Source organism: Rhinopithecus roxellana, chromosome 20, assembly GCF_007565055.1.
Source record: "Rhinopithecus roxellana isolate Shanxi Qingling chromosome 20, ASM756505v1, whole genome shotgun sequence".
In the NCBI taxonomy this organism is placed as follows: domain Eukaryota; kingdom Metazoa; phylum Chordata; class Mammalia; order Primates; family Cercopithecidae; genus Rhinopithecus; species Rhinopithecus roxellana.
This window is the reverse complement of record NC_044568.1, coordinates 2,194,150-2,322,129: the sequence shown is the minus strand read 5'-3', so window position 1 is coordinate 2,322,129 and position 127,980 is coordinate 2,194,150. Positions and strand designations below refer to the sequence as shown.

General features: G+C 45.5%; 1 protein-coding gene across 6 annotated transcripts; it reads right to left on the bottom strand.

Annotated features, from left to right (window-relative positions):
* Positions 1–31,924: 31,924 nt before the first annotated feature.
* Positions 31,925–107,391, bottom strand: LCMT1 (leucine carboxyl methyltransferase 1). Of its 6 annotated transcripts, none has more exons than XM_030925232.1 (13): positions 106,275–106,386; positions 104,027–104,153; positions 101,866–102,051; positions 83,894–83,985; positions 80,155–80,276; positions 71,659–71,735; positions 60,005–60,066; positions 50,291–50,393; positions 46,759–46,879; positions 41,286–41,387; positions 39,662–39,753; positions 35,151–35,248; positions 31,944–32,173 (listed from the first exon to the last, which is right to left on the bottom strand). In XM_030925232.1, the coding sequence occupies exons 3-13, from the start codon at positions 101,976–101,978 to the stop codon at positions 32,151–32,153; spliced, it is 1,005 nt and encodes a 334-aa protein (XP_030781092.1). In that variant the 5' UTR covers positions 101,979–102,051; positions 104,027–104,153; positions 106,275–106,386; the 3' UTR covers positions 31,944–32,150. The 6 variants fall into 6 exon arrangements, 4 of the variants coding, with proteins under 4 accessions (XP_030781092.1, XP_030781093.1, XP_030781091.1 ...); XM_030925233.1 differs by having other exon boundaries at positions 106,306–106,354; XR_004055451.1 differs by lacking the exon at positions 104,027–104,153 and adding an exon at positions 107,110–107,391 and having other exon boundaries at positions 31,945–32,173; positions 50,307–50,393; positions 106,275–106,401.
* Positions 107,392–127,980: the final 20,589 nt, after the last annotated feature.

Below are 127,980 nucleotides of genomic sequence, written 5' to 3'. Positions count from 1 at the left end.
CACAGAGCGATACTCCATCCCCCACCCCCACCCCAAAAAAATGGATTCTTTGCTCACATAGTAGTCCATGGCAGGCTCATCTCCAAATGGTGACTCATGGATCCAGGCTACTTCCATCTTGGAGCTGCCCCATCTAGGTCCTCAGATCTTCTCCAGCAAAATGGGAAAAAGAGAATGTGGAGGGCTATGCAGGAGATTATTATGTGCTGGGCCTAGAAATACTATATATCCCTTTCATCTATACTTGATGGGCTCAAACTCAGTCACATGGCTTCACCTGACTACTACAGAGCCTGGGAATTGTAGTCTTGCCCTGTGCCCAGGAGGAAAAAGAAAGGCAGTTTATGAATATCGAGCAATGTCTGCCACATACTAGAAATTGTTGCTTTCCCAGAGACCATGGTTCTAGTCGAGTTTTTCCCTGAATTAAGTCATTCAGTGTCTCCCATGGTTTCAAGACAAAACCAGACTCCCTTAGCTAGCCACAGAGGCGTCAGTTCCTAGCCCCTGAATCATCTCTTGCCACATGAACCCTAAACAATTTATCAGATAAGCTACGTGCCCTCACCCAGCCTTGTCCATGCCGGTCCCTCTGTTTGGAGTCCTTGTTTGCCCTCTTGGCCAACTTCTACTGCTCATTCAGATCTCAGATCAGATATTATGTCCTCTGATACCTGGGCCAACTACCGAATAGTCCTCTAAAAACACCCTTCCTTTGCTCAAGGCAAGGTTGGATTCCATAGCTCCAAAACTAGGCTGGCATGGTGGCTCATGCCTGTAATCCCAGCACTTTGGGAGGCCAAGGCGGGCAGATCACAAGATCAGGAGATCGAGACCATCCTGGCTAACACGGTAAAACCCCATCTCTACTAAAAATGCAAAAAATTAGCTGGGCGTGGTGGCAGGCGCCTATAGTCCCAGCTACTCGGGAGGCTGAGGCAGGAGAATTGCTTTAACATGGGAGGCGGAGGTTGCAGTGAGCCAGGATTGCACCGCTGCACTCCAGCCTTGGCAACAGAGCAATAGTTCGTCTCAATTAAAAAAAAAAAAAAAGAAGAAGAAAAAGAAAAAAAAAAAAAAAACTAGTGGCTTCCAGGGAAAACCTGAATGCCATTCAGACAAAACAACATATTTCCACTACATGAGAGTTTTAGAGTATGTCCTGATGTCCTCATACACAATATACTGGTCTCTCGAAACCACTGAAAACCATAGTGGGCTAAGGAGATACTGTCTTCCTGAGAAATTCTTTGGTTGGCAAACTTCCTAGTTTTCCAAATCCAGGTCTCATTGAGATGACCAAGGTTTCTAATTTTTATCCCTGTTTGGTTAGCAAGACCTCTCTGCATCTATACCTGTCTGCCATCCCCCGCCCCAGGTCCAGATGGAGTGTAGAAGCAGGTCACATTTTACCCTGGCATCTCACCTTTCTCTTCTTTCTTGCCTTAATGGCTGCACTATTGTGCCAGATGTGATGCCAGTGCTGTGGCAGTCACCTTGGACCATATATATAGGCCAGATGTAGTGGCTCACGCTTGTAATCCCAGCACTTTGGGAGGCCGAGGCAGGCGAATCACCTGAGGTCAAGGGTTCGAGACCAGCCTGGCCACATGGTGAAACCCCGTCTCTATTAAAAATACAAAATTTAGCGGGGTGTCGTGGCACACACCTGTAGTCCCAACTACTCAGGAGGCTGAGGCAAGAGAATCACTTAGACCTGGGAAGCAGCAGTTGCAGTGAGCCAAGATCACTCCAGCCTGGGCAACAGAGCAAGACTCCATCTAAAAAATACACACACACACACACACACACACACACATGATTATAAAACCTAAGACCAGTACTTGAGATATTTTGCAGACCCTGCCCTTCATGAGTCAGCTGGCACTACCCAGATGGATAAACTGGCTCATCTGATCTTGTGCCCACCCCGCAGGAACTGACTCAACGCAAGAAGACAGCTTCAACTCCCTAAAATTTCATCTCTGACCAATCGGCACTCCTGCCTCACTGGCTTACTCCCACCCACCAAGTTGTCCTTAAAAACTCTGATCCCTGAATGCTCAGGGAGACTGATTTGAGTAGTAATAAATTGGTCTTCTGCACAGTCAGCTCTGCGTGAATTACTCTTTCTCTATGGCAATTTCCCTGTCTTGATAAATTGGCTCTGTCTAGGCAGCAGGCAAGGTGAATCTGCTGGGAGGTTATGTAATTAAGAATGAAACACAAATATAAATAAAATATGTTTTTAACGTACGTGTCTTATTCAGTGTATGTGTGTTATTGTCTGTATGTACAATATATGTGAATTTTTTGTGTACATGTGGGGTTTTTTTCAAATGGCTACTAAGTTGTTAGAACTTAAGAATTTTTTAAGTGTTTCAAACCTAATTCCTTAATAAATAGAGCTATTAGGTATTTTTTGGTGGGGAGGGGCCTCCGCACAGAGTGAACCAAGAAAGTTTGGGGTCCTCTGAATTAAAGAATGTATGTTCGGCCGGGCGCGGTGGCTCAAGCCTGTAATCCCAGCACTTTGGGAGGCCGAGACGGGCGGATCACGAGGTCAGGAGATCGAGACCATCCTGGCTAATACGGTGAAACCCCGTCTCTACTAAAAAAAATACAAAAAACTAGCCGGGCGAGGTGGCGGGCGCCTGTAGTCCCAGCTACTCAGGAGGCTGAGGCAGGAGAATGGCGTAAACCTGGGAGGCGGAGCTTGCAGTGAGCTGAGATCCGGGCACTGCACTCCAGCCTGGGCGACAGAGCGAGACTCCGTCTCAAAAAAAAAAAAAAAAAGAATGTATGTTCTTCTATTTCAAGTACTTGCAGAAGAGAACAGTTCTTGCAGATACATCATCCCAAAATTCCAGAGATACTGGGTTTCAGTTTAATGATTTCTTCTCAAAACTAGACACCATTATAATGCAGAGACTTGACAATTTAGGCTGTGCTCTGTGGACAACCACAGAAACTTAAAGCAGAACCTCTCATTCTCTTCCGAAACTGCTTTCTTTCTATCTCAGTAGATTTGCAAATGTATTCAATATATTAGCACTTGGAGCTCAGGGCCACTAGCCATTCGAAGTAAGTCTAGTTTTTACCTTTCCATCTTCTCAAACTGTAAGATTAGTTTGCACCTGAGCAACTTCCTTCCTCATAGAAGTCACCAGCTCTTTCTTTTCTCCCCTGCAGTGTCAAGGTCAAGTTGTTGAATGTCTTTTGAGTCACAGGTAACCAGTTATACTGGCTATTTCAGAATGCTTTACAGCCAAAACGTCCTTGAACGAAGGAAGAAGTCCACTAAGTCTGATCAGCAAGGGGCCAGCTTCTCTTCATCTGCATGTTTTGAACAATAAAAATGACTACCATTTTCTGAGAACCTACTGAGAGCTTGGCACTCCGGCTTCTTTTTCTATCTCTTTTATCCTTTTTATCTACATCCAAATTAAATAACTCTACAGAAGAAAAAATCCAAATGATCAATAAACAGACAAAAAAAAAAAAAAAAAAAAACTTAATCTCTGCAATAGCGAGAAAACAATTCAAATTAAAGCAACAGAAATAACATTTTCACCATTAGACTGGTAGAAACATTTTTTTTAACTGATTAACATACAGTGCTAACAAAGAAGGGGAAAACAGGCCGGGCGCAGTGGCTCACGCCTGTAATCCCAGCACTTTGGGAGGCCAAGGCAGGCAGATCACCTGAGGTCAAGAGCTCAAGACCAGCCTGGCCAACATGGTGAAACCCTGTCTCTATTAAAACTATAAAAATCAGCTGGGCATGGTGGCTCACGCCTGTAGTCCCAGCTACTTGGGAGGCTGAGGCAGGAAAATTGATTGAACTTGCGAGGTGGAGGTTGCAGTGAGCTGTGATCACACCACTGTACTCCAGCCTGGGTGACAGAGTGAGACTCCATCTCAAAAAAAAAAAAAAGAAAAAGAAAAGAAAAGAAAAAAAGATGGGGGAAAACAGGCAAACTTACACATTGCTGGTAGAAGTGGGAATTGCTACAATATTTTGTAACATAATCTTGAAGTATTTATTGTTAATACTTAGATATACACACCTTTCACCCAGCAAACCTCAAACTGGGAATTCTAGACTACAGAAATAAAAGCTGCAGTAGGTGAGAATATAATTACAGAGACATTGACTTCATTTATTTATTTATTTTATATTTTTGAGACAGGGTTTCACTTCCATCACTCTGACTGGAGTGGAGTGGTGCAATCTCGGGTCACTGCAACCTCTGCCACCTGGGCTCAAGAGTTCCTCCCATCTCAGCCTCCCGAGTAGTTGGGGCCACAGGTACACGCCACCAGGCCCGGTTAATTTTGTTTCTGTATTTTTTGTACAGACAGGGTCTCACTACATTGCCCAGGCTGGTCTTGAACTCCTGAGCTCAAGCAATCCACCTGCCTGGGCCTCCCAAAGTGCTAGTATTACAGGCGTGAGCCACTTTGCCTGGCCAACTTCATCACTGTTCATCATCGGAAAAAAAAAAAAAAAAAAAGATGAATGTCTACTTTCAGTGTCCTGAACAACCCATAGTTTCTCTCACTGTTCAAGTCTTCAGACAGTCTACTTCTTTTACCCAAACTGCTCCCTAATGCTGAAGACAACCTACCCATCCTTCAAGTCTCAACTAAGAAAAAATAATTTTGGGGGGCTGGGCAAGAAAGTGAGACCCCATCTCTACAGATTAAAAATTAAAAAGTTGGTCAGGCTTGGTAGCATGTGCCTGTAGTCCCAGATGCATGGGAGGCTGAGGCAGGAGGATCGTTTCAGTCGAGGAGGCCAAAGTTGAAGTGAGCCATGTTTGGGCCACTGCACTCTGGCTTGGGTGACAGAGTGAGAGCCTGTCTCAAACAAAAAACAGCAACTATATATATATATGATTTTCTTGTTTTTTTCTAATAACTTTATTGAGGCATAATTGATATACTGCACATAAGATAAAAGGATAAAAGATGATAACTTTTTTTTGAGACAGAGTCCCGCTGTGTCACCCAGGCTGGAGTGCAGTGGTGCGATCTCGGCTCACTGCAGCCTCTGCCTCCCAGGTTCAAGCGATTCTCCTGCCTCAGCCTCTCGAGTAGCTGGGACCGCAGGCGCCCACCACCATACCTGGCTAATTTTTGTATTTTTAATAGAGATGGGGTTTCCCCATGTTGGCCAGGATGGTCTCTAACTCCTGAGCTCAGGAGACCTGCACACTTTGGTCTCCCAAAGTGCTGGGATTACAGAGCAATGATAATGTTTTGAAAGGGAGAAAGAGAGAAAGCATCATGGGAAATGCAAATCACGTGTGTTGGTTAGAAATTGGATGGATCTCACAAACATAAAGTGAAAGAAAGCAGACACAAAGGAGTACATACTGTGGATTCTAAAACCCAGAAAGAAGCAAAGCTGGCCACACTACTAGCTTTAGGAGTTAGTTACTGCCCAGGGCACATGGAGACTTTTGGGGTGATACCTCTATTTCTTGGTGCGGACGCTGGTTAACCGGGTGAGTTCACTTAGTGAAAATTCATCTAGCTGTTACAGCATGTGTGCTTTTCTGTGCGTATGGTATACTTGAATAAAAAGTTAAAACCAGTCTGTTCTCAGATAGTCACCTGCCGGACATAAGAGGAAATCTGTAGGTGACTCTTTGGTACCTAAGAAGAGAATGCTGAAGATAATACTGAATTCAAACTCCATGCTGTCAGTTATAACATTTTATCACTATGAAATATAAATATAAGCCAGTAGTAGTGGCTCATGCCTGTAATCCCAGCATTTTGGGAGGCTGAGGTGGGCGGATCACTTGAGCCTAGGAGTTCAAGACCAGCCTGGGCAATATGAACATGGCAAAACACCATCTCTACAAAAAAAAATTTTTTTTAATTAGCCTGGCCTCGGGGCAGACAGCTACTGGGGCTGGCGGTTGGGGGTGACCTGAGGTGGGAGGATCTTTTGAGGCTGCAGAAAGCCCTGATCATACCACTGCACTGCAGCCTGGGTGACAGAGTAAGAACCTGTGTCTAAACAAATAAACACATTTGGAAATTGTCTCTAAAAATCAGAAGCCTCGGCTGGGTGTGGTGGCTCATGCCTGTAATCCCAGCACTTTGGGAGGCTGAGGAGGGCGGATCACTTAAGGTCAGGAATTTGAGACCAGCCTGGCCAATACGGTAAAACCCTGTCTCTACTAAAAGTACAAAAATTAGCCTGGTGTGGTAATGGTCGCCTGTAATCCCAGCTACTTGGGAGGCTGAGACACAAGAAAAGCTTGAACCCAGGAGGCGGAGGTTGCAGTGAGGGGAGATCCAGAGGGCGCCACTGCACTGCGGCCTGGGCCACAGAGCAAGACACCTCCTCAAAAAATAAAAAAATAAAAAAAAAAAGAAGAAAAGAAAAAAATTAGAAGGTGGGGCGCCGTGGCTCACACCTGTAATCCCAGCACTTTGAGACGTCGAGGCAGGCGGATCACAAGGTCAAGAAATTGAGACCATCCTGGCCAACATGGTGAAACCCCGTCTCTACTAAAAATACAAAAATTAGCCCGGCGTGGTGGTGCACACCTGTAATCCCAGCTACTCGGGAGGCTGAGGCAGGAGAACCTCTTGAACCTGGGAGGTGGAGGTTGTGGTGACCCGAGATTGTGACACTGCATTCCAGCCTGGTGACAGAACTAGACTCTGTCAAAAAAAAAAAAAAGAATCTGGAGCCTCTACTATTCTCTTTATAATGAGCAATTGAAATTGTTATCAAGGAGAATAAAGGTTAACATGCAGTAAGTCCTAGCCTAGGCCTTGCACAGAGCATTTAACAAACATCATTCTACTTACTCCTCGTGACAATCCTATAAGGTAGGTATTATTGCCGTTTTGCAGGAAACTAAAGTTCAAAGATCTGGTGATTCACAAAAGGTCATATATTATATAATTAGGATCTAAATCAGTTTGCAAACTCTGAAAATTATGCTTTTAACAGGTAAAATATCTCTACAGGAGAGAAACCACCGGAACACAGGAACAAGCAATACCTTTTGACAAAGTCGTCTGGTTCTATTTCACTTGTGAAAATTGACTTCTGGATGAAAAAACCCTGGGCAGAGTTTGGAAACAGATGTGTGTCTTAATTAAGAATTTTCTCCAAAATTATTTCATTCTCCTTCTTATTCTCCAAAATTTCTTTTTTTTTTTTTTTTTCTTTTTTCTTTCTTTTTTTGGAGATGAATTCTCACTGTTGCCCAGGCTGGAGTGCTGTGGTGTGATCTCAGCTCACTGCAGCCTCCACCTCCCGGGCTCAGGTAATTTTCCCACCTCTGCCTCCTGAGTAGCTGAAACTACAGGCACATGCCACTACACCCAGCTATTTTTAAATTTTTTGTAGAGATGGCGTCTCGTCATGTCGCCCAGTTGAAAGAATTTCTAATGTCTTCAGAAAACACAAAGAATTTAGTCTAATTAGAAAAATATGCTTTTCTCAAAAACTCAGAGGCATATTTGACCCCAATAATAGGAGAAAAAGATTGAATAGTGAGCTTAGAGATAAGGAAATGTTAGTAATTTTTTTAAATTAAATGTTACGTATTAAGAGTTTTTAAAAAAGATAATAGAATAAGGACCTAGAAATTCTATTCAGAACTTAGAGAAAAACATTCAGACATTTATTTATTTATTTATTTGTTTGTTTGTTTGTTTTTCCTTTTTGAGACAATCTTGCTGTATTGCTCAGGCTGGAGTGCAATGGTACACTCTCAGCTCACTGCAACCTCCACCTTCCAGGTTCAAGCAAACCTCCTGCCTCAGCCTCCCGAGTAGCTGGGATTATAGGCGCCCACCATCACACCTGGCTAATTTTTGTATTTTCAGTAGAGTTGGGGTTTCACTGTGTTGGCCAGGCTGATCTCAAACTCCTGACCTCAAGTAATCAATCCACCTGCCTCGGCCTCCCAAAGTGCTGGGATTACAGGTATGAGCCACCACACCTGGCCTATTTTTTAATTTATCTTTTGAGATGGAGTCTCACTCTGTTGCCTGGGCTGGAATGCAGTGGTTCAATCATGGCTCACTGCAAACTCTGTGTCCTGGGTTCAAGCAATTCTCCTGCCTCAGCCTCCCGAGTAGCTGGGACTACAGACATGTGTCACCAGGCCTGGCTAACTTTTTGTATTTTTAGTAGAGATGGGGTTTCACCATGTTGGCCAGGCTGGTCTCGAACGCCTGACCTCAAGCGATCTTCCCATCTCGCCCTCCCAAAGTGCTGGGATTACAGGAGTGAGCCACTGCACCAGCCCTAATGTTCACAATTCTTATGAACATTACAATTCAGACCCTCTAAGCTAGACTAAAGGAAAGACAGAAAGAAAAAGAAAAAGAAAAACCTGTCCGGTCATCTAAACCATTCAATAAGTATAAAAGAAAGGGAGGAAAATTATACAGTGCTTCCAGTTGTTTACAAGGATTATTTCCATGAGTTTTAAAATATTCTTTATAAGATGTTTTATTGTTTTGATTACTAAGCCAAATACATATGATAGCACCTAGCATAGAACTTTAATAACTCTTTATAGTGTATGTTCAATACATATTTGTTGAATTAGAATGTACATCTTGCTTAATCAGAGCCACATGTATTCTGTTCTTTGAAAAATTGCAGACAAGACTGGTCAATTTGGTATTTTTTGTTGGAATCCTATTGAATAACTATCACTCTTATACTTCTAGTCATTGGTCTAATGGAGTGGGATTTTACAAACGTAAGTTATAGTCATCCGTAAGTTAAATGATGTAATTCTATTTTATTTAACATAACAGAAAAAAATGTAAATGCAATAGTATACATTTAAAACCTAGGGGTATTGGCTGGGTGTGGTGGCTCACACTTGTAATCCCATCACTGGGAGGCTGAGGCGTGTGGATTACTTGAGGCCAGGAGTTCGAGACGAGTCTGGCCAACATGGTGAAACCCAATCTCTACTAAAAATACAGAAACTAGCTGGGCGTGGTGGTGGGCGCCTGTAATCCCAGCTACTTGGGAGACTGAGGCATGAGAATCACTTGAACCAGTAGGCGGAGGTTGCAGTGAGCCAAGATGGAGCCACTGCACTCCAGCCTGGGTGACAGAACAAGACTCTGTCTCAAAACAAACAAAACAAAACACCTAGGGGGAAATATTTGTCGAGACTAACTCATCCACCGGAAGCTGTCCGGATACAAAACATTTAAAAGCAAGGAGAGGGGCCAGTGCGGTGGCTCATGCCTGTAATCCCAACACTTTGGGAGGCCAAAGAGGGCGGATCACCTGAGGTCGGGAGTCCGAGACCAGCCTGACCAACATGGAGAAACACCATCTCTACTAAAAATACAAAATTAGCCTGGCGTGGTGGTTCATGCCTATAATCTCAGCTACTCAGGAGGCTGAGGCAGGAGACTGGCTTGAACCTGGGAGGTGGAGGTTACTGTGAGCCGAGATCATGTCATTGCACTCCAGCCTGGGCAACAAGAGTGAAACTCTGTCTCAGAAAAAAAGCAGGGAGAGGAATATGTAATTAGATTTTTTTGCTTTTGTTTTTATGTTTTCTGACTTTGTTTCACAAAAAGAATTTTTGTCAATCAAGTAGAAAGTTTAACTTCTGGCCTGATAAAAAGTGTAAAACTGCAACATTCTGTAAGTTAAGCCACCTCTCGAGAAACACAGAAAGGTCAATATGTATTTGGTTTTTAAAATAAAACTGTATGATTTTATACATATATACATATTACATTTATACATATATAATATACATATATACACACATACATATATACATTATACATTTATACATACATATATGTATAAAATCATACAGCTTTATTATATATATAAAATCATACAGTTTTATTTTATATATATACTTTTTTTTTGTTTTGGTGGGGGGCCAAAATATATTTTTTCTTGCTGTGTTGCCTAGGCTGGAGTGCACTGGCATGATCTCAGCTCACTGCAACCTCTGCCTCCTCAGTTCAAGCGATTCTCCTGCTTCAGCCTTCTCAGTAGCTAGGACTACACCACACTCGGCTAATTTTTTGTATTTTTAGTAGAAACGGGGTTTCACCATGTTGACCAGGCTGATCTCAAACTCCTGACCTCAGGTGATGCACCTGCCTTGGGCTGCTGGGATTACAGGTACCAGCCACTCCACCTGGCTGTATGATTATATTAAACATATTTTTTCAAACAGCATCCCTTCTTTACCCCTTAACCCTCCTTGCAACCTCCAGAAAGTTCTGTGTGTTGCACCTGATTGGTGATTTACATCTGTGTGTTGAGGTCAGGATGGTTCAGTGGGGCCCAGCTGGGCGGGAGGGGGCATTGGTCCTTACTGTTTGCACTATGGGTGCATCTCAATGCCCCTCCCTTTCCCTTCCTCTTCCTGCCCCTACCCTGTCATGCAGAATCCCAAGCATGGAATTGAACCCAAGGCAAATGTATTGCATGACCCTTTGCTATAAAGGATATTAAGCAATAAGTTAATTTTAGAAGTGTATTTTTAGGCTGTAAACTTCTTGTGATTCATTGAAAATAAACACAGACCAGGAAGGTGCCTAGGAGGACAAAGGTGAGGGTGTGTGTGTGTGCGTGTGCATGTTTGAGCTTTTGGACAGGTAAGAGGGCTTCTGGGGCGGGCTTGGCCTTGGCAACTATTGACATTTAGGACTGAATAACTTTGTTGTTGGGATTTGTCCTGTGCTTTCTGACATGTTTAGCAGCATCTCTGGCTTCTATCCATGAAATCTCCCTGCTCCCCCAGTTATAACAACCAAAAATTATAATCCCAGCTACTCGGGAGGCTGAGGCAGGAGAATTGCTTGACCCTGGGAGGTGGTGGTGGCAGTGAGCCGAGATGGCACCGCTGCACTCCAGCCTGGGCAACAGAGCAAGACTCCACCTAAAAAAAGTCTCTAGATGTTGCCTGATGTGCTCTATGGGCAAGAAGGGTTGAGAACTGAAGGGGATTTGGGTTATTTGGGAAAGGCTGACAGCCACATGTTGATGATCAGGTCTGCGTGAGATAATGCTGAGGTTCCCACAAAGACTCAAGCATTCAGGGCCACGATGTGACATGTGCAGGATAATTTTTCTATGTTTGTTTTTGTTTTTGTTTTTTTGAGACGGAGTCTTGCTCTGTCGCCCAGGCTGGAGTTCAGTGGCGTGATCTCGGCTCACTGCAACCTCCGCATCCCAGACTCAAGCAATTCTCCTGCGTCAGCCTCCCCAGTAGCTGGGGCTACAGCCGTGCACCACCATGACTGACTAATTTTTGCACTTTTCTTAGAGACGGGGTTTCACCACGTTGGCCAGGCTGGTCTCAAACTCCTGACCTCAGGTGATCTGCCCACCTCAGCCTCCTAAAGTGCTGGGATTACAGGTGTGAGCCACCGTGCCCGGCCAGAGGATGACCATCTTAACATTTGCTCAGAAATTATTGCTGGTGGCCTGGCAAGGTGGCTCACAAGTGCCATTGCACTCCAGCCTGGGCAACAGAATGAGACTTCCTCTCAAAAAAAGAAAAGAAAAGAAATAATCGCTGGCTTGGTGATGGGGCCAGAACATCTCAAGTTACTTATTGATATATCCAGGAAATTTTTATTTGTTTATTCTGTTTGTAGGGCACTGCACTAGACAGTCTGAGTTAAGTGTATTGCCAAGAAGGTGTGGGGCGAAATCGCTTTCTTCCTCTCAGTCCCAATAGCGATTGTTTCTTTCTTTTAATTTAATTTAATTTATTTTTTTATTTTATTTTTTTTTCGAGACGGAGTCTCGCTCTATCGCCCAGGCTGGAGTGCAATGGGGCGATCTCGGCTCACTGCAAGCTCCGCCTCCCAGGTTCACGCCATTCTCCTGCCTCAGCCTCCCGAGTGGCTGGGACTACAGGTGCCAGCCACCATGCCTGGCTAATTTTTATATTTTAGTAGAGACGGGGTTTCACCGTGTTAGCCAGTATGGTCTCCATCTCCTGACCTCATGATCCACCCGCCTCAGCCCCCCAAAGCACTGAGATTACAGGCGTGAGCCACCGCGCCCGGCCTTAATTTAATTTTTATTGTGGGAAAATATACATAACATAAAAATTACTATTTTGACCACTTTTAAGTTCAAATCAGTGACATTAAATACATTCACATTGTTGTGCAACCATTGCCACCATCCACCTCCAGAACTTTTACATCTTCCCAGACTGAAACTCTGTACCATTAACTCCCTAAACCTTTTCCCTCAAGGCCCTGGGAACCACTGTTCTACTTTCTGCCTCCATGAATTTGACTACTCTAGGGGAATCACACGATATATATATTTTTGAGTCTGGCTTATTTTACTTAACATAATGTCCTCAAGGGTCACCTGTGTTGCAGCATGTGTCAGAATTTCCTTGCTTTTGATGACAGAATAATATTCCATTGTGGGTATGACCACATTTTTTGTTTGTTTGTTTGTTTGTTTTTGAGATGGAGTCTTGCTGTGCTGCCCAGGCTAGAGTGCAGTAATGCCATCTTGGTTCACTGCAACCTCCACCTCCCTGGTTCAAGCAATTCTCCTGCCTCAGCCTCCCAAGAAGTTGGGATTACAGGTGCCCACCGCCATGCCTGGCCAGGCTCGTCTCGAACTCCTGACCTCGTGATCCGCCCGCCTCGGCCTCCCAAAGTGCTGGGATTATAGGCATGAACCACCACACCCAGCTCTGTTTCCTAATGTTAAAAACAAGTCACTTTTCTTCTCAAAATTACAAAAGTCTCTTTCTTTCCCCTCTATCAGTGGTTGGCTTCCCTAATGGTCCATCTAGCTCTGGCTCTCCCTCTCCCTCTCTGATGCTATGTCTCTGGCTCTGTTCTGTGGTCCATGGATATCTCGCATGAATATCTGCTCAAGATCTCATTCCTCCTTCTTTAGGTGACGGCATCTTGATTTTCCTTGGGGAATTCACCATTCCTCCACTCTAGGTTCACATGATTTGAGTAGAGCAGACCCCCTTCTCCCCCATCATTCAGCTCCCCAACCTCATCCGCCCTACCCCTTCGAAGGCTGCACATCAGACCCGGGTCCAGCAATCAGACACCCCCTCTCCCAGGCCATACTTCATACTTCAGGGATAGGCATGTGATCACAGCCAGGCCAATCTGGGAATCTGGAGACTTTGGGGAGTTAGACATACCTCCTTTTTTTTTTCCCAGACAGAATCTGGCTCTGTCATCCAGACTGGAGTACAGTGGCGCAATCTTGGCTCACTGCAACCTCTGCCTCCCGGGTTGAAGTGATTCTCCTGCCGCAGCCTCCTGAGTAGTGGGACCACAGGCACCTACCACTGCACCTGGCTAATTTTTGTATTTTTATTTATTTATTTATTTTGAGATGGAGTTTCACTCTTGTTGCCCAGGTTGGAGTGCAATGGCATGATCTCAACGCACTGCGACCTCCGCCTCCCAGGTTCAAGTGATTCTCCTGCCTCAGCCTCCCGAGTAGCTAGGATTATAGGCATGCACCACCATGTCCGGCTAATTTTGTAATTTTAGTACAGATGGGATTTCACCATGTTGGCTAAGCTGGTCTTGAACTCCTGACCTCAGCCTCTACCGGTCTCAGCCTCCCAAAGTGCTAGGATTACAGGCGTGAGCCACTGCTCCTGGCTGACATACCCTGTCAATGGGATTGCTGAGGGTGAGGATTTAGACCTGAGGCTGCCAGCCACTGTGTTCGCCACCAGAAGGGATGGGCCGGAAGAGAAGGGAGCCAGTCAGAGAAAAACAGAGCTGATAGTTGGAGGAAGACTGATGAATCCATATTGTGCCCTGTGTTCAGCTGTGCCCAAACTAGCCCTGGTCTTTATTTATTTATTTGAGATGGAGTATGGCTCTGTCACCCAGGCTGGAGTGCAATGGTGTGATCTCTCCTCACTGCAAGCTCCTCCTCCCCATTTCATGCCATTTTCTCCTGCCTCAGCCTCCCGAGTAGCTGGGACTACAGGCGCCCGCCACCACGCCCGGCTAATTTTTTGTATTTTTTAGTAGAGACAGGGTTTCACCATGTTAGCCAGGATGGTCTTGATCTCCTGACCTCGTGATTCGCCCACCTCAGCCTCCCAAAGTGCTGGGAATACAGGTGTGAGCCACCGCACCTGGCCTAGACCTGGTCTTTTTCAGGTTTTTTTTTTTCTTAAGCCAGTTGGAGCTGGATTTTTGTCCCTTACTCAAAAAAAGAGAATTCTGGAACTCGCTTTTCTGCCAAGATACGATTTGCTTTTTAGATTTCAGAATTCCTAGGACATGCTGGACCAGAGACACCACAGCAAGAAGACACATCCTTGGTGTTTCTGAAGCCCAGGCCTTTGCTCGTGAGTATGGACAAGGCAATACTTTAGTCATCTTATGACACACCCAGAATATAGATGAGTAACAGATAATGTCAAGCAGACTTTCCGGTCAAATCGGGGAGATGTGTCAGATGCATCAGTAACTGTCATATAAAGCAGAACATGAAAGCAAAAGTCACATTCCAGTAAGCTGCCCTGGGGTTTATGTGGCCACCGCTGATGACCCAACTCTAGTCCAATAGATAGGGTGTACCTGTCTGTTAACAATGTCTCTTTGTCACAATGCCAGAAATTCTGACAATAGAAGGAGTCATTTGCATTCCCAGTCATCTTCTTTGGGAATATGCAGTTGTCCCAGTGAGTATCCTAGTTTTCCACAACACCCCCTAGGACCTTGATACCGTAGGCCAATGAGAAGAAAACAGCGGCATGATTAAGTGGGACCCCAGCCATCAGCCCAAAGCAGAGGGTGCTGTATTGATAGCCTCTGGCTGAAAGTACAAAGTCATACCCACAGGTGGGCAGGACACTCTTAGCTAGAACAAGAAGGGAAGTCAAGTGGCACCAGCTTCTCCTGGGAGCAGGATCCCAGACAGTGGGATCCCACACAGGAGTCATGGATGGGGTGGACAGAAACAAGGCAGAGGGTCAAGACTTCAGCCAAGTGTACTGTGTAGTCAGGAGCTGGCTTGTTAAATAAAAAACAGAAGCTGAGGTCGGGCACGGTGGCTCATGCCTGGGGGAGGCTGAGAAAGAAGGATCTCTTGAGCCCAAGAGTTCAAAACCACCCCAGGAAACATAACAAGACCCCTCCCGTCCATGTAAAAAAAAAAAAAAAATTGGCTGGGCATGGTGGCTCACATTTGTAATCCCAGCACTTTGGGAGGCCAAGGCGGGTAGATCACTTGAGGTGATCAAGTGAGGAGGTCAGGAGTTCAAGACCAGCCTGGCCAACATGGTGAAACCTTGTCTCTACTAAAAATTCAAAAATTAGCAGGGCATGGTGGCGTGTGCCTGTAATCCCAGCTACTTGGGAGGCTGAGGCAGGAGAATTGCTTGCACTTGGGAGGTGGAGGTTGCAGTGAGCCAAGATCATATCATTGCACTCCAGCCTGGACAACAAGAGCAAAACTGCATCGCAAAAAAAAAAAAAAAAAAAAAATTTAATTTGCTTGGTGTGGTGGTGCATGTCTGTGGTCCCAGCAACTTAGGAGACTGAAGCAAGAGGATCGCTTGAGCCCAGGAGTTTGAGGCTGCAGTGAGCCATGATCACACCAGTGCACTTCAGCCTGGGCAGTAGGGTGAGGCCCTGTCTCAAAAATAATAAAAACAATAACAAAAAAAAGGCCACCCTAGAAATAGGAACGCTTTTACACTGTTGGTGGGACTGTAAACTAGTTCAACCATTGTGGAAGACAGTGTGGTGATTCCTCAAGGATCTAGAACTAGAAATACTATTTGACCCAGCCATCCCATTACTGGGCATATAACCAAAGGATTATAAATCGTGCTGCTATAAAGACACATGCACACATATGTTTGTTGCAGCACTATTCACAATAGCAAATAGTTGGAACCAACCCAAATGTCCATCAATGATAGACTGGATTAAGAAAATGTGGCACATATACACTATGGAATACTATGCAGCCATAAAAAAGGATGAGATCATGTCCTTTGTAGGGACATGGATGAAGCTGGAAACCATCATTCTGAACAAACTATTGCAAGGACAGAAAACCAGTCACCACATGTTCTCACTCACAGGTGGGAACTGAACAATGAGAACACCTGGACACAGGGTGGGGAACAACACACACTGGGGCCTGTCTTGGGCTGGGGGGAGGGAGGAGGGATAGCGTTAGGAGATATACCTAATGTAAATGATGAGTTAATGAGTTAACGGGTGCAGCACACCAACATGGCACATATGTAACAAACCTGCACGTTGTGCACATGTACCCTAGAACTTAAAGTATAATAAAAAAAAAAAAAAAAAAAGGTCACCCAGAAGCTGAAAGTGAATTGAAGGTATCAATGTGAGTTGGGGTGGGGGTTTAAATTAAGAACACAGGTCTGGATGTCAATGATAGCCCCAGGAACAATGGATTCTGGCTTTGTTTATTTTATTTAGTCCACCCAACAACTGTGTGAGGTAGGGATCATAATTATCATCCCCATTTTACAGACAAGGTAGCTGAGACCCAGAGAGGTAAAGGACCACACATGTGAACAGTGGAGATGGCATTCAACCAAGCCTGTAAGTCTGTTTCCACAGCCAGTCTTTTTCTTTCTGAGATGGAGTTTTACTCTTGTTGCCCAGGCTGGAGTGCAATGGTGCCATCTTGGCTCACGGCAACCTCTGCCCCCTGGGGTTCAAGCGATTCCCCTGTCTCAGCCTTCCGAGTAGCTGTCACTACAGGCACCCACCACCACGCCTGGCTAATTTTTTGTATTTTTAGTAGGGATGGGGTTTCACTATGTTGGCCAGGCTGGTCTCGAACTCCTGACCTCAAGCAATCCACCCGCCTCGGCCTCCCAAAGTGCTGATTTATACAAATCGCTATTGGGTAAAATAGTTTTCCCTTAAAGATAAGGCATACCTTGTTTTTTTCAAAGAATTCTTCATTTAAGGCCAAGAGTGAATAATTTGCAATAATCAAAATACACAGTTCTTTGATAACCCGTAGGTTTTTTAAAGGAGTCCTTTTGGACTCACTCACATGAAAATTTATATTGATGTTTACAGTCGTGAATTAAAGATGTCTAAATAAGCCCGGGCATGGTGGCTCATGCCTGTAATCACAGCACTTTGGGAGGTCGAGGCAGGTGGATACCTAAGGTCAGGAGTTCGAGACCAGCCTGGCCACTATGGCGAAACTCCGAATGTACTAAAAATACAAAAATTAGCCGAGTGTGATGGCACATGCCTGTAATCCCAGCTACTGGGGAGGCTGAGGCAGGAGAATCGCTTGAACCTGGGAGGTAGAGGTTGTAGTGAGCCCAGATGGTGCCATTGCACTGCAGCCTGGGCAACAGAGTGAGACTCGTCTCCAAAAAAAAAAAACTAAATATTTGTTGGAGCTCGGAAAATGGCTGAGGTCTGAAGCCTAAAATGAAGGCTTCAGAAACAAAAGTTTTTCTCTGGCCGGGCGCGGTGGCTCACCTGTAATCCCAGCACTTTGGGAGGCCGAGGCGGGTGGATCACAAGGTCAGGAGATCGAGATCACCCTGGCCAACATGGTGAAACCCTGTCTCCACTAAAAATACAAAAATTAGTTGGGCGTGGTGCCAGGCACCTGTAGTCCCAGCTACTTGGCAGGCTGAGGCAGGAGAATCGCTTGAACCTGGGAGGCAGAGGTTGCAGTGAGCCAAGATCGCACCATTGCACTCCAGCATGGGCGGCAGAGTGAGACTCCGTCTCAAAAAAAAAAAAAAAAGTTTTTCTCTGCCCTCTTGCCCTCCTGTCTCTGGCCCCTCTTCTTCCCCCGAGGCAAGTCATAGAAACTAGAATCCTTCTTCCTTAAGGCTGGTGACAGAAACCAGATCCCCTTTTCCCCCAAGCCAGCCATAAACTCTAAAAATGTTACTGTATATTTTCCTCTGCCTTTCGGTGTGAAAAGGGACCCAGAATTTATCTGACCTATCTTGTTAGATTGTAGACCATAAGACCCCCATTCCAGAGAGGGTTGTGGCCCACACCAGCAAGGAAAGAGCTATTCAGGGAGGCCAAGGAGAATCCAGACAGACAGGCCTTGCAGGGTTTCCCCACTCAGTGTATTAGCAGTAGATCGGACCCTTTTTGCTCAATCCTATTGCTATACGGCTGTCCATACTTTGTTGAACCTAAGCTTAAAAATGGACATTTGTCCCTGTATCTTTGGGTCTTCATTCCGCAGGCTCCCGTGTCACATAAAACGATGATCAAATAACTGTATACGCCTTTTCTGCTACTAATCTGCCTCTTGTCGGTGATTTTCAGCAAACCTTCGGAGAGCAAAGGGGAAGTTTTTGTTTGGCCCCTACATTGTGTTAGGAAAACTGGGTGACCTCATATAAAAAACAAACAAACAAAAAAACCAAAGTTGGATCTTTGCCTCCTTCTTTAGCTCAAAATAAATTCTAACAAACCAAAAGTTAAAATGTAAAATAGGCACCATAAAAGCACTAAAATAAAACATGGGTGGATGTTTTTGTAGTCATGAGAGGGGAGAGGCTTGATAAGAATACTAGACGCTTATAAACGGAAAGGATTGATCATCTGAACCAGAGAAAATACAGAACACGGGGCCAGGCACGGTGGCTCACGCCTGTAATCCTAGCACTTTGGGAGGCCAAGGCTGGTCACCATGTTGGCCAGGCTGGCCTCAAACTCCTGACCTCAAATGATCTGCCTGCCTCAGCCTCCCAAAGTGCTAGGATTACAGGTGTGAGCCACTGCACCCAGTGATAGTTTTGTTTTCTTTTAACCTACACGTGACAAAATAAATAAAGCAGTAATAGATTGTATACCCAAGGTATACAATAAGTGTCCATGAATCCATACTGATAAAAATAAATTATTGAATAAATTTTAAAATGAGGGGCCAGGAGCAGTGACTCACACCTGTAATCCTGGCCTCAGCCTCCCAAAGCACTGAGAATACAGGTGTGAACCACTGCGCCCAGTCAAAAACATCTTTCTATTTTTTTTTTTTTTTTTTTTAAAGACAGAGTCTCTGTCACCCAGGCTGGAGTGCAGTGGCACAGTCTCAGCTCACTGCAACCTCCGCCTCCAGGTTCAAGTAATTCTCCTGCCTCTGCCTGCCAAGTAGCTGGGATTACAGGAGCGCGCTACTACACTCAGCCACGTTTTGTATTTTTAATAGAGATGGGGTTTCGCCATGTTGGTAAGGCTGGTCTCAAACTCCTGACCTCAAATGATCCACCTGCTTTGACCTCCCAAAGTGTTGGGATTACAGGTGTGAGCCACTGTGCCGGCCAAAACAAATTTTTTTAAATTTTAAAGATAAGATTTGATAAAAATTCTAAAGCAGCTATAGATGAAAAAAGCACACACACCCAGTGATAAAAGACAGAAGGTCAACTAGGAGAATATTTGCCATACATATGACAGACACAGGTCTAATTAATTTCTTAACTGACAAAGAGAATTCATACATTATTAAGAAAAGGACAACCCAGCTTTTAACCAGGCAGGACATTGATAAAGGAATAAAAAAAGGCTAATAAATATATGAAAAGTTGCTCAGTCTCACTCATTATGGCTTAACCTCACTCACAGAAAAATCAAATCAAAACAAGATATATTTCTATCTCCATCTATCTATCTATCTGTTTATCTGTCTATCTTGTTTTTAACTGACTGGACATTTTAGATTTTTTCCAGGCCAACAGAGATCTGAAAAGCATACTTCCAATCCCCATTGGTGGAACGTGCAGCCTTATTGAGTGAAAATTTGGAAAGCACCTTTCAAAATGTAAAAGGTACCTCTCTCTGACACAGCAATCCCATTGCTAAAAATGTCCTGTAACAGGTATTCAAAGGTTACCTGTTGTAGCATTGTACATAAAAGCATAAAAACCTGAAATGACTGAAATAATTATTAACGGTTAAATGTATTCTGCTACATTGAAATAAAGAAATAACATGTAGCTGACAAAAAAATAAGTAGATCCACAGGTACTCACATGGAAAGATCTCCAAAATGTTTGGGTTGTGTTTTGTTTTGTCTTGAGACAGGATCTCACTCTGTCACCCAGACTGGAGTGGAGTGGCACGTTCACAGCTGCCTGCTGCCTTGACCACTCCAGGTTCAGGTGATCCTCCCACTTCAGCCTCCCAAGTAGCTGAGACTACGGCATGCACCACCATGCCCGGCTAATTTTTGTATTTTTATGTAGAGATGGGGTCTCACTATGGTGCCCAGGCTGGTCTCTAACTTCTGGGCTCAAGCAATTTGCCCACCTCGGCTTCCCAAAGTGCTGGGATTACAGGTGTGCAAAATATTTTATTAGGTGAAAAAAGTAAGGTTAAGTGTAGTGTCTAGGCATGAGCACTTTTGGGCAAAAATTTTAAAGGATATATTTGTATGTGTGTGTGTGTTGTAGTTGCAAAGAATGTAATTTACAGTGTATTATAAACACCATACTTTTTGTTTTGTCTTGTTTTGTTGAGACGGACTCTCCCTCTGTTGCCCAGGCTGGAGTGCAGTGGCGCAATCTCAGCTCACTGCAATCTCTGACTCCCAGATTCAAGCGATTCTCCTACCTCAGCCTCCCAAGTAGCCGGGATTACAGGTGCGCACCACCACACCTGGCTAATTTTTGTACTTTTAGTTGAGACAGGGTTTCACCATGTTGGCCAGACTGGTCTGGAACTACTGACCTCAAGTGATCCACTAGGCTTGGCCTCCCAAAGTGTTAGGATTACAGGCGTGAGCCACCATGCCCAGCCAACACCATAGTTTTAAGTTAAAACTATTAATATTATTCTTTTGAAGGTACACAATAAAATGCAAATACCATAGCAATGTTCATATCTACCCAATATCTGTTTCATTGTTTTAGACTTCCATATTGTATTAAAATTAAATGTTCTAAAAAATCCAAATGTAGTAGAAAAACGCAATCACAAAGGTAGCTTTAAACAAAGATTTCTGAATAATTCTGTTTTCTAACTTACGAGTACAAGAAAATGTTGGTATGCTATTTATACTTTTTTTTTTTTTTTTTTTTTGAGATAGAGTCTTACTCTGTCACCCAGGCTGGAGTGCAGTGGTGCGATCTCGTCTCACTGCAACCTCTGCCTGCCAGGTTCAAGCCATTCTCCTGCCTCAGACTCCTGAGTAGCTGGGGCTACAGACGCCCACCACTGCACCCAGCTAATTTTTGTATTTTTAGTAGAGATGGGTTTCACCATATTGTCAGGCTGGTCTCAAACTTCTGACCTCATGATCTGCCTCCCAGAGTGATGGGATTACAGGCATGAGCCACTGCCTGGCTGCCTGAGGAGAGGGTCATTCTTCATCAACAGCATCAAGGGGTGCCCAGTAAAGGAGAAATAAGCCAATCTGACAAATGTGAAGAAATGAGACCCCACACCTTCATGTAATGGTAGTGCTGGGGAAAAAGAAAAAGATTTTATGTGCTATTTAGGGCAGGGAGAAAGGAGACATAAACAACATAGCAGTCAAAAGTCCAGGCTCTAAAGCCCACCTGCCTGGTTTCAAATTCAGTTCCATCATTGATTGGCTGTATGACCTTGGACAAATTACTCTATTTCCACATACCCTTATTTCCTCATGTTTAAAATGAGAATGAGGCTGGGCAGAGTGACTCACGCTTGTAATCCCAACACTTTGGGAGGCCAAGGCAAGAGGACTGCGTGAACCCAGGAGTTCAAGACCAACCTGGGTAACACGGTGAGACCCCATCTATACAAAATATAAAAAATTAGCCGGGCAAGGTGGCATATGCCTATAGTCCTAGCTAATTAGACTTGGGAGGCTGAGGTGGGAGGATCCCTTGAGCCCAAAGTGGCTGCAGTGAGTTGTGATTATGCCACTGCACTCCAACATGGGTGACAGGAGTGGGACTCGGTCTCAAAAAAAAAAAAATGAGGATAAAAACAAACTGACATAGAGTTGTTATAGGGACAGAATAAATTAGCACAAGCAGTTAGAAGCACAAATATGCAATTGGTTAGTAATGACGGCAGACACGGGCATACAAGCATGCTCTCTTGTGAATGCTAATCCATCTGCCTAGGGAACTTTGTATGACAGTCTCAGGAAAGCTTCCTTGGCCAGCCTAAATGGATACGCTGCTGCTTTTTTTTTTTTCTTTTTCTTTGAGATGGAGTCTTGCTCTGTCGCCCAGGCTGGAGTGCAGTGGCCGGATCTCAGCTCACTGCAAGCTCCGCCTCCCAGGTTCACGCCATTCTCCTGCCTCAGCCTCCTGAGTAGCTGGGACTACAGACGCGTGCCACCATGCCCAGCTAATTTTTATATTTTAGTAGAGATGGAGTTTCACCATGTTGGCCAGGATGGTCTCGATCTCTTGACCTTGTGATCCGCCCACCTCGGCCTCCCAAAGTGCTGGGATTACAGGCTTGAGCCACCGCGCCCAGCCTAATTTTTAGTTTTTTAATAGAGACAGGATTTCACCATGTTGGCCAGGCTGGTCTCGAACTCCTGACCTCAAGTGATCCACCCACTTTGGCCTCCTAAAGTGCTGGGATTACAGGCGTGAGCCACTGCGCCCGGCCAATAAGCTGCTTTTGTCAGGTGAATCTGTGGCTTTTCCACATAAAGGTTGCTATACCTTACAGTAAGGCATAGTTAACCGCCCTTCTCCAAAAGAATGAAAGCTCCTTAAGGGCATATATCATGTCTGTCTTGCTTATACAGTAGGTGCTTATCTTTTATTGAATAAAATAATAAAATGATGAAAGGAGCCAGGTGCAGTGGCTCACACCTGTAATCCCAGCACTTTGGTAGACTGAAGTCAGGAGTTCGAGACCACCCTGGCCAACATGGTGAAATCCCATCTCTACTAAAAATACAAAAATTAGCTGGGCATGGTGGCACACACCTGTAATCCCAGCTACTCAGGAGGCTGAGATAGGAAAATTGCTTGAACCTGGGAGGCAGAGGCTGCAGTGAGCTGAGATCAAGCCATTGCACTCCAGCCTGGGTGACAGAGCAAGACGCCGTCTTGAGAAAAAAAAAAAGAATAATGAAAGGAAGAAAGGGACAAGGAAGTTTGCATTTGGGGTGGGCTTTGAAGGTGGGCAGGGTTGCATGGATGAACTCTGGGGAAAGCACAGGCCAGGGAGAGAGGCCGGCATTAGATATAGCCTGCCAGCACCTGTTTCATTGACTAGAAAATAAGACTACATGTAGGATAAGGCCCAATCACAGAGCACCTTCCTTGCCTTGCTAAGAGCTGGACGTTCAGGCATTAAGCAAAGATGCAGCCTTGACAGTCTTTGGTCACGGGAATGATGTGCTCAGGGTCTACATTCCTGAGAACGAAGGCCAAAAAGATTCTGTGTGAGACAAAAGAAGACTGAGTCTGGGTGGCAGCAGTAGAGTAGAGACAGATATGATAAACACACTGATTAAGGAAAAGGAACTGAACGTGGCCTCCTAGCCAGTGAGGAGAACGAGGAGAAGCAGTGAGTTGATGACTCTGAGGATGCTGAGTGGAGTGGAGGTCGTGCTGGGAAGGAATTCAGAGCTCAGAAAGAAGAGTTATTTAGGGTCAGGTGCAGTGGCTCACACCTATAATCCCAGCACTTTGGGAGACCAAGGAGGGTGGCTCACCTGAGTTCAGGAGTTTGAGACCAACCTGGTCAACATGGCGAGTCCTCATCTCTACTAAAATGCAAAACTTAGCTGGGTGTGGTGGTTCATACCTGTAATCCCAGCTACTCAGAGGTTGAGGCACGAGAATTGCTTGAACCTGTGAGGCGGAGTCTGCAGTGAGCTGAGACTATGCCACTGCACTCCAGCCTGGGCAGCAGAGCAAGATTCTGTCTGAAAAAAAAAAAGAATAGTATTTAGGAGAGGGGAAAAGATGTATTTGGTTTTAGAAATGTTGAGTTTGAGAAGCTGGTGAGTCACCTAAGAGGAGGTTAAGATAGGCTCCTGGGAACACCGTCTAGGAGACATCAGACTTTTCCCTCTTTTTGGTTAATTAGGGTTAAGATCAAGGTTTCAGGCCAGGCGTGGTGGCTCACACCTGTAATCCCAGCACTTTGGGAGGCCGAAGTGGGTGGATCACCTGAGGTCAGGAGTTAGAGGCCAGCCTGGTCAACATAACGAAACCCTGTCTCAACCAAAAATACAAATATTAGCTCAGCGTGGTGGCGCTCACCTATAATCCCAGTTACTAGGGAGGCTGAGGTGGGAGGATCGCTTGAACCCGAGAGGCAGAGGTTGCAGTGAGCTGAGATTGTGCCACTGCACTCCAGCCTGGGTGACAGAGCAAGATTCTGTCTCAAAGAATAAAAGAAAAAAAGATCAAGGTCTCCGATAAACTGTGGAGTCTGAAGCCTATGGTGAGAACAGCGGGAGAGAAGATGAATAAGGAAACAGGACAGGAACAACAGTGTAAACAAACTGGACCTACCAGACATGTGCAGGACACTCCACCCACATGTGGCGAATGCACGTTTAATTAATACCAATGCTCTCAAACTAATTCAAAAGAAAAAAGGAAAAGGGGGAAATACTTCCTAACTCATTCTATAAGCATGGCCCCAATACCAAAGCTAGATGAAGGTCCTGGAAGAAGACTGCAGACTAATATCTCATATAAAAATTGAGGCCGGGTGCGGTGGCTCACGCCTGTAATCCCAGCACTTTGGGAGGCTGAGGCAGGTGTATGATTTGAGGTCAGGAGTTCAAGACCAGCCTAGCCAACATGGTGAAACCCCGACTCTACTAAAAATACAAAAATTGGCTGGGCATGGTGGCTCACGCCTGTAATCCCAGCACTTTGGGAGGCCAAGGTGGGCGGATCACGAGGTCAGGAGTTTGAGACCATCCAGGCCAACATAGTGAAACCCCGTCTCTACTAAAAATACAAAAAATTAGACAGACGTGGTCGAGGGCACCTGTAATTCCAGCTACTTGGGAGGCTGAGGCAGGAGAATAGCTTGAACCCAGGAGGCAGAGGTTGCAGTGAGCCAAGATCGTGCCACCAGCCTGGGCGACAAAAGTGAAACTCCGTCTCAAAAAGAAAAACAAAAAAACAAAAAACAAAAAGAACAAAAAACAAAAATTAGCCGTGCGTGGTGGCACATGCCTGTAATCCCAGCTACTTGGGAGGCTGAGACATGAGAATTGCTTGAACCTGGGAAGTGGAGGTTGCAGTGAATAAGATTGCGTCACTGCACTCCAGCCTGGGCAACAGAGTGAGACTCTGTCTCAAAAAAAAAAAAAAAAAAAAAAAGATTGATACTAGGCTGGGTGTGGTGGCTCAAACCTGTAATCCCAGTACTTTGGGAGGCTGAGGTGGGCAGATTCCTTGAGTCAGGAGTTTGAGACCAGCCTGGGAGACATGGTGAGACCTCAGCTCTACTAAATAAATAATTAATTAATTAATTAAAAATAAAATAAAATAAAAAGCCAGGCATGATGGCAACATGCCTGTCATCCCAGCTACTCAAGAGGCTGAGGTGGAAAGATCACTTGAGCCAGGGAGTTGGAGGCTGCAGTGAGCCGTGATCAAGCCACTGAACTGAGTGACAGAGTGAAACCTTGTCTCAACAACAAAGACAGATACAAAAATCCTCAACAAAAATTCTAGCAAACTGAATTCAGAAGCATATTAAAAGAATTATATGCCATGACCAAATGGAATTATTCCTGGAGTGGTCCAATGTACAAAAATCAACCAATGTAATATACCACAAAGGGGAAAAACCCACATAATCATCTCAACTGATATAAACAAAAACTGAGAAAATTTATATCCTTTCATGATTTAAAAAAGCACTCAAATGGCCGGGCGCGGTGGCTCAAGCCTGTAATCCCAGCACTTTGGGAGGCCAAGACGGGTGGATCACGAGGTCAGGAGATCGAGACCATCCTGGCTAACACGGTGAAACCCCGTCTCTACTGAAAAAAACCCAAAAAACTAGCGGGCGAGGTGGCGGGCGCCTGTAGTCCCAGCTACTCAGGAGGCTGAGGCAGGAGAATGGCGTAAACCTGGGAGGCGGAGCTTGCAGTGAGCTGAGATCCGGCCACTGCACTCCAGCCTGGGCGACAGAGTGAGACTCCGTCTCAAAAAAAAAAAAAAAAAAAGCACTCAACAAAATTAGAAATAGGTAATTAATTCAATATAATAAATTCAATTTATTTATGAGGCAGGATCTTGCTATGTTGCCCAGGCTGGAGGGCAGTGGCATGATCATTACTTACTATAACCTCAAACTCCTGGGTTCAAGCTGTCATCCTGCCTCAGCCTCCAAGCAGCTAGGCATGCACCACCATGCCCAGCTAAGTTTTTAGTTTTTTGTAAACAAAGAGTCTTCCCATGTTGTCCAGAGTGGTCTCAAACTCCTGACCTCAAGCAACCCTTCCATCTCAGTCTCCCAAAGTGCTGGGATTACAGGCAGAAGCCACCATACACAACCTGACCGTATATAAAAACCCACAGCTAATATACTCAATAACGAAAGACTAAAAAGCTTTTTCTCCAATAGCAGGAATAAGACAAGAATGCCCACTTTTTACTACTTCTAGTCAGTATAGTATTGAAGGTAGACAGAGAAATTGTGCAAGAAAAACAAAGAGAAGGCATCCAAAATGGCACAGAAGTAACATTATGTCTATCATGATCTTATATATAAGAAATCCAGGCAGGGCGTGGTGACTCATGCCTGCAATTCCAGCACTTTGGGAGGCCAAGGCAGGCGGATTACCTGAGGTCAGGAGTTCGAGACCAATCTGGCCAACATGGTGAAACCCCGTCTCTACTGGAAGCACAAAAATTAGCTGGGTGTGGTGGGATGCACCTGTAGTCCCAGCTACTTGGGAGGCTGAGGCAGAATCGCTTGAGCCTGGGAGGCGGAGGTTGCAGTGAGCAGAGATGGCACCATTGTACTCCAGCCTGGGCAACAAGAGCAAGACTCCATCTCAAAAAAAAAAAAAAGAAAAGAAAAGAAAAGAAAAAAAGAACAAATATTGTTCTTTCGAAAGACTTCACCTACAGGAATACCTGAGAGATACTGCAGGTTTAGTTCCAGACCATCTCAATAAAGTGAATATCACATGAATTTTTTGGTTTCCCAGTGCATATAAAAGTTATGTTTATTCTACACTGTATTCTATTACGTGTGCAATAGTATTATGTCTTTAAAATGTGTATGCCTTAATTTAAAAATACATTATTGCTTTAAAAATGCTAATGATCATCTGAGCCTTCAGCAATGGTGTAGGCTCTTTGGCTGGTGTAGAGTCTTGCTTTGATGTTGATGGTTGCTGCCTGAGCAGGGTGGTGGTTACTGAAAGATCAGTGGATGGCTGTGCAGGCAACATTGAAGTTTGTCTCATTGGTTGACTCTTCCTTTCCCGAAAGATTTCTCTGTAGCAAGAGAGGCTGTTTTACAGCATTTTATTCACAGTAGAACTTCTTTCAAAATTGGAGTCATTCCTTTTAAACTTTGCTGCTGCTTTATCCACTCAATTTGTGTAACATTCTAAATCCCTTGTTGGCATTTCAACAATGTTCACAGCATTTCACCAGGAGTAGATTCTATCTCAAGAAACCACTTTCTTTGCTCGTTCATAAGTAGCAACTCCTCATCCATTCAAGTTTGATGAGATTGCAGTAGTTCAGTCACATCTTTATGCTCCATTTCTAATTCTAGTTATCTTGCTATTTTTTTTGAGATGGAGTCTCACTCTGTCGCCTAGGCTGGAGTGCAGTGGCACGATCTTGGCTCACTGCAACCTCTGCCTCCCGAGTTCAAGCAATTCTCCTGCCTCAGCCTCCCAAGTAACTGGGACTACAGGCACCTGCCACCACACCTGGCTAATTTTTGTACTTTTAGTAGAGATGGGGTTTCACTATATTGGCTGGGTTGGTCTGGAACTCCTGACCTTGTGATCCGCCCGCCTCGGCCTCCCAAAATGCTGGGATTACAAGTGTGAGCCACCATGCCTGGCCTTACAAAATGTATTTCTAAATAGGAGGACTTGAAAGTCAAAATTACTCCTTGATCCATGGGGCTGCAGAATGAATGCTGTGTCAGCGTGCATGAAAACAGCCTTCATCACCTTGCACATCTCTGTCAGAGTTCTTTGGCGACCAGGTGAACTGTCAATAAGCAATAATATTTTGAAAGTAATTTTTGTCTCAGTAGTAGGTGTCAACAATGGCCTTAAAATACTCAGAAACCACATCGTAATCAGATGTGCTGTCACCTGGGCTTTGTTGTTCCATTTCTATAACACAGAGTAGATTTGGCCCTTTTTTTTTTTTTTTTTTTTTTTTTGAGTCAGAGTCTCACTTTGTCACACAGGCGAGTGCAGTGGCACAATCTTGCTTCAGTGCAACCTCCACCTCTCAGGTTCAAGCAGTTCTCACGCCTCAGCCTCCCAAGTAGCTGGGACTACAGGCACGTGCCACCACACCCAGCTAACTTTTGTATCTTTTAGTAAAGATGGGGTTTTGCCATGTTGGTTCGGCTAGTTTCGAACTTCTGGCCTCAAGCAATCCGCCTGCCTTGGCATGACCCACTGCACCCAGTGGATTTGGCATAACTGTTAAGGGCCCTAGGATTTTCAGAATGGTAAATAACCACTGACCTTAATGTCACCAGCTGCATTCGATACTAGACACTAACAAGCCAGGCATTGACTTCTCTCTAGCTATGGAAGTCCTAGATGGCGTCCTCTCGCAAGAGAAAGCTGTGTCGCCTACATTGAAAATCTGTTGTTTAGTGTAGCCACTTTCCTTCATCAATGATCTCAGCTAGATCTTCTGGACAACTTGCTTCAGCTTCTCCATCAGCACTTGCTGCTTCACCTTGCACTTTTATGTTATGGAGACAGCTTCTGTCCTTAAACCTCTGGAAGCAACCTCTGCTAGCTTCCAACTTTTCTTCTGCAGCTTCCTCTCCTCTCTCAGCCTTCACACAATTCAAAGAGAGTTAGGGCCTTGCTCTGGGTTAGGCTTTGGCTTAAGGGAAGGTTGTGGCTGGTTTGATCTTCTATACAGACCGCTCGAACTTTCTCCCTATCAGTAATAATATGGTTTCGCTTTCGTATCATTCGTGTGTTCACTGGAGTAGCACTTTTTCATTTCCTCCAAGAACTCTTCCTTTGCATTCACAACTTGGCTGTTTGGCACAACAGCTCTAGCTTTCGGCCTGTCTCAGCTCTTTTTTTGTTCATTATTATTATTACTATTTTTTTTTTGAGATGGAGTCTCACTCTGTCAGCCAGGCAGAGTGCAGTGTTGCGATCTTGGCTCACTGCAACCTCCGCCTCCCAGGTTCAAGTGATTTCCTGCCTCAAACTCCCAAGTAGCTAGGATTACAGGCGCCTGCCACCACACCTGGCTACTTTTTGTATTTTTAGTAGAGATGAGGTTTCACCATGTTGGCCAGGCTGGTCTCGAACTTCTGACCTCAGGTGGTCCGCCCACCTTGGCCTCCCAAAGTGCTGGGATTACAGGCGTGAGCCACCACACCCGACCCTATCTCAGCTTTTGACGTGCCTTCCTCACTAAGCTTAATAGTTTCCAGCTTTGATTTAAAGTGAAAGGTATGTGACCCTTTCACTTGAGCACGTAGAGGCCATTGTAGGGTTATTAATTGGCCTAATTTCAGTATCAAATTTGGAATAGGACGGATGGGAGGATCACTTCAGCCCAGGAGTTCAAGACCAGCCCTGGCAACACAGGGAGACCCTGTCTCTACAAAAAAATTAAAAATAGCTAGGCATGGTGGTGTGTGCCTATGGTTCAGTTACTCGGGAGGCTGAGGAAGGAGGATCGCTTGAGCCCAAGGAGGTTGAGGCTGCAGAGAGCTATGACTGCACCTCTGCACTCCAGCTTGGGAGACAGTGCAAGGCCCTTTCCAAAAACAACAAAAGTAAACATTGTTTCAGCTAATGCTGTACATATACCAGAGTTCCCCCTTTCCCATGGTTTTGTTTTCCAAGGTTTCAGTAACCTGAGGTCAGTTGAGGCCCAAAAATGAGTATAGCTAAGATATTTTTTTTTTCCAAGATGGAGTCCTGCTCTGTCAAGGCTGGAGTACAGTGGCGCAATCTCAGTCCACTGCAACCTCCACCTCCTGGGTTCAAGCAATTCTCCTGCCTCAGCCTCCCTAGCAGTTGGGATTACAGATGCCCACCACCAAGCCCAGATTTTTTGTTATTTTTAGTAGAGACAGGGTTTCACCATGTTGGCCAGTCTGGTCTCGAACTCCTGACTTTGTGATCTGCCCACTTCATCCTCCCAAATAACTGGGATTACAGGTGGGGGGGGGGTTTCACCATGTTGGCTAGGCTGGTCTCGAACTCCTGACCTCATGATCCATTTGCCTCGGCCTCCCCAAGTGCTGGGATTACAGGTGTGCACCACTGCACCAGGCTAGTTATCTTCAAAGACCACATTCACATAACCTTTTATTGTTATAATTGCTTTTTTAAATTGTTGCTAATCTTACTGCACCTAATTTATACATTTTATCACAGATATTTATTTATAGGAACACATCCCATCAACCAGCATGCCACTCGAGGTGCAGGGCCTACACTCTAGAGGACTCTGATTTAAGGATTCTGAATGGTAGAAGAGGGGCTGTTACCTCTCCAGCAGAGGGCGCTGAGGGCTTCTGCAGTGCCGCCCTGCAAATGCAGGTTCATGCTCACAACGCCAGTCACATAACTAAGAAGTCCCTGTAGACGAAGCCTAGCCATCACTCAGGGAGTTCAGCAGACAGGTGTGGGACAGGCCTTGTTTCTGAAATATGAGGTCATCACTCAGGGGCCCTACGAACCTGTCTCATAACTGCACTGACTTCCAGTTGTGGCTGTTAAGTGTAAGCCCCAAACTTGGTGGCTCAAAACACCACACACCAGTCTGGGCACATTGGCTCATGCCTGTAATCCCAGCACTTCGGGAGGCCAAGGTGGGCAGATCACTTGAGGTCAGGAGTTCATGACCAACCTGGTCAACATGGTGAAACTCCATCTCCACTAAAAATACAAAAATTAGCCAGGCATGACGGCATGCACCTGTAATCCCAGCTATTTGGGAGGCTGAGGCAGAAGAATCACTTGAACCTGGGAGGCAGTGGGTGCAGTGGGCCAAGATCATGTCACTGCACTCCAAGCCTGGGCAACGGAGCAAGACTCCATCTCAAAAACAAACCACCACCACGGATGTATTCTCTTACGGCTCTGGAAGTGAGAAATCTGAAATCAGTTTCTCTGGGCTAACATCAAGGTGTTGGCAGGCAGTTCCGGCTGGAGGCCGAGGGAGGCTCTGCTGCTATTGCCGTAGGCAGCATCCCCTGGTTGCTTCTGCTTCTTGTCTTCTGGGCCTCTCCTCCTCTGACTCTGACGTCTCGTCTGTCCCTCTAATGAGGACTCCGTGATCTTACCAGACCCCCCTTGATAACCCAGGACCACCTCTTCATCTCAAACCCCTAATCCCATTTGCAAAGCCCCTTTTCCACAGAAGGTAACACACTCACAGGCTCTGGGGATCAGGACATGGACACTTTAGGGGCCATCCTTCAGCTGGCCACCATGACCAAGATGAAGGAGGCAACTGAACAGGCCAGCGTGGCCAGGGCAGAGGCAGGAGCCGGAGAAGAGCACTAGCCTCGCATCGGGTGGCCGGGGTCAGGGTGTGAGGCACAGTGTCACGCGCTGCAACAAACAGCACATGAGGGAGTAGATCCTAAAATGGACTCAAGGTCATGGGCCGAGTGTGACTCACAGGGAGTAAGTCAAGGTCAAAGCAGACTTGGGGTCCTTGGCTTTAGCTAACACAGAGGTGAACCCTGGCCCGCCCAACCCATGGGGCACAGAATGAGCAGCGGCAGCCAGCAGAGTTCCAACCACAGGAGACTGGTGGCAAGTGAGATTTATTTAAACACCGACATGTCAACAGGAACAGGAAGAGGAACATGTGCGACCACTGTAGTGATCGAGGCTTCTCAGCGTGTGGGATGAGACCTGCGGACGAGGCCCACCCAGCGCTCAGGGAGCTCGCAGGTACCCTCCAGGAGGGCGACAGGCTTCCGCTTCTGGCTCGGCACAAGCCTTCAACAGATTAATAAGTTATCTCCTTCAGCCCTGAGGGGAGACACACAGACACCATTAGGAGACCCTGGTGGCCAGGAGCAGAGGCCCCAAGTGGACCCCCAGTGACCGGCTCAGGGGCACCAGTCACACTGCTGACCACTGCAGCACCGCCCGCCTGCTAACATAAAAAAGGTTTCGTAAGGACAAAAGGTTGGGCAAGACTGTGTTTATGGGTGGTTTTAAAAGGATTAAGAAAGCATTATAACAGTTCATGGACTGTCTGCAGTTAACGCCAAAAATCTGCCCTTTATGTGCTGAACTTTGAGCAAAGGCAGAGATGGATCTTCCACACAGACAAGCACTGATGTCCCAAAGCAGCCAGGGGTCAGTGGGGACAAAAGAAATTCCTGACATTAAAATGCTCAATATATTGTTCCTTTGTTAGAACTAGAGTTCACATAAAAGTATTACAAATAACCTACATTTCCAAAAACATGGAAAAATTAATTCAGCCATAGTGACATAATATAATATTATAAAGCCATTACAATTATGCTCATTGAGCATTTTTAATTGCCAGGGGGAAGTGCTAAAAGTTATAATATTAAATTGAAAACACTTGAAATCAAAGTTGCATAAATATAAAAATTCAACTCATTATAAAAACAAACAAAACAATATTTAGAAATAGAGGGGAAGGGAAAAGTTGCAAGAGATCATCTCTGACTGACAGGCATACAGGTGGATTTTCTTTGTTATATTTTTTAGAAGCTTTCAACTTCCCTACTACGAAGTATTTTTTTTAATATAATTAAGAGGAGAATAATATAAAAATACGCCAATAGTGACTTTTTTTTTTTTTTTTTTTCTGGAAACAGAGTCTCGCTCTGCTGCCCACGCTGGAGGGCGGTGGCACAGTCTCAGTTCACTGCAACTTCTGCCTCCCAGGTTCAAGAGATTCTCCTGCCTCAGCCTCCCAAGTAGCTGGGACTACAGGCATGCGCCACCATACCCAGCTAATTTTTGTATTTTTAGTAGAAACGGGATTTCACCATGTTGGCCAGGCTGCTTTCGAACTCCTGACCTCAGGTGATCCGCCTGCCTTAGCCTCCCAAAGTGCTGGGATTACAGGTGTGAGCCACTGCACTCAGTCCACCAATAAATGACTTTAAATCCAAAACAAACGTGAAGGCCGGGCACAGTGGCTCATGCCTGTAATCCCAGCACTTTGAGAGGCCGAGCCAGGCAGATCACTTAAGGTCAGGAGTTTGAGACCAGCCTGGCCAACATGGTGAAATTCCATCTCTACTGAAAATACAAAAATGAGCTGGACATGGTGGTGGATGCCTGTAATCCCAGCTACTCAGAAGGCTGAGGCAGGAGAATCACTTGAACCCAGGAGGCGGAGGCTGCAGCGAGACGAGATCATGCTACTGCACTCCAGCCTGGACAACGAGCAAGACTCCATCTCAAAACAAACAAACAAAAAAACCAAAACCAAACCAAACCAATGTGAAAGGTCTGTGTGGGCTGAGCTGCATAGTTAGGCAAATCTGTGTGGAATGACAAGTCCAAAGGGGCTGATTATCAGTCTCAAGTCAACCTGGAATTTTTGCATAGGGGATGGGGGAGGTCCTTGCCTCTGTCAAGTTCTGTTTCAGATCAGCTGCCTGCTTGTGATTGCATGTCATGTGGATTACATCCGGGGGAAGCTTGAAAGGAAGCTATTCCACTGAAGGCCGGAACTGGGATCTAAAGTGGCCTCCATGGGTCTGGAGAGACACTCAAAGCCTAACCACTGGGGGAAGCAAGCCCAGCAGGGGGCAGCTGAAAAGGAGCTGCGCCAGGACCAAGACCAAGGTAACAAGAAACATAGATGGCTCCACACCTGCTCCCCGTGGCCCTACTCGGCCACAGACAGGGATGTGCACCTTAACGAGAAGAGGGAAAATTCAGCCGCTAGCGGCATGGGTTGGTAAGGGAGATGGAAGGATCTGTGCGTTTAACATCCAGTGAACCTGGTTGTAGGTGGATGGAAAAGACACATGCCGGTTCCTTTTCTGGAGATTTTTACTTTAAACTCTCAAGTCTTTTACCTTCCAGCTGTGAGAACGCCACAGTACATCTCTCAAGGGTTGTTTTGGGCTACATGGCTTAAACAGTTCTCCTGGTTTTTGTGCTACAAAAACATGCAAGATATAACAGCAAATTCTCTGGATATGCTCACGGATACTTGTACATGATCCTCTAGTTCTTTCTGGGCCCAAAGTTCCAAATATATCTTTCAATTTGGGAAGAAGAAAAGTTCTGGCCAGCCATAGTGGCTCAGGTCTGTAATCCCAGCACTTTGGGAAGCTGAGGCAAGAGGATTGCTGGAGGCCAGGAATTATTTATTTATTTTTTACTTTTTGAGGTGGAGTTTCGCTCTTCTTGCCCAGGCTGGAGTGCAATGGCGCAGTCTTGGCTCACTGCAACCTCTACCTCCCGGGTACAAGCGATTCTCCTGCCTCAGCCTCCCGAGTAGCTGGGATTACAGGCACCTGGCACCACGCCTGGCTATTTTTTTTCTTTTTCTTTTTCTTTTTCTTTTTTTGTATTTTTAATAGAGACAGGGTTTCACCATGTTAGCCAGGCTGGTCTCGAACTCCTGACGTCAAGTGAGCTGCCCGCCTCAGCCTCCCAGAGTGCTGGGATTACAGGCGTGAGACCCCGTGCCCAGCCTACTTGAGGCCAGGAATTCAAGACCGGCCTTAGAGAGACCTCTACAGAAAATCAGCCCAGCTCCTGTAGTCCCAGCTACTCAGGAGGCAGGAGGATCGCTTGAGCTCAGGAATTGGAGGCTGCAGTGAGCTATGACCGCACCACGGTACTCCAGCCTGGGTGACACAGTGAGACCCTGTCTCAAAACAAGACAGAAAGAAGACAGAGGGAAAGAGGGAGGACAAAAAAAGAAGAGAGAAAGGGAAAGAAAAGGAAAAAGAAAAGTTCACTATTTCCAGGTCAAGGCAAGAAAAGTACAATCACGCACCGAGCTCATTTCCTCCTTTGGTTGCCCAGCAAAGGCAGTAATGCCGCATGAGCTGCTCCAGCAGCTCCATTTCATCCAGGAATTCAAGTGATTCTATCCTGTGGGAAGAATTGAAATAGAACAATCCCAGGGTCTGCATTGAAAAGGAAGATCATGGCCCATAGTTACGGATATGAAAAAATGTTCATGGTAGGTTAAGTGGAAAGAAGGTGGCTATAAAATAGTAATTATGATGTGGCTCCACTTTAATTTCTTTTCACTGAAAAGAAACAAAGTCAAAACACAAATGACAAACTAGAAACATATATTTGCAATTCAAGTGGCAAAGGGTTGAGTTCCTTATTATATAAAGAGCTGTTAAACTTCAGTAAGAAAAACTAGTGGTAACTGGAGGAGACGGGCAGACTAAATTGAAGCAGATTGATACTGTCAAAACAGGACACTATGCAGCCATTTTAAAAAATGGGGTAGGTCCATACGTATTAATAGGCAATAACCTCCAAGACATATCATGGAATTTAAAAAGCAAGTTGTGTCATTTAAAAAGCAAGTAATGTGCACAGTACACCACTCTCCATGTAAAGAAAAAGTGAGACAAATTTGTCTGTATATGTACAGACTTTTGGAAAATACAGAAGAAACCAGAAATGGTACTTGTCTCTTGAGACAGAAGGTAGGAGACCAGCAGTGAGGAGGGTTGTTTTTACTCTATACTACTTTATTCTGGCTTTATAAAAAATTATATGCATGTATGACTTTTCCAAAAAAGCCTTGTAAATGTAAACTTTTAAATATACATACACAGGTTGGGTGAAGCGCCTCATGCCTGTAATCCCAGCACTTTGGGAGGCCATGGTGGGTGGATCTCCTGAGGTCAGAGTTCGAGACCAGCCTGGCCAACATGGTGAAAACCCATTTCTACCAAAAATACACAAATTAGCCTGGCATGGTGGTGCCCACCTGTAGTCACAGCTATTCGGGGGCTGAGGCAGGAGAATTGCTTGAACTGGGAGGCAGAGGTTGCAGTGAGCAGAGATCGTGCCACTGTACTCCAGCCTGGTAACAGAGCAAGACTCAGTCTCAAATAAATAAATAAATAAATAAATAAATAAATAAAATAAATATACACACAGAGAGAGAAATATGCACAAACACATGGAAACAGCTTTTTAAAAAAGTTTGTTTGCTAGGAGCAGTGGCTTACGCCTCTAATGCCAGAGCTTTGGGAGGCCAAGATGGGAGAATCACTTGAGGCCCGGAGTGTGAGACCAGCCTAGGCAATATAGCAAGACTCCATCTCTATCAAAAAAAAAAAAAAAGTTTATGTCAAAATATGTACACACTATGGAGGAAAAGTCAGGCATTTTCAAAAAGTACACAGAATAAAATAAAAAAAAAGAAACAGGATCCAAATTCCTACTATTCACAATAGCCACTGCTAACATCGAGTCCTGCCAGTTGCCCAGGCCTTGTCTGTTATATGTGTGCACGTATGCACAGGTGTGAACACATGTGCATGTCTGTGCATGTTTCTGTATTTGTGATTTCATTCCCGTCTTGGTATGCAGGCCTCAGGACCACATCTGAAGTAAGAATGACTACACATTAAGTAATGTGGTTGCTTCCCAAGTCATTCTACCAGAGACATCCAAAGCAGATCTGATACCAAGTTCTAGAAAAATCCATCACCATACTGAAGGCTCCAAGATGGTTATTATCAAGTACAGCTATCAGGAGACACTACTAATTATTAAGCTGTTCACTAGAATGAGTGCTCCCAAGGGCAGGAATGTCTTTTGCCCTATTTTGATCATTGCTGTAACCCTGGTGCTTAGAAAAGTGCTGGGTACACAGCAGACACTCAGCATTTGTTCAATGAATAGCCTCGCCTTAGACTTATACTCCACAGTTTCTGGCAAAAGCAGATACAAACTACGTGGCATTCAGAGAGCTGGGCAGGCTGTTCGGCCTGGCATAGACAGACAAAGGCCTTCCAATCTCCTTACCCACCACCCCTGCGAGGGTTACACGTTGCTGTCTACAGAAGTCCTGGAAACATGAGACAAATGACTTCCTGGAGGCAAGAGTTTCCTTGTGGTTGATGCTAGTCACAGGCTCCTTTCTGGGCATCTAGAAGCAGTCCCAGAGCAACCCCGTGTCAGGGATGTTCAGAACAATCGTCTTGACATACAGCAAATGAAAACCAACCTGTGGAGAAGGATGCTTCCGGAAGAATCCAGGAAGCACTGACCTGATCACGTGGAGACAGCACTTTCTCAAACCCTCCAGGCTTTCATGGCCAATTATTCATGTACATATTTGGGAAAACCAGTGATATGTCTAAATGTTAATAAGTTATATGGAAAAGCAAAGCCAAAAATTCTTCTCATGATCTTGTAAGAGACCAAAGGCTATTGATCTTAGATCTCCAAAGGCAAGAAGAAAGCACGAAACAGGAAGCACAGAGTGACTACAAAAAAAAAGAGCTGAAGTGCGCACTAGGGCTGTACATAGATGCACGACGGTGATGTTCTCTCCAGTGTTGTTTATAACAAGGAAATGAAAACAAGATGAATAAACAAGACACCGCAACTAAATGCCCAGCTACAGACATTTTTAATTATTTAAAAATTATCAATATACTATATCCACATATCAATACAAATACTATGTACCCTATTTTTTTTTTTTTTTTTCGAGACACAGTTTCGCTCTTGATGCCCAGGCTGGAGTGCAATGGCATGACCTCGGCTCACTGCAACCTCTGCCTCCCAGGTTCAAGCAATTCTCTTGCCTCAGCCTCCCAAGTAGCTGGGATTACAGGCACCCGCCACCATGCCCGGCTAATTTTTTGTATTTTTAGTAGAGACACGGTTTCACCATGTTGGCCAGGCTGGTCTCGAACTCCTAACTTCAGGTGATCCACCTGCCTTGGGCTCCCAAAGTGCTGGGATTACAGGTGTGAGCCACCACGCATGGCCCTATGTACCCTTAAATGGGACATGGCAACCCTCAATATTTTGATATGTAAAGGCACATACAATCTATTGTTTTCAAAAAGGATGGTGGTTTACAGACCAGTATGTGTAGTATGAATCCACAGATTAAAAAAATAGAAATCTATGTATTAATAAATATTTATCTTTCTATCTATCTAGGAAAAGAATATTCCCCAATATGTTAAGAACTGCTACCTCCCAAGTGTGACTACAGAGGGGACAACTACTTTATACTTCATGCACTTTATAATGCTTGAGGAACTTTTTAGAACCACAAGCATAGATTTCCTTTATAATGGGGAGAAGAGTCCATTTAAAAACCCACCAGCCCCTTATACGTCCTTGAGCAACGTCGTTTTCTTCCCTCTCCAAAGTTATGTAAAATTTCCACTGCCAAGCTTGCTCTGGGAGTTTTCCAGGTGTAACTGCTTGTTTCTACTAAAATAATCAGTTTGGGCATAAGCCCTATCTCAGCTAATAGCTAATGAGTTACTTTCAAGCTGCTATCAGTGTTTAACTTGTTTCAAAATAGGTCTAGTTAGGGTCTTTTTTTTTTTTTTTTTTTTTGAGACGGAGTCTCACTCTGTCGCCCGGGCTGGAGTGCAGTGGCCAGATCTCAGCTCACTGCAAGCTCCGCCTCCCGGGTTTACGCCATTCTCCTGCCTCAGCCTCCCAAGTAGCTGGGACTACAGGCGCCAGCCCCCTCGCCCGGTTAGCTTTTTGTATTTTTTAGTAGAGACGGGGTTTCACCGTGTTAGCCAGGATGGTCTCAAACTCCTGACCTCGTGATCCGCCCGTCTCGGCCTCCCAAAGTGCTGGGATTACAGGCTTGAAACACCGCGCCCGGCCGGTCTTTTTTTTTTTTTTTTTTTTTTTTTGAGAAGCAGTCTTGCTCTGTCACCCAGGCTGGATACTGTGGCGCAACCTCAGGTCACTGCAACCTCCGCCTCCTGGATTCAAGTAACTCTCCTGCCTCGGCCTCCTTAGTAGCTGGGATTCCAGGCCTGTGCCACCACGCCCGGCTAACTTTTGCATTTGTATTTATTTTATTTTTTGGAGACAGAGTTTTGCTCTTTCACCCAGGCTGGAGTGAAGTGGCGCGATCTCGGCTCACTGCAACCTCCGCCCCCGCCCCGGGGTTCAAGCGATCCTCCTGCCTCAGCCTCCTGAGTAGCTGGAATTACAAATGTGTGCCACCCCGCCTGGGCTAATTTTTGTATTTTTAGTAGAGACCGGGTTTCACTGTGTTGACCGGGTTTAGTATGAGACCGGGTTTCACTACGTTGGCCAGGCTGGTCTCGAACTCCTGACCTCAAGTGATCGGCACACCTATGCCTCCCAAAGTGCTGGGATTACAAGTGTGAGTCACTGTGCCTGGCCTTGTGTTTTTTTTTTTTTTTTTTAAATGAAATCTCCACATATTGTTCTGTTTTTCTGCATTAAAGAATAGAGGCAATCATGCCTTCAGTTCACAATGAATGCCCATCAAGCTGACGCTCACCAACCCCATACCTGCTCACTTCAGCTCGAGGTAACCTGTTGTACAACTCCATCATGTCGACGGCCGATGCTGTTTCCCACCCATTCGACAGGAGCCGTTCTTTCTAAAATGTGCAACGAAGAGAAATGGAGAACTAGAGAACTACCAGGCACCGGCTTACAAATCTGAGACACTATTTTGTTTTAAAGAGACAAGGTCTCACTCTGTTGCCCAGGCTGAAGTGCAGCGGTGTGATCATAGCTCACTGCAGCCATGACCTACTAGGCTCAAGCGATTCCTCCCCCTTCAGCTGCCCAAGGTGCTGGGATCAGAGGTGTGAGCCAGTGCACCTGGCACTGAGACGCTCTTAAGCACACCAGACCTCCTCTGAGCTGACTCCTTTCTCAAAAGCACATTCTAGACCCTAATATCTTCTTTTTACTTTCCGACTTTCCATATTGAACAAGCATTGTTATAATGGGGGGAAATTCACTAAAGTACTTCCAAAGAGAAATAAAGGAAGAACTTTTCTATGAGCGACAGTTTTTTAAAGCATTCTAATGGTTATGTGACAAAAGACATGTAAAAATGAACCTATTTATTTATTAATTTACTTATTTATTTTGAGACAGAGGCTCACTCTGTTGCCCAGGCTGGAGTGCAGTAGCTTGATTTCGGCTCACTGCAACCTCCATCTCCCAGGTTCAAGCAAATCTCCTGCCTCAGCCTCCTGAGTAGCTGGGATTACAGGCATGCGCCACCACACCCGGCTAATTTTTGTATTTTTAGTAGAGATGGGGTTTCACCATATTGACCAGGCTGGTCTCAAACTCCTGAACTCAGGTGATCTGCCTGCCTCAGTATCCCAAAGTGCTGGGATTACAGGCGTGAGCCACCGCACCCACCCAAAAAAATGAACCTATTTATATGGGGGCAGGGGTGGGAGTTGTTTTGAGAAAAAATAAATGACTTTTTTAAAGGAAGGGGGCATTACGATAGAGTCAAAGAGGTTTAAGGGACGTATCAATCATCTACAAAGTGTGGACAATGTTTAAATCCTGATTCAAACACATCAACTATAAAAAAAGGTTTTTTTAAACAACTGGGGAAATTGAACATGAACTGGGCATTAAATGCTATGACGGAGTTGTCAGCTTGTGAGGTATGATCTGTGAAATGGTATCATCATCATCCTGGGAGAAGCAAGTCCTTATTGGTAGGTGATTCACATGCGTATTTAGGGGTGAAATCATGTGCTGTCTGGGATTTGCCTGAAAATATTCCAACATCAACAAAAAAATTGTGGGAGAATATAGGAAATAATACTGATAAAACAAGTAATACTGAAGTTAGGTGATGGGACATGTGTTTTTATTTTACCATTCCCTCTACCTTTATGTTTGTTTGAAAATTTGCATAATACAAAGTCAAAATAATAGGGTGTAGGAGATGTAAATGTGTATTTTCTACACCAAGATGGCAAAGCAGGACTTGGTCTTCCCAGTATCATGAACTAGCAGCCCACATGGAGGCTCAGCAGCCTATGGTGGCAGGCACTGAACAGGGCTTCTCCACGATCATATCTGCAAAGAAAGACCTTTATATATCTTGGTTAACTAAGGGTCCAAATGGATGTCCCAGTTCCTGCTCTCTGACCTGTGACTCTAATGACTTGCAGGTCTCCACTCCCGCCAGGTCACACTGGCGTCTCCGCAGGTTTTCAATCATGATCTGCCCAAACCGATCACCCATGTTCACCTAGGAGGGAAAGAGAAGGTAAGATATTACTCTAAGAGTTTGTTAAATATGCAAAATAAAACATCATCATCCTATTTTTAAGCAACAGAGGCTGACGCTTGATGATGCACACCCAGGGTAGGAAAAGGACTGAGGGGCAGGCACCAGCACAGTGCTGGCGGGAGCATAAACTTGGGTAGCCCTGGAAGGGCAACTGGGCAGGATACACCCATTTTAAATGCTCAACCTGGCCAAGCGAAGTGGTTCACGCCTGTAATCCCAGCACTTTGGGAGGCAAGGAGGGCGGATCACGAGGTCAGGAGATCGAGACCATCCTGGCTAACACAGTGAAACTCTGTTTCTACTAAAAATACAAAAAATTAGCTGGGCATGGTGGCGGGCGCCTGTAATCCCAGCTACTCGGGAGGCTGAGGCAGGAGAATGGCGTGAACCCGGGAGGCGGAGCTTGCAGTGAGCCGAGATTGTGCCACTGCACTCCAGCCTGGGCGACAGAGCGAGACTCCGTCTCAAAAAAATAAAAAAAATAAAAAATAAATGCTCAACCTGTGATGCACCAATTCCACCGAAAGCAATTTACCCTACAGATACACTCACAAGTGTATGCTAAGATGCAAGAATTATCACAGCATTAGGTAAAATAGGAAGAATCTGGAAATAACTCCTGGCATGTCTGTATAATGAAATCATATATAGCCATGAAAACAAGAGAAGGAAGACAGATACAGAAATGAAATGACCTCTAGGGTAAACTCTTGAAAAGTGAAGTACAGAGGAGTATGGATAGTATACGCCCATCTGTCTTCAAGGAAAAAAAGAATCTCTATGTACATAGAAAAATTCTGGAATGTGGCAGCCTTGCTTTCCAGATTAGAGGACCAAGGTCTGGGGCAGGAGAGAGATTTACTTTTCCTTGTCTACCCTGTTGTATTTTTAACTTTTCTACCCTGCATGTGGTATTACTTTTCTAATTACAAAAACTGATCTAAAAAACCCAAAATTATATGCGAAAAACGCCAGGAAACAATATTAGTGTATACCATTGTAGTATATACACTATTGCTTTTTCAAAAATTCACCACTTTCAGCCAGGCATGGTGGCCATGCCTGTAATCTCAGCACTTTGGGAGGCTGAGGCGGGCAGATCACTTGAGGTCAGGAGTTCAACACCAGCCTGGCCAACATGGTGAAACACCATCCCTACTAAAAATACAAAAATCAGCTGGATGCAGTGGCACGTGCCTGTAATCCCAGCTACTCAGGAGGTTGAGACAGGAGAATCACTTGTACCCAGGAGGCGGAGGTTGCAGTGAGCCGAGATTGTGCAACTGCACTCCAGCCTGGACGACAGAGAGACTCTTGTCTCAAAAAAAAAAAAAAAGGATGGGTGTGGTGGCTCATGCCTGTAATCCCATTACTTTGGGAGGCTGAAGCAGGTGGATCACTTGAGGTCAGGAGTTCGAGACCAGCCTGACCAACATGGTGAAACCCGTCTCTACTGAAAATGCAAAAATTAGCTGGGTGTGGTGGCAGGCAACTGTAATCCCAGCTACTAGGGAGGCTGAGGCAGGAGAATCGCTTGAACCCACGAGTCGGAGGTTGCAGTGAGCCAAGATCACACCACTGCATTCCAGGCTGGGCAACAAGAGCGAAACTCCATCTCAGCAGGGGAAAATCCACTTAACAATATGAGAAATGATTTTTGGAGTACACACGACAGCACTGCCAGACAAGAACCAACACTATTTTGGTGGAGAGAAAGGAATGTGGCACTAATGATCACATGGCACTTCTTCATTCCAGATAGAAAGTGTTTGTCAGCACATACTCTGTTGTTTTATTGCCTGGGTTTGAATCTTTGCTTGACATTTAAGAGCTTTGAGGCTGTGTGTAAACTACATAACTCTGTGCCTTAGTCTCCCCTTACCTATAAAATTAGAATAGTACTAGTATCTACTTGTGGCCAGTTGTGATAATTACATAAATTAAAAGGCTAGGTGCAGTGGCTCACACCTGTAATCCCAGCACTTCGGGAGGCCGAGGTGGGCAGATCACTTGAGGTCAGGAGTTCAAAAGCAGCCTGGCCAACATGGTGAAACCCCGTCTCTACGAAAAATACAAAATTAGCTGGGAATGGTGGCACACACCTGTAATCCCAGTTACTCAGGAGGCTGAGGCAGGACAATCACTTGAACCTGGGAGGTGGAGGCTGCAATGAGCCAAGATAGTGCCACTGCCCTCCAGCCTGGGTGACAGGGTGAGATTCCATCTCAAAAAATAAATAAGTAAGTTAATCTATGTAAAACTCATAGAATAGTCCCTGCTATATAGTAAGCAAAATCTAAGAATTTGCTACCACTGCTTTAGAATTATTATTGAAATTATTATCATCCATGTAGTTTTGTCATCTTAAACTACTAATTAGAAAACAAGCTAAGCATGGTGGCTGATGCCTGTAGTCCCAGGGCTTCGGGAAACTGGGGTAGGAGAACTGCTTGAAGCCAGAAGTTTGAAACCAGCCTGGACAACACAGCAAGACTCCGTCTCTCCCAAAAAAAAAAAGAAAAAATTAACCGAGAATGGTGGTGTGCACCTACAGTCCTAACTAATGGGGAGACCAAGGTTGGGGGATCACTTGAGCCTGGGAGCTCAAGGCTGCAGTGAACTATGATGGCACCACTGCACTCCAGCCTGGGCGACAGAACAAGACCCTATTTCTAAAAAAAAAAAAAAAAAAAAGGAAAAGCAAACAATGTAAGGCATGTGAGCAATTAATACATGGTTGTGAGGGTGCTGATCATTTTGTGTTTGTTAGGAAATTACTGAATTAACTTAAATGTTCATTATGCACCAGGTGAGGGTGGTGGGTGGGAGCAGAACCGGCTGAGGGACAGCTATGGACAACATTTTGAAAACTGGCACATTCCCAGGCTTGCTCCAAAGTGACAAGATCTCTGGTCAGAATTCACTGAATCCATCATCTCTCATATGATGTTGAATAAACACCTGTTCAACAAAAGAATACACAAACTAAGGAAAGTAAACGTAGCGGCACAAATCTGAAACATGTGGAGTATGGACAGCGGAATTTGTTTCCCCAGATGTGGTTATCCTGAAAGCAAAGATAGGTCCCCAGGATTTGTTCACATGAAAAGAAAAGACCAGTGAGGCCACCTTCCATTACATCCATCCATCAGGATGGAAGACAGAGTCTGAGGAGCGCTCCCAATTAAAGAGAGGGAAGGATGCAAAATTAACCAATCAAGAACCATCTACACAGGAACCTGGGCAGGAAGGGACCTGGGAAGGAGGCTGAGAGATCAAGGGCTAGCCCTAGATCTGTCCATAATTACATGACACTGGGTAAGTCCCCTTATTGATCTTATGTGTGATAAAATAAAAAAGAAAAGGAGATTTAAAAAATAAAACTGACCAACTCGGGCAACATGGCAAAACCCTGTCTCTACAAAAATAATTTAAAAATTAGCTGGGCATGGTGTGTGCACCTGTGATCCCAGCTACTTGGGAGGATGACCTGGCAGGATCATCTGAGCCCCAGGTCGAGGCTGCAGTGAGCCATGATCCCCACCACTGCACTCCAGCCTGGGTGATACAGTGAGACCCTACCTCAAACAAACAAATAAATAAAAAGCAATACACAATAAAAATAGTGAGCATGTATCAGTGCTTATCATGCGATAAGCCACTGACCAGCATCTCAGGAATCCCCTTAATAATCTGGAGAGCAGGTATTATTCTTTTTTTTTTTTTTTTTTTTTTTGAGATAGAGTCTCACTCTGTCACCCAGGCTGGAGTACAATGGTACAGTCTCAGCTAACTGCAACCTCTGCCTCCCCGGTTCAAGCGATTCTCCTGCCTCAGCCTCCCAAGTAGCTGGGATTACAGGCATCTGCCACCATGCCTGGCTAATTTTTGTATTTTTAGTAGAGACAGGGTTTCACCATGTTGGCCAAGCTGGTCTCGAACTCCTGACCTCAGGTGATCTGCCCACATCGGCCTCCCCAAAGTGCTGGGATCACAGGCATGAGCCACCGTGCCCAGCCAAGAGTGGGTATTATTTCTTTAAAAACAAAAAACTGGGGCTCAGAGACAGCAAAAAATAGCTGATGCTTACTTACAGCTGGGCAACACTGTCAGTACTTTTGGATACATTAACTCATTTACATCTCACAACAATGCTATGAAGTAGGGACTATTATTTTCAGATGAAGAAACAGGCACAGAGGGACAGCCGGGCATGGTGGCTCATGCCTGTAATCCCAGCACTTTGGGTGGCTGAGGCAGTCAGATCACCTGAGGTTATGAGTTTGAGACCAGCCTGGCCAACATGGTGAAACCCCATCTCTACTAAAAACACAAAATTAGCCGGATGTGATGGTGCACACCTGTAATCCCAGCTACTTGGAAGGCTGAGGCAGGAGAATGGCTTGAACTTGGGAGGCGGAGGTTGCAGAGAGCCGAGATCGCGCCACTGCACTCCAGCCTGGGCAATAAGAGTGAAACTCTGGCAAAGAAAAGAAAGAAAAGGAAAGGAAAGGGAAAGGGAAAGGAAAAGAAAAGAAAAAAAAGAAACAGGCACAGAGGGGTTATGTAACTTGCCCAGGTCACACAGCAGGAATGCCCACCTCTGGAGCATGGACCTTAGGCAGCTGTGCTGCCTAAGGTCACATAGCTGAGAGCACAAGCCAGGGCCAGGATTCAACCCAAGCTGGGCTATTCCAAAGCTCTAAAACAGAACTTTTTCTGCAATAAATCAGAAGAAGTAAACAGGCAGCTGGTAAATCATACACAGTAATCTTAGAAACTAGAATATTTTACATTAAAATCCCACATTTCCAACTTCTTTCAAAAATCAGGAGTTCTGGCAGCTCTAGGCTCACATGCCTACATGATAACAACTGGCTGTAAATGGACAGTGGCCACTCCCATGAGGTGGGACGTTGGTGCTCCAGTTCACCACAGTCCCCAAACCCTATACTACTACACCTGGCTGACTTCCTCCACTGGTACCACCTGCCTGTCCCTGACAGTATCTGAGTTGCTACCCCAAAATGCTGGTAGCCAAAATCCCCTTCCTCATGTTCTATGACTCCACGGTACATGTAATGATAAAAATAAGAACTTGAAAGACTTTTGTAAAGGCTAAGACAGAAGTTCCAATAACTCTAGCTAAAAGTCTGCAGGAGGTCAAGAGGTCAGGAGTGCTAAGATTGCTGGTTGATGAATAAAGGAGATACGTGAGAGGCTGGAGGAGGAAGGAAAAGGATGAGGGAAGTTATCCGAAGGGTGCTGGGAGAGGGAAGCCACCACAGGGGTCCTGTACAGAATCCAATTCGCCTGTGTTTCCTTTTACCTGTTCGTAGTTTATGAACATGGCTGCCTCAAAACTGTTGGCTGCCCACTTCAGGAGGCTTGCGGACTGCTCTGGAGTCATGTAAACCAGTACACATTCAGCTATCAGGAGTGTTGGCAATCTTAAGAGAAGAAAAAAAGGCACATAAATTTGTTATCATCAAGTCAGGACCCTCTAATCGTACTGCAGTGCTGGTGGGGCAGTCCATGCCCCAGGGAAATCAGGCCTGAGCGAGCACAGCCCCAGTCAGGGCAGAAATACATGGGGAATACCATCACAATCCGAGCTTTCTACTGTCAACAGGTGAGCAGTGAGCAATGATTTGTGTGGCAATGAAAACACGTTAAGTGTGTGTGCTGGACTGTAAAAACGGCTACAAGTTCTCCCTTGCTGTGTACTCACACCATGCCAACATAACACTACAGCTTTTCCCATTTGAGAGGTGTTTATTCTTCTACCCCTGGAATCTAGGCTGGTCATGAAACTTTTGCTTTGGTCAACAGGACAGTAGCAAACATGATGCAAGCAGAAGTTTTAAAGTCACTTGCACATTGGTGCTTGCTCTCTTGCTGCACTTGGAAACCTGAAGGAACCCAAGCTAGCCTGCTATAGGAGGAGAAGATCTGTGGAATAGAAGGAGGCCTCCCAACTGACAGCCAGCCAGACCCTAGCTGGCCTGCCCACTACCCACATGATTGAACTCCAGGATATCAGCTAAACCCAACCCCAATCAGAACCATCCGGCTAAGCCCTGTCCAAACTGCAGAAGAACCTCCAGCTAAGTAAGGCCAACCCAAACTGCAGAAGAACATCCAGCTAAGCCCAGCCCAAACTGCAGAACATCCAGCTAAGCCCAACAAGAAACTGGCTGAAAAGAACATGGTATGCCCTACCCAATGGACTACTATGCAGCTCGTAAGTATGATGTTTCAGGGACTGTGTTTATTGATACAAAAGCTATCCATGGTCCCCAGATTCAAGTGGCCTATCAGATGCTTCCCTGCACTTCTTCAAAGCAGATATCCCAGGAGTAACTAAACAGTCAAATGTCATTAGCTGTTTAATGTCTCTTTACACACAACAATGTGTAAGCTGTTTTGTTCATGGCTCTATAGTGGGTACCGGTACCTCACAGAATCTTGATTATTTGCTAAATGAGCGAATAAACAAACAAATGATTGTATGTGTACATATACACACATATATTCGATTTTTTTTTTTTTTTTTTTTTGAGACGGAGTCTCATTCTGTCACCAGGCTGGAGTGCAATGGCGCAATCTCAGCTCACTGTAACTTCTGTCTCCTGAGTTCAAGCAATTCCCCTGCCTCAGCCTCCAAAGTAGCTGGGACTACAGGCACACACCACTACACCCAGCTAATTTTTGTATTTTTAGTAGAGACGACGTTTCTCCATGTTGGCCAGGATGGTCTCAATCTCTCGACCTCGTGATCTGCCTGTCTCAGCCTCCCAAAGTGCTGGGATTACAGGCATGAGCCACCGCACCCAGCCGATTCTTTCAGAAGTTCCAAAACTGGCTGGGTGCAATGGCACATGCCTGTAATTCCAACACTTTGGGAGGCCAAGGCAGGCAGATTGTTTGGGCTCAGGAGTTCAAAGCAAGCCTGGGCAATATGGTGAAACCTTGTCTCTATAAAAATTAACTGGGTGTGGTGGTGCATGCCTGTGGTCCCAGCTACTCAGGAAGCTGAGGTGGGAGGATCACTTGAGCCTGGGAGATTCACGCTGCAATAAGCACAGATCACGTCACTGCACTCCAGCCTGGGTGACAGAGTAAGACCCTGTCTCCAAACAAACAAAAAGTTCCAAAATTATACACATAGCATAATCACATTTTAAAGAAAAACATATATTTACAAATTTTGGGATAAAATTTATTAAGGTGGTTATCTCTAAGTATTGGGATTAGGAATTATTTTTATCTTCTCTTTGAGGAACCATCAAAATCATCAGCAACAATTAAAACTACAGAAATGAAGAGCATTCCTCAGAGACTTCTTTGACAGTTATCAACATTCTCAACCGCTAACACTTACAGGTGGATTCTATTAGTACTCACATTTTCACTTTTTTTTTTTTTTTTTTTGAGATGGAGTCTTGCTCTGTTGTCTAGGCTGCAGTGCGATGTCATGATCTTGGCTCACTGCAATCTCCACCTCCTGGGTTCAAATGATTCTCCTGCCTCAGCCTCCTGAGTAGCTGGGGTCCAGGCGCCCAACAACACGCCCAGCTAATTTTTTGTATTTTTAGTAGAGATGGGGCTTCAATATGCTGGCCAGGCTGGTCTCGAACTCCTGACCTCAGGTGATCTGCCCACCTCGGCCTCCCAAAGTGCTGGGATTACAGGCATGAGACACCACGCCCAGCCTATAATTCACATTTTTCAGAAGAGGAAACAGATGCAGAGAAGTGAAGTTATCCAAGGTCATGATCTAGTGCATGTTCCTGTCAGGATTCAAACCTGTGCAGCTGGACTCAGTTCCTAGACTCATGAACTACCAGGAACATTCTCCTTATGCATATATGCAAGATCTTCTCCAAGGGACACCCACGAAAGTGGAACTGCTATATCCTATGGTACACATACTTAAAACGTTACTCAATACTTTCAGATTGCTCCTCACTATGGTTGCACCAAGTTCACTTCCAGCAGTGGTGTATCATTCCCTATCCCCCACATCCTTGCCAACACTTGATACTGTCAGCTGTTACATTTTTGCCAACTTGGTGAGAGTAAAATAGAATTTCATCTGATTATCACTGATGCCCAATACCTGTTTCATATGATATTCAGTTTCTTCTTTGAACTGCCTGGTAATCTATCCTTTGCCCATTTTTCTATGAGGCTTTGAGTAGTAGTTGTTCTTTATATATTCTGGACGCCAATCTTTTCTTTATATGTTACAAACATGTTTCTATCCATACAATTATCTTCTCTCAAACTTTTATATGAAATAAGGCACCAGTATTTTAGTATTTTTACAAAGTAACACAGGTGATTCTGACGTAGAAACAGACTTGAAGAACAGTATTGCTTTAAAAATTTCAGAAAACTAGGCCAGGCGTGATGGCTTACAACTGTAATCTCAACACTTTGGGAGGCCAAGGCAGGCGGATCACCTGACGTCGGGAGTTTGAGACCAGACTGACTACATGGAAAAACCCCATCTCTACTAAAAATACAAACTTAACCAGGTGTGGTGGCGCATGCCTGTAATCCCAGCTACTACGGAGGCTGAGGCAGGAGAATCACTTGAACCTGGGAGGTGGAGGTTGCGGTGAGCTGAGATTGTGCCACTGCATTCCAGCCTGGGCAACAAGAGCAAAACTACATCTCAAAAAAAAAAAAAAAAAAAAAAAAAGAATTTTTTTTCAGAAAACTAGGTAGCAATGAAATAAAACTTACAGAATAAAAAATAAGAACATGAGTATCATGCTACACTTCCGACTGGCCTTATCTCATAATTAGCATAAAATCACAAATGCAAAAGAGGTTTTAAAAAAAAATCTCACTGTGTATTCATGTTACATTTCTTTAGTTTCTCTTCCAGTTCAGACAGGTCTCGGAGATCGGCTCCAATAACGGCATATCTCTTTGAATCCAGTATGTGTCCATCTGCAAATGCAATCAGAGGCTATAATTTTAATGAATATGTCTTTTCCAAAGTTATAGTAGCCTTATGGTTTTTCCCTACTAAAAAAATACATGCATCATTGTTAAAATTACATGTTAAAAAAAAATTAGAGGAGGGTAAAAATTAACCAAAATCGTATCTTCCAAAGATAACTCTTCGTGTTTTGGTGTGTAACATTTCAGCCTTTTGTCCTATGTGCTTAAGTTATTGTACACAACAAAAACACATTCTCCCTCTCATGCACATAGTGGGCGCACACACGCACACACACACACACCCTGAATAGAGAAAACAAAATGGGACCATCCGAGATGTGGTTTGAAAACTGCTTTTCCTACATAGCAACAGCATCAGGGACATCCTTCTGTATAATGATTTCATAGCATTCCACTGACTGGATAAAATATAACTTATTTAGCCAATCCCTCACTATGAGACATGGTATTCCTAAGTTTTCCCCATCTAGGTATTGCAAGCATCCTTGTATATACGTCATGAAGCATCTGTCCAGTTATTTCTTTAAAGTAGACAGTATGAGTGGAATTAAGAGATCAGAGGGTAGCCAGGCATGGTGGCTCAAGCCTGTAATCCCAGCACTTTGGGAGGCCAAGTCGGGCAGATCACGAGGTCAGGAGATTGAGACCATCCTGGCTAACACAGTGAAACCCTGCCTCTACTAAAAATACAAAAAAAAAAAAGAAAAAAAAAATTAGCCGGGTATGGTGGCAGGCGCCTGTAGTCCCAGCTACTCTGGAGGCTGAGGCAGGAGAATGGCACGAACCTGGGAGGTGGAGCTTGCAGTGAGCCGAGATTGCACCACTGCACTCCAGCCTGGGCAACAGAGAGACTCCATTTCAAAAAAAAAAAAAAAGAGATCAGACGGTAAGCCTATTAAATATGGGGACCCATTAGCAGGCTGCTTTCTAAATCTTATGCCCATTTGTGTTATGTTTTAAAAAAGACAATCTATGTACTAATGTATTTACAAATAAAATGACAGCATTTGCTTTGAAAGACTCCAGCAGAGGTGGGATGAAATGGTATCTATAGTGATCCTCAGGATTCAGCTGTCATCAGAATCACCTGGGTGGCTTGCTAAACCACAGATTGATAGGCTCTACCCCAAGTTTCTGATTCACTACATCTTCCACTAGCGGAAACTGACATTTCTAGTGGCTGGACGCGGTGGCTCATGCCTGTAATCTCAACACTTTGGGAGGCCGAGGCGGGGAGATCACGAGGTCAGGAGATCAAGACCATCCTGGCCAACATGGTGAAACCCCATCCCTGCTAAAAATACACAAATTAGCTGGGTGTGGTGGTAGGCACCTGTTATCCCAGCTACTCATGAGGCTGAGGCAGGAGAATCGCTTGAACCTGGGAGGTGGAGGTTGCAGTGAGCCTAGATCGCACCACTTCACTGTAGCCTGGGTGACAGAGCAAGACTGTCTCAAAAAACAACCACCAAAAAAGACAGACCATACTTACTCAACTCTGAGAAAGTCAATTAACACTGATTTAAAACCTCTGTATTGCTACTAGCAGTTCTTTCTGTGATCAATACTACTTTAGAGGATTGATTTCTAAGAGGCTTAAGAGGGAAGAGAAGCCCTGAAAATGTAAGACCATAATATGGTTTAAAAACTTAAGAACCAATTTATACACAGCCAGAATGAAAAGACGGTTGTGAAAATCCTAACTACTCAGGCTTGGTCATTATTACATTAAAGCAGTGGTTCTCCAACACGGCAACTTTGCCACTAGGGAACATGTGGCAATGTCTGGAGACACCTTTTGGTTGTCACAACCACAGGGTGCTATTGGCATCCAGTGGGCAGAGGCCAGGGACGCTGGTAAACATCCTACAATGTACAGAACGGTCCTACACTACAGAATTACCCAACCCAAGTGTCAAGAGTGCCGAGGTTGTGAAACCCCGCATTAAAGTTACACACAAAAACCCAAAGGCCATTCGTTGATATCCAATTGTTAAAAATCCCTAAATAGTCCCAATTATTCTCTGATAGAGAAACTTAACATGCTGTGGCTTTTATCCAGAACATCGTATCCAAAATAAAAACTCGCTTTTGAGTGAATTTGCAGTTACATGGGCTTTGGTCTCAAACAGCCCTAATGTCAAATTTCATGTGAGCAAGCTGGGCACCATGGCTCACACCTGTAATTACAGCACTTTGGGAGGCTGAGGCGGGAAGACTGCTTGAGTCCAGGAGTTCAAGACCAGCCTGGGCAACACGGCGATACCCTACCTCTACAAAAAATACAAAAATTAGCCAGGTGTGGTGATGCATGCCTGTAGTCCCAGCTACTTGGGAGGCTGAAGCGGGAGAACTGATTGAGCCTGGGAGGTCGAGGCTGCAATGAGCTGTGATTGCATCACTGTACTCCAACCTGGGCAACAGAATGAAGCCCTGTCTCTAAAAAAAATTTCATGTGATTCTGGGAAAGTCACATAATCACTCAAGACTACCTTTCTTTTAATCATAAAACGTGAACAATGCCAGTCTTAGAAGCCTGTGGTTAGGAATCAAGGAAATGGTAAAGTGATGATACTGTGGTACCATGGGTGGAACGGGAAATTCACCAGGGCAGAGAGGAATATTTTAAATTTTTCAGGGGAACACAGAGATACTACTCAACATCCGTCAGGCATAAGTAAGCGACTAGCTCAAGGCCATCACAGTTTCAACATCAGATTGCTCTGTATCCTTGCAAAGCTAAGTGTTCGGATGTTGCTATGGTTAAAAAGCAAGTACCAGGCTGGCACACGGTGGCTCATGCCTGCCTGTAATCCCAGCACTTTGGAAGGCCGAGACAGGCAAATTGCTCAAGACCAGTTCGAGACCAGCCTGGCCAACACGATAAAACCCCACCTCTACTAAAAATACAAAACTAGTCAGGCATGGTGGCGCACACCTGTGATCCCAGCTACTTGAGAGGCTGAGGCACGAGAATTGCCTGAACCCAGGAGGCGGAGGTTGCAGTGAGCTGAGTGTGTACCACTGCACTCCAGCCTGGGTGACATGTCAGAGCAAGACTCCGTCTCAAAAAAAAAAGTAAGTATTGTGCCAATGTGAATGTGGAACAGGGGTGCTGTCTAATCTGATTCCAAGGTGAAGCTGTAAAGTGCCCCATGGGGCACACATCCTAGTAAGCAATTCTGGGTGCTTACGAATGAAGTAAAAATGGTATTTTTCTTTCACTGTATGTGTACTTTTTTTTCAAATGACTAATAAGTTGTTAGGACATAAATACTTCGGCTGTTTAAACCCAGCTAATTAAAAAGAATTGCTGAGTGTGTTTTTTGGCTCAGGGATACTATGAAAACATTACTGAGACAAATTACTGGGAAGCAAGAAAGGTGGGGACCCCCTGGCCTAGCCCAATGCTTGCTACACAGCAGAGGTCTTCTGTGAAGACAACCACAAGTGATTAAATCCAGGCAGGTGCTGGAATGAGCCCAGCTGAGAAGTTTCACCTGAATGAACCCAACCCAAAGAATTGTAAGCTAAATAGACGGCTGTTGTTTTAAGCCACAAGCTATGCAGCAGTTTGTTACAGTGCAGAAGCTAATGGATACAGGCTTTAATTATCTGCCTCGTTAAGCTCATATACTTTATCGTCCTAATCAGCTCTTTTTTTTTTTTTTTTTTGAGACAGGGTTGCACTGTGTCACCCAGGTTGCAGTGCGGTGGCATGATCATGGCTCATTACAGCCTCAACACCCCCCGCCCCCCGCCCCCGCCAGGCTGCCTCAGCTTCCTGTGTAGCTGGGACCACAGGCATGCACCACCATGCCTGGCTAATTTTTTTTATTTGTACAGATGTGGGGGGTGGGGGGAGGGAGGAGGGGAAGAAGGGGGTCTCCCTATGTTCCCTATGTTGCCCAGGCTGGTCTTGAACTCTTGGGTTCCAGGGATCCTCCTGCCGCTGCCTCCCAGAGTGATGGGATTATAGGTGTGAGCCACCAAGCCAGTCTTAATCACTTTTAAGAGGGGATTAGGTCATGAGGTGAAAAGGCATGAGAAAACTGAAGACTTACACAATGTAACACAGTAGTTAAACACATACACACACAAGTGCTGGTGTATCATATGACTAATAATCTCTTCCACCACCGCCAGGTGCATTTCAAAAGAGATGTGTTGGATCTGTAGTGAATCCCATCAATCCCATTCATAGTATCTTCTATGACAGACTATCACTGTTGTTAAGCATTGCAAAGTGATCTTTTAGGTTCACAGATTTTCCCAGGAGCCTTTAGTTGGAAAAAAAAAAAAAAGAAAAAAAGAAGAGGTAAAATGGAGATAGCCTGAGGCGGATTTCCGGACTGTACAGAGGGTTAGTTTGTCTGACTACCCATCTGATACTTATGACGCATTGAGCCAAGTCCTGGGAATAACTGATGAACAAGAAGACATGGTCCCTGCCCTCATGGGCTTATAATCCAGTGGGAAAGAGAGAGAACAAGGGCAAGCGGCTACAGAGAAGTTCAGGGTGTTGTGGGGCATGTGTAACAGGCTTCCGACTCCCTTTAGAATGGAGTCAAAATTCTCAACCAGCTTTATGATCTTTTCTCAATCTTGAAGCACATACCTCCTGCCACCCGAGCCCCAGCCACACTGGCCTTTCCAGCTCTTCCTTCAGTGTGTCCCGGCTGAGATCATCTGTTCCCTACCTAGGGCCTTCTCAGGGCCCAGCTGAAATCCTGTTCGCACTCTGAAATGCTTTCCACTTGCTGTTCTTTTCTCTTTCTGCCTACCTAATTTCACCAGAGTAGAAGTGAATTACAAAAACACAAACACATTGATCCATTCAAGCAGTCACGTGAGTATTCATTCAACACTGTCTGTGCGCTAGATACTGCTCTTGGTGCAGGGGTTACAGTGGTGAACAAGACAGAAGCAGTCCCTGTTCTCAGGAAGCTTACATAGTAGAAGAGGGAGAAAGTGAATCATTAAATAAATGAGTCATCAAGATGATATCACAGAGCAGTTAGTACCACAAGGAAACTGAAAGAGAAGAGTGTGAAATTAGGCAGCAGGGAGGGGGTCTGTCTTTAACCTAGTAGTCAGGGAGAGCCCCTCTGAGGAAATGGCAGTTGAGCTGATGAGAAGGAGCCCATCAAGCAAAGAGAGAGGAAATGAAAAGGACTGAGGGAAAGAACATGCTTGGCACAGTCAACAGCAAGGTATCTGTGTGGCTAGATCATAGTTACTGTGGTCAAAGGGAAAATCAGGAGCAGGTGCAGTGCTCACGCCTGTAATCCCAACATTGAGAGATCGAGGTGGGAGGATCATTTGACCCCAGGAGTTCGAGACCAACCTAAGCAACACAGCAAGCCCCTCGCCAAAAAATAAAAATAAAAATCAGCTGGGTGTGGCAGCACATAGCTGTAATCCCAGCTACTCGGGAGACTGAGGCAGGAGGATCACTTGAGCCCAGGAGTTCAAGGCTGCAGTAAGCTGTGACCGATCGCACCACTGTCCTCCAGCCTGAGCAAAAACAGTGAGACCTTGTCTCAAAAAGGAAGGAAGAAAGGCAGGAAGGAAGGCAGTAAGGAAGGCAGGCAGGCAGGCAGGCACGAAGGAGGGAAGGAAGGAGACAGAGAAAAAAAGGGAAGGAAGGAAAGAAGGAAGGAAGGAAGGAAGGAAGGAAGGAAGGAAGGAAGGAAGGAAGGAAGGGAGGGAGGGAGGGAGGGAGGGAGGGAGGGAGGGAGGGAGGGAGGGAGGGAGCGACCGAGGGAGGGAGGGAGGGAGGGAGGGAAGGAGGGAAGAAAATCAGGAGGCACATAGAGGCCTGATGAACAACATGGGTCCTGCCAGGTAGGGAGTTTTAAGCAAGGGGGTAACAGAACCGAATTTCCCTTTTTTACTCTTCTGAGAGAAAGGGTCTCACTCTGTCACCCAGGATGAAGTGCTGTGGTGCGATCATAGCTCTCTGCAGCCTCCAACTTCTGGGCTAAAGGTAACCTCCCACCTCAGCCTCCCAAGTAGCTAGAACTACAGGCATGCACCACCATGCCCAGCTAATTTTTTTAATGTTTTTGTCACAGGGTCTCACTAGGGGCCCTCAGCAATGCTCCTGCCTCAGCCTCCTGAAGCACTGGGATTACAGGTGTGAGACACCATACTCGGCCTTCCTTTTTAAAAAAAACACCTTCTGACTTTTCATTGTGTGTCCATTCGTACACTTTTGATTTTTTACCCTAAGCAGATTTTAGCTTAAAAAAATACATCATCAATTCTAAGATGCATCCTTTCACATTTTAACATTCCTGAAATCAGGATGCATCTAACAGTTGGTGATGTGTCAGCTTAAGTGTCAGCACTTTTCCTTTCTTACTGATAAATAATGGTGATTCTTACTGTCACAGCCTTGTAGGTTTGATAAAACAAGGTCATTTTTAAACAAATATTTTTGTTGGTTTTAAGATCACCTATCACTTTGCCCAAATTTTCATTCACATTTTTATTCAAATTCTCCTTTCCCAGCATGATGGCAAAATAAAAATCTATAAAGATCCAGAGTAAAAAATTTACCGACGAGACACAAAGTTAAAAGATAAGTAAAAGAACGAGAAAAAAGTTCAATAAAAAAAAGTTGACAACAGACCTTTATCAAAGAACACATCTATGTGTTATGAAGGGTTCCTATAAACTGAAAAGGAAAGAAACTACAAACTAACGGAAAAAGGAAATGAAAAACTTTACAAGAGGTCCCAACGTCCAATAAAACGAAGGGAAGATGCTCCATCTCACTAGCATTCAAAGTTACATAAATTTTTTAAAAATAATAGGGCATCAGCGGGGTGCAGTGGCTCACGCCTGCAATCCCAGGACTTTGGGAGGCCGAGGCAGGAAGATCACAAGGTTAGGAGTTCGAGACCAGCCTGACCAACATGCTGAAACCCGTCTCTGCTAAAAATATTAAAAAAATTAGCCGGGTGTGGTGGCGCTTCCCTGTAATCCCAGCTGCTCGGAAGGCTGAGGCAGGAGAATTGCTTGAACCTGGGAGGCAGAGGTTGCAGTGAGCCGAGCTCGAGCCATAGCACTCCAGCCTGGGTGACAGAGGGAGACTCCATCTCAAAAAAATAAATAAAATAAAATAATAAAATAAAATAAATAAAATAAAGATAAAAAATAAAATAAAATAATAAATAAAATAAAACAAAACAAAAGAAAATAAAAATAAATAAAATAAAATAAAATAATAGGGCATCATTTTGGCCTACCAGACTGGTAGAAATTTTTTCTTTTGGATAGACTCTCATCTCACTCTGTCACTCAGTCTGGAGTGCAGCAGCATGATCTCAGCTCACTGCAACCTCCGCCTCCCAGGTTCAAGCAATTCTCCTGCCTCAGCTTACCAAATGGCTGGGATTACAGGCGCCCGCCACCACACCCAGCTAATTTTTGTATTTTTAGTAGAGACGGGGTTTCACCATGTTGGCCAGGTTGGTTTTGAACTCCTGACTCAGGTGATCCACCTGCCTCGGCCTCCCAAAGTGCTGGGATTACAGGCGTGAGCCACCGCACCCAGCCAGACTGGTAGAAAACATTTTAAATCACAATACCCAGTGTTCGGGTGCTATGGTTTGAATGTGTCCCTCCAAAGTTCGTGTGTTAGAAACTTAATCCCCCATGCAACAGTGTTGAAAGGTAGGACCTTTAAGAGGTGATTCAGTCCCAATGAATGAATTGATACCACTATCTTGGGATTGGGAGTGGGTTCTGAGTTTGCACTCCTTCACCTCTCTCACACAGTCATGCTTTCTTGCCTTTCTACCTTCCTCTATGGGATGACACGGCAAGAAGGTCCTAGCCAGATGTGGACCCCTCAACCTCAAACTTCCCAGAACTGTACTAAGTCTCTGTTCTTTTTATAAAGTACCCAGCCCCAGGTATTGTTATAGAAGCACAAAATGAGCTAAACCAGAAAACTGGTACTGAGAAGTTGAGAAGAGGGGCTGTGGCTGTAAGTACCTGAAAATGTGGAAGCAGATTTGGAACTGGGTAATGGGTGGAGGTTGGAAGAATCTGGAGGAGCGGGCTAGAAAAACCCTAGACTCCTTGCCACCCCTGCCTCAGAGAACACTTTCCCTCCTCTCACGTCCCTACTTGTTGAAATAAAAGGACCTGGCTCATCTAGTCACCTGATGCCCATAGTGTTACCTGTGCTGATCACTGGTGAAGGCTGTCCTCTCTGCATGTTCTCTGATCTGAATTACTAATAAACCCCTTTAACTTCTCTCAGACAAAAACTGAAAATAATGGAAGATTGTGGTAGAGATTTACCCATAATTTGAAAGGCTCAGAAATGGGAAAACCATTGTTAAGACACAGTCATAATTAAAAGTTGAGGGGAAAAAACGGGGAAAACTGACTGCCAGGGCCAAGCAGGTAACAGAATTGAGTGAAGCAGGTCAAGTGTAAGATACCAGAGAGTGGTGGGGCAGAACTGGAAGACAGGCAACTCCTCTAACCGAGGCAGACACTATTTAATTGTTGCCTTGTGGAAATCATGGCCTAATGTTACCGCGTCTTCTGATTTTTTCCAAGGAAAGCTAGAAATCGAGATTTTTCATGAGAAGTTTATTTTTGAAATGTTGGCAACTAACTCAAGGTCTTTACAGAAAGACTGAAGATTAGAGACCTAAGGACATCTAAGAAGAGTCATACAGAAAGTCGTTGAAAATTCCTTCATGGTAACCCCAACACAAATGTAAATGTATCCGCAAAAGTCTACTGTAGACTAAAAATAAAATTCTAAGCCCCCCAGCCACCTGAACCAAGAGGATCCCAGAGTGACCTTGAAAACTGAGTTCTTGGCCACGTGGGGATAGGAAGTCAGATGCCTCCTTAAACCCCTTGCTTACTAACTGCCTGGAGGCGTTCTTCCCTAAGGGCTGAACAGCAACCACCCTTTCAGAAGACTCTACTGCTGCTATCATCCAATCCAGCTGCCTGACTGCTGCCCCTCTCTTTGGCCACTTCAAAACAGTCAACCAGCATTCCTTCCTGATAAGAGACCACAGAACAGGGAGTGGTTCTGGCTAGTCTCCGACAGATGCGGGTTTTTGTGTCCTCTGCCTCACCTTTTGATGTCAGAGGGCCAAAACCTCCACCCTTGGATCATGCTAACACTGCCATTTTTTTGTACATGGAACCTATGACAGGGTGTGAAGCTCAACTGCACATGCACACAGTTGTCCCTTCATAAATATTCATGACTCCTCCTATAGCTTATTAAATATGTATGTTCGCCCACCCGACTGAGCATAAATTCCTCCTCCTTTTGTCCCTCCTTCAAAGTATCTGTTGTTGGCTTCTGGCAGGAAGCTGTGCTTCCCAGCCTGAATGGCCTCCCTGCAGGCTGCAACCCTCTCTGAGAAAGCAAGCTCTCCTTTCCAAATTTATGAACCTCGTCACTCTTCAGTTGACAATACATTGTATAACAACACACACACACACACACACACACACACACATACCCAACACAAACCCCATCTTCAAAAAAGGGGTGTGAAGCAAAAATACTGATAGAGTCAATTTTGCATTAGCTTGATACTTGCCCATCTGAAGTGTGTCCTCTGAATGCAGTTCTAGAATGGGGCTGGATAGGGGAGGCTTGCATCTATGGGAAGACGGGAAAGAGGAGAAAGATGAGTTTATTTGCTCTTCAATTTACTCATGAGCTCATTTATTGCACAAATGCAGACACTCACTAGCAAAATGGCAAATATATATTTGCTATTGTTCAAAGCAGGGGCCCCTCTAACAAGGGCTTCAGTTTAATCACTTTTGACCCTACACACATACAGTAAAACTTCAGTGGACACAGGTCTCAGGTGACATTGGCTAAGCATTACACTTGGCATCTGATGTCCAAATCACAAACTGATCATGAAGTATTTAGACTTAGAAATAGCTAAAGATAGCCTAACAAGAATTTTTCAAACATTCCAATGATTTTTGGGCCATCTGTAGTTTGCTGCCTATTCTCAATCAAATTTTAAAAGTTATCTGTTATTTGTCACAGGTAGCCAGAAGAATTGACTCTTACACAAACTTAAAGTTCAGTAACATTTATGTGGTAACTCCCCCAATGCAGAATAGGCAAAAAATCAGAAATCAGATATGCATCAATATCCCAACAACCATAACCAAACACCAACGCACTTTCTGTCCCAGGAAACCATCTCTGGACTTAACCAAGAGCCAGTTACTCTTATTCCACTCAGAGTTTTAACCAGCCAGTACTTTGCAGTTCCCAGAGCATCAGAATTGCCATTTATCACTTAAAAAGCATATTTAATATAAAATTAAATATATTAAATATAAAAGAAAAGAAAAGGTAAAATCAGGAGGCACATAGATTCCTGATCCATTATTTTCATGGATCCAGAAAAAAATAAAGCCTGAAAGTTATTTCCAATTTGTAAGGATCAGACTTTTCTAAAGGATGGCTGAAACACTTAACGTTTACTCACATTTTTTTCAATATAAGAATTATGGTTTTATTTAAATGACTAAGTTAAAAGGGAGGATGGTGAGGGACTGTAGTTAAAACTATTAAGATGCAGGCCGGGCACAGTGGCTCACGCCTGTAATCCCAGCACTTTGGGAGGCCCAGGCGGGCAGATCACCTGAGGTCGGGAGTTCAAGACCAGCCCAACCAAAATGGAAAAATTCCATCTCTACTAAAAATACAAAATTAGCCAGGCATGGTGGCACATGTCTGTAATCCCAGCTACTAGGGAGGCTGAGGCAGGAGAATCGCATGAACCCAGGAGGTGGAGGTTGCAGTGAGCCGAGATTGCACTCCAGCCTGGGCAACAAGAGTAAAACTCTGTCTCAAAAAAAAAAAAAAAAAGCCAACTATTAAGATTCCTTGATCTTAAGCTTGAAGTCACAGTTTGAATCTCAGCTCCACCCTTTCCTAGATAGAAGACTTTGGGCAAATTAACTTCTTTAAGCCTCAGTTTCCTTATCTGCAAAAAGGGGATAACAGCAGCACTTAATTCATGAGTGTCTTGTGAGGACTGAATGAAACAATCCAAATGAAGCACTTAACATGGTACTAGGTTATGAAAGCTCTCAGCACACACTAGTAAACCTGTCATCTGCAACTCCGTAAACTCCCTGATACTGGACTCAGAATGGCGCCCATAACATCTCCTATATAATAACTAACTTCAGTCTTCCGTTAATTCAGTCACTTACACAAAAAAAAACACTTATTGCACATCTATTCTGGGACAGGTAACTTACTTTTTTTTTTTTTTTGAGACAGAGTCTTGCTCTGTCACCCAGGCTAGACTGCAGTGGTGTGATCATAACTCACTGCAGCCTCGACCTCCTGGGCTCAAGTGATCCTTCTATTTCAGCCTCCCAAGTAAGTGAGACTACAGATGCACCTACCATGCCTGGCTAGTTTTTGTATATTTAGTAGAGACGAGGTTTCGCCATGTTGTCCGGGCTGGTCTCAAACTCCTGGGCTCAAGCAACCCACCAGCCTTGGTCTTCCAAAGTGCTGGGATTACAGGCATGAGCCACTGTGCCCAGCCAAGGCCAGGTAACTTTCTACATGCCCTTGGAATAAAGTAGTAAACAAAAGACACACACATTCAGATTATGAAAATATGGGGTCACTTTTTAAATGTTCCAGGAAACTACATTAATGGATGGAGAGTCATAATGAAAAAGAACAGGAATGGGACACGGCTCCTTCTTCATGTTTAACCAGACCTGTTTAAAGAATCCCAGGAACTAGCCTTAGGAAATCTAAACGTCAAACCAAGGCGGCAGAGTGTCTCGTTCCAGGAAGGAACACTGAACAACTGATTTACAGCAGAGGTGTCCAATCTTTTGGCTTCCCTGGGCCACACTGGAAGAACTGTCTTGGGCCACAAATACACGAACACTAACAATAGCTGACGAGCTTTAAAAAAAAATAAGTCACAAAAGAATCTCATAATGTTTTAAGAAAAGTTACGAAATTGTGTTGGGCTACATTCAAAGCAGTCCTGGGCCGCATGTCACATGCCCGCATGTCACCCGCCGACAGGCCTGGGGTTGAACAAGCTTGATTACAGCCTTGTTGCCTCTGTTCAGCCTACCAGGTGGTCCATTAACCAAGATAACCATCAGCCACTAGATACGCTGACCCACATCCCCTATCCCTCACATGCTTTGCCCAGCCCAGCCTACATGCCCTCTCCTGATGTCAGTTACCAGGCTTCGCTAATAAAATGTCTCTCCCGGCTCTTCCAGGGAGCCAGTCGCTGAGCCCTCGAGCCTCTGCCCTCTCCCTGTGCGCTCAAGCACAAGCCCCCAACTAAAAGCCTTGTCTGGGAAATCTGCTTGGTGCCATAACAGATTATCCGGTGAGCCAGGCAGGAGCACAAGGAGCAACTACCCTCCCCGCAGGGGAGGCTTATGAGCCAGTGGGCCGGAGGGAGGCCCCATTGATTCAGCACTGCCACCACGACTGGTGAGTTTTCTTCTGGTCTCTGAGAGACTCCTCGCCACCCCCGCCCCAGACAACGCTTTCCCTTCCCTCGCATCCCCTATTTGTTGTCTTTTTCCTTCTTCCTTTGTGCTTTCCTTCCTTTAACTTCATTGGCTCAACCTGAATAGACACCCGTGCAGGACGCACTGACGCGGCTGGCAGGAACTATCAGGCACCCTGGCTTCGGCCTCCGTCATCTTCAAGTCTTTCAGTGCTTTCCCTCCCTCTGCCACACCTGGTGGGAACGGAAGCCTGTGAGCTCTTCTCTGTCTGTACAGTGTTCGAGCCTACAGACTCTGGGTGTGGCCTTTGTGTGGGGAGAATTGACAGCACATGGGGCTGGAGTTTGCCTAGCTCATGCCCTGATCTGTTTTTCTTTTAGTGTGTTTCATTCAACATCTTATTGACTATCATTTGGTTACTACCAAATGCAGGACACTGGTCAGCAGAACCCGGATCTCATGTAAGGCTGAAGAAAAAAAAGAAACTATCCAAGCTAGCACTCCGTTTTGGGGAGAATTTCTCTTCACTGGCCACACCTGCCCTCTCGTGTGACCCGTATTGTTGTGCTGTGCGGGGCTGGGAGCCAACTCTCTTGTCATCGCCTGACACCTGTGCTTGCACCCTGCCCCTGGCCCTTTACTAAGACAAGCAGACACAGGGGCTACAGTCATGGGCAATGCCCCAGGCATCTTCCAAGACTCACGTCTGGGATGTATCATTTCTAAATGGAAGGAATCCAAATCAGACGGCTTAAAGAAAAAGAAACTCCAGCCTGGGAAACACAGGAAAACTCCACCTCTACAAAAAACAGGAAAAAGGAGCCAGGTGTGGGGGTGCCTGCCTGTGGTCCCAGGTACTCGGAAGGCTAAGGCAAGGATCCCTTAAGCCCAAGAGGTTGAGGCTGCGGTGAGCTGTGGTCGCACCATAGCACTCCAGCCTGGGCAATGGAGTGAGACCCTGTCTCAAAAAAAATAAATTTAATTAAAAAAAAGAAAAAGAAACTGATTTTCCTCTGTAATACAACCTGCCCTAGTACGCATTAGATCAAGAAAAATGGCCATGGGTGGAAGTGGATCTCCTAGTTTTAACACTATCTTACAGCCAGATCTATTCTGTGAATGGACAGAGAAATGGGGAGAGATACCTCGATATAAGCTTTTAGGAAGTTATGCTAGGACCCAAAGCTACTGGATTCTTGTCAGGTGTGTGTGGCCCCTATTTCCAGGTTCCTCCTGAAGGAACTTAAGGAAGTGGACCTCCACAGCCTCAGGCCCCCGGAATTCCCTCCCCATCCTAAGCAGGCCTCCTGGGGAGGGGACCCCTGTGCTGTCCCCAATAGTGCTCTAATCGGACTCCAAACAGGCACCCTCTTTTGCTTCCCCACTGGCCCAGGGCTGTTTTCCCCTCAGAGAAATGGATGGAAACAGGGGAGTGACAAGGGTGCACGTTCCTTTTTTGGTGGTGGATCTAGGTCTATGTAAAGAACACTTCGGTAGATTTTTAGAGGATCCTGGTAAGTTTAGAGATGAATTTGTTAGACTAAATTTTGCCTTTTCGTTGATGTGGCGGGATGTTACGGTCACTTTGCAGTATTGATGAAAAGCAACACATATTTGAAAAGGCTAACGAATATGCCAATATCTAGGTAGTCACTAAACACCAATATGCAGTCCTCCGTGTAGGGGGAGATGCGGTCCCAGGCAGTCTCCATGCGAGTGAGACTATGGAGAAAACCTAGATAAAGCTAGAATAAGCCACTTTGTCACCTGCCTGACTGAAGGAAGAAGGAAATGTATAGTCAAACCCGTACACTATGACAGGGTCAAGAAAAGTACCCAGAGAAAGGAGGAGATCCCAGTAGTCTTCCTCAATAGAATCCCTGAAGCGCTTGAGAAATGCACCCATGCAGACCTGGGGGCAGCAGAGGGGAGGCATCGCGTGCCGTGCATTTTATCCTTCAGCCAGCTCTGGACATTAGAAGGAAATTACAGAAAATTTGGAGGCCAGACCCCAGACCGTGCTGTTGACCTTGGCAGAGGAGACTTTTAAGGTCTTCAATAATAGGCAGGACAGAGATGGCAGATGAGAAGAGGAGACTGACCAAAACAGTACAGTTTCTGGCTGCCCTAATTCATCCACCACCTGAGGGTGACCCTAGGAGGCCCAGGAGACCAACCAATCGAAGACAGCCAACGCTGGATGGAGCCAATGTGCATATTGCAGGACAGAAGGTCACTGGAAGAGAGGCTGCCCTGACCTCCCTAAAACAAGACAGCCGGCAGGCAACCCTGGCCAGTCCCCACTCCTCACCAAGCTTTCAGATGAGATTGATAGACATCACCTGACAGCACCCTGGCTCTGACTGCAGTACACTCCATCATCATCACACCACGGAGCCTCAGGTCACCCTCGATGTGGCAGGTAGGAAAACTGAGTTCCTTGTGGACAGCAGAGTCGCCTGCTCTGTCCTGACCCAGCCTATTTGACCCCTCTCCAATTGCAATTGCAGGGTAATGGGAATAGACAGGTGTCCTAAGGTAAGAAAATTTACTTTCCCTCTTGCTTGTGAGGCCATGTCTAGGCTTATTTCTCCTCATTTCTGTATGCGCCCCAGAATGTCCTACTCCATTTCTGGGTAGAGACTTATTAAGCAAAATGGGAGCCACTATCTCCCTGGAAGAGGACAGACTGCAGGTAGAGGCAGAGCCAGAACAGGGAATCCACCTGCTAGCACTCTTAAATGGAAAGGAACTTGAGAGCCAAAACATACCCAAAGAAAGCAACGATCATGTCACCCCTTCCCTATGGGACACTTCAGTCCTAGGACAGGCTAATAAAGTTTCCCCAGCAAAGACAGACCTGAAGCCTGGGATGGGCTACCCATGGAAGAAATCGTACCTCCTAAAACCTGTGGCACTGAACAGGGTTCAGCCATTACTCCACAAATTCCTATAGCAAGGGCTAAACCCTGCCAATCCCCAGGCAACACCTCGGTCCTCCCTGTTAAAAAGCCTAATGGAGAATATCAGTTTGTGTAGGACTTGAAGCGGGGTAATGAGGCAGTCATTCCCATTCACCCCACATTGGTACCAAGCTTGTCTGTGCTCAGATACCTGGAGATGCTCAGTTTTTCACTCTACTACACTTCAAGGATGCTTTCTTTTGTGTAGCCCTCTCCACCCAGAATCCCTGTATCTTTTTGCTTTGAATGGAGAAATCCCTGATACCCAGAAGGTCACACAGTACACATGGACTGTGCTTCCCCAGGGCTTCCGGGAAGGCCCTCACCTTGTTGGGACTGCAGAGAGCTAAGCCTACAGAATGGGACTTTATTACAATACGTGGATGACTTGTTCATTGTCAGACAGACATGGCAGGATTCAGATTTTAATATCATTAAAACCTTGAATTTCCTGGCTGAGCGGTGATACAAGGTCAGCCCCATCCAAGGCCCAGATTTATTTACAGAAGTTCTAATATCTGGGGTTCATTCTGACTCTAGGAGCCCAAACACTAGCTGTGGACAGGAAAAAGCAATCACTTCATTGCTGGTCCCACAAAAAGGCAGCCCCAGGGTTTCTCGAGAATTGTGGGCTTCTATTGTATTTGGATTCTAAATTATGGCCTGACAGCTAAAGCCCCACGTGAGACTCTAAAAGGGGAAGAAAGAGAGCTCTTGGACTGGGAGAAGAAATGTCAACAATCTTTTGAACCCCTAAAAACTGAGCTGGGTCAAGCCCTCGGCCTTGGACACCCCAACTGAAAAAAACCACTTACCTTGTATGTTTGTGAGAGACTAGGAACAGCTTTGGGAGTCTTAACTCAAAGGTTAGGACCTGTTCAGAAGTCAGTGGCTCATTTTTCAAAACAGATAAATCCAGTTGCACAGAAGTGGCCTGGCTGCTGGAGGACAGTGGCAGCCACTGCCCTGCTATTTAGTGAAGCATCTAAGCTGACACGGGGACAATATACAGAAGCTATGACTCCCCACCAGGTTCAGACTGGGTTAGAAGTCAAGGGACACCAAGCTCTCTTATTAGACACCCTGGATATTACTTTCAGGGTATGTCAGACTTTGAACATGGCAACCTCACTCCCAACCACAGATGATGAGGACTCACAGCATCAATGCACAGAGCCCACAGAACGCACTCCAGCAGGCCTGGCTTGTGAGATAAGCCTCTTGAGAATGCAAAGACTGAATGATAGCCTGATGGCAGTAGCTTTGTAGAGGGAGACCCAAAAAGCAGGACATGCAGTAGTAAGCCCGAAGGAGACTACAGACACTAAAGCCCTTCCTCCCCAAAACGGCACAAAAAGTGGCACTAGAGAGAGGCCTTAACAGAGCCTCACAACTGGGAGAAAGGGAGGGAGTAAATTTATACACCAACTCAAAGTATACGTTTCTCCTGCTGCGTGCCCATGCAGCCATATGGAAGGAAAAGAGAATGTTAATAGTTAAAAATTCCCCAGACAAATGTAAGGATCCAATCCAACTTCTCCTGGAAGTGGCACAACTTCCCTGCCAGGTGGCAGTCATTCACTGCAAAGGCCACCAGAGGGACTGGTCTCTCATCAGCCAAGGAAACAGGGCCACAAAACAGGCAGCCTGGTTATAGGAACCCAGCAATTTGTTGGCCTTAATGACAGACCCTACCAACCTTCCTAATCACCTACAACACTCACAACAAGAGCAAGAGGAAGCTAAGGGGCAGGGGGACCAGGAAAACAGTGCTGGATGGTTCACAGATGGTGACAAATTTTATTCCGGGAACTGACCACAGGAAACTTATTAAGTATCTCCATGATGCCACTCATTAAGGGAGAGATATTTTATGGAATTCTGTCCATAAAATATTCACCAGAAAGACACTGAGAAAAACTGTAAAACAAGTAACCTTTGCCAGTGAATTGTGTGCCTGGAATAATCCCCAAACCCATCCAATTTCCCCCTCTTGACTTAATCTGGTTCAACACAGGGGAACTTATCTGGGAGAAGACTAGCAGGTAGTTTTAACCCAAATGCCTCCAAATCTAGGGTACAAATATCTCCTGGTGTTTGTGGATACTTTTACTGGATGGGTCAAGACTTTCCCTACACATACAGAAAAAGCAGTAGAAGTCTACAAATCTTCACTAAAGGAAGTAATTCCTCAATTTGGACTCTCCAAGTCCCCTCAGAGTGGTAACAGGCTCTCCTTCATGGCTAAGATTATTCAGAGCCTCTCCACAACCCTAGGAATAGACAATGAACTGGCACCCCAACCATCAGGGAAAGTTAAAATGAACCATACACTTGAGACGACTCTAGCCAAACTCTGTCAGGAGCCGTGCGAGCCCTGGGTTAAGATGCTCCCAGTCTTCTTAGGGTCCACAGGGCCCCTTTGTGCAGACTAAGACTTAGTTCTTCTAAGATGATCTACCAGAGGTTTTTCCCCACCACTGACCTCCTGTTAGGTGAAGAATTACATAAAGAATTACCGTATCAATTTAAGACAGATTCAAAAAGCGATTTCAGAGTACAGAAACAAAATCCTGCCAGTCCCCACTAAGGATGGGAAAACCCCTTTACAAATTAATCCAGGGAACCAAGCCCTTCTAAAGACTCAAAGGGCAGGCTCCCCGGAGAATCACCCCTTGCCTAAATGGGAGGGCCCTTACTGGGTGACCCTGACCACTCCAACCGCAGCCAAGTCACAAGAAATCACTAGCTGGGTACACCTCTCCCAATCAGAAATGCTTTCTCCTAAATGTTTCCAGACTCGCCCAGAAGGCCCATCTTACTCCTGAAAACCTGTGGAAGACCTCAAATTCAGGAGAGCCAATTCATCATCGGAGAAGTAATGTGGTTAAAGATCTTGAGTCCAGTACTTTTCCTCATATTACTAATTGTTTTCCTATTATTCTGTTGCTTTGCTCAGCCTCCTCCCTCAGGTAAAGACTTCGTTTGTCCCTGCTGGGTATAAAGATGCTACTCTTTTTTTTTTTTTTTTTTTTTTTTTTTTTTGAGACGGAGTCTCGCTGTGTCGCCCAGGCTGGAGTGCAGTGGCGCGATCTCGGCTCACTGCAAGCTCCGCTTCCCAGGTTCACGCCATTCTCCCGCCTCAGCCTCCGAGTAGCTGGGACTACAGGCGCCCGCCACTACGCCCGGCTAGTTTTTTGTATTTTTAGTAGAGACGGGGTTTCACCATGTTAGCCAGGATGGTCTCGATCTCCTGACCTCGTGATCCACCCGCCTCGGCCTCCCAAAGTGCTGGGATTACAGGCTTGAGCCACCGCGCCCGGCCAAAGATGCTACTCTTTACTGTGTTCCTACTCCTCCCCATCAGGGCACAGGGTAGGCTGGACCCACTAAGATGGGAAATGATCTCTCTTGACAACCTTTCCAGCATTATAGCTTCAGGTCATAATTTATCCAACTGCTGGCTGTGCTACCATCATCCCCAGGCTCAGACGGGCTGCCTCTTGCATTCCCTAAAAGCTCAACTACCAACTTCACAAAGGAGGTATGGAAACCTAAAATAACCTCTGTACCTCTTATTGTGGAACTAAGTGTCTCCCTTTCTTTGAATGTATAAACCTCACTGGGCTGCTAAATGCTTTGGTCACCAAAAAGGGTGGAAAAAAGAGAAGCTAGACCGCCTACTTTGGAATCCCACCAGGTTTTCTCTTAGCAGTAAAGAAAAACCCTAATCAAACTTGGGTTCAGGAAGGCTATCTTTTCCCCCCTGCCAAAACAGTCATACGTCTCGCCAAAGCTTAGCTACTCACCTGAACTCCTCTTGCCTTGTGTAAGTTTGTGCACCCATGGAGTATTCTGTTCCTTTGTGGACACCCAGACTGCCATCTGACCAACAGCTACCCCTCAGCCAATTTCACCTCTCCGTTACTTGCACTAGCGTGCCCTTGTGTGGATAATGGACAACGCAACGAGGAATGCACGTTAGGTACTTTAAGTCCCAGTGGAGTAACAGTTCATAATATCACACATGTGAAATCTAAAAGGGCAATAGGGCTAATTTTGGTGGGAGTTGGAATAGCCCCTTGGGGTGGCTCTGCCCCTTAGCAGCCCCTTGGGATGGCTTTGCATACTGTGAGGCGGCTTTGAGAAACTTTCAAACCCTTGAAACACTGGCAACTAGTAGAGGCAGAGCCATAAAAGGATGTCAAGCCTCCCTGCACTCCCTAGCCAGTGCTGTCTTAGACAACAGATTTGCCCTGGACTATCTTCTCGCTGCACAAGGGCAGGTATGCGCAGTAATAAACCACATCTATTGTTCTTACATTAACAGTCCAGGATTGGTTAAACTGCAAGTTCAAAAGATTTACCAAAACTAGGCACAATGGCTCATGCCTGTAATCCCAGCACTTTGGCAGGCCAAGGTGGGTGGATTGTTTGAGCCTAGGAATTCGAGACCAGCCTGGGCAACATGGCAAAACCCCATCTCTACAAACTTGCAAAAAAAGAAAAAAAAATTAGGTAGTCTTGGTGGCATGTGCCTTTATTCCCAGCTACTCTGGAGGCTGAGGTGGGAGGATCACCTGAGTCCATAAGGTTGAGGCTGCAGTGAGCCATGGTGGCACCACTGCACTCCTATCTGGATGACAGAGTGAGACCCTGTCTCCAAAACAAAATAAAAGTAAAGATTTACCAAGAGGCTACCTGGCTACATAATCTCAGTAACTCTACTGCTCAAACCATCTGGGGCTCCATCAGTGCATACCTACAAAGTATGACATGGTTTTTACCTTTCTTTGGACCCTAAGTGGTCATTTAATTGCTATTACTTTTGGGGTATTCTGTTTTTAACCTTTTGGTAAAGTTTGTGTCTTTCAGGTTTCAATCGCTCCAAGTCAAGCTAATGATGGCCCAAGGATTCCAACCCATACCATCCCAGGAGCACCCCAGTCCCCACAGGTCTTTAGGACAGTCAATGAGAGATGTCGCCAAAGTGAGGCAAGGACGACATCCCTGTTCAGCAGGAAGTAGCTTCAGAAGATGAGATCCTTAAGAATAGGGGGTGAAATCTCTCAGGGGAACTAAAGATAGAACAGAAATGGAATGGGGTTGCTTCTTCATAATATTTAACCATGCCTTCTACTTAAAGTTCCAGGAACTGGCCTTAGGAAATCTAAATATGAAACCAAGGTTATGGAGTGTCCCACCTCAGGAAGGAACACTGAACAACTGATTGACAGTCTTCGTCCCGCCAGCCAGACCACCAAGTGGCCCATTAATCAAGATAACCAACGCAACCAGATACGCTGACCTGCATCCCCTACCCCTCACGTGCTTTGCCCGGCCCAGCCTGCATACCTTACTCATGATGTCAATTCCCATGCTTCGCTAATAAAAACATCCCTGCAAGCCTCTTCAGGGAGCCAACAAGACAGTCCTTGAGCCTCTGCTGTCTCCCTAGTGCTTGAGTACAAGCCCCAAAAACAAAAACCTTGTCTGGGAAATCTGGTTGGCCTCGTGTTAATTACATGGGGAGCCATAGAGCCTGTGATCTGTAATAAGGAAATGTATATTGCATTTTGCAGACTGTACAACATGCTGGAATGAGTGCCAGGGCAAAAGAAAGTTGGTGGGGGGCAGTGAACGGAAGGCAACACCCTAAAGTGAAGTCTCTGGCATTCAGATCTGCCATCTCTTGAGAGCTAGATCTGAATTCTAGCTGGCTCTTGTTCTTCTGGCCACACCACACTTACTTGATACTGTGCAGCTTTCTTGTGACGATCATTGGAAAGTCAACCTCAAAATATTTACTTGGGAGAAGATCTTCATCCTGGGGAAAAACACACAATAATTTTTACTTCTTTACTCTTTTTTTTTTTTTTTTTTTGAGAAGGAGTCTCACTCTGTCACCCAGGCTGGAGTGCAGTGGCCAGATCTCAGCTCACTGCAAACTCCACCTCCCGGGTTTACGCCATTCTCCTGCCTCAGACCTCCCGAGTAGCTGGGACTACAGGCGCCCGCCACCTCGCCCGGCTAGTTTTTTGTATTTTTTTAGTAGAGACGGGGTTTCACCGTGTCAGCCAGGATGGTCTCGATCTCCTGACCTCGTGATCCGCCCGCCTCGGCCTCCCAAAGTGCTGGGATTACAGGCTTGAGCCACCGCGCCCGGCCTACTTCTTTACTCTTACATGTGCTGATCATCTTCCACATATCAAGCACTAGGCACCTAAGAGCAATACAGTGTTTAAGGATTTTAAATCAGGTGACTGATATGGGCAGACATGTTTTTCAAATTACTCATGAATAGATTTGAGGGAAGCAAGCACAGATGAAGGTAAAAGTCAGGACGCCAGAGGAGTCAGCCGGATAAGAAGGTAAGGTCCAGGAAGGAGCCTGAGCTAGGAGGTGGCAGCTGGGATGGTGGGGAGAGCTCAGAGGCGCTTTGGAAGTAGAATATACTCCGTATTTTCAAAAGGCAGCTTGAGGCCAGATGCAGTGGCTCACGACTGTAATCTCAACACTTCAGAAGGCTGAGGGAGAAGGATCGCTTGAGGCCAGGAGTTTGAGGCCAGCCTGGGCAACACAGCGAGACCCTGTCCATACAAAAGAATTAAAAAGTTTAAACGATGTAACAACAACAAAAAAGTCAGCTTGAGCTCTATTAGGAGGGTCAGGAAATCAACGTAGTAGGTTTTGACGAGCATTAATTTTTGGATGAAATAGGTTAAAACAGCTAGTATCAAAAGCATCACATATATTAAGGGTATTATTTTCTGATACATTTTTTTTTCTTTTTTTGAGATGGAGTCTCGCTCTGTCACCCAGGCTGGAGTGCAATGACACAATCTCAGCTCACTGCAACCTCCACCTAGTGGGTTCAAGTGATTCTCCTGCCTCAGCCTCCAGAGTAGCTGGGATTACAGGTGCCCAGCCTCTGATACATTTTTCTCTGTGACAGTGAAGTATGGTAGATTAAAGAACAGGCACTCTTGGAGCTGGAGGGGCTCAAACACCAGCTCCACCACTTATACGCTGTAAGGTCTTGGGAAAGTCAGTAAACTCACTGGGCCAGGATTTACTTGTTTGAAAAGTGAAGAAGCTGGGCACCGTGGCTCACGCCTGTAATCCCAGCACTTTGGGAGGCTGAGGCAAGCGGATCACAACGTCAAGAAATCGAGACCATCCTGGCCAACATGATGCGGGTGAAACCCCATCTCTACTAAAAATACAGGAAGTAGCTACTGGGGAGGCTGAGGCAGGAGAATCACTTGAACCCGGGAGGCGGAGGTTGCAGTGAGCTGAGATTGTGCTACTGCACTCCAGCCTGGGTGACAGAGCGAGACTCCATCTCAAAGATAAAAAAAAAGAAAAGTAAAGAAAATGCTAACACTTCATGGGGTTGTGAGGATTAATGAAGCGATACATGTGGGGCTCACAGGAAAGGGCCTGACCTTAGTAAAATTATCACACAGGGATCCAAAGAGCCGATGAGCTATAACAATAAAGGAAGGTATATTGTGTTTTCAATACTGTACAACATGCTGGAAAGAAGGTCCCAGGGCAAGAAGGAAAGTGGGGCGGGGATCAAAGGAAAGCAGCACCCTAAAATGAGGTCTCTAGCATTCAAATCAACAGTGTGTGTGCCTTTATTATTACAGACACAGGTACAGAGATGGGGGCCCTGGCTCGGGATGTAACATTTCTTCTTGTGGCCTGCAGTCAAACAAATATGAAAGACACACATACTCACACAACCACAGACACACACACACACACACGCACACACAGCCCTGGGTCACCTGGCTTGCTTGGTAGCTACACCCTCCCTACCCAGTCACGCGCACATCATCCTATCATCCTAGTGTTCTCTCCGTGCCCTCCTCGCCATCCAGCCACCCAGTACCTCAGCCCTGCTGATGCCTCTGGAATCCCTCCACTCCTCCTGAGCTCTATCACCTCCAACCCAGACTGTCCCAGCGCCGCCTCTGGTGTCTCAAAGCTGCACGCTGCTGTGCACTACACTAGCCACTGCAGGTGGCCTTCAGCAGCTCTGCACAGTGCTAAAACTCAGCAAGAAACAAGGCATTCCACGGCCTGGCCCACCTGCCCAGCCTCTCCCCCCTCCCCATCACCACTTATCCCAGAAATACAGAACTACTTTTTTAAAACAAAGATGACTGCTGACATCCAGAACCTGGTGATGACTTCGCTGGTAGAGGACGGGATAGAGGAAAAGGAAAGGCAGGGCGACACCTTGTTTCTGACTGGAGCAACTGGGCAGGTAAGAGAACCATTCATGGAGACAGTAACAGGAGACGGAGCACAAGTATGGAGGGATAGATGAATCCCAGGGGTAAGTGGGGGATAGCAGACCTCCTGTGGACAGCATGATGGGGGCAGAAACCACCTGCAACCATATCCTAGTAGATAAGTAACCCTTAAAAGCAAACATCAGGGCTGAAAGATACAGTACCCTCCCACATACAGACCAATCCTCTGCTGGAATCCCAGAGGACCCAACCTGGGCTTTATCTTTTTTTTTTTTCTTTTTGAGACGGAGTCTTGCTCTATCACCCAGGCTGGAGTGCAGTGGCGCGATCTTGGCTCACTGCAAGCTCCGCCACCCGGGTTCCCACCATTCTCCTGCCTCAGCCTCCCAAGTAGCTGGGACTACAGGCGCCTGTCACCTCGCCCGGCTAATTTTTTTGTATTTTTAGTAGAGACGGGGTTTCACCATGTTAGCCAGGATGGTCTCAATCTCCTGACCTCGTGATGCACCTGCCTCCGCCTCCCAAAGTGCTGGGATTACAGGCCTGAGCCACCGCGCCCAGCCGGCTTCATCTTTTTTTAAAAAAAAAAAGGAGGGCCAAGTACAGTGGCTCACATCTGTAATCCCAGCACTTTGGGAGGCCGAGGCAGGAGGACTGCTTGAGTCCAGGAGTTCAAGACCAGCCTGGGCAACACAGCAAGACCCTATCTCTACCAAAAATACAAATTAGCCAGGCATGGTGGCTTGCACCTGTAGTCCCCAGCTACTCGGAAGGCTGAGTTAGGAAGTTCGCTTGAGCCTGGGAGGAGGAGGCTGCGGTGGGCTGAGATTGCATCACTACACTCCAGCCTGGGAGACAGCACCAGATCCTGTCACAAAAGCCATCCCAGGAGACCTGGACTCCTGAATCCGAGCTGATCACACTTAGAGGTACAGTCCATACTTGCCGGGTAGGGTTATGCAGAAGCTATTTCAAGATACTTGAGGGGGGCCAAGTGCGGTGGCTCATGTCCGTAATCCCAGCACTTTGGGAGGCCGAGACGGGTGGATCACCTGAGGTCAGGAGTTCGAACCAGCCTGGCCAACAGAGTGAAACCCCATCTCTACTAAAAATACAAAATATTAGCCCATCTCTACTAAAAATACAAAATATTAGCTGGGTGTGGTGGTGGGTGCCTGTAATCCTAGCTACTCGGGAGGCTGAGGCAGGACAATTGCTTGAACCCGGGAGGCAGAGGTTGCAGTGAGCTGAGATCACACCATTGCACTCCAGCCTGGGCAACAAGAGCAAAACTCTGTCTCTCAAAAAAAAAAAAAAAAAAAAAAAGCTACTTGAGGGATATGGGTAGAGGGGAAGTGGAAGTAACTTTCCCTAGGAATTTCAATTTCTACAACACCTTTTCAGAACTTTTGCTCACAGCGTATGGGAAGTTAAGGATCACCTAAAATTCCAGAAGACAACGAGAACATTTTCTTGGTGCTTAAAAAAAAAAAAAAAAAGCATATGAATGAAAGATAGCATACTGCCCCGCAGCTCTTACAGGACTTCTTCCTTTTTAAAGAGCTTTCCCACGCATTAGCCCTCCCAAACCTTTTAAAACTTCTGAATAAGAGGTCAGAGCAGAGAAAGCTTACAAAAGGCACACGTGGACCTCTTAAAAAAGACATCCTGCCAGTGTGGTGACTCACATCTGTAATCCCAGCACTTTAGGAGGCTGAGGCTGGTGGATCACTTGAGGCCAGGAGTTCAAGACCAGCCTGGCCAACATGGTAAAACCCCATCTCTACAAAATAGCCAGGCACGGTGGTGCGCATCTGTAATCCCAGTTATTCGGGAGGCTGAGGCAGGAGAATCGCTTGAACCTTGGAGGCAGAGGTTGCAGTGAGCGGAGATCACACCACTGCACTCCAGCCTGGGAAACAGAGTGAGACTCTGACAGGTTGATGGGTGCAGCAAACCACCATGGCATGTGCGTACCTATGTAACAAACGTGCACGTTCTGCACATGTACCCCAGAACTTAAAGTATAATAAAAAAAAAAAGAGAGAGAGATCCTGTTTCTTGAGAAGGGGACAAAATGACTGTGTGTGACAAGTGATGCTTCAACTTCTTATTCTGTGATTCTTGATGGCCCTTTTGACATTTCACCCCAAATAGCCTGCAAGAAACTGACTGGAATGGAAGACACCAAGACTGGGAACAGCTGCCACAGCGCAGGAGGAATGGGGCACCCAAAGAGGACTCAACATGGCTGACCACCTCACAGACTGCCAAAATTGACCCTGCTTCCCTCCACAGGGAGATGGAGAGAAGTAGGTTGTACGAATCCTTTGGTTCTATGGAAACAGAATTCCGGAGACACCAAGAAATGGAGACCCCTTAAAGCTTTTCACTCACCCATTATTCCTTTTTTTTTTTTTTTTGAGACAAGGTCTCGATTGGACGCCCAGGCTGGAGTGCAGTGGCGCAATCTCGGCTCACTGCAGTCTCAACCTCTAGGACTCAGGTAATCCTCCCACCTCCGCCTCCCAAGTAGCTGGGACCACAGGTGTGCACCACCATGCCTGGCTAATTTTTTTTTTTTTTTTTTTTTTTTTGTAGATATGGGGTTTTGCCATGATGCCCAGGCTGGTCTCAAACTCCTGAGCTCAAGCAATTCACCCACCTCAGCATCTCAAAGTACTGGGATTACAGGCGTGACCAACTGCACCTGGCCCCTTTATTCCTTTTTTGTGACAAGACTAACTCTTCTTTGTCCTGTTCCCGCTCACTGCCAACAGATAGGAGTCTTTAACTGTACAGTCTTGGGCTCCTGAGATTTTACGGAACAAGCTCACACCCATGACTCACAGCTAAACTTCTGCTGGTGCAACCTAGGAAGCATTCCGGCTGGAAGGTCCATGAGACACTAAGACCCACCGACAATGTTTTTGCTATGCTTTTAGAGACACGCACATACCTCTAAAACAGAGATTGGCAAACTGCTTCTGTAAAGAGCCAGAAAGTAAATATTTTAGCCTTTGCAGGCCAGATGGTCTCTGTTGTAACTACTCAACTCTGCTGTTATAATTGTCATATGGCTGCTGAAGCACAATATGCAAACAAATGGGAGTGGCTGTCTTCCAATAAAACTTTATTTACAAAAACAAGCTGTGGGCCAGATTTGGCCCTGGGCTACAGTTTGTAACACCTGCTCTAAAAAAGCAAACAAATGTAATATATATACATATTTATATTTTAAAAGAAACTTCAGACCAAAAAAAAGGCCTTCAGCCCAATATAATTACCAATCAAAACCAAAACATTTCCACAAAGAACTTTCAGACACTATACAGTCTTCCTTCCTCACTACTGACTGACTGCCTTCTTCTTAGGAGGGGTACATAAGCCTCAGGGTACTTTGCTCAAAAATAAGAGGCTCAGATTTATTAATTATTAATCCACCTACAAGACAGGAGAAAAAAAAAACAAAATGCGAGACAAATCAAAGGGGTCTCAGGTCCAATAGCAGGATCTCTCCAGCGGCCTCTGTTAACACTGACATAGCACATTCTCTCACACTGTACTGTGCTCTGGTTCCTCACACCACACCATGGGACAACTCATTACAAAAACACAATAGGTCAGCCTGGCGTAGTGGCTCATACCTGTAATCTCAGCACTTTGGGAGGCTAAGGCAGGTGGATCACTTAAGGCCAGGAGTTTCAGACCAGCCTGGCCAACACAGTGAAATGCTAGCTCTACTAAAAATACCAAAATTAGCCGTGCGTGGAGGTGAATGCCTGTAATCCCAACTACTAGGGAGGCTAAGACAGGAGAATCACTTCAACCCGGGAGGTGGAGGCTGCCGTGACCCAAATCACACCACGGCATTCCAGCCTGGGCGAGAGAGTGAGTAAGACTTTGTCTCAAAAACAATGACAGAAAAACAAAGACACAACAGATCTACAGAAAAGGGAAGGTCACCCTCCTGAAAAACCACAGAGGCTGTGTGCAGGGGAAAGAGGAAGAAATGTGGAGTTTAATGGGCAGATTCCAATGCTTGATCCCTGCCCCAGAGCCTCTGGCTGCAGGATCCTGGAAGACAATCTTGCAGTCCCATTTCCTTCATCTGTGTAAAATACCCTTACAGAGTTCTCAAGTTAATTCATGAGGTCACGTACGTAAAAACACTTCATAATGTTAGTGATTATATCTTGAGATGAGAATGTAGAGGCAAACAAATACCTACACTCTGTTGAGGTCACTGATTTCTCACTTTAGTAAGAGAAGGGTTGACAGCTCTGATGACCAAAGACCTTCATATCAAGTAAACTGATTAGGGACAGAACAGATAAGCAGGTCTTGGTCAACATCCGCAAAAAACCTGGAGAAACGCACGTACCCATTACTGTCACCTGACGGACCTGACAGAACCAAGCAAAATCTGTACAAACCTACAAAAAAAAAAAAAAAAAGGCAATTAGTGAGGACATTTTTTTTTTTTTTTCCAGAGACAAAGTCTCACTCTGTCACCCAGGCTGGAGTGCAACGGCACAATCTCGACTCACTGCAACCACCGTTCTCCTGGGTTCAAGCAATTCTGCCTCAGCCTCCCAAGTAGCTGGGATTACAGGTACCCACCACCACACCCAGCTAATTTCTGTATTTTTAATAGAGACAGGGTTTCACCATGTTGACCATGCTGGTCTCTAACTCCTGACCTCAAATGATCTGCCCACTTCAGCCTCCCAAAGTGCTGGGATTACAGGCGTGAGCCACCGTGCCCGGCCAATCAGTGAGGACTTTGTAGGGAAACGGTTTGGCTATAAAAACTAAGCCCAGGAGGCCAGGCACGGTGGCTCACACCTGTAATCCTAGCACTTCGGGAGGCCAAGGTGGGCAGATCACAAGGTCAGGAGATTGTGACCAGCCTGGCCAACACGGTGAAACCCCATCTCTACTAAAAATACAAAAATTAGCCAGGCGTGGTGGCGTGCACCTGTAGTCCAAGCTATTCAGGAGGATAAGGCAGAAAAATCGCTTGAAGCCGGGAGGTGGAGGGTGCAGTGAGCTGAGATTGCGCCACTGCACTCCAGCCTGGGCAACATAGCAAGACTGTCTCAAAAAAAAAAAAAAAAAAAAAAAAAAAAAACCTAAGCCCAGGAGTCAAAGACCACACTCTAGTTTTCTTTCCCTGTGAGAATGTAATTAGACCTGCATTCATACTCTAACAGAGCAGTTAAGAGATCAAATCAGAAAAAGACTACAAAATGGCTTTGCAACATATTATCATCACCCAGCCATACAAATCTCCAAATTTTAACCAAGATGCCATTATCCTGACAAAATCTTAGTTACTGTCAAAATTACAAATGTAGGCTGGGCGCAGTGGCTAATGCCTGTAATCTCAGCACTTTGAGAGGCTGAGGCAGGAGGATTGCTTGAGGCCAGGAGTTCAGGACCAGCCTGGTCAACATAGTGAGACCACTGTCTCTACAAAAAAACTTAAAAATCAGCCAGATATGGTGATGCATGCCTGTGGTCCCAGCTACATGGGAGGATCGCTTAAGCCCAGGAGTTCAAGGCTGCAATGAGCCATGATTGTGCCACTGCATTCCACCCTGGGTGATGGGGTAAGACTCTGGTTCAAAAAAAAAAAAGTTATAAATGCATGCATGGCCTCTCCATTCCAGCAATTCTACTGGTGGATTTTTTCCTCCTGACATATTTCTACTCATACTGAGAGAAATATAAGGGTTTTTATTATAGCTCCATTTGTAACAACCATTAGAGACAACCTAAAATATCTGTCTCTAGGGCCCTGGTGAGATAAAACAGGACTGACAGTCGTAGGGGCATCTAGGCAGATGGGACAGGGGTGGGAGACAAGCTTTCACTGCAGAACTTTTAATATATTTTTAAATTTCGAATTATGTGAAACTCTTCCAAAAATGAAATCTAAACACTTGGAGAGGGAGGAGGGGAATTTGAACATACCTTTAATCTCCAGAAGGTGGTATCCATGCCTGCCCCAAGGTTGATAATTTGACAATGACATTCTGTCTTCCGTAGAAATGCCTTTGTAAGCTGACTGACACCATGGACTCGAGCAAAATATCCTGCGGGGTGGGGAGGGGGGGCACAGAAACAAGCTATCACACAGTGATGACAGAAATTATCCCTGTGAAGCCCACCCCAGCAGAAGAGCAAAACAGAAAGCATGCACCCTTCTGCAGTGTCACAGGTTAATCTGCAGACTCTACGGGAGAAACAGCAACTTCCAAATTCTCTTTTTTGTTGTCGTTGTTGTTTTTGTTAAAGGCATCTGAACCAAGGTAAGTACAATCTATTTCATGAAGCAATTAACTGCCTTTGAAAAAATGAGCTATATTTTTATATATGAAAAATAAGTGTTTTACTTTGAAATGTCTGAAGTCCATCTTGGAAATGTGCCTTTCCTGGCTATACTGAAAGCTACTCTGGACTCAGGTAAACCTGAAAATTGTGAGATCACATGAAAAATAATATTATGGGTCAGGAAACGGAGTAGATGAATGTTACCACAAAGGAAGCTCTATTTGTTATCCTGTTCCCTTCACCTCCACCCTGAATGGGTTAGTCTCTATGTAAAATGGGGGTCACAGAGAAGACCAGCAAATTGCTGCCTAATAAAATAGCTTGCTACTAAAAACACAAAAATGAGCCAGGCATGGTGGTGCACAACTGTAATCCCAGCTTCTTGGGAGGACGGACCACAAGAATTGCTTGAACCCAGGAGGCAGAGGTTGCAGTGGCCCAAGATTGCGCCACTGTTAAGTTTTCGGGTGGAGGGTTGGGGAAAAGGAGATGGGAAATAAAGAAGAAAAGACCACAAGGTCTGTCTGTGCTCTAAAACTCTGCTGCTCAAAGTATATGCATGGCTGTTAACAGTATGTGACTATTTTAAGAAAAAAACCTCATAGCATTTAGAAACTTTATTACAATTTGACAGAAAAATTTCAAGCCTGTTCAATCTACTAATAAATGATTTGGAATTGTACATTGTATGTCATTTTCATTTTATTTTTCTAGATCATTTCTATTGTATTTTACAGAGCTATCATCCGTGACGGATCGGACATTGGGGGAAAAATGTCCTCACCATACACCATTTAGGAGGCACTCCAATTTGGCTGCATTCTAAAGGTTCAAATCCAGGGTACAAGAGAGGGGTGCTGCCAGGGCGTGGGGTGGGGGTCTTTGCCTGTGCAGCATTTATTAGGAAATCTGCCTCAAAAGCAGGGGAGGGAATGCAAAATAAAATTGCATGTCCTTGTTTTCAGAAATCACCACTTCAAAATTTCTTGGCGTTTCTTATAGAACCCACCTACAGGATCCAACTTGAGGACCAAGATTCCCTGCACACACAAGAATTATGGTCATTTGGTCAATTTCTCAATCTGGCTGAGAATAAGGCAGGCTCCCGTCTCAAAGCCTTTGACTTCATTGATGGAAATTATTTGCAGAGCCTAATAGTGTCTTAACACTAAAATAAGGCAACAAAAGTAATTCTCCATCTCTTCCCTCTCAGGCTTTACACTGCTAAGCCAGAAAGGAGCTGAATGACTACCTTTCCTGCATACTCTGCTGTCTGGGAAAGAGCAACTGGGGACTTAACACATTCAGGCTGCTGCCAATCAAACATTGCACATGGCACAAGCATGTCCAGATAGAGACTTCTCTTTATGCTCCGGAGCTTCTAAGGGGCAGGCATCCAAAACAATATTCTAGTTATGTTCTGGAACAAGTTGCCTGTTGGTGCAAGCTTCAAAATAAATAAATACTTAAATGGCCAACCCTATGCATACTGTGAGCTGGGGAGGAAAATAAATCTACTGAAGACTCTTTTTTCTTGAGACAGGGTCTCACTCTGTCACCCAGTATGGAATGCAGTGGTACAATCTTGGCTCACTGCAGCTTCGATTGCCTGAGCTCCAGTGATCTTCCCACCTCAGCCTCCCAAGTAGCTGGGACTACAGGTACATGCCACCACACCTGGCTAATTTTTTTTTTATTTTTTGTAGAGACAGGGTTTCACCATGTTGCCCAGGCTGGTCTTGAACTCCTGAGCTCAAGTGATCTACTTGCCTCAGCCTCCCAAAGTGTTAGGATTGCAGACGTGTGCCACCACACCCAACTCTGTTGAAGAATCTTTTTTTTTTTTTTTTTTTTGAGCTGGAGTCTTGCTCTGTTGCCCAGGCTGGAGTGCAGTGGCGCACTTCCGGGTTCACGCCATTCTTCTGCCTCAGCTTCCTGAGTAGCTGGGACTACAGGTGTCTGCCACCATGCCTGGCTAATTTTTTGTATTTTTAGTAGAGATGGGGTTTCACCGTGTTAGCCAGGATGGTCTTGATCTCCTGACCTCATGACCTGCCCGCCTTGGCTTCCCAAAGTGCTGGGATTATAGGGGTGAGCCACCATACCCAGCCCTGTTGAAGAATCTTAAGGGCCAAATCTCCTAAGCCTAGGCCTACTGCTGTCAGCACCTGTGAGCCCTCCCTCATATGAGAATTAGCAGGTCTCACAACACTTTCCCTCCCGCCCACAGTGGGGAACGTCAACAAAGCTGTAAAAGACCCACGTCCTCTAGACTTACAACCCTCAAGCTGTGCGACTGGGCAGATATCCTCAATTTCCATCCTTAGGGAAGATTCATATACACAGACAAGAGGCGTGAAAACTAAGATATGCTCAGCCTGAAATATACAAAAGCCTTTGGAATGTCTCCTTATAGACACTGGGTTATAGAAGAACCCAATTAAATCCACGTAATTAGTCCACACACCTAGATGAGCCATAGGCAACCAACCAACCAGAGGAAAAGTCTGATGTAAACTCTGAGAGACTGTCCTCCTCATAACTGTACTATAAAGCAGTTTCTCCATATTTATCCAATTAGAGTAGGAATACACATGTGAAAAATAAAGCTTTATGTATTTTAATTGGGAAAAAAAGTGATTACTGATAGGGACAGTTTACAGTGAAAGATATTTAAATGGGCTTCGAACATATGAAAATGATCCTCAACGTTACCTATAAATAGGAGAAATATTTTTTAAATTGCAATAAGATACCATTTTTCACATGACAGATTAACAAAGATTAGTACTTTTTTTTCCAATTCATTAGATTTAATAAAATTTCAAAAACTCTCATGATTTTAAAGTGGAAGTAGATATTGTGTTCTTTTTCTTCTAAGTTCCGGGATACATGTGCAGAATGTGCAGCTCCGTTACATAGGCATACATATGCCATGGTGGTTTGCTGTACCCATCAACTTGTCATCTAGATTTTAAGCCCTGCATGCACTAGGTATTTATCCTAATGCTCTCCCTCCCCTTGCCCCTCACCCCGACAGGCCCCAGTGTGTGATGTTCCCCTCCCTGTGTCCATGTGTTCTCACTGCTCAACTCCCATTTATGAGTAAGAACATGCAGTGTTTGGTTTTCTGTTCCTCTGTTCGTTTGCTAAGAATGATGGCTTCTGGCTTCATCCATGTCCTTGCAAAAGAAATGATCTCATTCCTTTTTAAGGCTGCAAACAAGTTTTATAACACACCATGTTGGTGAGGATCTGGTGAAATAAGCACTTTTGCGCACAGCTGGAAAGGGAGCAGACCACAACTCCCTTCGAGAATGAACCCCTAAAACCTTAGGCAGCTGATGAGGTGCTGTTGGGCAGGGAGATGATCGCTTGCCTCTGTTGATTTCGGGGGCCTTCCTCTCTTTAGACAATCTCACGAAGTGCTGGATGTAAGGGTCATGCCAGTAGCCAATGCTTACTGCAAACCTGGAAGGGAAGAAAAAGGAGGAAGGTGAGTAGAGATTGAGTAGGTTCAGGCCAAGGTCCACTGCCAAGTTCCCAGGAACCAGGTCAAGGAACTCGACAAAAACCAACCATCCACCTCAAAAGGCCAAGTGCACGTTTAGTGCCCCGTTACACATGTGAAGACGCAGCCATCCATTCATCTTTATGTTCACGTTACACCACCCATCACATTGCCCACAGTAGGCCTTCTCACTCCCTTTCCTCATATTGCTAATTCACTTCCCAGGACCCTACATAGCAAATAACCTCACTTCATGTTTCATAAAGAAGATGTGCAGCCATTTATTCACTCCGCAAACTCATGGCCACAGTTAGTCAGTTAATTCCACTAAATGAAAAGGCCTGTGCCCAGAGGAAGGGAGACTCAGAAACACTCGACAAACAGCATGAATTAACCCAAGTGTTTCTCCTGACTCTGTATTAGGTGCCGTCCTCTTACTCCCCTTAGAGATGTCAGAGTGGGGAAACCAGGAACAAATGAACACAGCAAGCACGAACAAAATAATGTGGAAAATACCACAGGAGCCTTAATTCTCTCTACCCAGTCTATACCACAAGGAGTTAAGGCTTCGTTTAGCACAGGAAGCCTTCTTGCAACCATGAGAACCAGCTTTAGGACGACTGAGGAGTCATGAAAAGAACCTGGATCCTGAAGGCCATGCTCAGCTGCTCTGGGCCTGCGGACTGCTCTACCTCTGAACATCAATTTTGTGAGATAGTAAGTATCTTCACTCTTTTAACCAATGTGAGTCAGGCTTCTGTTACTTGCAGCCCAAAGCATCCTAGTGATACCCTGAGTAATACCCCCATTTCTTCTTGCCTGCTAAGTAAGGTGAAATTTAGGGTATGGGTGTGTCATGTCTCTGAGCTTCTAGAAGCAGATCATATAGCTTTAAATCTACGACTAAGGCTTACCTCTGGCCTGACTACAGTAAGTGTTGAATTCTGCACAATCTCCAACCTCTTTCATGCACAGGCATCCAAAAAGAAGCACATGTTCAGCTGCTCCATGCAGCAACTCACCAGAGAAACGTGCAAAACATTCACTAATGGACACGATCTGTTATACAAGCCCAGACTGTCCAAGGAAAACAGCATACCCACCGTTTTATAACAGCATACTTTAAAAATGTTTTCAAACAGTCATGACCCATTAATACAACAAAATCAATTTGTTTGTAAATCTGCATTTTTTTTAAATGTCGAACAAAGTAAAATAAAAAATAGGATGCATTACATATAGTAAGGATTAAGACATTCATGACACTTACTCCCGGCTTCAAGCGATTCTCCAACCTCCGCCTCCGAAGGTGCTGAGATTGCCGGTGTGAGTCACCGTGCCCAGCCTACTTCTGTTTCAAGTGTGTGGTGAGGGTGTAAGTGCAATGAAAAACATATTTTCTCAGTGCGGTTGGCAGTTTGGGAAACGCTGATTTCAAAGAAATCATATAGTGTCATCTAGTGGTAAAAGCCACATCTGCAGTTGAAACAAGAATGATAGCCCAGCAACCCACAGATGAGAATACCTATCCCACAGTTTTAAGGATTGGAAGGGACCTTAGAAATGATCTCATCAACCCTAACATCCAGTGCAAGAACCAATGCAACAACAAGTCACTGCTTGACTACTTCCCCAAGGAAGGCACTCACCCCACTGCTAAGCAGCTCTGTTGAAAAGCTGATCAATTTGCCTCCCTCTGGAAGCCGTAACTTGTTGGACTCTTGGACAATAAAGAGCAGGTTCTATCCTCTCACCTCTGGATTCTTCACACTATTCAATACTGAAGTTTAGTCAAGGAACATGTGGGTGTCTGCCAAGTGCTAGGCACTGCGGGTACAGCGGTAAACAAGGAGAGAAAGGAGAGAGAAAGATCATTACAAGATGATGAGGAATGAAGGCTGTGACTCATAGAGAGGATGAAGGCGACAGGGGAAGGCCTCTCTCAGAAGGGGATGGCCGTGGCGAGCCCTAGAGAATGGAAAAGTCAGGTGTCCAAAAGGCATTCCAGACAGGAGAAAGGGCAGGCAGAAAGGCTCGGGGAACACACCTGAGCCTCCAGTACAGAGAGGAGGCAGGGAGGCTGGAGGACAGCAAGACACTGGAGAGGAGGCCAGAGGGAGAAGCAGGCTCAGGATGCAGGGCCTGGCGGGCATCTGGGACTGACCTCAAGAGCACCCTGTCTGTGGTCACAGTGGTGCACAGTGCTAGAGAGTGGTGAGATGCATGGGTCCATAATGCAAACACACGCAGCCAGCAACTCCCACCGGCTCCTACTTCCTAGTGCCACTAACACTTTCCTCCTCCCACTCTGCAAACCCAGGTGACTGCAATGGGTTTCCATGCACCCTAGGAAGAAGGATCTCACTGTCCAGCCTATCAGAGTGGCCAAGATGAAAAGATTTGCCACTCAGTGTCAGGCAGTAAGGAGGAGAGTGCTGTCGGGGGCTGCTGATGGGAGTTCTCAAGGGAGACAAGCAGCAAGTTTCAGGATTTACAGGACATCAGCTGGAGAGTAAGTGAATCAACTGCTGAACAAACTGACAACAAAATTATTATTTTTTTTTTTTTGAGACAGAGTTTTGCTCTTGTGGCCCAGGCTGGAGTGCAATGGCGTGATGTCGGCTCACTGCAACCTCCACCTTCCAGTTTCAAGCGATTCTTCTGCCTCAGCCTTCCAAGTAGCTGGGATTACAGGCGCCTGCCACAATGCCTGGCTAATCTTTGTATTTTTAGTAGAGATGGGGTTTCACCATCTTGGGCAGGCTGGTCTCGAACTCCTGATATCGTGATCCACCCACCTTAGCCTCCCAAAGTGCTGGGATTACAGGCGTGAGCCACCACGCCCAGTCCAACAAAACTATTATTTAATCGAACTTGGCTTTGGAGAGGGATAAGGAAGAGGGCACTCAAGCTGCCAGAACCTTAAACTGGCACAATCATACTGCAAGGCACTGTGATGACAAGTATAAAAGGCCTGAAACACATGCATACACAATGACCACACAATCCCATTTCTAGGACTTAATCCTAAGAAAATCACCAAGAATGGGCACAAAGATTTCTCTGCAGGAACACTGAACACAGAGTGACAGTATCAGGTGAACAAACCCGGTTACAAAACTGTATGTATAGGATGTTCCCAATTTTGTTAGAGAATACATACACATGCAAGGCTGCCCACAGCAGACACCAAAGTGCTAATACACTGTTATCTCTGCACCCTGCATGACACTGTGCATCCAGTTCTGCCTGTCCATTTCCATTACATGTCTCTGCTCCCAAAACTCAGAGAATATCACTTCTATTTGTATATCCTGATTTCACATTTAAAGCCAGACTCAAAGAATCAAACATCTCAGATTTGGAAAGACCTCAAAGATTTTCCCAGTTTTCTTTCAATCCACAAATGCTTTCGGTTTCCATGACATTCACATGCCACCTGTTCAATTTAGTGTGTCTTTAAATCACTCACTTTTTAAAAATACCGAGGTCTGAGGTGCTGCCTAATAATTTTCTGCTAACACAACACTGTAATAATTAGCTAACTACAAAAACGATAAACATCTGTGTAACACCTAAAATCATCTCTTTCCTCCCACGGGAAAGGCAGATCTGGTCCAACCACCTAATGCTTCATTCAAGAAGCATTTACTGACTGAGTCCTATCTCCACGAACATCAAACTGGAACAACGGGGCCTTCTTCTGAAAGGTGTGAAATCCCCTCCAACAGCCATTTTCTCATCTGAGGCGTCAAAGAATGAAAAGGGGCCTCCCTGCTCACCTGGCCTACAAGGATCAAGCCTGGAGTCTCACTTACTTCTTTCATCAACAGTCACCAGGTGCTTACTATGTGCCAGGCATTGTTCCAAATGCTTGACAAAATATGAATACACACAAACAGGAACCCTCATAAGACCCTTCAAGGCAGGCTTGGCTTTACAGATTGAAGTTAAGTCAGTTATATAAACTGTGGAACTTAATTCTATTAACATAGAGAACTGAAAGTTTAATGTAGGTGTTCAAACTTTCTCACCTGGATTTAAATCTGCCCCCCAAACACACTTGTTTTTTCCCCTCATAACACTTGAGTTGCTTAAATGATGTGTGTGTGTTTGTACACATATACACATAAGTCATGTGTTGCTTTAAGATAAGGATACGTTCTGAAAAAACATGCTGTTAGGTAACTGTTGTGTAAATATCACAGAGTGCACTTACACAAAGCTAGATGGTACAGCCCACTACACACCCAAACTACAAGGTATAGCTAGTCCTCCTAGGCTCTATAGCACACTGTACTGAATAACGCATACAACCATAACACAATGATAAGTATCTAAACGTAGCTAACTTAGAAAAGGTACCATATCTACGGATCACTTGAGGTCAGGAGTTCAAGACCAGCCTGGCCAACATGGTGAAACCCCGACTCTATTAAAAATACAAAAATTAGCTGGGTGTGATGGCAGGCGCTTGTAATCCCAGCTACTCAGGAGGCTGAGGCATGAGAATCCCCTGAAACCAGGAGGCAGAGGTTGCAGTGAGCCAAGATTATGCCACTGCACTCCATCCTGGTGATAAGACCAAAACTGTCTCAAAAAAAAAAAGTACCATATCACAACATAAACACAGAAAAGGTACAGTAAAAATACAGGATAAAACATAAAAAATGGGCCAGGCATGGTGGCTCATGCCTGTAATCCCAGCACTTTGGGAGACCGAGACGGACGGATCACCTGAGGTCAGGAATTTGAGACCAGCCTAACCAACATGATGAAACCTTGTGTCTACTAAAAATACAAAATTTACAAAAATTACAGGGCATAGTGGCATGCACCTGTAATCCCAACTACTCGGGAGGCTAAGACAAGGAGAATCACTTGAACCTGGGAAGCAGAGGTTGCAGTGAGCTGAGATTGCACCATTGCACTCCAGCCTGGGAAACGAGAGTGAAACTCTGTCTCAAAAAAAAAAAAAAAAAAAGAGGAAGAAGAAGAAGAAGAGGAAGAGGAAGAAGAAGGAAGGAAGGAAGGAAGGAAGGAAGGAAGGAAGGAAGGAAGGAAGGAAGGAAGGAAGGAAGGAAGAAGGAAAGAAAGAGAAGAGGAAGAGGAAGAAGAAGAAGAAGAAGAAGGGAAAAGAAAAGAAAGGAAGGAGGAGGAGGAGGAGGAGGAGAAGGAGAAGAGGAGGAAGAGGAGGAGGAGGAGGAGGAGGAAGAGGAAGAGGAAGAGGAAGAGGAAGAAGAAGAAGAAGAAGAAGAGGAGGAAGAAAAATGGTACCCTATACAAGGCACTTGCCATGAATGGAGCTTGCAAGGCTGGAAGTTGCTGTGGATGAGTGAGTGAGTGACTGGTGAGTGAGCGTGAAGGCCTAGGATGTTGCTTTACACTATTATAAGCTTTCAAAACAATGTACCCGCAGGTTACACTAAACTTTTACAATTTTTCTTTCTCTAATAAGTTCATCTTGGCTTACTGTAATTTACTTAAATTTAAACTTTTTCAACTTTTTACTCTTTTATAATAACAGGTCTACTGTGAAGAGTTTCCTGAAAAGATACTGCTTTGCTGATGAAAGGAAATGGGCTCTTGAGAAACAGATGTCCTTTCCTAGGATTCTTTCTTTTTCTTCTTCCCTCCTGGAGCAAAGCTGCTCAAATGGACTAAGAATACTCAGCAATTCCCTGGTAAAAACCTATCCTTACACCTGCAAAACAAGCTGTGGGAATTGCATCTGACTCAATTTGCAACTAAAAGCCTTTGGAAGTCAACATTTTGAGCTATCAGATTGAAAGAAAGCAATTTAGGCCAGGCATTGTGGCTCACTCTTGTAATCCTAGCATTTTGGGAGGCCGAGGCGGGCAGATCACCTGAGGTCAGAAGTTCGAGACCAGCCTGGCCAACATGGTGAAACCCTGCCTCTATAAAAATACAGAAACTTAGCCGCGCATGGTGGCTCATGCCTGTAATCCCAGCTACTCAGGAGGCTGAGGCAGGAGAATCACTTGAACCCAGGAGGCTGGTTGCAGTGAGCCGAGACTGCACCACTGCACTCCAGCCTGGGTGACACAGCAAGACTCTGTCTCAAAAAAAAAAAAAAGAAAGAAAGAAAGCAATTTAACAGGAAGTCAAGGCTGGGTGCAGTGGTTCACGCCTGTAATCCCAACACTTTGGGAGGCTGAGGCGGGTGAATCACCCAAGGTCAGGAGATCAAGACCAGCCTGGCCAACATGGTGAAACCCCATCTCTACTAAAAATACAAAAAATTAGCTGGGCATGGTGGTACATGTCTGTAATCACAGCTTCTCAAGAGGCTGAGGCAGGATAATCACTTGAACCTGGGAGGCGGAGGTTGCAGTAAGCCAACAATGCACCATTGCACTCCAGCCTGAGCAAAGAGCGAGAATCCGTCGCAAAAAAAAAAAAAAAAAAAAAAAAAAAAAAAAATTTATATATAATACAAGTATCTCAAATCAATGGGGAAATACAGACCATTCAGTAGTTGGTATGGGGACAAATGGCTAATGATGTAGAATAAAATTAATACTACAACCTTACAACACATTAAAAAAGACAGATGAACAATCCAACCATAAAACCAAAGCCAGAAAAATGATAAAAGAAAAGTTACAATAATTGGAAATAGCCTAAGCATGGCCCAAAACTCACAACCTATAAAGGTAAAGATTGTCAGATTTTGTATCATAAAGATTTAGAACTTCTGAAGCTGGACACAGAGGCAAGCGCCTATATCCCTGCTACATAGGAGACTGAGGCAGGAAGATCACTTGAGCCCAGGAATTTGAGACCAGCCTGGGCAACATAGCAAGATCCTGTCTCAAAATAAAGAAAAAAAGATTTACAATTTCTGAATTATGAAATGTACTGTACGAGTTGAACCAAGAGACAAGCATCAGCTTGACAGAAAATACTGCTACCAAAGCAAAGGCAAAGGATAACTATGCCTGAAATAAAAAGTTCTTACAAATCACTAAGAAAAACACAACCAAACAAGACACAACAAACAGTCCAACAGGAAATAACATGAACTGGAAGCAGTGGCTCGCACCTGTAATCCCAACACTTTGGGAGGTCAAGGAGGGCAGATCATTTGAGCCCAGGAGTTCAAGAGCAGCCTGGGCAACAAAGTGAGACTCCATCTCTATTGGAAAAAAAAAAAAAAAAAAACACATAGCCGGGCATAGTAGTGCATGCCTGTGATCCCAGCTACTCGGGAGGGTGAGGTGGGGGGATCACTTGAGCCACCAGGGAGGTCAAGGCCGCAGTGACCCAAGATTGTGCCACTGCTCTCCAGCCTGGGCGACAGAGTGAGACTGTCTCAAACAATAATAATAATAATCAGGAGAGAGGGTTCACATAAGAAATATCCATGACAGTGAACAGATTTTAAAAGCTCAGCCTCATGAGTGATTATAGGATAGAAATTAAAGAGACAGCCTATTTTCTACCCAGCAGCTGGTAAACAATGAAAGAGACTGAGACTATTCAATAATTAGCATTGCATTCACCATGGGTAGGTACAACTGATATAACATCTTTCAACAAGCATTTTGCAAAAACTTCTCCCTGGAAATCTATTTCACAAGAAAATTCACACACACGTGTAAAAATGCTAATCACAACACTATTTTCAGAGAAAACCAGAGCCACCTAAATGATGAACAACAGAAGAGTGGCCAACGTACGAAACTGCAGAACACCGTGCAGCCATTAAAAACAATGAGACAGATCTCTGTGAAATGACATGGACAATATGCTCCTGTTAGGCCACTGATATGGTTTGGCTGTGTCCTCACCCAAAATCTCACCTTGAATTGTAATCCCCATAATCCCTACATGTCAAGGGCAGGACCAAGTGGAGATAATTGGATCATGGGGGCTGCTTCTCCTACGCTGTTCTCATGATCGTGAGTTTCACGAGATCTGACGGTTTTACAAGCGACTGGCATTTCCCCTGCTTGCGCTCACTCTGTCCTGTCACCCTCTGAAGAAGCTACCTGCTTCTCCTTTGCCTTCTGCCGTGACTGTAAGTCTCCTGAGGCCTCCCCAGCAATGGGAACTCTGAGTCAATTAAACCTCTTTCCTTTATAAATTACCCAGTCTCAGGTATTTCTTCCTAACAGTATGAGAACAAACTAATACAGTCATTAAGGGAAGAAAAAAAGAACTCATTTCTGTCATTAAAAAAATCTTTTAAGAGAAAAAATAATTTGAAATTTATATATATATATATATATATATATATATATATACACATTTTTTTTTTTTTTTTTTTTTTTTTGAGATGGAGTCTCACTCTGTCACCAGGCTGGAGTGCAGTGGTGTGATCTTGGCTCACTGCAACCTCCGACTCCTGGGTTCAAGCAATTCTGACTCAGCCTCCCAAGTAGCTGGGATTACAGGCTCCCACCACCACCCCCAGCTAATTTCTATATTTTTAGTAGAGACGGTGTTTCACCATGTTGGCCGGGATGGTCTCAATCTCCTGACCTCGTGATCCGCCTGCCTCGGCCTTCCAAAGTGCTGGAATTACAGGTGTGAGCCACGGCACCTGGCCAAAATTGATATTCTTGATGTAAAAGTCATCAACTTCGGCAAACACATCCCAAAATTTAATCTGCTCCTTAAAAAAATGAAAACAAGGCCAAGGGTGTTGGCTCATGCCTATAATCCTAGCACTTTGGGAGGCCAAGGTGGGAGGATTGCTTGAGGCCCAGGAGTTTGAGACCAGTCTAGGCAACAGGGCAAAACCCCGTCTCTACAAAAAAAAAAAAAAAATACAAAAATCAGCCAGCCCTGGTGATGCACTCCTACAGTCTGAGCTACTCGGGACACTGAGTTGAGAGGATCACCTGAGCCCGGGGAGGTCAAGGCTGCAGCAAGCTGTGAGTATACCACTGCACTCCAGCCTGGGCCACAGAGTAAGACCTCATCTCAAAAAAAAAAAAAAAAGAAAACAAGGCCAGGTGCAGTGTCTCACGCCTGTAATCCAAGCACTTTGGGAGGCCAAGGCAGGCGGATCACGTGATGTCAGGAGTTCAAGAACAGCCTGGCTACATACATGGTGAAACCCCTTCTCTACTAAAATAGAAAAATTAGCCGGGTGTGGTGGCACATGCCTGTACTTCCAGCTTCTTGGGAGGCTGGGGCATGAGAATCACTTGAACCCAGGAAGCAGACGCTGCAGTGAGCTGAGATCACGCCACTGTACTCCAGCCTGGGTGACAGAGCGAGACTCTGCCTCAAAAAAAAAAAAAAAAAAAGGTTAAAAAAAAAGAAATCAAAAACCATAAAATTTCACTTTATTGATGGACAACTTTTTTTGTTTTTCTTTTTTTGAGACAGGGTCTCACTCTGTCGCCCAGGCTGGAGTGCACTAGCGCGATCTTGGCTCACTGCAACCTGTACCTCCTAGGTTCAAGCAATTCTCCTGCCTCAGCCTCCCAAGTAGCTGGGATTACAGGCGCCCGCCGCCACACCCAGCTAATTTTTTATATTTTTAGTAGAGATGGGATTTCACTGTGTTAGCCAGGATGATCTCCATCTCCCGACCTCATGATCTGCCTGCCCTGGCCTCCCAAAGTGCTGGGATTACAGGCGTGAGCCACTGCGCCTGGCCTGATAGACAAGTTTTACGGCTAATTTATGTTTAACAGAATGTTCTAGTTCTGAAGTGGCATGTCCTCTCTGGGGATGGAAAGCAGCACCTGCCTTGAAAATATTTCAGATCACAATCTCGACTTTACTCTCTGGGGCACAGCTAAGAAAATGCCATCAGGATGCCGGAAAGGCCCTGGGCTAAGCCGTGAGGAAAAACTTGGCTTTGTGGAGAGACCCTGTGACCTGCTAAAGGGGAGAACATTTTTCCATGCAGTTGAAAATGAGATTAAGTTCTGTAATTTTCACAATGAAAGTTCAGCCTTATAAGCCCTGGTCTGCTTTCTAGAACACACAGACCACTAAAAGTCAGTAAAACAGAAAAACCAGAATGTTAAGACGTCATCAGGAAACACAATCTTGAACACGTGCGCTCAGTTCCTGTCACTGAGGCCAGATGACAAATACAGCTCATGTGGCGCAAAGGTAGGAATGATCTGTGCTCAGTTCGCATCTATTCCAGTGGCAGAACACTAGGCACTTTCTAAACTACTACTGGGCCGACGACCACCAAGAAGATGAACAGGGTGTCATGAGAACATTTAACAGAAGGTAGATCTTGTCTGTGGGTGTCAGACAGGCCTCTTGGAGTGAGCCACATTTGAGCTAAGCCAAAAACCTTGGAGTCATATTGGATCCCTCAGTCTCACCCCATACCCACTCTGCCAGAACATTCTATCAACTCCACCTTCAAAATGCGCCCAGAATCTGATACATTCTCAGCACCTCCATCACCACTATCCTGATCCAAGCACCAGCCTGTCTCACAGGGGACACCCCCATAGCCAACTAACTGATCCTGCCTCCGTCCTTGCCCCTGCAGTCTGCTCCTAACAGAGGCTGAAGCAATGCTGTTAAAACCAAGTCAGGCCACCTCGCTCTTCAGTTCCAAATGCTCCAACAGCTCCCATCCCACTGAGAGGAAAAGTCAGGTCCTTACGAGAGCCTCCCTTGCGTGACCTGCAGCATCTGCCCCCACCTCCTGTGCCCATGCTGTCCCAGATCCACCCTGCACTCTTCCCCATCCCTCATCCTGGTCTTGTTGCTCCTGGAACAGGTCAGGCTGGCTCCTGCCTCAAGGCATTTCTCCTCTCCTGCTTCTCTCTGCTTGATACTGCTTCCCCAGACACCCACAGGGCTCACTCCCTGCCCCCTGCAAGCCTTTCCTCTGCACTGACCTCAGTGAGGCCTTCCCTGGCCACTCCATCTCAGATGACAACACCTTCCAACACACCCACTGCATCCCCCACCATCTTACATGCCACATATTGTGCTCATTTGTTTCCTGGCTATTCCCCACCCACCCCCACTCCAGGAACCAATGCTCCACAAGAGCTGCATCCTGTGTTTGGCTCACTTCTGCACTGGCAGGGTGGAGGACAGCACCTCCATAACCGGAGCAGGTGCTCAACAAAGAATGTGGAGCGAATGCACTAACCTAGCAGATAATGTGGAACTAAACAGGCAAGGGAGAGTGGAGGAAGCGTTCCAGGCAGAGGGAATGGCATGCTCGAGGGCCCCGAGGATGGAAAAAACAGGGCACATTAGATGAACTGAAAGGATGGCGGTGATGGGGGAGGGAAGTGTGGTATGAAGTGAGGCTGGGGAAGTACACAGAGCAGGCCGGGCCCTGTAGCCCACGTAAGAAATGTTGGTCTTTTTCTAATGGCAACAGGAGGCCATTAAGCTAGGGAGTGACACGATCAAATGGGCCTTTTACAAACCTCTGGCTTCAGTGTGAGATACAGATTTGGGGGAGGTAAGAGTGATTGGGGGAGCCCATTTGGGAGACTAGTACATTGTTTAGATCACAGACGACAGGAACAGAGGTTGAGGAAAGTTGATTCCTTTCCTTACTTAGCCAAATAATTCCCTCATCCCCTAAATACTTAGCAGATAAAAGTTAACAGGTCTGAGTGACTGCTTGCATAAGAGGGAAAGTAAAAGGGCAGTTCCAAGATGATGCCAAATTTTTTTTTTCTTTTCTCTCGAGACGGAGTCTCTCTCTGTTGCCCAGGCTGGAGTGCAGTAGCACGATCCCAGTACGCTGCAACCTCTACTTCCCCGGTTCAAGCGATTCTCCTGCCTCAGCCTCCCAAAAGCTGGGATTACAGGTGCACACCACCATGCCCAGCTAATTTTTGTACTTTTAGTAGAGATGGAGTTTCACCATGTTGGCCAGGTTGGTCTCCAGCTCCTGACCTCAGGTAATCCACCCGTCTCAGCTCCAAAAGTGCTATGATTACAGGTGTAGGCCACCACACCTGGCCTTAACTTGTGAACTGAATAAACCATGGCATCATTCACTGAGTTGCAGGTTGGGAATGGCAGGAGCTGATATGAAGCAGTTTTGGAAATAGTGAACTGGAGATAATACTGAGACATCCAAGTGGAGATTTCCAGCTGGTGGCCTATCAGGTTAGAGTGAGCAGATCATGAAAAGGTACAGTATGTATGTCATGCAACAAAGTGCAGATGTTTACCTTGCAGCTGATGGAGAATCAAAAGGTTTTTAGGTGAGTGACAGAGTAAGATTTGTGATCCTGACAATCACCCTGGCCAGCAGGTAAGAGCGCATTGCAACAGATCAGGTGAGTGAGGAGAGCCCAAGCAAGGGCTATGGTTGTGGAAAAGAGAGGAAGATGTCCCTTTTCTCACTGACCCCTCTCCCACATAGCTGCCTGGAATTTTTCTAAAATACAAACCAAGATCACATCAGTTCCCCACTCAAAATCCCTTAGGATAAAACCCATACTTCTTGGGACCTTCCGTGATTCACTGTCTGAACCAAGCTTTCTCAATTCTAACCTGCTACCCACTCCCTACTCTCTGTCAAGTTCACCTAATATACCACTCTACTCCAGTCTCCATGCCTTTGCTCCTGCTACTGTCTTCTGCCTGGCAAACCCCAGTTTCCGGTTTATCTCTTTGTTTTATGAGACAGGATCTCATTTTGTCACCCAAGCCGCAGTGCAGTGGCGCAATCTCAGCTCACTACAGCCTCGACCTCCTAGGCTCAAGTGATCTCCCACACCAGCCACAAAGCAGATGGGACTACTGGCATGCACCACGACACCGGTTAATTTTTTCTTTTTTTTTTTTTTCTTTGTAGAGAGGAGGTTTCCCCATGTTGCCCAGGCTGGTCTTGAACTCCTAAGCTCAAGTGATACGCCACCTTGGCTTCTCCAAGTGCTAGGATTACCAGTTTATCTCTTTAACACCTCCTCCACTGCAGAAAAGAGAAGAGTGGTACTGACCTCAAGGAGCTGGCCTGGTGCTGCGGGCCAGGCCCTAATGTTGTTGGAAGCTGGCTGGCACCCACAGGAAGGCCATGTTGTTCTCCTGTTGGACATAAACAACCACGCAGACCACCCACACAAGGGCACTCTGCATCACTGATGACAGGAGACGAAACGAGACCACCTCATCATTTTGTCTAAGCAGAGAAAAATCAAGGTCACTGTGCCACCCACGAAATACCAGACATCTCTTTCTCCCAGCTGATAGAAGTGACTGTGGCTTCTTTACATGTTACAGCTTTAGCCTTACTCCAGCCAAACCTCCTTCCAGAAAAGAGAGAGCTACTAGATAGAATTTTCCCACCTCCTTTCAGTACTCAATACAGAGAAAATCCGACCTTCCCCCAAATCGCCCAGCCAAAGCCCAGATCCTAAATGTCTAACACCCTCTTACTGATGGGACCCACAGTTCCTCATGGTGTGAGTTTTCCCTCCTTGCAATAAGTAATAACCCCAGCTTGCTTAACTATAGGTGTGTTTCTGGTGGTCTTTACTGGAGGAATTCACAACTGTAAAAGTAAAAAAGGATGATTAAGTTTCTTGGGGGAAGGCCGGGCGCGGTTGGCTCATGCCTGTAATCGCAGCACTTCGGGAGGCTGAGGTAGGTGCATCACCTGAGGTTAGGAGTTCGAGACCAGCCTGACCAACATGGTGAAACCCCTTCTCTACTAAAAATACAAAAACTAGCTGGGTATGGTAGGGGGCGCCTGTAGTCCCAGCTACTCAGGCGGCTGAGACAGGAGAATAGCTTGAACCCAGGAGGGAGAGGTTGCAGTGAGCCAAGACTGCGCCACTGCACTCCAGCCTGGGCAACAAAAGCCAAACTCCCTCTCAAAACAAACAAAAAAAGTGTCTTGGGGGAAGTTAAGGGAGTCTCATTCTGAGGGCTCCCATTTTCTATGTTGAGCAATAGCTGATATTATCTTGAGAATAAAAAAGGGGTGGGGTAAATCAGAAGTCTGAAGAAAGTGAAAAACATCTGAATTAAGTATCCGGAGAAAGGTAGAGTGAATTGATCTGAGAAATAAACTAGGATAGTCAGGTTCTGTTAAGGGGACAGTTGAGGTTGGCTGACATGATCGTAGCGGCACCAAGCCACCCGACTGTGTGATTTCTAGCACCTGTATTCAAGGCAAAAATGGATAGTTTGGTTAAACCAGCATTTTGGGTCTACTAAGACCAAAGGACAAGGAAGATAAATGCACTGTCAATAGAATTACTGAGGGATGAAGGATAAACTCTAAGTAATCAATTAAGAGGTAACAGCAGAGGGAACATCTAAAAGATAGAGAAAACCACTGAGGTGCTAAGAAGAAATGGGCACAGCATGGGAAATAGAAAATAACTGGTCAAGCGACTTGGAAAAAGGGGTCAGGGCTGGAGAGTGTTGCACTCTCATCTGTGAGGCAGTGCAGGATCCGGATAAAAACACAGGGTATCATGGTGGGAAAGGGTGACAGAATCAGATAGGAAGAGGTGATTACTACAAACCAGGGGTTCAAGAAATTGAGTGCCCCATGCATAGGCTCCATGTGGACGCTGAGGTCACCGAAGGTGAAGTCATGAACTGAGGTAGAAGACACTGTGGGCCAAGCACCCCAGTCTTCCATGAATGAGGTGAATGACCAGGAGAAGGTGAACAACAGCAATCAGGAGGGCTCCAGCTGGGCAGGAAGGATCTCCATGGAATGAGACGGGAGACACACACAGGAGGACACAAAGCTCAAACCCCTGATCCTGAGATACACAAGGGATGAGAAGAAGGAGGAGCCACAGGACAGGGCTTCAAGATGGGATATCCCTGGGGAAGGGTCAGGGTGAAGGCAAAGGGAGGCAGGGAATGGCTAAGGAGTGGCTAACAGGCCGGGCGCGGTGGCTCAAGCCTGTAATCCCAGCACTTTGGGAGGCCGAGACGGGCGGATCATGAGGTCAGGAGTTCGAGACCATCCTGGCTAACACGGTGAAACCCCGTCTCTACTAAAAAATACAAAAAACTAGCCGGGCGAGGTGGCAGGCGCTTGTAATCCCAGCTACTCGGGAGGCTGAGACAGGAGAATGGCGTGAACCCGGGAGGCGGAGCTTGCAGTGAGCTGAGATCCGGCCACTGCACTCCAGCCTGGGTGACAGAGCGAGACTCCGTCTCAAAAAAAAAAAAAAAAAAAAAAAAAAAAAAGGAGTGGCTAACAAAACAGAAGCTGATGTTGATTATAGGGTGGTAACTGCAGAGGACACAGTGAGGGGTTGGTGGGATGGTTGGGTCATAGGTAAACAAAAGAGGGGAGAACAGACTCAGTGGCATAGCATGATGGACATCATAAGGAGAGCAGACAAGGGAAGGGAAGGAGAGTGGGCTACCATGAAAAGAGCTCAATTGATACCTATTGAGTCAAATGGAATTAGTGTAAACCTAATATATCCAACCAGAAAATTTCTGATACCACAAGTCCAGGATCATGATGATGATAATGGTTTCACGACAATGAGGGGTGGTGATGACAGTAACTACCAATTCTGAACACCTCCAGTATGCCAAGCACTGGTGGAAACACTCCACATTTCACCTGCACAGCAATCCTCTGAGACAGACAACATCCTCCTTATCCCCAGAAGGACTCCTTATCCCCAGAAGGACTCTGTACCAAAGGAGGAAGCAAACTAAACAGAAGTAAAAGATTTAAAGGTGCCCCAGAAGGCTGACTGGCTCTTTATTTTATAGCTACAACTCACTCAGGGCAGCAGGAACCACCCTAACTCATAGCTACTGCAAATTCAGCAACTGTAAACAGTATTCAGCCTGGAGGGAAGTCAAAACTAACGACAATAATTTACTGAGGGCTTCCCTTTGTGTCAGATCCTCTGCATCGATAATCTCCTTTAATCCTGACACCCATAAAGGTTACCTTTATTATCACTGTTTTAAAAATGAAAAGACTAGGCTGGGCGGGGTGGCTCATGCCTGTAATCCCAGCACTTTGGGAGGCCAAGGCGAGCGGATCACTTGAGGTCAGGAGTTCGAGACCAGCCTGGCCAACGTGGTGAAGCTCTGTCTCCACTAAAAATGCAAAAAGTACCCGGGCATGGTGGCGTGTGCCTGTGATCCCAGCTACTTGGGAGGCTGAGGCAGGAGAATCACTTGAACGCGGCAGGTGGAAGTTACAGTGAGCCAAGACAGCTGCGGCCAACAGCAACTGAAAACCACAGAAGAAAAAAGACTGAGTATAATCCACTCAAATTCACACATTTCAAAAGGGACTGCCTCTAAGACTTTAATACTTGTGTATTTATTGATTTAATCAATCACCACTTACACAGACTACATGCCAGACACTGCTCCAACTGCTCTACTAATATTAAATATAATTTTTGTCCACACCCACCTATGATGCATTATTATAGTCCCCATTTTACAGATCAGGAAACTGAGCCACAGAAAGGTTTAGTAATTTCCCCGAGTTTATACTGCCAGTAAGTGGCAAAGCTCAGTTTGACAGAGTCTAGCTCCAGAATCCATGCTCTGAGAGTTTAGTCCCCAAGAACCTATAAAAAGTGCACAGTTTAAACCAACACACTGGTTTTCCCCACTCTACAATCACTATGTGGCCTCAGCCTCCTTCTCCCACCTTAAAAGCATTCTTTGAGTTCCTCTAACAGTTCACACTCCTCTGAACACTCTCTTACAACTTTCCTATTTTTCAAGCCTTTTCTTCTCGCTTTTTTCTCTTTTTTTTGAGACGTAGTCTCGCACTCTCACCCGGGTTGGAGGGCAATGGCGTGATCTTGGCTTACTGCAACCTCTATCTCCCGGTTTTAAACGATTCTCCTGCCTCAGCCTCCCGAGTAGCTGGGATTACAGGTGCCCGCCACCATGCCCAGCTAATGTTTGTATTTTTAGTAGAGACGGGTTTTCACCATGTTGGCCAGGCTGGTCTCGAACTCCTGACCTCACAATCTGCCCACCTCGGCCTCCCCAAGTGCTGGGATTACAGGCATGAACCACCGTGCCCGAACTCTTCTCACCTTAAACATCATTAATAAAATTACAAACTCTAATGGCACTGCTGTATTTGTCAGCACTCAACACAAAAAAACATAATTATGTATTTCACAAGTAATTATTGGCTTCCTGTCTCTCTTTTCCAACTAAGCTGTGAGTTCCAGTATGTCTGATACCATGTCTGTCTTGTTCTTGATGTATTTCCACCATTGAATTTCTACTAAGCAGCCCAAAGTAAGGGCCTGGCACAAAGGTCTCAAAAATTTTTGTTGAATGAAAGAATAAATGGTGGACACTCAAGTCTCATGTTTTCTCTTTATCTGACATGTACCTCTGCTGGCTACGCCCCCATCCCCACCACCACACCCTTAATAGTGGAGGCTTAGTGTGCTACTGGCTCTGCAACGAGATATTACCTGGCTCTGGGCGGGTTATTTCCCCTCGTCGTCATGAGTTTCAGGTGCACAACAGGAATCATGCCAACCCCCTAAAGAATGCAACCTACAAAAGAGAGAGAACCTACACCTCTCATCCTCCTAACCCACCAAGGCTGGAGCTAGTATGTGCTTCATGTTGTCTTTCCAGCAGGGTTTAGCTCCAAGAAGCCCAAGGCCTCGTCTGCCTAGTTCAGGGGTCTGCTCCCATCGACGGTACCCAGGCTTGCCCTCTGCCTGGCTCACAGCAAAAGCTCAGAAACGATTCGTTAAATACATGAAGCCCTGCTCCGTGCACTTCACAGGTGGGAAGCGAGGGTCGTGCGAGGCGGGGGCTGCATCCCTGCCAGCCTCGCGCGTATTCCTCAGACGCAGGCCCGCCTCCCACCTAGGCCCGCGCCCCAGATGCCGGCCCCGAACCCCGCGCCCGACAGGCACCTCTTGCACAGGGAAGCATCTTCGCAGGTGCCGCGCACGCCCTCGTCGTCCGCGTCGCAGCTCGAGGCGGAAGAGCAGGAGGTGATAGAGGACTCCCTCTGCCTAGTGGCCATGGGCGTGGAGGTTCCGGGGAGCTGTGTCCGCCAGGGACATGGAAGCGGGGTGGACCGGCGGTGGGGGACGGCGCTAATCACAAGCAGAAAGCAAGAGAGGACTGTAGGGCTCCACCTGGCTCAGCTGGCGCGGCTCGGTGACGCCGCCCACGCCGGCTGCCCCAGCAACCTCTCCGCTTATTGGTTCCTCTTCCGAACCGCTCATTGAACAATTATCCTGCCCGCTCAGCCTACGAAGTTGCTCATTGGATAATTATTTTGGCACCGCCTACATAACCCGGAAATTTGACGATAGGAAAAAGAAACTAAACACAAGACTATCGCAATCCTTTCTGGGAAGTGTAGTCTTACGTGCCTGGAGGAGAAGTCCGGTTTCTGCTTGCTGGTCACGAAATTTTATAGCTATAATTAACTCAGGGCGGAACAGCTAGCAGAATCCTCAGCGTTCGGGCCAAGGGCAGAGAATCCAGCCAGAAGCAACAAGTATAAGTTGTTACGTTCAGTCCGGGCTCAGTGTCATTCAATTTTACAAAATTTTGTTGTGTGCTGACTCTGCCAGCGACTGTGCTGAGGGCTTTGCACCCAAAATTGCCTTTGAAATGTAGTGAGGGGGGCGGGCGTGGTGGCTCACTCCTGTAATCCCAGCACTGTGGGAGGCCGAGGCGGACGGATCACCTGAGGTCAGGAGTTCGAGACCAGCCTGGCCAACATGGTGAAACACCGTCATTACTAAAAGTACAAAAATAAGCCGGGCGTTAGCCGGGCTTGGTGGTGGCCGCCTTAGTCCTGGCTACTCAGGAGGCTGAGGCCGGAGAATCGCTTGAACCCGGGAGGCGGAGGTTGCAGTGATCCGAGATGGCGCCACGGCATTCCATCCTGAGCGACAGAGCAAGACTCCGTCTCAAAAGAAAAAGAAAGAAAGAAAAGAAATGTGAGGGAAGTAGTGTGTGGAAAAGTAATACAATAGGAAGCCATGTAGCAGTGATAATAAATGACCTAGAGCTACCAGGTAGCAGCATCAAGGGCTGAATCTCAGAAACACGATGTTCAGTGAAAGAAGGAAGTCTAACAACACTTTGTAAAATTCAAACCAAGTAAAACTAATGTTGTTTAGAGAAACATACACATACGGTAAAATACTGTACAGAAAAGGGCAAGACGAGGAAAATTAAAAAAAAAAAAAAAGAATCAGGATATTGGTGACCTTTAGGGAGCCGGGAGGGTAGCACACAAAAGGGAAGGGAGAGGCAGGGAAGGAACACATAAACACATACTGAGTTTCTCACGTGGGAGTGGGTTCACGTGTGTCTGTTTCATTATGATGCATATTCAAGATGTTCTGGATTTATTTTGTACTAAATCCAGTACAAAATATATGTATAAATTCAAGATGTACTGGGGAAGTCGCCTGGTTTCTTGCTGGTCATGAAATTTTATAGCTATAATTAATCCAGGGCAGAAGAGCTAGCAGAATCCTCAGTGTTCAGGCGATGGGCAGATAATCCAGCCAGAAGCAACACTTGTAAATTGTATATGTATAATGTATGTTTAATATACATTATAAATTGAAAATGTGTTTGTATATTCCATTTTGTTATCTGTCAGTTGTTGGAAGCAGGGAACAGACATACTTTAAGAACTTTGAATTGCACTCAGTTTTTTTAAAAGGAAAATAAACAACAGAAACCCAGAATACACACCTTGGGGTGAGGTCAAATATCAAATGCTAGCTCAGTATTCTAATGGAAGCACAATATTTCATTGATAGCCACAGTAGAAATGACAGAGGGGAATGGCTAAGGGTGGAGAGCTTTGCCAGGGGGAGTGCTAATGGGATGAAATACACCATTTTCTTGGAGTGGTCCTTTGCCAAAAGGTTAATACAAACTATTGCACAAGCATCGTCTCCCAGCTTAGCAGTGTCCACATTCCATGGGTGTTAGTGGATAGTAAGTGTTAACAGCAAGTGCTATACGGTGTTAATCCCATAGTTCTGGACTGTGAGATTGAGGGTGACTGGAAGAAGGCAGAGGCAGATGGGTTCATACACTTTTGTTGTTGGATGAGCCTTTGATTCAAAATAGCTGGTGATTCAGAGGAATTTGGTCATCTCAACGTCTTCTTCCAGCTAACCTCCAGGGCTAGCTCATTCCATGTAAGTTTCTGGTTGAGGATCTGAAAGTTTATGACAGAGGGGAGTCCGGAGATTGCAAGCTTAGCCATCTCAAGCTAAATGATACCTTATTGCATGAGACAATGCTGGGGTAGTCTGAGCCATATCCCAGCCAGAGAAAGTTCACTGCCAACTAAACTGCATCTTTTGGCAAAGTCAAGAGAAGAGTCATGGAAGTGTAAAAGCTCTTTGGACATTAATATTGTGGGCCAAAAGCTAGGCATTCACCATGGAAATTCTCCCCAAAAGGCTACAATGGACAATTGTTACTTTGACTCTCCAGTATCTCTTTCTTCTATAAAAAAAAATATATATATATACCTAGAGTGGGCTGGGCACGGTGGCTCACGCCTGTCATCCCAGCACTTTGGGAGGCCAGGGTAGGTGGGTCACCTTAGATCAAGAGTTCCAGACCAGCCTGACCAACATGGTGAAACCCCATCTCTACTAAAAATGCAAAAGTTAGCCAGGCATCATGGCGCATGCCTGTAATCCCAGCTACTCGGGAGGCTGAGGCAGGAGAATCGCCTGAACCCTGAAGGCGGGGGTTGTGGTGAGCTGAGATCATGCCATTGTACTCTAGCCTGGGCAATAAAAGCGAAACTGTCTCAGGAAAAAAAAAAAAAAAAAAGCTAGAGCTTCTTATGGAAAACTAAGCCTCTCCCCTTTCAGTCCACGTGAATCAAGACAGGCTCCTTGGCAAGGCGCGGTGGCTCACGCCTGTAATCCCAGCACTTTGGGAGGCTGAGGCAGGCGGATCACGAGGTCAGGAGTTCGAGACCAGCCTGGCCAACATGGTGAAACTCCATCTCTACTAAAAATACAAAAACTAGCCAGGCATGGTGGTGCACGCCTGTAGTCCCAGCTACTCGGGAGGCTGAGACAGACGAATCTCTTGAACCCAAGAGGCAGAGGTTGCAGTGAGCTGAGATTGTGCCACTGCATTCCAACCTGGGCAACAAGAGCGAAACTGTCTCGGACAAAAAAAAAAAGCGACCCTCCTTGCCTGATTCTAGGGGTGGAAACTTGCCAAGGTCTAGCCAACTAGCACCCAAAATCACCTTGCCATGATTCAGAGGGTGGTGGGGATTGGGGGAAGTGCTAACCAGGTTGTTCCAATCAGAATGAATCCCAGGAGTTGAATGGAAGTTGCTCAGTTTATTAGCAGAGCTCGCTTTTTTTGCCACACTTGAACTTGGGAGGTGCCATCGGGTGTGGCCTGTGTGTCTGCCACGTGGTCTTTGAGGCTCCCACCTGGGGAAGCAGCAACACAACATCCTAACCGGTGGGTGCTTGAGTTCCACTCATTGATGTTCAGGTTAGAACTTTTTGGTCACTGCATCTAGCCCTGTGACCATCACTAGCTGCTTGGGACAGCCATAGAGACACTATTAGAAAAGTGTGCCCGGCCGGGCGCAGGTGGCTCAAGCCTGTAATCCCAGCACTTTGGGAGGTCGAGACGGGCGGATCACGAGGTCAGGAGATCGAGACCATCCTGGCTAACACGGTGAAACCCCGTCTCTACTAAAAAATACAAAAAACTAGCCGGGCGACGTGGCGGCGCCTGTAGTCCCAGCTACTCGGGAGGCTGAGACAGGAGAATGGCGTGAACCCGGGAGGCGGAGCTTGCAGTGAGCTGAGATCCGGCCACAGCACTCCAGCCTGGGTGACAGAGCGAGACTCCGTCTCAAAAAAAAAAAAAAAAAAAAAAAAAAAAAAAAAAAGAAAAGTGTGCCCCCAGCACAGTCCTGGGAACAATCCTTTGTGTTATTTGTGGCAAGGAAGGAGACCATCATCCATCACCCCGGGAAGATTTAGTAATAGCTACCTGCCTGTGTCCTAACAGTAACTGTTCAAGCAAGGGTAGTGATGTTTCCTGTGGCACTGTTGCCCTGCTGCTGCTCTCTGTTCTCCTGACCCCTAAGAAATGCACATCCCTGACAGTCAGTGGCCTAGTCACTGATGATGAAAAAAATAAAATGGACAGGGAATGCCATTTGTTGTTCCACTTCCCTCTGGATGAAAAACCCCAAACCGACAACCCTGGGCTTTGTTTCAGTGTTGCTTGCATTCGATCAAGGGGCTCAATAGCCCCAGCTGGACCCTAAACAAAATGAACTTACCTGGAGTGGACCCCAACACTGGGGAGATTACCTGGCATTCCCGTGGGGAGGAGGATGACCACCCACAGGGCAGGCTCCTGGTCTCCCTTTCCCGGTAACTTCCCTGAAGATTCACACCACAAGTGATCTGATGGAGACAAAAACCACGTGACTTGGACTTCGGAAGAGTGGAGGGAACCCTTAAAATACATGGGAATCCCACTAAATTTCAATGTGGTAAATATTTGACTATTATAGTTTTGGCTAATATGTTCTGCCTGTTTCAAGGGCCTCTCAGCCACCATCTGCCCGAAGGTGGGTGGATGGCGTCGCTGAACGTGAGGTGTCAAGGGCTGGGGCAAAGTCCCGCAGACGCCGCTTTGCTCTGCTCTCTGCTCCTCGCGATCTTCGCCGGATCGGGCTCGTCGGGGCTCGGCTCCGATCGGTCCAGCTCGGCTCGGCTCGGCTCGGTTGGCCTCGGCCCCGAACGGTCGGCCCAGAGGGTGGGTGGACGGCGCGCCGGAAGTGACGCGAGAGAGCGAGGTCCACGGCCCGGGTAGCCGCAGCAGATGCTGTCGGTCGCCTTAGCTGTGAAGCCATGAGGGAGCTGTTTGGGTGTAGGCCTGCCTGCCAGGCGGAGCCCCGCGGGCTGCCGCCGCTGCTGTGAAGAAGCAGTTCAACCTCAATTAACAGGTGGCCAACCTGACCATGGGCGGGTCGGCTCCGGCGACCCAGCCCGAGGCCAGCGGGACCCCAACTGTCGCTCAGTAGCCCCCTGGCCCCTGGCGACTAGCTGGGACGGACCGCTGCCTCCTCTGCAGCCACCCCTCGGGTGCCCCCTGCCCATTGTCCCTACCCCGGCGAGTATTGCCTGCGAGGACTACACCCGATCCTTCTCTCTTCCCGAGGACACAGCCAGCCAGGGACCGCTGCCCTGTGCTGAAACTCCGATGACTTCTGTCCCTAACGCTGTGTCGAGCGCTGTGCTGTGGGGGGGGCAGCATTGTCAGGCTTTTCGGGTTGACCCGCTTTTGGGAGTCCTGTAAGTGCATGGTAGCAAGAAATAAAGGGATACATGAAAGCCAGTCGGATTTGCTTAGTGAATTTCAGAACACCTATGAGGGAATTTGGAGGTGGTGCAGTCTCAAAAACCAGGATTCCTAGGAACTTAACTGCTGCTGCAAGTTCTTGACATTTAGAAATTCAGAATTGGGAGACACCTTGTGCCAGTTTAAAAAGTCTTCTTCCTCTTGGATTTGGAGACAGCTACTTCTCCATGTTCCTTTGGTAGTGCTTGAATGCTTGGCAAGAAACATAGGCAAACAAAAATAATTTATATACAGAAGATGTGTGCTTACAGAGGGATAGCTAATGCACTGAACAAAACCTAGCTGTCATTAGATGGAGGCAGGTAGCAAAAGCTTCCCAGAGATGAAAAATCTGAGCAGAGACTCTGTCTTCCGTCTTTAAACACTGCTTCCAAATACTACTTGTATTTGATTAGGTCTCTTGGTCATAAAGAAAACCCAAAACTTCCTCAAGCAAAGATAGGAATTAGTTGTCTCCTAAGTAATCACAAGAGTCCAAGAGTAGTGTGGCTGTGGATTTGGCTACATCCAGGGGTTTCACTCTTTGGGCAGGTCCAAAGGGAGACAGTCCACTGGGAGACCCCAGTCTTCCAAGTCCCGGAGGGAAAACAACTCTTCTCCCAGTCACTGTGACAGAGTCCCAGGATTGGCTCTGAATTATTCTGGGTCCCATACCCTTCCCCAGAAATGGACTTGAGTCAGCACCACTCAAGCCATATGAACTGAAGTGGAGGAGTACTGGTTCCCTAAGGTAAACTGGAGCACTGTCACTAGCAGGTGGGGAGAATGGATGGTAATCAGGCAAGCAATAAAGGTCACGATGTGCCTTTCGTAGTCCTGCTGAAAAAAGATAAGTTACTGTTTTTTTTTTAAGATGGAGCCTCACTCTGTCGCCCAGGCTGGAGTGCAGTGGCATGATCTCAGCTCACTGCAGCCTCCACCTCCCGGGTTCAAGCAATTCTGCTGCTTCAGCCTCCCAAGTAGCTGGGACTACAGGCCCGCACCACCACGCCCGGCTAATTTTTGTATTTTTAGTAGAGTCGGGGTTTCACCATGTTGGCCAGGATGGTCTTGATCTCCTGACCTCATGATCTTCCCACCTTGGCCTCCCAAAGTGCTGGGATTACAGGCATGAGCCACCGTGCCCAGCCTAAAAGATAAGTTACTGTTTCTTAAAAACCTTTAGTTGCAGATAATCCAGTGGATACAGTTGGTATTTTGGAAGAAGTGATAACCCAAATAGGGAGAAAGGAATACACTGGGATGAGGAGCTTGAAGGTATGAGGAGAAAGTGTCAAACAGAAGGAATTTGAGGAACGTAACTAGGAGAGCATAGTGCCTAGGCTCTGGTGGGGAGTGTTTCATGCGGCATTGATTTCCTCTGGAGCTCTGACTGCTTTTCCAGATAGTTGTTTTTAGAAAGCCAAGGATACAAACCCAAATTCCTAGAGGGCCAGGCTAGAAAAATCAGTGACTTGGGCCAGATGAGGGTCAGTGGGACCTGGAGGACCAGGACCTACCAAAGGGGCTCTAGGCCCAGTGTGGTCCACCTTTGTAATTTTCAAGAAGGGCCTGAAATCTGCGTTAAGCAACTACCCTTACACTCCATGGAACTAAACAAAATGTGTGGGTCACCGGTTGGCAACTGCTTGTCTGGAAGGACTCAGAAATTAACAGTTCCTGTTATTTTATTTTTCCATGTACCTTACCCTGATATTACTACATTTTCAGATCTTTGCATTTGTTGAAGAGCAGCTCATCTTTCCCTTTACTGAAAACTTTTTCTTTTTTTTTTTTTTGAGACGGAGTCTCCCTCTGTCACCCAGGCTGGAGTGCAATGGCACCATCTCAGCTCACTGCAACCTCTACCACCCAGATTCAAGCGATTCTCCTGCCTCAGCTTCCCAAGTAGCTGGAATTACAGGCACCCGCCACCATGCCCGGCTAATTTTTGTATTTTTAGTAGAGACAGGGTTTCACAATGTTGGCCAGGCTGGTCTCGAACTCCTGGCCTCAAGTGATCGGCCTATCTCGGCCTCACAAAGTGCTGGGATTATAGGCATCAGCCACCGCACCTAGCCCCTTTACTGAAATCTTTAAAAGGTCTAATAGTAATACTCATCAACACTTCTATGGTGTGGTTTAGTTTACAAAGTGCTGTGCTAAACCTCCTGGCTTGGTTCTTGCCTACTAACAACGATCACTTCTGTCTTAGAAGAAAACGTAACTTGCCAAATTGCACAGCTACTAAGTGGTTGAGGCAAGACTTGAATCAGGGCTTCTTTTTCTTTTCTTTTTTTTTTTTTTTTTTTTTTTGGAGACAGAGTTTGTCGCCCAGTCTGGAGCGCAGCGGCGAGATCTTGGCGCACTGCAGGTTCTGCCTGCTGGGTTCTATTCTCCTGCCTCAGCCTCCCGAGTAGCTGGGACTATAGGCACCCGCCACCACACCCGGCTAATTTTTTGTATTTTTAGTAGAGACGGGGTTTCACCTTGTTAGCCAGGATGGTCTCAATCTCGTGACATCATGATCCACCCACCTCGGCCTCCCAAAGTACTGAGATTACAGGCGTGAGCCACCACGCCCGGCCGAATCAGCGCTTCTGAATGGTGGATCTCATGTCATTTTGAGTACAGGAACTGGGCTGCCTCTTCACCAGGGAAGGACGAATGTTTATTAAACATCTGTGCTTATGAAGCTGCAGGGCTAGGTGCTTTGCATACATTTATCTCCTTTCTCACAACAAGCCTCAGACGTGATGCTATTTATTCCTGATTTAACAGTGAGGATACCAGAGATTAAAGGGGTCATCGAGCTAGTAAATGACAGAGCTGTGGACTCAAACCCAGGTTTCTGATTCTGAAGCAGCTGTAAATTCTCATTACAGAGATCTAATGACCTTCTCCAGGAGTCGAGGACCCACTACCTCACTGAATTCTCAGAGTCAAAATGCATCTCTACCTGCTGATCCCAGAACAGTCCCCTGCTGCTGCGTTGAATGAATCTCATCTCACTTCCTCGAGTCAGCCTTTCCTGTATTTGATGATCACAAACCTTATCCTTACGTTGCCAGCAGTAACATTCTGCATCCCTCCCCAACTCCACTGTGTCCTTTTCCTCCCACTGATCTTCACTCTGCCTTTTCTAGGGGCACTCTGAACAGTATTTCTGAGAAGAGGTAGATAATGTGTGCTTTGCTTCAGTCTAAGTGGATTCCATCAGCCTCTGCATAGAGCACGGGTGGAAAGAAATCCTGTGTCATTGCAGCTGCTTTTCAATCTAAGCTTTCATGGCCTTGTTATATAGTTTACATGTTTTTGTCAGACAACAGGATGTTTTGCCTATATTGTTCTATTTCCCTTTCTCAGATGTTGGAGATGCCGTAGTAATTAATGAAGTACAAATCCATTTTAAAATATCTTATTCCTGGCCAGGCGCAGTGGCTCACTTCTGTAATCCCAGCACTTTGGGAGGCCGAGGCGAGCGGATCACTTGAGGTCAGGAGTTTGAGACCAGCCTGGCTAACATGGTAAAAACCCCGTCTCTACTAAAAATATAAAAATGAGCCAGTGTGATGACAGGCATCTGTAGTCCCAGCTCCTCCAGAGGCTGAGGCAGAAGAATCGCTTGAACCCAGGAGGCAGAGGTTGCAGTGAGCCAAGATCTCGCCACCGCACTCCAGCCTGGGTGACAGAGTGAGACTCTGACTCAAAAAAATCATACTCCTGTCTGCTTGGTCTGTGTGTCTTTCCTTAAAGTTAGATATTAAAAGTACAATACACTCGCAGTCCCTTATCTGGAAGTTTTGGGACCAGATAAGTTTCAGAATTCAGACTGTTTCAGATTTTTCTAAAAGTAATAATGCGCATGTGATGTGGTTATATAATGCTGTGGGCTCTGGGACAGCCCCTGATAATCAAACATATTATTGTTACTGTAGGAAAATGTATGAATATTTTCCCATTTCATGGATTACTAAAGATTATACATAGCTTCATGTCAAGTCAGGTCAACTTTTGTTGCCAAATAAGTTACAAAAAAAAAAAAAAAAAAAAAAAAAGCTTATTTTGTAGAGCTTTTTGGATTTCAAAATGGTGAGTAGGGATTGTGGACCTGTCTTAGTATAAGTACCTATTGAGAGTCTGTGAAATTTTTTTACTTTAAATAATGTTTTCCATATTCCAAAAGGTTGGAAACCCACAGTTATATTGTATAAGCAGGGGTCACAAACTCAAGTGCAAGGGCCAGTAAAATAAATAAGTGGGAGGTGGGTGTAGGACAGTAGGGAATGGGGGGACTGCAGTGAACTGGTGAGTACATGTTCATTCAAAGGTGAGAGCTGCTCTTCAGTTCTAGCCACTTGTTGCCATGGTGAATGTGGGAGTAGTGAAGCCACATCTTCCATTTTTGATGATACTCCAGAATGCTGATTTCCATGTGATTTCTTGATATTTAAATATTGGCAACCAAAAATAAAAAAGAAACCCACTGTATTACCCAAATAAAACATATCTGCAGGTTTTATCTGGTTGCGGGCTGCCTGCTTTACTTGTGGTTTGGAGATTAATGCCGATGGTATGAAAAGCTGTCAGCGTTGTTGGTAATGAATTACTTCTTGAGATGTGGATAGATACATATGTTTTGTAATTATTCATTACACCCCATATATATGCTATATGGTTTTTGCATGTAAAATATTTCGTAATAAGAAAACCTAGACAGGCCAAGACAGGTGGATTACCTGACATTGGGAGTTCGAGACCAGCCTGACGAACATGGAGAAACCCCGTCTCTACTAAAATTACAAAAATTTAGCAGGGCATGGTGGCTTATGCTTGTAATCCCAGCTACTCGGGAGGCTGAGGCAGGAGAATCTCTTGAACCCGGGAAGCAGAGGTTGCGGTGAGCCCAGATCATGCCATTGCACTCCAGCCTGGGCAACAAGAGCAAAAGTCGGTCTCATAAAAAACAAAATACAAACAAACAAAACCTAGACAACTTGATAGTCACTTTATTTCAGACCTGCCTCATTTTCTGGCCAGTGGGAAATTTCCTTCTTCACCTACAAATTTGAAACTTTCAATGTTTTTATCTTGGAAAAGGGAATGAAAGCCTCACGTTAAAAACAGGAGCCCTCATTCAAAGTAGGTTAGTGGCCAGGCGCTGTGGCTCATGCCTATAATCCTAGCACTTTGGGAGGCCAAGATGGGAGGATTGCTTGAGGCCAGGAGTTTGAGACTAGCCTGGTCAATATAGCGAGACCCCACCTCTCTCAAGAGATAGGTAGGTAGGTAGGTAGGTAGATAGATAGGTAGATAGATAGATAGATAGATAGATAGATAGATAGATAGATAGATAGATAGATAGAAAAAGTAGGAGTTTAAAAAGGTTAGATTGTAATGTTTCTACCTTTCCAGGGCCATAGTGATCTGAAGTAACATTGGGTATCCGTCCTTATATTGGGACAGAGAGCTGTCCTTAGTCTCCTCTCTTTTCACAGCTTTTCCCTGGGTCATCTCAGCTCCATAACTGTCACCTCATGATTGATGACTCTGTTCTATGCTTTCAGTGCTGGCATCTCTTCGTCCCTAGAGTGATGCTACCATCTCCATCTTGAAGGTCTCTGCTGACATGGCCTGCTAAACTTGAACTCACAGGCGGTACAATCGCTTGAGCCCAGGAGTTCAAAACCAGCCTGAGCAACATAGGGAGATTTCATCTCTATTCTTTCATTTTATTATAAAAAATATTCAAAATAAAATGAAATTGAACCCATGAACTTCATCCTCAAATTGTCTTCACTTCCCTCTGTCCTCTAGCCCATAAGTCACCAAACTTTGGCCTGCAGGGTAAATCTAGCCCATCGCATGTTTTATACAAAAGGTTTATTGGAACACAGCCACACACTACAGCAACAGGGTTGCATAGTTGGAATGGTGATCTATACAGCTCACAGGTCCTATGGTATTTACTCTCTGGCCCTTAATAAGAGGTATGCTGACCCCTGCCCTAGGGTATTGAATGCCCTCATGTTACTCACCATTCACTTGGCAATCCCCCTGTTTCTCCTCTTGTTTTTTTTTTTTTTTTTTTTTTTTTCTTTTTTTTTGAGACAGAGTCTTGCTCTGTTGCCAGGCTGAAATTCTGTGGCACGATCTTGACTCACTGCAACCTCCACCTCCTACGGTTCAAGCAATTCTCCTGCCTCAGCCTCCCAAGTAGCTGTGATTATAGGTTCACACCACCACGCCCAGCTAATTTTTGTATTTTTAGTAGAAACAGGGTTTCACCGTGTTGGCCCGGATGGTTTAGATCTGTTGATCTCATGATCTGCCCACCTTGGCCTCCCAAAGTGCTGGGATTATAAGTATGAACCACTGTGCCCAGCCTCTTCTCTGTCTTCTGTACCCTGGCTATCACTGTGATCTGGCAGTGCTGCCTCCTTAGTTATATTTTGACTTGGTCTCTCTTTCTCAGTGACTGTCCTTCCTGTTACCGTCATCAGGTGCTCATTGTTTCTCACCTGCACTCATAATTGTCATCCAGCTGGCTTTGCTGGTTTGAGCTGGATTTATCCCTTTGGTCATCTAGCTGTCACTTCTGTTTGATGTGGTAGTCACCATTGTTACAATTATATCTGTTCTATCCTAAATTATTTTTTCCAATGAATTCTGTAGAGTTTAGAATTCCTACATTTATAGGAAATTAATATTTATTTTTGACAGTAATTCCAAATTTCCTGAGATGATAATGCTGTCATTTAATTTATTCTCCAGAAAGTGATGCTGTACTATAATGCATGTCATTATACATGACATGATGAGTATCGCCTTTTGCCACCACCTTAGTTGCTTACATATGTTTTTTTTTTTTTTTTTTTTTTTTTTTTTTTTTTTTTTTGAGACGGAGTCTTGCTCTGCCGCCCAGGCTGGAGTGCAGTGGCCGGCTCTCAGCTCACTGCAAGCTCCGCCTCCCGGGTTGACGCCATTCTCCTGTCTCAGCCTCCCGAGTAGCTGGGACTACAGGCGCCCGCCTCGTCGCCCGGCTGGTTTTTTGTATTTTTTTAGTAGAGACGGGGTTTCACCGTATTAGCCAGGATGGTCTCGATCTCCTGACCTCGTGATCCGCCCGTCTCGGCCTCCCAAAGTGCTGGGATTACAGGCTTGAGCCACCGCGCCCGGCCACATATGTTTTAAAAATTTGCTAGCTATTTAAATTTTTTTCATTAAGGTGGAAATGAATGTGTCCTTATATTTGTATTTCTTTATATGAGTTTTCTGTGTGTGTCATTTGTTTTTTTAATTGTTACAGAATTGTTTAGTTATGAATTTCATTATTCAATTACCAATTCCAGTCAACAACTATCTATTAAGAACCTGTCAGTAAATTTTCAGGCCTGGCACGGTGGCACGCCTGTAATCCTCCAGCACTTGGGAGTCTGAGGCGGGCGGTTCACTTGAGGCCAGGAGTTCAAAACCAGCCTGGGCAACATGGTGAAACCTTTTCTCTACTAAAAATACAAAAATCAGTCAGGCATAGTGGCGTATGCCTGTAGTCCCATCTACTTGGAAGGCTAAGGCATGGGAATCACTTAAACCTAGGAGGTAGAGGTTGCAGTGAGCCAAGATCATGCCACTTTCCTGGTTGGGTGATAGAGAGAGAATCTGTCTCAAAAAAAAAAAAAAAAAAAAAAATGAGAAAAAAGAAAGAACCTGTCAGATGAGGCTGAGGGGAGACCAGTCTGTGGGTCACTAGTAAAGAGTAAGGATAAAAAGGCAAGGCCTCAAATATCCTGTTAAAGTTGGACTCCAGGCAGTGGGAACTTAATATAATTTTATGCAGGGAAGTAGCATTATCAGATTTTCATCCTAGGAAGTGGACCCTCACAGCAGTGTGAAGAACAGACTCAAGGTGGGGCCAGTGGTAGAACCAGCAAGATCAGCAGGGAGTCAGCTAGACAGGAAGGAATGGACCACTGCCAAGGGAACAGAAGAAAAAAGGAAAGAAATTAGAAAGTATCTGTTGGTTCACTGGATATGCAGTGGGTGTGAGAGAGAGATCAATCATGATTCTGAGGGCTCATCCTTGGGTGATAAGGATGTAATGTAATATACTGAGTTTCTTTTTAGGCATGTTGATTTTGAGAAGCCCATGGACATCCTGATAGAAGTATGCAGCAGACAATTAGATAAACCAGTGTAGAATCAGAAGAAGGATGAGGTTAGACATAGACATACAGAAGTCATTGGCATACCAGTTGAATCATGGGAGTGGATAAGTTTATCCTGAGACTGCAGGCAGAGTAAGAAGATCCTGTTAGCTGATGATGGTACCTTGGAGAATATTCACATTTAAGAAGTGTCAGAACAGCCAGGCACGGTGGCTCACGCCTGTAATCCCAATACTTTGAGAGGCCAAGGTGGGTGGATCACCTGAGGTCCAGAGGTCAGGAGTTCAAGACCAGCCTGGCCAACATGGTGAAACCCCATCTCTATTAAAAATACAAAAAATTGGCCAGGCATGGTGGTGGGCGCCTGTAGTCCCAGCTACCCAGGAGGTTGAGGCAGGAGAATCGCTTGAACCCGGGAGGCGGAGGTTGCAGTGAGCCAAGATTGCACCGCTGCACTCCAGCCTTGGCAATAACAGCGAAACTCCATTTCTTAAAAAAAAAAAAAAAAAAAAAAAAAAAGTGTCAGAACAGGAAGCCACAAAGAGACTAAGAAAGAAAGTTCTAACATTAGGAGGAGAATCTGGGGAGAGTGGTATCATTAAAAATGAAAAATGCAGAGAAAATGTAAAGAATGAAGATGTGGTGTTTCATATTTATCAGGCACTACGGAAAGGTTAAGTGAACAAAGAGTATGCATTCGATTTAACAGAAAATAGCTGGGGCATGAGTGAGACAAGATTTTGTAGAGTTTTCAAAAACAAGTCAATGAACACCGAGATCATGATAGGAGTGTTGAATTTTTTCAGAGGCTTGGCTGTGAAAGGTAGACAGATAAAGTGGTTGGTTGCTGGAGAAGCAGAAAGGAGAATGTGATGTGCCAGGAAAAATGGGCCTACTTGTGTGGTTAGGGACAGAGACAGATGAAAGACAAAGCAGATTGGGAGATCAGTAGAATGAGGTCTTTGAAGAAGTCTGAATGGATAATGCCCAGGGGACTGTTAGCCTTCAACTGCAAAGCTGGATCCCTTTCCTCTGTTTGTTTGTTTTTTTTTTTTTTTTTGAGAAGGAGTCTCGCTCTGTCACCCAGGCTGGAGTGCAGTGGCCAGATCTCAGCTCACTGCAAACTCCGCCTCCCAGGTTTACGCCATTCTCCTGCCTCAGCCTCCCGAGTAGCTGGGACTACAGGCGCCCGCCACCTCGCCCGGCTAGTTTTTTTTTTTTGTATATTTTTAGTAGAGACGGGGTTTCACCGTGTTAGCCAGGATGGTCTCGATCTCCTGACCTCGTGATCCGCCCGTCTCGGCCTCCCAAAGTGCTGGGATTATAGGCTTGAGCCACCGCGCCCGGCCCCCTTTCCTCTGAAACAAAGGCAAGGAGTAGAGATGAATGAAGAGAGGATGGTGGGATATAGGCAGGGGGCATGCGGGTCTTGACTGCTGGTCTTTAATGTCTTCGAGAGGGTAGAAGGCATGATCATGCCTGAGGAAAGTGATAAAGATTTGGAGGGGCCCTTAAGGAAATTGATCTCAAGGGAGTTGATCATGGACATTTGATAGCATTTGGGGCACAAACTATAGGAGCTGTTGAAATAAATTGGAGAATATCTATAGGACGAACTTCTACTTTTAAAAGGAATAAAATGGAGTCATTCACATTTTGAGAGATCTACAAAGTGTAGTGATTTTTTTTTAGAAAGCGTATCAGAGAATAATATGTGATCATTAATACAGACGTGCACGTATTTTTAAAAGATCTGGAAAAACATTAATAATAGTTTTTTGGGAAATGGAAAAGAGTAGGACATAGCCAAAAAACAGAACTTTTACTTTTTTTTCTTTGTTTCTTGAGACAAGCTGTCACCGTGGTTGCCCAGGCTGGATTGTAGTGTTGTGATCATGGCCTATGGCAACCCAGACCTCCCAGGCTCATTTGACCCTCCCACCTCAGCCTCCTGAGTAGCTGGGACTACAGGTGCCCACCAGCACACGCAGCTATTTTTCTATTTGTTTTAGAGACAGCGTTTCTCCATGTTGTGCAGACTGTTCTTGAAATCCTGAGCTTAAGCTATCCACCCTCCTCAGCCTCCCAAAGTGCTGGAATTACAGGTGTCAGTCACTGTATGCTGAACTTTAAATTTTTTAATTTTTATGCAACTTATACTTTTCTGCTGTTCATCTATTTTTCTTGCATACCAACTATACACTCGTGTAGTTTACAATATTTGATCCTTAACACACGTAAATATTTTAATTACCCAAGGCATACAAAAATACCTGCTCCTTATAAAAATCTGAAAGCATTATAAAACGATTTCAACTGTCCCTCAAACACAACCTCAGTCTGGCCAACACCCAGCCTCACAAGAAACAACCATAGTGTGAACTTGTGCGAATACTTTTACAGTTCTTCAGAGAGACTCTTTTTTTTTTTTTTTCTTTTGAGATGCAGTCTCGCTCTGTCGCCCAGGCTGGAGTGCAGTGGCATGATCTTGGCTCACTGCAACCTCTGCCTCCCAGGTTCAAGCAATTCTCCTGCCTCGACTTCCTGAGTACCTGGGATTACAGGCATATACCACCATACAGCTAATTTTTGTATTTTTAGTAAAGACGGGGTTTCACCATGTTGGCCAGGCTGGTCTCGAACTCCTAACCTCAGGTGATCCACCGGGCTCGGTCTCCCAAAGTGCTGGGATTACAGGCGTGAGCCACCGTGCCCGGCCAGTCCTTCAGACTTTTAAAAATTTTCCTGGGAATAGTTTTATTAAATTTAAAGAAAGCATGACTGAAAATGAAATGACTGTTTCCAAAAGGCCATTAGTGATAAAGCAGATACACAGCATGGCTTGATCTTTCATAGTCTCTGAGAATCATCTGTTGCTTTGACAGCCTTTCAGCCCAGCTCCTGCACTCTGGTCTGGTGACATCAGCGGAGGTGCAGATGCAGGCAAAGCCTCTGCAGCAGCATTTGACAGATGATGCCCCAGCAAGTCCAACCAGGCTCCTAAGAGACAGCAGAGGAGCAGGGATTGGCATCTGCTCCTCTGGGTATGGATGCTGGGGTGTTTCCTAAACTTTGATGTGCATTTTTAGTGAGTTTTATCTTTCCTGGAGAATTATGAGGAGGAAGACTTGTTGGAAGAGTAGATGAAAGAGATTCGGTTTTAAGAAATTTCACAAAAAGTTCTGAAAAAGAACTGTTAAGGACAGATGGCTGATGCAGCCCCCGTGGTGTTTGGGGACCCTTTTTGATCCTCCTTCAGGCCACCCAGTTGTCCACCTGGTAGCAATGCCGTGCTCTTCCTGAAACATTGGCTCCATTTCCTCCCGTGGGATACCCAGGAGGCTTCCCATTGCTTGTAACACTTCATGTTGTTCGTGTTTTGGTGTGTGGAGATAACTAATGAAGAGGTTTCTTATTAGGAGCTTGTCCACTTTGCCTTCTGTGCTGCTGACTAACTGTATGCATTTCCTTTGGAAATTATCCAGCCTTTCCTGTAGGACCACATTTTGTTTTTCAAGTTCTTTGATGTGTTGCTCCTGATATTCTTTTTTTTTTTTTTTTTTTTTTGAGACGGAGTCTTGCTCTGCCACCCAGGCTGGAGTGCAGTGGCCGGATCTCAGCTCACTGCAAGCTCCGCCTCCCGGGTTTACGCCATTCTCCTGCCTCAGCCTCCCGAGTAGCTGGGACTACAGGCGCCCGCCTCGTCGCCCGGCTAGTTTTTTGTATTTTTAAGTAGAGACAGGGTTTCACCGTATTAGCCAGGATGGTCTCGATCTCCTGACCTCGTGATCCGCCCGTCTCGGCCTCCCAAAGTGCTGGGATTACAGGCTTGAGCCACCGTGCCCGGCCCCTCTATTTTCTTTTCCCTGGAGGTTTCTGCGATTTTTTTCATTGTCCTGTTTTAGTGTACCCGTACCCATTTCTAGAACTGATATTCTCTTCCTCAGATTTCTCACTGCCTGCTTCAAAAGTTCATTTTTATTCATTTTTTTAGTGAGATTTTCTCTCAATGAATGTATCAGACTGTTTTTGGTTCTGATGAAAAGGTTTTTTCCCCAAAGTAACCTAAGACATTTTGTTTCTCCTTCAGCTGCTGAATTTCTGAATGCGTTTGCTCGTGTTCTTTTCTTTTTTTTTTTTTTTTTTTTTTTTTTTTTTTTTTTTTTTTTTTTGAGACGGAGTCTTGCTCTGCCACCCAGGCTGGAGTGCAGTGGCCGGATCTCAGCTCACTGCAAGCTCCGCCTCCCGGGTTTACGCCATTCTCCTGCCTCAGCCTCCCGAGTAGCTGGGACTACAGGCGCCCGCCTCGTCGCCCGGCTAGTTTTTTGTATTTTTAAGTAGAGACAGGGTTTCACCGTATTAGCCAGGATGGTCTCGATCTCCTGACCTCGTGATCCGCCCGTCTCGGCCTCCCAAAGTGCTGGGATTACAGGCTTGAGCCACCGTGCCCGGCCCCTCTATTTTCTTTTCCCTGGAGGTTTCTGCGATTTTTTCATTGTCCTGTTTTAGTGTACCCGTACCCATTTCTAGAACTGATATTCTCTTCCTCAGATTTCTCACTGCCTGCTTCAAAAGTTCATTTTTATTCATTTTTTTAGTGAGATTTTCTCTCAATGAATGTATCAGACTGTTTTTGGTTCTGATGAAAAGGTTTTTTCCCCAAAGTAACCTAAGACATTTTGTTTCTCCTTCAGCTGCTGAATTTCTGAATGCGTTTGCTCGTGTTCTTTTCTTTCTAGCTCTGAGGTAGCCGCAATGGAATCAGACAGTCTCTGATTGTCTCCTTGGAGGGATCTAATGGTTGCATCTTTTTCCTGCAGTGATTTTCTCAGCTTCTTGATCTCTTGCTGGAGCAGTTTAGAAGACTCACTCGATAGAGCAGACTCACTTGCATGAAGAGATTCTGCGGCATGCGAAGAAATTGCTTCTGCGGGGAGCTGAGGTAGAATATCCAGCTGTGGGAAGAGAATGTCCTCGCCGTCACAGAGCTGCCTGATGCTGTGCTGCGTGTGTGCTAACTCCTGCCCCAGGTTTTTGAGTTGAGTTTCACACTTTTGTATTTTTGGATCAGATCGCTATGGTTCATCTGACACTGAGAATTGTCATCACTGTCGATTGAAAACTTTGCCTGAAGTTGACAAAGTTCTTCTTGGGATTGGGCTGCCCCCTGCCGCATATTTTGCTCTGTGGTCACCAGCTGCTCTTTCCATGCTTCTGCTTTCTTCACTGGCTGTTTTAAGATACTGGGTTCTTGTGGAAGCTCCTCATACTGATTGTTAGTAAGAGTTCCAATGTCATGACCAGTGCTGGATGTTTGCAGGATTGCCGCTAAAGGCTGACATTTCTGACTTAATGCATCTATTTCAATATATTTTTCTTGATTGAGATGTGATGACTTCAGAATATTGTCTAGAAACCTCTCCTGACCGCTATTAGTGGGTGATTTTTTATTTTCCTCTTGCAGCTCACAGGCCTCCTTCGTTGTCAGCAGTTACATCCATTCCTTGGTGATACTCTCTTTCTAGATAGCTGTTTTCCCTGGCCGCCTGTCTCCAAACAGCGGATAGTTCTTCTGTTTCCAAAGCAGGTGCTTGCAGTTGCTGCTGAAGGTGAACAACACCTTGGGCGTAAGAGGCTGAAGCCGTTCTAGCCTGAAGGCCCGGCACCTCCACATCTTCCTGCTGGATGATGTGAGTGAGTTCGCCCACCTCATTGATGGACGGCTGATCCATCTGTTTAGTTAAAGTCGTATTCTTGTCATGTAAAACTTTAATCCCCAGTTCTTGTTCTTTGGTTCCTTTCACTAATCGTTCAGTTTCCAGTTTAGATGAATCAGGCTTTTCAGTTCTGTTTTCTGTATGAAGACACTCAGCTTCTGTCGTTTGAAAAACATCATGGTCTGTTTCAATGTCCTCTCGTTTTCCACGCAGGTGGGTTTTGATTTGTTGCTTTGTATTTTGCAAATTCTTAATTTCTTCATCTTTGGCTGAAAAGCCCTGGGTGTGTGTGATACTCATGTGCTCTTGCTGGCATTTAAAATCATCCATTTCCTGTTTCTGGTCTTGTAAAGAACGAAGTATCTTAATTTCTTCATCTTTGGCTGAAAAGCCCTGGGTGTGTGTGATACTCATGTGCTCTTGCTGGCATTTAAAATCATCCATTTCCTGTTTCTGGTCTTGTAAAGAACGAAGTAGTTGCATCTTACTGTGCAACTGCTCTTCAGTTATCTTTTGATATTTTATTTCTGCCTCAAGACTATTGTTGTTTCCTCTCAGTTGAGATACCTCAGTTTCTGGTTCCGTAATTGGATCTGCAGTTCTAGGCTTGGCCATAGGTGCAGTTTGACTATGTTGAAGTGTCTCATTCAGTGGTTCTATGAAGACCACACATGCATCAGTGTCCTTGATTTCACAGTTAGGGAACTCTTCCCCCTTATCTGTTCCCTGTATCAGCACATTTGAGATGTGGCTGATGAAGGAAGTCACATTTTTGCCCACTTGCCCCATGGAACGGCCTAAGCCAGAGCCAGGGCCCCCAAACCGGGAAGACATTGATGGGTCTTAGAACTGACCTGCTCTCCTTCATGAAAAGCATCCAGTGCACTGGGGTTCACATCCAGTCTGGGCAAGTCAGGGAGGCCTTGTCTTTTTTTTTAAATTTTTTTCTTTTATTTGAGAAGAAGTTGCACACTCTGTTGCCCAAGCTGGAGGGCAGTGGCACGATCTCGGCTCACTGCAACTTCTGCCTCCCGGGTTCAAGCGAGTCTCCTGCCTCACCTCCCGAGTAGCTGGAACTACAGGCACACACCACCATGCCCGGCTAATTTTTATATTTTCAGTAGAGACAGTGTTTCACTATGTTGGCCAGGCTGGTCTTGAACTCCTGACCTCGTGATCCACCCGCCTCAGCCTCCCAAAGTGCTGGGATTTCATGCGTGAGCCACCGTGCCTGGTGGAGGCCCTGTCTTTAAAACAGACATTCACAATGAGGCGTTGCTAGGCAGCGCCTGCTCAGAGGCTCACAAAGGGCAGGACGCTGCCTGGCAATGCACAGACCTGGGGCGTCACTAGGGCCAGACTGGTGCCCATGGGCCTCTGCTCATCCCTATACCTTCCCACCCTCAGGGTTGGCGCCCTCTCCCTCTGCATTAGTGACTTTCCCCTGTGCCACATGCAGCACCTGCCACCCAGCCCCCAGGACAGCTGCTCAGTACGGGGAACCCCAGATGCTTTTCCCTGAGTGTGAGTGTGAGCGTATGTGTTAAGAAAAACGTTACCTTTCATTTTTTCTAAGTGGCACCATACAGTCCATATGTGTTCTGCATCTTGTGATTTTCATGCCACAATTACTTTATTAAATGGAGGTAAACATTTACACTGTGGAGCACACCCATCTTAAGAGTACAAATCAGTGGGTTTTGGCAAATGTCTATACCTGCACATAAGCACTACCCTAAGGAAGATAGTGAATGTTTCCATCATCCAAAAAGTTCCTTGTCCCCTTTGAGATTCACCTTCACCCTTCTGCCCTGGCAAGCCTTGTTCTTGTCTCTGTTCCCATGGTTGAGTTTTACATGTTATTGAAGGTCACACACAGAGTATCCTATGTGTACGCTCCTTGTAGCTGGCTTTTTTCCAAATGCATTTCAGATCTCAGCAGGGTAGTGAGTTTTAACTCCCAAGCAATCACTCCATTAATGGATGGATCCATCAGCCACAGTATATAAAGGTCCTAGTAGATTGCAAGGCACCAAGTTGGTGCCCAACACAAAGCCGATTTTCATACATTGCAATCAGAGGGTAGGCAGATGGTGTGGGAGTGACTGGAGGCCTGATGCCATTCAAATATTGAAAAACCATCAGGCGAGGCGCAGCGGCTCACGCCTGTAATCCCAGCGCTTTGGGAGGCAGAGGCGGGCAGATCACCTGAGGTCAGGAGTTTGAGACCAACCTGGCCAACATAGTGAAACTCCGTCTCTACTAAAAATACAAAAAAATTAGCTGGGCATGATGGTGGGCATCTGTAATCCCAGCTACTCAGGAGGCTGAAGCAGGAGAATCACTTGAACCCAGGAGGCAGAGGTTGCAGTGAGCTGAGATCGTGCCACTGCACTCCAGCCTAGAGCAGAGAGCAAGACTCTGTCTCAAAAAGAAAAACCATCAGTGGTTCTCTGTTGCTCCGTAGTTCCATGGCAGGCAAAGTCTTTCTTTGCAGCTACATCCCCACCCCCCCGTTCTGTGCCCTACTGAGTACACACTCCTCCCCAAACCCCTTCTCCCCATGCTCTTTGGTTGTCCTGACTTATCTGAGGTCCACTTGGACTGTTTCCCCGCTGTCCTGGCCGCACAGTTCATCACTCTTCTGTCTGTGCCCCCATAGTGCTCTCCTCAAGGATGATTGTTGACATCTCTGTCTTTCCCATGAGCTCCCAAAGGTGGGGACTATGTGTCATTTGTCCCTCCTTTTTATTCCTTCCCATTTCTTGACATTTAGCGGGAGCTCCATAAATAATGGCCACATTAACCAAGATCTGAGATCCTCAATACCTTGGATGAAGTCCATCCTAGGATATGTGGTTTACACCTGGGGACTTGCTTTTGCTCATCTGTGAATGCTCAGCTGAGATGCGCTGGTGCAGGTGTTTCTGTAGCCTCCTTAGCAGTGGTGGGAAGCCCAGCAGCTTAAGACGTTAGCTTCTGATGCAGGGTTTGCTAACTCTCCACCTATTCTGTGCCTGAGTTTCTGTTTATTGTTTGCCTGTGATTCTCTTTGGTGCCGCCCCACACGGTGTTATCACAACCAATCCTGTGTTTTTGTTGAACGTCCTGCCCTGCTCCTGCTCTAAGTCTGACTTGCTTTTTGTCTTTGTGTGGTCCAGGCTCAACTGTCACTTCTTCCAGACAGAAGCTAGAACAGCTTGATAAGTTTGGAAAGGTCATTCTTAGATAAGACTTGGGATTTATCTGAAGGTTGTTATTATTTGTTGTAATTCTCAGAACAGTTAACACGCCATGAACCCTCACTAGGTGCCACCAAACACGTTGAATGAAGTACATAAGATGGTGTCCCTAAACAACCACTCTGGTGACGATATTGTTATTATTATTTTATGGCTATGATTATTCCCATTTCACAGTGGAGGAAATGTTGCTTAGTAAGGTGCACCTGTGAACATCCAGGCCTGCAATTCAGAGTCTGATTTGACTTCAGAGCCATTTCTTTTTTTTTCTTTTTTCTTTTTTTTGAGATGGAGTCTTGCTCTGTCACCCAGGCTGGAGTGCAGTGGTGCAAACTCGGTTCACTGGTGCGAACTCAGCTCACTGCAACCTCCACCTCCCGGGTTCTAGCAATTCTCCTGCTTCAGCCTCCTGAGTAGCTGGGATTATAGGCGTGTGCCACCATGCCTGGCTAATTTTTGTATTTTTAGTAGAGATAGAGTTTCACTATGTTGCCTAGGCTGGTCTGCAACTCCTGAACTCAGGTAGCCTGCCTCAGCCTCCCAAAGTCCTAGGATTACAGGTGTGAGCCACCTCACCCAGCCTCCAGAGTCATTTCTTATCACCCTGTTTCTTATCACTGAGTTTATTCTGCCTGAGGGCAAGAGAATAAAGCCAATTGTAAATCATGCACATCAGAGCTCCTTCCGGGCAGCCCTAGAATCAGGGCATTTATGGCCTAGGACACAGGGACCCCGGAGACTATAGTGCTGCCGTGCTGCAGTGCGTTAAAGCCGCTACCCTTCCAGTCTGTCCCGCTACTCACTCTGCCACCTGCCAGCTGTTGCTACCCGAGTCTTCTCCTTGCAGTGGTTCTCAATGCTTGCTGCACTTGGGACTCTCCTGAGGAACTTTAAAGAAAAAGCATGTGAGGCCCCACCCCCAGAGGTTCTGATTCATTGGTTCTGAGTTGGGGTCCAGGCATCTGTATTATTGTGCTTTTTGGACAATTTTATGAGGTATATTTTATAGGTCATAAAATTCATCCATTTTTCCCTTTTATTTTTACTTGACAGGTAATACTTGTACATATTTATGGGATACAGAGTGATATTTTGATACATGTTCACAATGTGTAATGATCAAATCAGGGTAATTATCATGTCTATCACCTGAACGTTTATCTTTTTTTTTGTATTGTGGACAATGAAAATCCTCTTCTAGTTTTTGAAAATATACACTAAATTTTTGCTAACCCTATGCATCCTACAGTGCTACAGAACATTAGAACTTATGCCTCCCATCTAGCTGTGACTTTCCCCATCCTCTTCTCCACCCCACCCTTCCCAGCCTCCAATAACCACAATTCTACTGCACTTCTAGGAGCTTTGTTGTTTTTAGCTCCCACATATGAATGAGAACATGGGGTATACATCTTTCTGTGTCTGACCTATTTCAAAAATTTTCCCATTTTAAGTGTACAAAATGATTCTTAGTAAATTTACAGAGTTATGTAACCAGCACCACTATCCAACTGCAGAACATTTTCATCACCTCAAATGAGAGCCCTCTTGCCCCTTCTAAAGTTAATCCCTGTTCCTAATCTCCCAGCTTCGTGGCCAACCACTCATCTACTTTCTTCCTCTGTAGATTCTGCTTCTATCGAGTCCTGTTTTCTGGCCATTTCATGTAAGTGCCTTCACCTATGTTATTTTCAGAGGCCCCACGATTGTCGTGTAGCTCTGGTTAAGAACCACCATTACCTCCTAGATCTTTTTTCACTAATTTTCTGGGTGGCTCCGAAAACTCAATAGGCCCCTGCCAGGGCCATCTCTTAGATAATCTGTGAGCTAAATGAGTCTTTATAAGTTGGACTGAGAACTTAATGATCGTTTACAACCTGTTTTTTATGGGGATGAGCTTGTCAAAGTCCAAATGTGCTGACCTAGTTTGGAAGGGAGCCTGCACAACCTGTCTTCAGACGCTGTGCGCCTCCCCAGCAGCCATCAGTCACAGCACTGAGTCAGAGCCGAGGTGTGGAGGGAGGACCCTGTGTGGCCTGGCCTTGAGCACTTTTGCTTTAGATATTCTGTGTGGCTTTTTAGCTCTTCCTAGCCCTTGGCTGCCTCACCAGAGCAATAAAATGGACTCCTCCTGAGCTCCCTTCCCTTTAGGCAGTAGCTCTATGTGGATGTACTGTCTGCATCACAGTATTTTACAAAATTTTCTCACATACTTTTGCCTATTTAAATACATTTGATATCTCAAACTCAGCGGCCTCCAGGTCCAAGCAGGTACCATGAGTGACTGGAGCAGGCCGGGGAATGAGGCACTTAGAATTTCTGAGAGGCCACTGAGGTGGTCGGTGGTGGAGGAGCAGTTTCCTTCAGACTTTGCCATGAGCAGGGATCTTTGCTGGAGCTTTGAGACGGTCCACATGGTTAGAACAGGGATAGCAAATAGATTCCATTTCATGTGCCAGAGGGGAAAAAGCCAACCCACCGAACAAAACACTGCGTGGGTAAGCTTACACATGCAGGAAAATGATAAACCTCAATTCAATTTAGGGTAAACTGTAACTGTTCATCTTAGTCACTGGAATTCAAATAATATTATCAAGAGTAAGATTGAGAAGGGTTTTGTTATAAAGTAAAAAATAAATGTTATTACCATGTTTTAGAGACGTAAATATGTGGGTAAAATACCATCATTTGGGGAAATAATTCAGAGTATAGAACTATTAGACCTATTTTTCCCACACCATTGCCAAAATATTTCTATTGAATCATTTCCCCCGATAAGTATCCTTTTACTTTTCAGTGTTATGCATGGGAATAATTTTTTCCCAGTACCATCCCTTTAGAGTTCTTGAACTCTCTTATGACTTTTAAACTGCTTTGTGGCAAGTATAACCTTTTTTTGAGTTTCAGAGGGTCCTTTGTTATTTATTTTATCTTATTTTATTTTTGAGACAGAGTCTCACTCTGTCGCCCAGGCTGGAATGCAATGGCACAATCTCAGCTCACTGTCACCTATGCTTCCCAGGTTCAAGCGATTCTCCTGCCTCAGCCTCCCAAGTAGCTGGGACTACAGGCACCCACCACCACGCTCGGCTAATTTTTTTTTATATGTATTTTTAGTAAAGATGGGGTTTCACCGTGTTAGCCAAAATGGTCTCGATCTCCTGACCTCTTGATCCACCCGTCTCGGCCTCCCAAAGTGCTGGGATTACAGGCATGAGCCACCGCGCCCAGCCAATAATAAGTATCTTTAAAAGTTTGTTTGATTGAAAATAAACAACAAAACTAGAGATGACCCAAAAAGTCTTTGAAAAATTCCCATTAGCCTGTCTTAGTTATTTCTTTTTTTTCTTCTTCTTCTTTTTTTAGATGGAGTCTCACTCTGTTGCCCAGGCTGGAGTGCAATGGCGTGATCTCTGCTCACTGCAACCTATGCCTCCCAGGTTCAAGCAATTCTTCTTCCCCAGCCTCCTGAGTAGCTGGGATTACAGGCGCGTGCCACCATGCCTGGCGAA

What these genes read in the sequence shown, in the direction of transcription:
- LCMT1 (XM_030925232.1), bottom strand. Translation starts at nt 101,978, where the DNA reads ATGGCCACTAGGCAGAGGGAGTCCTCTATCACCTCCTGCTCTTCCGCC. An exon ending in GGCCCCCGAAATCAACAGAG is followed by an intron (nt 80,277 to 83,893) that starts GCAAGCGATCAT and finishes CCCACCCCGCAG; the next exon opens with GATATTTTGCTCGAGTCCAT. An exon ending in AGAAAGCTGCACAGTATCAA is followed by an intron (nt 60,067 to 71,658) that starts GTAAGTGTGGTG and finishes GTCTTCCCATAG; the next exon opens with ATGCAAGCCTCCCCTATCCA.